We start from the raw sequence: 120,569 nt of genomic DNA, 5'->3' as shown, positions 1-120,569 counted from the left end.
GAAAGCAATATAAGAATAAAAGTGGTCACTATTACTTTTTTTTTTTAATTCTTAGAACACATAACCATTTCAAAAGCAACCACAGTTCATGATTCAGTAGCTTAAAAAACATGTTTAACAGCAATAACTTGGAGTAATAATTTTCTGTATGACTTTATCAGTCTCTCATGTTATTGTGGAGGACTTTTGGCACACTCTTCTTTACAGTGTTGCTTCAGTTAATTGAGATTTGCAGGCTTTTGTTTATACACAGCCCTACAGTATTTTAATTATGTTGAGGTCAGAAGGCTATAGTACAAAGCAGCATTCTGTCTCATCCAGCTAAGTTCAGGGTTAAACCCTGGGCTTTCTGTAGTATGCCAGTGGTAACTTCTTACCAGGATGTATAGGTATGGTAACTTATGTGGCGACCTTAACTTTGTCTGAAGCAGTTTAGATACGATCCAGATAAGGATCAACAGGTACGAAATCACTGCCTACTGAAACCTACACCGTCCTTGATGACCTCATATCAAACTTGTACACAGACGATGTTTGAATTTTGTTCTCAGAATTAATCTTTACTCTGAACCCCTTTAATAGCACCAAGTCTTCTACTGAGAGAATAAAAACTAGAACATCAAGAGCAGACGAGTTTCCGAGTTTCAGTTTTAAATTGTCTGAAATTTCTTTACAGCATGTTTTAAGTATGATTGTTAATTTTTGACTTTGTATATTCACATTTAAGCATAGCCCCAGTGTGTGCTGGCCCTGGTAGAGGCTGGAGACCTGTCTACGGTTTGTGCTGGTATGCTGTATTTGGCTGCACCACACTGGCAACCTGGCGTCCAGGGTGTTACCTGCCTCTCAACCTATGGTAGCTCTTCATAAAGATAGGACTCGCAACCCAGTCTGCCAAACCAGAGGCACCGTCCCAGATCTTCTACAGAAGGCGTATTAGCAGGATTGAGGGGATCCCTCCATGGTCGATTATATCCTCAGTAGAAGTCTGCAGCACCCCACTTCCACTGTACACAGTATGAGCAGAGTTCTCCTACTGAGTTTCCTGAGGGTTTGCCAGAATTACATCAAGACCAACTGAAAGTCAAGTCCAGTGGCCTCGCAGATTTAATCCCACACCTGAGTTTTTGCTTCAGCTACTTCCACAGCTCAGGAACTCAGTATTCCTGCTGTGGCAAGGATTGCCAAAAAAAGGTTGTATGATGGGTCAGGATAATGTTTTCTAATAATAGCAACAGGAAGGTATTATTTTCAGTGTTTTGTGCCTGTTTTTGTTTTGTTTTGTTTTGAGCAGTACAGTGTGATTTTTTTTTTTTGTTGGACATATTACTAAATATAAGCATTAAAGACTGTTTGTTTAGGATCTTGACTGCCTTTCTGCTGATTGCTATGTAGTTAGCAGGACTAAGATGCTATACAGCGGCATCAGCAAAAGTAGTATTGGATAAATATTAATAACCATTCAGAGAAACCGTAGAGTATCTATGGGCAGACTTGAGACTTAATTACTACTATAGTGATGATGTCAGAAATCCTGCTTGGACTGAGACCTTACTGTTCTCACATTCCCATCCTTGGGAGCCAACATGGGACTGAAGGCCACATGACAAAAATACTATGATGACCAGATTTCTCACATCAGAACTGGCTTACTTGTTTTTCAGCTGTTTGTACAGTAACTTACTGTGTCCATGGCTGCAGCACACAGAAGGTACTGGGTCATGTTTAGGCCACACTGCACATCACTTTAGCCAAAGAGGAGGTCAGAGAAGTTGGTGAAACGCTGGATGTGGGGTATGAATATCTTAAAGAGACAAACATCCCCATCTGCTGGATAACCACAAGAAGTACAAATAAATATCTGTCCTTGACCAACTAGAATCAAAGACTTATTTAAAATATTCTTCACTCATTAAATGCCTAAAAATATATTTTTTACACCTCAAGTGTACTAAATTGTAAATTAACTGCACTGTATATCATTTTTACACTTCCATTAAACATTTAAAGAGCCCTAAATACACCACTATGTGCACACACAACGTGACTATAGGGTTTTTGTGTGTGGTTTTTTTTTCTTCTTTTATTTTTCTGCCAACTGGCAGAATGTTGTACTGTTGCATTTTGGGATTATTTTGCACACGCAAATTGTGTGAGAAAAAATAAATCAATTTGGAAGAAAACATTCTCTGTTCTCTGGACTAAAGAAGAAAAAGACCACCCAGCTTGTTAGTAGTGCTCACTTACTGCATCTCTGAGCTTTACTGTTTGTCAAACCTTTAGACATGGCAGCTTGCTCATTTGAAAAGGTACCATCAATTCTGAAAGGTATATACAAGCTTTAGAGCAACATACATTCTCTTACAGATCAGGGCCCGTATCCCTAAAGAATCTTTGTGCAAAAAGTGGCTCCTAGCGGCCAAATTCTAAGAAAATTCTCAGAGTCATGACGTTTTCTTAGAATTTCCCCTAAAAGTGACACGACAATCCCAGTTAATATAAAAGCTATTCCTCAAGATTCCTAGCGCTTAAAAGGGCTCCTAAGGCAAGATCTGCTAAGAGCAGGGAAGAGGACTTTTAGTGGCTTAGGAGTTCCCCTAAGCAGCTGCACAAAATGGCCAACAGAAGAGGCAGGAGAGATGTCCTGCAAACACTGGATGACAGGGAATTATTGAGATGCTACAGATTGGATCGTGCAGGAATCATGTTTGTGGTGGATCTCCTTAGAGATGCAATTACTTCACCAACTCGACGCCACAACGCTATTACACCGGAGACGAAAGTAATCACAACCCCGAGGTATTTGGCAACCGGGAAAATGCAACAATGCAGCAGTGATGACTTGGGTCTGCAATTACAGACATTGCTAAAAGCTGAGCCATGTTACCCTCGTTAAGACCACACTGGACTTGTAACGTTGTGATTTCTACTTCATTAAGGACAGCCTCTTGAGATAGGCCATCTTGTTTTCAACGGGGTCCATATGGGAGTGAAAGTACAAAATATGCCAGCTAGGATATTTATATGAGCAAATAAGACACGAATCATTATTTGAACAGGGTGTAATGAGTTTAAGTTTTCACATATTTTAGATTCTAATGTTAGGCTATAACCCCTACAGCTTACTATTCATTTTCCAGATATTTTCTTGAATGTGAAATATTATTTACAATTACAGTCAGCATAAGATTAGAGTATATAATATGTTTATTGATTTGAGGGTACATCCTTTGCTCATTATCACCAAAAGCTCATTTCCATCAAACTTGTAGGATCAACCAATCACGGCTTTTGAAATGATGACTCATACCTAGCAACGGGGTCAACCACACCTCCTCACTAAGATAGGATTTTCCATCCATTCCTTGCTCAGAGTTCACTGAAAATGTTCTGGAATCACTTCTAAGCTAAAACTCCTGGCAAGGAATTTTTAGGTTAAGTTAGGAGCTCTCTGAGAGGATTCTCAGAATCTTTAGGGATACGGGCCCAGATCTTTTTCACTGAAGACGTTATTTTAGCAAGATAATCCTAAACTGTACACTGCATCTATTATAACAGCATTGCTTCATACTCTTGGTGATGAAGACTTGCCCCAACCTATTTTTAAGATGTGTGGACAATATCTTTATAAATATATTTCTCAGTTTTAACATTTCATATCTTTGGGTTTAATAGATTTATAAATTGTTGCATTCTGTTTTTACTTACATTATACTCAGTCTCTCAGCCTTTTGCAGCAGTTTGACCAGGACGGACATCACATTAGCAGTTCACATCCTAGACGTTTCTTGCTCAGGCAAATGTGAGTTATGGCTAAATTGTCCTTTTTCTTCTGAGCTTTAAACCAAATGAAATCTCCCAGAAGTTTCTGAGTCTCACCCATGATAAAAACTCCAAATATTAAGCAATGGTGCTTTAATTATTATTATTATTATTATTATTATTGGTCCTGTGGTTTAGGACACATTGGACCATTCTTTTGAAAAGGAAAGGAAATGATAATAATTTGCTAATAACATCTGAGTCTATTTGTTACAGAAAAGCGTAGATTCAAAAGGTCTGATTATAGTAAAATGGTTCAACCACAAATGTGTCAACCTACTGAAGACATCAAATATATAAAAGCAAAGCGCTTTACATTGTAGCCACAGCTGCCCTGGGGCGCACTGACAGAGGCGAGGCTGCCGGACACTGGCGCCACCGGGCCCTCTGACCACCACCAGTAGGCAAACATGGGGTTAGTATCTGACCTGCTCTGCCACCTGAGCTACAGCCACCCCTTCTTAATGGGGTTGGGACCATCAATTGTGTTGTGTAAAAGTCAGGATGGTGCACAGCTGACAGCCCTATTTGACAACTGTTAGAATTCATATTATGGCAAGAACCAAACAGCTAAGTAAAGAGAAATGACAGTCCATCATTACTTTAACCTCCTAGGACCTGGCGTCCACATATGTGGACATCACATTTTGGGATGTCTAAACCAAAATACTAAATTTTGCTCTACAAGGGCCTGATATCCACTTACGAGGACATTATACTGCCACTGTTCTATCAAAATTTAAAATGAATGCCCTCATTTGTGGATCTCATTTTTCTCAGGAACAAAATTCCAGTAAGAAAAATTGTTAAACTTTGAATGGGTCCCCAAGTGCAGTCGCAAAAACCATCAAGTGCTACGAAGAAACTGGCTCACATGTGTACCGCCCCAGTCACCTCTGCTGCTGAGGATGAAGCAGCAGAGGTGACTGGGGTCAGTCACCTTCAGAAATCATTACAGCACCTCAGATTAGAGCCCAGATAAATGCCACACAGAGTTCCAGTAGCAGACACATCTCTACATCAATTGTTCAGAGGAGACTGTGTTAATCAGGCCTTTATGGTCAAATAGCTGCTAAGAAACTGCTACTAGTAGATAAAATAAAAATTGAAATGCAATATTTTCCTTTGATGGAATGAAAACCAGAAATGTTCTGTGGCATACTGCTGGAAAAACCATCCAATGCCCTGGATAGTTTTTATTATTAGTTTAACTATAATTTGGCACTTAGTTTTTTTCCCCCAACCGTATCATCTACTGTAATTGCGTTTGCATGAAATTTCATTCAAAAACCATTAAGTGACTTTTTTTGTTTTTAAGCTTGTGGATGTTTGCGTCTCTCTAATGTTTGTGTGTTAGCCCTAGCAACCCATCATGGGTTTGCCAGAGTTTTCAGTGTCATTGCTCTTTAGCCAAATCGTCATCATGAGACCTTATGGACATTTAACCTGTTCCAGTAGAAGTCATGTTCAATTTTTGATTAAAAGTTGGCTGGTTTTGCTTTTATAGTCTTCCTATTTAAAGCCTATGCTTCAAGTTGTTTTAGTCTCTGCTCTCCATTAGAACCGCAAATCTACTTTTGCAATAGGTAGCGCTGACCTGCAGCCACAGCAAACGGGATAATGTGCGTTTCAATGGAACCAAAGCACGTTTTACCAGAAAATTTCACCCCCCAAAGAAAATCTGGTACCTTTCTACGTTTCTGTAGAAGAACAGACAGGTTTATTTGAATGAAAAAATAAAAATCCCTGGGACTTTGCTCATCCTTTGGCTTCAGAGCTAGTCGTGCATTCAACATCACATTATAACATTAGTGGAGTTAGCCATCTATGTTGGTATACCAGAGATACAAAATCAACACCAATTTTGCACCAAGTCATGAGATCATTTTACAGTAGATATAGTATATTTTATTAGCCAAATACAATGGGGGGGATTTTAGGCCTTGACTCAAGAAAATCAGTGTTCACATGGAATTAAAGCTGAACAATAACTTCATTAGTCATGTCTTAAAGCAAATAACTAAAGATCATATTGTAAACTACTGGTATTTTCCACTTAGGTGGCCATCAAAGGATTGCCCTGTAATAAACTCGTATTACATCTTATTCAGAATTATTATTTGTATGAGTTTATCAGACTGTCAGAGATACATGTGGATACCTTACGTTTAAAACCTGAATGTCGAAGTCATTTCTCATATTACTCTACTTAAAATACACTCACATTTAGACAACCTCTCTAAATTCACCTACTGAATTCAACAAGAGAGACCCATGACATCAAATTACTGTATAATGCAGTAAAAAGACCTTAATAAATAACATGTAATGTGAAGGAAATATTGTAATTTGAAATAGAAACAGTCTGAAAAAAAGCCATGAAAACTAATTTCCACACATATTTAAAAGGATGTTTCATTTATATAAACAGACTGATTTACAGAGGTGCCTCGATGTGTTTTTCTTAAAATTTGGATACATTTGAGCTTCATAGCCGTTTAAAAGAAATAATTAGTGTTAGCCCCTAAAGCTCAAATTCTTTACTTTGCCAGGAGGTGCGAGTTCAAAAAGGCCCTGTAGGCCTTTGTGGATCCATCTTGAATTTACTCAGTGCTTACAAGCCCAGGTCTTAAAGGGAAATATTCACCCCGGTTGAACACCTACCTGCCTGCATTCATCAACACACTGTTTGTAACATATTACTTTTTCAGCCTTTTCACCTGCATTAGCATAATTCCAGTTCTGCAAATAACGCCATCTGCTGAGAATCTCGCTATGGTTGTTGCCACAGTTCATACTGACTTCACATGAACAGCTGTGACAGACTGTTGAGTCCAGTTACTTATAAATGCTCCATGACGTGCATATTTTTATGCATATTATACGATCATCAAATTCATCTGTTTCTGTTTCTTCATCCAGCAGCGTTACTGCTAGAGCTCAGATGTTAATGTCTCGTACATCTGTGGGCGTCGCTGAGTGGTCCTCTCCCATTTTCTTAGTTTCCATGGCAAATGAGTGCTGCTGCTGCGCCTGTCTGAGGCTGGTTTCCAGCAAAGACTCGATCTGTTCCTGACATGCTCTCAAACAATCCTGAAAAGTGAGAGTTCAGAGTAATTTATATACAATTTATACAGTAATACATAATTTAAAAAGATAAGGTCTCAGCTTAGGCTTACAGTCACAATAAACAGTGGTCAAAGACTGAGAACCTACATAGAAACACAGACTACCATGACCTGGATGATTGCTAAGGAGCCTGGAAAGAAAGTGATTGGAGTCCTCCCACTTTCTTTCCAGGGTCCTTAGTTTGGAGATTCAAATCTATATGCAACAGCTGACGACGTGTAGAAGAGTGTGTGTCATCCATGTGCGATACTGTTTACTGTGTGTAAATGAGAGCAGTGTCTGAAACTGAGAAAAATATACCAGGGCTGCTGTCTCATATCCTGCAGTTAGAAAACTTTGCTGTGAGGGCGTCTTTGAACAAATGTTATGTGCAGGGTTGCGCTGCAAGTGACGGTGCAGCTGCTGTGATGGCCGATGGAGAAGCAGCCACATTTCCCAGTAAAGAGAACCCAACCTGATCGTTATTTACTGCATCACTCACATCAAACACTTGTGGTCCAAGATGCCATTTAAAAAAACAGAAGAAGAAAAGAAAAGAAAAAACAAACCCTTCCAATATTAATTGCCTTGAGGCAGCTATTGTTGTGAATTGGTGCTATATAAATAAAACTAAATCAACTAACACAAAACTTGACTGTTGATATCAGTAAATGGAACGCGATGACTCCCTGTATGGACTCATCTCATGACCATTTCTATTGTTGTGTTTGAAGAGGGATTCATTAGACTGGAAATACTGGATAAGTTAACAAACCTGAACGTATTATAAACAGTCCAACACAGTCCCATTAATAGCTGCGTTTTGACAAACATAATAGCATCTGTTGGGTTCCTCAGGATCCTTCTCCCTCTCTTCGACACCCTGTTAAATTCAATTCTGCTCTTTTTTCCAGTAAATCAACAGTATTAGTGCGGAGCAGGACTAATTACACACTCGTTCTGCTAACATCTTTCCTCTAATGTGACTAAGTGAATGTAATGTGTACCAGTCATGCTGTGAACAGATGTACCCACCGGGTCACTTTTGATGGTCTGAGCCAGCTGTTCTGTCAGTTTTTGAGACATCATGGTGTTACCCACCATTCTCATCTGTAAGCCCTCTACCGCTGCCACCATGCTGCCTGCTGCCACCATGGATGGGGGGCTGGCTATGAATTTGACATCTGGAGAGAATCAAAGGAACTTAATGTAAATTTGTTAGTTTTTAAATGGGGATTAATAACAAACAAAACAAAACATTCAAAACCACAAAAAATACAGATGCTTGAGGTGAATTTCTGTTCTGTGTTAAACAGGAGCATGCATTGATGGCAATGTGTTTCATATATGAAGATGCTTTAATAAAAGCAAGAAATTAAGAAGTTATAGGGGCTTTAAAGGTTTAGGAAAACCCAAAGACTGCGTACAGGACTAGTTAAAGCAGACAAGCCATAATCACAGCAGATCAGCTGACCCCAATCCCATCAATCATCATTTAACAGCTCAGCTGATGCCTTTCTACACATTGTTTTCTTCTTTCTTTCGACACAAAGTCCACACAAACTAGCTGCTTTGGCCTGCCCACATTACAGACATGGAAGCAGCTCCTCCTTTTATGCCCTCTCTCAAACAATGCCATAACTGTTTTTAACCATCCAGCCTCACTCAAAATAACTAAGGCCCAAGCCAGGGTTAAAAACCATGAAACCTTCTGTGAGGTGACAGTGCGAACCACGACACAACAGTTTCACCAGGGAAGGTTGAGTCAGACAGCAGGGTTGAGCTGGTCTGGCATCTACCAGCTCTACGGATGGAGACTGCAACCTGATTTGTGCTCCAAAGCACTGCACATTAGAGTAGTCAGACAGCAGTGGATCCATTGTCTATTTATGCATCAAATATGAGCAATTAGGAATAAGTGAATTTGTTGGCATGTACTAACCCAGTGAGTCAGTCTTATTACCACACTCTGCTCAAGAGAAATTTCAACCACAATATATAAAGACAGCGATGCATGTGATGTAGCCTCATGCATACCTGTGGCACACAGTGCAACAAAGGTCTGAGCGTGCTTCCTCAGTATCGACTTGTTCTCTTTGTTGACAGGCAGCTGAGACAGGAAGTGGTCGATGAAATCAAGAGGGGTGGGTGAAGCCAGGTCCCACTTCAGCTTATTCAAAACCAGCAGCTCCATCTGCTGTGAGTGGGTGAAAACAAAGATGGACAGAAGGCCAGGTTCAAAGTGGGATTTGACACAGACAGACGGAGGGATTAACAGATATCTTATGGTCACTTTTGGGAGATTTGGGGCTTAAAAGTAACACTGTAAGAAAAGGGGTATCTGAAATGATTAAGGAAATACTCTCGTGGGACAATGAGACACTACAATAACTGTGCTGATATTTAGAGATAAAAGACCTCATATGTTGGTGGAAAAATAGTGAAATTAATTAATTTATTTATTTAAATGCAAGGTGGAAAATGTTAGGAGGTTACTAGAACTATTACAAGTCATTCTCTGGGACTATACATTCTACAGCATCTGGGCATTAGCTACTGAGACATCTTGTTTTGAGACAGACATCCCTGCAGGATGGATGTTACATTAAAAAAAAAAAGTCCTCAGAATCTTAGCTTCAAAACAGAGAGAGCACTTTAATGAAATAGTTTACTTCAGAATGCCATACCAGCAACTGAGAAGGTGTGACTGAATTATCAGTGTAGATGCAGAGTTTCTCCGCAGTCAGTGGGATTGTCTCCTTTAGTTTAGATGCCAGGAACATGCAGGCAGCTCCCAACAGCTGCAGATGGTTCTTCTTCGTGGGTTCCACTGACAAGATGCGATCCATGTAGTTCATAGCTAAGGGGAAAACCTCCTCCTCACATTTCTGCTCCTCGCACACCTGTAGCAACAGTCAGTGAATACCACCATTAAATACTGTCTAGTCGTTTTTAAAATGTTGTATTAGTTTAAGTCTCGGAGAAAACTCCCTAGAAATGTTACCAGATTCAAAATTTGAAGAAACAGAGTTCAGGTATTGGAAATGTGAGATATAAATGTATCCAAGTGATAACCTTTGGGGAAATATAGTCAACTTAGATGCATAATAATGGTCACTTGAGTCTGGCCCCAAAATGAACCCAGTCCCCATTTGGGCCTGTGTAAAAGTGCCCAACTTTACAGCATTAAAAACACATGTTTACAACCTGATACTCTAACAGATGTCCCGGCACAGGCAAGGGTAGCGGAAAGCCATTTGCTAGGAGTCACTGAACTGGACCTCTAAGTAGTGTTTGTGCCGTTTTAGGCTTTTGGGACACTTTAATGTAACTATCAAACTAATGATATAGTAATATTTTATAAAATACACATTTACGCTTCACTCTGTGGGAGTGAATTTCTAATATCTTATTAGCACTAACTAGCAGATATGTATGTAGGTCATCGTGGCAACTTGAAGGTGCATCTGCCTTGTTCAAATATGGCCCCTTTTGGCTTAAAAAAACAAAAACAAAAGGAGCGTGAAAGGGGGGGGATGACTACAGGCTAAATGCTACCATTGAGGTTTTACATTGAATGGCTTTTATACACAGTACCTGTATCTCTATCAGCAAGTGTCACTATTTTAATTCTCAGTGTACAAAGCTTTAAGGAATTCAGAGTTACAAATGATTCTGATACAAACCAATAGAGCGTGTCAAGTAACTGTTTTAAGAATAGACAGAAAAAGTCTTTGACTGCACAGTGCAGTTTTTTCGAGTTGTAAAAAAAATTACTGGATTATAGAAACTCGCAGTTACTTAGATTAATAGATTTAACACAAAATACCTTTAGACACTGCTACTTTAAATTCAACGAGTATATTTTCCTCTTGAAACATCTTTAAAACTTTTTCAGTGCAAACACAATGTGTTTTACAGCCAGCATTGTCAAAGTGTGTAATCAGGGCCCAAGCACTAAAGTGCGAAGGCCCTAATGTATCTGCGACATTTGTTCTTGTTATTCGGGCAAAATAATTGTTTATAATAATTGAAAATAGCAATTTTGACATTTCCAGGTGTTGTAATTTTGCAAATTCCTCCTAGGGATTTATTAGATCAACTTCATATTTTGGCCTTATTAAACTGTAGAGCTTTTGAGTCTTCATTGCAGGGGGCGTCCATGACACCATGGCTAATTTTGATCATGTGCCATGAAAATTTCATTTGTTGTCGCTGACACATACATTATCCAATCCATACCAAACTTCTCATGCGTGATAAGGCTCCGGCTTGAACACATTCTAACTGTCAATACGATGAAGGCTTTCATGTCTTATGGTCCTCGTGCTGGAACACTGCAAACTGGCTCCGCGGCGCCATCTACAATATGTCCAGGTCATATTTTTCAAAAACAATAATTTAGTAATATAAAGTAAGATATTTTATGTAAAGCCTGAAAGAGGCTGACAGGATTAATTAATTTTGTCATCATTTTAACACAATTTCACAATCATTTAACCAGAATTCTAAGTGAATTCTCATTATCAACATGCATCTGGATCCATTTTTCTACTAATTTTGTTAATGTCATAAAAATTCCATATAAAATAAAATTGCAAAGATATGTCGATAATATGTCTTTAAGTCTTAATATATAGACATAAGTCATAATATAGACATGTCTATAATTATACTTAATATTAATATATATGATATTTAACAAAAGAAAATATTTAAAATTATTTAAAACTACCTTGTCCACACTAAATGTTTCTCATTACCATTTCACCTGCTCATAAAAAGCAAACTGATGAGCAGTACCACAATGCATCTCCTCAGACAGAAGATTCAAAACGGACACAAAGTCAGCTGCTCGCTCTTCTCTCGATTTGTGATATTCTTGTTAATCTTACTGAATCTTCTGCCTCTTACACTCCCTATTATCATTACACTCAATACTTCTTAAAATAGAACAACATTTTTTATAATTATAAATACATTTTAAAGCTTTAGCATGAAGCAGAATTAAAGGTTGTGTACCATACTAGCATTTTAGGTCATTAGCCCAGAGCATTTCATTACAGTTACTCATAATTCTCATTATCATGCACTCAAAATGGACATAAAGGTATCGAGAAGCCTTGATGCAGTGATGAGAGCCTGATTCATTTTAAAAGCAGTTAACAGATTGTGTTTAAAACATTTCATAAGTACTAAGACTTTATTTCTATATTACAGGTCTCTATACTGCTCTATATTAACTGTAATTACAGAGTATTTTACATGTTTAAGAGGTAGGAATTGTTTTTGACCAAGGTCATAAGAAAAAAAAAAAAAACTCCCCAACAAATTGATAATGTTGAATGTATGAAGACTGACAGACAATCATCTCACAGCCAATGCCTGCAGCGTCCTCTGGTCGCCATTTCTGCGTCTTGGCTGAAATTCGGGCAAAGTACCCCCCAAAACACAGAATGATCCTGTTTTAACAGTAATAATAGCAACATTTGAAAAATTTATAAAAAAAAAAAGTTGACAAAAAAAAGACCCCGTAAGATTTTAAAATTGGAAAATGTTATGACAGGAGAAAAATGTTACCCCACCACATCTTTTAGTGATATGCGTCTGTGATGACAAAAACAATGGCTGAACAACATGCACTGACAGGACAAGCTCAAGATTACAAAAACAAACAAAACAAAAAAAACCCGCATTTAACTCTGAGCATAAGCCAAGGAAATGCAACAAACGGTGGGTCGGTGTTAATGAACATTACCGGACAAATAGACTGAAGTTCTCCGCGAAGCCCCAACACAAAGGCAGCGCGTGGCCGCAGGACTGGCAACTCGCCACTAACATAGTTTTCAGCTTTCACGTCACGGAACTGTATGTAAAATCTATCGCACACACTCTGTGGGATAGAAAAATGACTATCAAGTGAAATGAGCTTGTTACCGCGTGGAAATCAGGTATCAATAATCGGTAATTGAAGCCACGTGACACGCAACAAAAACACAAACTTTAATGGAAAGTTGCAGAGCAGAGGAATTCTGAGTTCTGTGAATGCGGTTAACGTGTATCGGCTCAACTCACCTCTAACATCCAAGCAGCGACTATCCTCCTCATGTACGGAGATATCTCTCTCTGGACACATTTAAAGTAGTTAGGAGCGGGGAGGTACATGTCTTCTACCCGCAGCAGAGCGTGCAGGACCCGGTCAGTCAACAGGTTGGAGTCTCGGTAGGCTCTCGGTATAGGAGGCCCATCCCCCTCGCAGCACCACAGCTGAGGCTCCATGCCTTATTGCGTCCGTAGCACTGTGAGTCTGTACTTTTTAAGTCACTGATGTGATCGACTAAAGCTAACTACTTAGCTAGCAGCACAAAATTATTAGCCGCTACATACTTTGTTCACAAAACCGTCTAAATGCTCCAGTTTATTCATGTTTGTATGTTAATTTCAGTTTCCTGTTGGAATTAAATCTGTAAATAACTTAACCTTTTGATTTCCTCTACCAAGTTAGCTTATACCTTTTCGACGGTTTAAAAGTTACTTCCTTTTGTTGGACAAGACAGAACTACAGGACAAACCAGAACAGCAAGGCTTTCTCCACCGGCAGACTACATCCCTGTCCTGCTGCGCCCTTTTACTGGCACATTGTTCGGCGTCAAACAACGCGAGATAACGTACACTTCCGAGTATACACTTCACAATAAGACAGCAGTAACGGTCCTTTTCCTTACTATTGAAGATCACGTCAGTAGGCTGTTGGTTTACTCACGGAAATGCACTCTGACAAACATGACTGCTTTTGCGCTTAACTTAGGTAACTTTGCTCTCAACATAAACACGCGGAGAGAGAGAGAGAGAGGGAGAGAGTGTGTACTAACAATATGTCTAAAGATAGAAGCGGAATGGAAAAATGGAAAATTATTTTTTAATCATTTTAAAGAAAATTTACAAAATGTTAAGCAGCATTGTCCATCCATCTATCCAGCGATGCATCTATTCATCCATTCTTTTTAGCGTTTTTCCATTTCTGGGTCAAAATGTAAATCATATACTAGAGTAAAATGTAGAGTGTTAACATTCATGTGACTTTCTTACAAGACTGGACTGAGACAAAAACTTGGCCCACCATTACATACGATACGAACACACATATATTTATATATATACAAAGTGTGTGTGTGTGTGTGTGTGTGAATATAGTATATAGTAAAAAGGTAAATATAGTGTATAGTAGATGACCTGCTGTACCTCCTGAGCTACAGCCACCCCTTACAATTTATGGACATCTGTGGTTTGATTTCTTTGCATGTGTGGATTGGATTAATTGTTACTATTAACTGGGGAGAATTTTATGTCAATAGCACCTTCAGAAATATATTCAAAATTGGTAACATATTCAATACTTATTGTACCTGCTGTATGTCACTAATAAATCAAGGAATCTCTGTATGGCTGTCCGACAATCGTTCAAATGCTCCACAAATGTTCTTCGAATTTAGTGTTAGGATTTGTTTAAATCAATAATTGCATGACAGTTGGAGCCAATTAGGTATATTTTTGTTCCAATAAATTTAATTCAATTTTATTTATACAGCGCCAGTTCACAACAACAGTCGCCTCAAGGCGCTTTATATTGTAAGGTATAGCCTACAATAATACATACAGAGAGCAAGCGCTTTGGCGACATAGGGAAGGAAAAACTCCCTTTTAACCGAAAAATAACTTCCAGCAGAACCAGGCTGCGGGAGGGGCGGCCATCTGCTGCGATCGGTTGGGGTGAGGGGAGGAAGACAGGACAAAAGACATGCTGTGGAAGAGAAAACAGAGATTAGTAACAAGTATTATTCAATGCAGAGAGGTTCATAAACACATCACGAGTGAGAAAGGTGACTGAAGAAGAAACACTCAATGCATCATGGGAATCTCCCAGCAGCCTATGCGTATTGCAGCATACCTAAGGGAGGAGTCAGGGTCCCCTGATCCAGCCCTGACTATATGCTTTAGCAAAAAGGAAAGTTTTCAGCCCAAAGCCTCATCAAATGAAAATGTTTGTCATGTGATGATGTTGGACTTCAGAAAGTGGTTTACACACTTAGGTTTGCTTTATAACCTCACAGATGATGTGACACTCCTCTGTGACCTCAATATGGTTCCACCACTTCAGATAATACTTAATGAACAAACATCCACTGACTGTGACATTGTTTTTTGTAAATCAGTGGAACACTACTACTTGTCCAGTGTTCAAAGTGTCAGCTTTAAAAATGTGAAGGATCTGGACTTCCCTGACTCTATACTTTCTTTTTAGAGTGGAAATACTATTGTGTGTCTTAGGCAGTGAAGTTACCGCTCTGTAAACAAGATAATCGGCTTGTGTGGGAGGAAAGTTGGCACACCTGGCCTTGACAAGCCGTTTGGGTGAGGCAGGCCAGGAGGGTCATTCACTGATGTACTTGAATTTCTTGTTGTTAATGTTACCAAAGGGTGTGTTTTAAGCCAAGCCATCATAATTTCCTAAGCCTAAACAAATAACAACAAACGTATATGTTACGCACACAACAAAAATGCAATAATAAGGCAAGAGCATCATAGAAGAACAGTCCCACATGGAACACCACCTCAGTCCTGTGTCCTGTGACTGACCTATGTCACCACCACCCTTTGTTCTATATAAAAGAACTATATCATTGTTCAGTTTCCTGTCTCTAACAAACGCAGTTGCAAATCTCAGCTGTAGTACTCTGCATGCTGAAAAATGACCCTAAAGAGGCACTGTGGTAAAATGTCACCCCAAGGGGTTGAGGGTGAAGAGCTGAAAGTGAGAACGTGTTGAGCCCAAGTGAACTGTTCTTTAGGTGTGGATGCTTTTGGAAAGACGACTGAGACAGAAATCTATGTAGTGATGTTTCATTCTGTCTGTGTGTATGACCTTTAACCTCATTATCTCAGGGTGGCCCAGTTTAGGGTCATACTATGGAAACTGCATACAATAGCGCCTGTAGATTCTATTGAGTCACCAAGACCGAGCCCTCCTACAACAGAGATTGGTCTGTGATGACCAGCTTTGCTAGCCTTCTGCTATGTTGTCTGTTAAAAGAATTGGATAAAAAGTGCCCGGCAAGCTTTAGAAGAGGTTAAGGAACTAGAAACACTTGTAATATAAAACAACTTTATGTCTGTCTGACTTCAGACTTCTCCAGGCACTTTGGACAATGAGCCTTCACATTCTGGAGCATTTGCATGTGACTGCAGGGAAGGAAGGACGCTTCCATAACCTCTCAAGTGCGTCAGCGTCTTTTAAGTCCTTGAAAGGCCTGTTTATTATGACAATCATATATGGACAACAGAACAGAGAAAGGCCCAGAGTGCCCCCAAAGAATCTGGCCTTCATCCCCCACTACTAGCCCCCAACACCTCTTCCACATCTAGGGGGGATGGTACTGTGCTGTGCTTCCACTGGGCATTTACAAGTGAATAATTTACTGCTGCATGTTAGAGAACAATTTATACCTCTAACATTTAGAGAATAACAGTTGGGCTCATTGCAATCAGACAAATTATAATCTCTGTAGTTTTGACAATTGCAAAAAACTGTGTTGTAAAACATTGTACCACCTACTGAATCTAGAAGTATGTCTGTTAGCAACGAAGCAAAACACCCTCATAAACCTACAGCGAAGGAAAGTGCTTTAGATATGCAACAGGATGTACCATGACTAAATCATTACCCCAGTTTACTTTTTTAATCTTTTCTTAATCAAAATATAAAATACCAATATATCAATGATATTGTCCATTATCTTCTAATAATTAATAGTTTTTAGTGTGCTCTAACTGTAACAGTAATATGCTCGATCTTATGTTAACACTGAAATCAGCTGTTATGGATAAATATTGATAAAGCCATTGGTCTGAAGCATATATTTACTTTTACGAAACCAAATGTAGTAGAGCATAAAACTAGCATTTATTTGACTTTTGATAAACAAACCAAGAAGATTACCCTGTATCTCAGTCTTTCTTGAGAAAAAATATTTCTAGAGATACCTTGTTGACAAGAAAAACTGTTATTATGCTTTTACTAAGCTTATGAAGGCTGCAGATGAAGGCTTAGAATAAAATTAGAAAATAATGTAAAAGGTAAAATAAAAGGTAAATGGTTCCTCAAAGAAAACAGTATGTAAAATTTAAAAACTATAAGGCATGCCTTGAATACTCCACTATGAATAAAGCATTTTACTGATCCTCCCTGAAGATCCTAAATCAGTATGATCACTGTGTTAAATTATACAATGTGAATATAACCATAGAAACAGAAAAAATATTTCCTTTCCATAAACACTTTCTAAACCAAGGATAAAAACACAAAGAGCATAATGAAAAGATGTCTAGAGTAATTGTCCTGTTAACTGATCCGAAAAGACAATGTATGGAGAGGGTGGAGTGTGTGTGTGTGTGTGTGTGTGTGTGTGGGTGTATGAGAGAGAGAGAGATAGAGGGAGGGAGACAAGAAGAAAGGTTCAAGACAATACACTCTTGGGTGCTTCTCATTTTTTTCTCTTTACCCCCAAAATGACTGATAAAAGTAAAGCTTTTAAAGTGAAATGTATTGACTTACTCTCATATATACATATATATGTGTATATATATTTATATATGGATGTAGAGAGATAGACACAGCTCTCAACTGAAATGAAACAAATGGTCTCTCGACTTAAAATTAAAAAAAAAAAAAATCTTGAGAGGTAGAAGAAACATGACTGGCCAAGTCAGCATCTTAGTGCTGTAAAATTTACAAGTGTAACAGGCTAATGCAAAATGTTGAAATGCAAGACATTAAAGCGTACTTTTATATGATTTTACTGGACAAACATTTCTTACAGTTAGTTCCCAGACAGTGAGGGAGGCTGGTAGGGTGACTGACAGGCATGTAGGGTTCTTGAGAGGTGAGAATCTGAAAATTTGTTAAGGTATACACTACAAAGTAAGATCAACACAGCATGGCTTTCTTTGCGTTGACTGGCTTGAGAAAACCTAAAACCACAATAGCAGGTATCACCACAGTGGTTCTCATCTTTCTCTTTTAACTTGGGCTTTCTGCTTCAGGCATATGTGTGAGCATACTCACATAAAAACATGTTTAACATGTCAGACGAGTCTTCTTTAACACAAAATCACCCAAGGTGATTTTGATCATTTATGGAGTATATAGTGTAGGTGGTGTGTACTCTAGTATAAATTCCACAAATGGTCAAAAAGCCACCAAAGATAGATTGAAATGTAAATGCTGTCTCCAGATGAAAAGCAGGCGATGACATATTAGAGCCAATATTTTATTTTACAATATGTTGACCCATATTTAAATATTTTGTGATGATCTTTACATCATACTGTATGTGTTACTTGTAATTTTGATCTTGATCATTTCAGTTTATGTTGTAATTTAATATATTATGCTCCGTAAATTTGTCCTGGCTTCTCTTCATTCGAGCCTTTAGCTTCCAGGCCGCTTTTCTGTAGAACCTGCGCCCAGTGTCACAAGGCCTGGAGGCCACCATGAGAGATGGACCCAAATGCAGATACCAATATACTGACAGAGATCAGATTCGCAAGTCTTTATTCTAAACACAGATTTAATACAAGGAACACCACGCAACTAGTGTGGGAAATCACTGGGGCAGTGGGTTTGCAGCACGGGAGAAATGGGGTTAATGACAGTGATGGAACCTTTGAGCCTGAGATACTAATGGGAGAGAGCAATGGCTTACTTGCAGGGGGAGGCTTTTCTCCGACTAGCGGAGGGACAATGTGCACCAAGTGAGTGGCAGAGTAGTGTGCAGAAAGAGAGATTGTCCAACCTGATGCTGTGAGTTTTCTAGAGAAGACAGAAGGCGAGCAGGTGAGGCAAAGATACCCAAATATTGACGGTGGAGCAAGATGGATGAGGTGAGATTTTCAGCACCAGGCTGCAGTTTCTTGACAGCATGAGTGGTTAGACAGAACTGTGAACACAAAGAGACAAGGTAAGTGAAAGACAAAAGATTAAAGGAAACACTAAAAGCATGTGGCCTGTTAGGCACACCCTACGACACACACATATACACACTGTGGCGAGATGTGGCTTTGGCGTGGTTGCAGAGGTGGATGAGACGCATCGGAGCTCCATCAGCTCATCACATCTCCCCAGTTCAAAGGACTGTGCCGGGACCTGGGGGTTGTTAAGTGTAGGATACAGCTGAAAAGCTGCGGCCGTGTGTAAGAAGTGACAGCCGAATAAAGAAGTGTTGAAAGAGTGAAGTATGTGGTTGGGTCCATCGTTACTGCTACACACACACAGATTCAAATCGAGACTAAATGGGAAGGAAAAAAAACCTGGAATTTTTAATTGATGTTCACAGGATCCTTCTAACAGAAAAAGCCTTTGACACCATTTATAATAAAATGAAGACCAGTGTCTGGTGTCCCCAACCCTTAATTTAATATTTTGCTTGTTTATTTTTATGATTTTGAGGAATTCTAGCCTTTTCTGTTGGAGTAATGTGTTGGAGTAATGAAATATTAAGAATTCCTTTCAACTCCTGAAAAACAGCCCCACACCATAATCACCAAACTTTACACTTGGCACAACACAGTCAGACATGTACCATGCCCTGGCAGCTGCCAAACTGAGACTCTGGACCGAGCAAAGATCCCGTGGAACTTCCAGATAATGTAGGACAAACTGGTGATGGCTAACTAACTGGACATAGTAGTGGTGGACAAATAGAAGAAGATGGTCGTAGTAATAGATGTAGGCATACCAATTTATAGTAACACCAGATAAAAGGAACATGAGAAGATGGAGAAAACCCAATGACTGAGAAAGGAGCTCAAGAAGATGTGATGGGTGTAGGCAACAGTGGTCCCCATGGTAATCTGACTGCATGGGGCAGTCACCTCCAAACTGGGATGTGGCTCCATCAATTCCCAGGTGCAACATCCAAGATCACTGTTGAGAAGTGTGCAATCCTAGGAACAGCAAAATACTGTGCATTACCCTCAAGCTCCCAGGCCTTTTATAGAGAACCTGAGACTGAAGAATACAGAGCGAGTAGGGAATTCTTTTCCTTTTGTATTTAGTCCACATTTTGTGTACACTGCCAAACTATAGCCAGCTGTACAATGAGTTCTGGGTAACCAGAGTTCTGGGTAACCATGTGTGTGTGTGTGTGTGTGTGTGTGTGTGTGTGTGTGTGTGTGTGTGTGTGTGTGTGTGTGTGTGTGTGTGTGTGTGTGTGTATGCATTTGGCTGTCGAGGTGATTAGGAGATGGGATGTAATTAAACAATATAGAGAATTTAGTGAACCACTAAGAAGCGAGGGTCTCTGGACAACCTGCTGGGCTTAAATCTACTAAAACACACACACACTGAGGCATACAGCACACTGCAACTTACACCATTGTTCAGTGAAAGCTGTCTGGCTTGAATTGTCATTATGTGTTGGTATTGTTGCTGCTATTGTTTAAGCCAGTAGGATTGTACTGAGTTCCTATGTATCTTGATGGCCATTATGCTGCTGTAGACGGGGCCATGTCAGATCAATCCAAGCGTAGGGGAAACAAAGAGACAACATAGCTTGGCTTGAACCGTGTGGTAATGGGCTGAGAAAAAGAATGGCAGTGAATATGAAAAAACTCAAATGCTGGAGCTGGATGGGCTGCATGGTTTCACTTGTATTCTACCTAGGATTGCAAGACCGTGTTGCAGAAAAGGAACAGGAGAGATGGGAGAAAGAAAGAAGAAAGCTGACTTTTGTTAATACTTCTACTGATCAGTGAGCTAAATTTGACAGCTTGCAGCTAAAATGAAGAGGGCTAAAAAGGAATCACATTTACTAAAATGCTATCATTAAACCATTTGCTATTGTGATTACCTTCTCTTTGAAATGTAACTACATTTGTATCCACAGGTTGTTGACCCAGTGTTCTGTGTTTCAAACCTTTTGAATCTTGTTAAATTCCTTTTTGATTTGGAGAAGTGAACCTATTTTCTGGATTTTATTATACTGGGCTTTCTTGTTTTAGTTCTTGTGACTAAAACTCTACAAATAGAAATTGTAGAGTTTGGTAATCCCTGGTAATTTCCCTGCAATATTATTAGAGGTCTCAAGTTTAGTTTTAAGTTACTTTAGGGTTATCAGTTTATGCTCCTGTTCCCTTGGTCTGGTCTCTATGTTTTGTTCCTTGGTATCCCCTCAGGTCTGTCATGTCTCTCTTCCTCTCTCTCTCTTATCCCAGTCATGTCTCTCACCCTCATGTCTCTCTCTCTCTCTCTCATCCCTTTCATGTCTCTGTGCTCTGTCTCCATGTCTTCTTTCCATTTTCATCCTTTGTATACCCCAGGCTGTCATGTGTTTCCATGTTTGTTTATCTTAGTGTCAAGCCTTCATGTGGCTGTGTGTGTGCAGCCTTAAAGGCCGCATTTTAAGGCCGATTACGTCACAGTGGCGCACCGAAGGCTGTCCCAATTCAAAGGCTGCTCGAAATGCGGCCCTCAAATGCGTCCTTCATTTCCCTGAATTTTAAGGCTGTGGCAGTGTAGACTTCGTGGTCCCATATATCCCACAATTCATAGCGCGACAGTCGGTGTGGATAATTCTGCCGCAGATGGGAGAAGCGGAGCAGCCGAAGAGTAAAGTAAGTACTGAATATTATGTCACTTATTTATGTGCAAATGTTTAATAATGAGGAACATTAAAACATTACTGTTGGCCACATGTCGGCGAAGTTATTTGCCATTAGCGATGTTTGTACGTTCAGCTTTTACTTGCTTTTAAAGCCTTTAAAATATAATAATACAATAGTCGACCTTAATCTTACAGAGAATGTGATGATTTTGTGGATAATCAAAGTCAGTCATATATCCACAAACACAACAAGCTTAAAGTCAGTGATGCTGCTCGGTTTGCAGTCCTGAATATCACGGCACAAGCAGGATTCACTGCACTGTTAATGTTAGCTATGTTATATTGCTGCCTCTGTTTGGTGGTGTCGAGCCAAACGGACTTTAACGTGTGTTTGAACGAGCTGACGGTTCACTCGACAAGCTGAAAGAAAGATGCTTCAATCACAGGAGTCACACATGTGTCCACTGTACCATCTGGGAACTCTTCTTGTTTAGCACTCGTAATAACACAAACACTAAATCCTCCTGTTTGTAGCAGTGTGTACACCTGAGACACCTGTCTGTCTGTCCTGCACTCTCTCTCTGTTTCTTTCTCTCTGATTGTGTAATAAAAGTATGAACATGTATTTATAAGTCACACTTGTGTTTGAATCCTGTAGCTTATCACACATTTGATTTCCATGTGTGACAACTGCAAGTGTCCAGAGTGAGGACAGACTGAGGGACCCACTGCTGCACATCATCTGTGAGGCTTTGCATCCCTGATGATCCACCAGGACAAACTCAGCAGTGTGTGAGGAAGAGGAGGAGGAAGAGCCAGCAGCAGCTGACAGATGGAGAGAATAGACAGACTGTTCCCTGTTTGTGAAGGACTGCTAGGAAAGTTTAAAATAACTAATTGTCTGTCCTGAATCTGCCTTATTAGGTAATGTTCAAATAATTTGATCATTCCAGTGTTTTCAGTGTGGGAGAAAGTACTCAGGGCCTTCAAGTTACACACTATGAAAGGCAGAAACAAGTGTAATATTCAGAAACCTAAAGTATGTATCAGCAGCAGAATGGAGCTAAAAATAAATGTTTGTTTCAGTTCTATGAAGCTTTGAGTATTTTGGATTAGTAGCACTGCTGTGTTTGTTGCATCATATTGCTGTAATTGTTTATATGCTTTATATATTCTGAGGTAAGCTGATCTATAGTGTTACATCATATTCTATAAGGATGTTATGTGTTTGTATACTTTCTGCCCAGTTTGACCCATTTAGCAGACGTCAGCCTGTTTAAGGCTCTGATATCTATTCTGTATGACTTAAAGCAGTTATGACATGGTCTGATTTTCTCACCCAATAAAGGAATGTTTCATATATCAGTCTACTCTTCATTTTATCAGAAACAGTTATCACAGCTCGTACATTTGACTTTTACACATATATGTAAGCATTGAGCCAAATGTAATAATGCCAATATACTGAAGGAACAACATTTGTCTCTTATATATGATACATCTATATATGCACTGTCAAAAATACTTGTCTTTGAGTGAAGATTTAAGGTGATAGGACATATAAATAGCTGCAACTTGAATCTTTACTGAAGCTCAGTATTTGAAACAGAGTTCACTCACATGTGCTGTACCAGTGTACCTGCACATGTGATGTGCAGGTACAATAGAAGTGATTTGATTTGAGAGTTCAAACTCACTGCTGTAATAGCTAATAATGATTAATATAATAACTATAATATTGGCCATATCATATTTACACTGACTTTAGTCTCATGAACAACATTAACTATTTGTTATTTACTAGCTAATCTTAAATGACTGTTCAGTACAGATATGAAGCCCAACAATCATGTTTTACAGTCCTGTGGTCTCAGCCTCAGATACTTATTAAATCACACAAAGCTCATGTAGAAACAAACAAACGAACAAAATATGTTCTCCTTCATTTCTGTCAACCACACTTTTCCAGCTATCATGGTTGCTATGCAACCTGGGCAGCGCGACGGAGGCCAGACCGTCCCATTTCACAAGCCTCACGCTTCCGGCCTTAGCGGTCTTTGAGTACGCGGCCCTTGAGGACCGTTGAGGCTGCGTATTTTAAGGCTGCAGACCCTGAATTGGGATACAGCCCTTGTCTGAGGCTTGGTGTGCGTGCTACTTCCTGTTTCATTTTGACAATCCCTTGTCTCTTGTGCATTGTGTGCGGTTTCGCTTCCCCTGTATTGTTATGCCTGATTTGTCCCTCTTGTGTTGCCATGTGTCTCCACTTTCCAAAATAATCCTCATGTGTATATATTAGAGATGGCACGATACCACTTTTTAATGTCCGATACCGATACCGATATCATAAATTTGGATATCTGCCGATACCGATATGAATCCGATATAGTGTGTTTTTTAATCAATAAAACGTTTTTTAAATATCTTGCTACATTTTGTATAAGTTTATATTCAAGTTTAAATAAATAACAACACTAAAGGTATTCTGTTATACCTGTATGTAAAAAATACACTGCGCCCAAAATATTTCATAGTTCAGCAACACTGATCAATCTAATAGAATTAGAATAGAATTCAACTTTATTGTCATTGCACATGCACAGGTACAGGGCAGTTTCGGTTTAATAAACTTAAACCTACTCCATCCTCCGTATTCTGGTATTTTAAAGAGTACTTAGGTTGCTTAATATTTCTGCTAACTAATAGGGTTGCAAACTCCCAGCAAAACAAAATAGGAAACCACCCCCCACCCTCCACCTCATGATGCTTAATTGATGTAATCAGATTTAATTTGATGCAGGGGGGGAAATGCACAGAAATAAATTATTTTTCAAGAATAATTAAATAGATTCAACATCTTTCTTCAACAGAATTGCAGAATTCACAGATGGTACTTTCCCAAAGGAAAAAGTACTATAGCTTAGGGTATATTAGACTTAACAGTTACTATATACAGTAATGGACTTCTATACATTTTACATCAGATTAAAACTTTGGGTGTAAGAGTCAGATAATTATTTATTAAAAGCTCGACATTTTAAATGAGAATAAGAAAGAAAAGTATGTCTTTGTGCCCCCTTTTCCCTGTTCATGCCCTATCGGCCCCCCTGGCTAAACTTTGCTAGATCCGCCCCTGCACAGTTACCAGCCGTCACCTATGTAGAAAAGGATCCTGGTGTAGAAAGTAATATTAAATATATCCTAACAACAGATTAACAAGCTTAAACGTGCTGCTGTTGTTCAGCCGCTGGTTTCCTCTTTCTGGTGAGAAGTGGGCAAAAAACAAAGAAGAGAGACGGACTCACGACAGAAAAGCCGATCAGCTGATCATTAAGCAGTTTGACAATTGAAGTAGCAGCAAGAGAGAGAGAGAGAGAGAGGCAGTTGCTCCGATTTAACGTGGGAATGCTTTACAGGCATTCAGAGATGAACTTACACACTTGCTTTACTTCTCTCTGGGAAAACTTCCTTGGAGATGAAATGCTGGTTTGGTAGCGAGGCTACAAATACACACAGCCGCTCTATCACGTGATGCATACTGCTGCAAGTGCTACGGTTATGAGCCGAGTTACGCCTTGTAGCAAGTTTTGTGAGGTGCTTTTTTGATATTTAATGGATCGGATTACATTTTTTATTTCTCGCCGATATCCGATCCAGTAATTTGGGTCAGTATCGGACCGATACGTAATATCGGATCGGTCCATCTCTAGTATATATACTGTATCAGTTCCCTTTTTCCTTCACAGGAATGTCAGTTCACCTCCCTCCATGTGTCTTGTCCTTGTTCCAGGTTTAATGTTCTATATTCTGAAGATTTTGTTTTGCCTAGTTCAGTAAAGTCTAAGTCTCCCTTTGCCTAGTTTGGTTTTTCACCCAGCCTAAATAAACGGCTGGCTTTTTGTTAAGTCCAATCTTGTCTCTACACGTCTGCATTTGACTCTTCTCTCCAACACAATCTGTGCATGACACATGAGACAGATCATGACACATGCATACAAACTTAATTATAATCTTAACTCTGAGCCGTTGTCCATTGACAATGTATCCAAGTGTACACACACACACACACACACACACACACACACACACACACACACACACACACACACACACACACACACACACAGTTACGGTTCAACGTGGGGGACTCAAGCGCAGGACTCCAGAATCAGTTGAACACAAGAATTTATTTACAGAGTTTACCCGATGTATATACAGGAAGTGCAGGGCAGTGCTATATACAACAATGTGGGGAACGGGGCTCCAGGGAAATCCAAAGGGGGGAATCACTCGTTCTCCAACTCTCCACACTCACGACCGCAGTTCCTTTCTCCACACTTGACACAAAGATTCACACAGGGAAGGTTATCCAGGAGGTCTGTATGTAGGCGAGGAAACAAGAATGAGTTACAACGTTCACAATAGACACTTGACTTAGCTTGAGCTGTAGCTTGACTCTCACTGACGCGTAGTAGACAACTATCCAGCGAAAACCAGCAGACTCCTCCTGGCTTAAACGCCGTTTGCCTTGATGGGCATCAGGTGTGTTCCCCTTCAGTGGGCGTGGGCCGAGGGTGTGAGCCCACAATGAGTTCTGCCCCAGCAACAGAGAGGAGGAGAGAGAGAGCAAGAGAGAGAGAAAAAGGTGGAAATGGCCGATCAGCGTCTTGCTGATCCCCCAGGCCATGACACACACATCGTATACAAGTGTACACACACGCACACGCACAGATTTATGAGTTGTTTTGCTCATTTCAATTTTAAATCAATTTCAATTTATTTAAACAGCGCCAAATCACAACAACAGTCACCTTGAGGTGCTTTATATTGTAAGTTAGTTATATAATGTTATATATGTAAGTTATATTGCAACCCAACTATCAGACGACACCTATGAGCAAGCACTTTGGCAACAGTGGGAAGGGAAAACTGCCTTTTAACAGGAAGAAACCTCCAGCAGAACCAGGCTCAGGGAGGGGCGGCCATCTGCTGCGGCCAGTTGGGGGGTGAGGGGAGGGAGACAAGACAAAAGGCATGTTGTGGAAGAAAGCCAGAGATGAATAATAACTCATAATTAAATTCCCCTTCACTCACTGTATATAAACACACAGTGAGTGAAGGGGTGAGAGAAGGAGAAACACTCAGTGCATCATGGGAAGCCCCCAGAAACCCAAGTATACTGAAGCATAACTAAGGAAGGATTGAAGGTCACCTGATCCTCATGTGTATATAGCCCTAATTATAAGCTTTGTGACAAAGGAATGTCTTCAGCCTAATCTTAAAAGTAGAGAGGGTATCTGTCTCTAGAAACCAATTTTGATTGTTGGGTTCTTTTCTTTATGTATTATTGTATGGTCTACCTTTCAATAAGGAGATAAGAAGACTGTTGTTGTGATTTGGCTTTGTATAAATAAAAATGAATTTAATTGAATTATGTCCAGCTGTGATGAGTCAACTGCATGAAGGATGCACTGGGATCACCCGGTGGCATCTAGAGCCACCCATTTAAGTTCAAGGTAGTCCGTAGGCCAGGGGCATAGATTGCCGTGGCTGTGGAGGTGGGAGGGGTGTGTGTGGAATAGGGAGCAGGGGGTGTAAGGTCAGCCGGATGGCTCTCCAGCTTAAGTTAGGGTGATGGGGGTATGTGGCGGGGTGTGGTCTGCGACTCTGCTTCAGAGAAGGGGTGGTGCAGTGAGTTCAAGGGGGCAGTGCCAAGGAGGCTGGCAGGGCAGCTGGGACCAGAGAGTGGAGAGCTAAGCACCAACAAGGTTGTTGGTGCGCTCCACAAGGAATTGTAGACATTGTAAATAAATTGCCACTGTCCTTGCAATATTGTGTGATCATTTGGTCATACTTGCAAAGTGTAAATATCTAGAGATAAGATGGGATACATTGCTGTGTCAGACAGAAAGACAGTTCCAATGATTTAATTAGAGAAATAATCACTAAAATATTAGAAAAATGATGTTGTCCTGATAGCCATTATTTATTTTTTCTCTGAGCCCCTACATTCACCCCCGACTCTGCTCATTTTCTGTCTCCCAGCCCAATTCCGCTATCCTTCTGTCCTTCACACATTCTCTGTATTCTCCTTTCCCACAGCCTTGAGTCTATGTGACCCCTGGTGTGTCTATTGTTCAAAAAGTGGGGCAAGATGGACCAGCCATCTCCTTATTGAACCAGTAGTTGGGAAAATGAGGCCATGCTTAATGCCAGTTATTGTGTGTGTGTGTGTGTGTGTGTGTGTGTGTGTGTGTGTGTGTGTGTGTGTGTGTGTGTGTGTGTGTGTGTGTGTGAGAGAGAGGGAGAGAGAGAGAGAGAGGGCGCATGAGCAGGCAATGAACGATATGCTGTTTAATTCTAATCCTATAAGGATATCCTGTCTATTAAAGGATTATGGGTAGAAAACATATGCACTGTCGCATAATCACAACATAACAGTCTGTAATGACATAACTATAGAATAATCTCTTAATAATATTTTAATAGTGCACTGCAATCAGTGTGAAATGTTCTCCATGTAGTAACTGAACATTACTACATAGAGAAAAATATCTAAGAATAACTAAAATAACTAAAAATAACTAAAGTATCTTGAATAAGACTGGCTTGGGTTGAGAGGACAAAGACAGTACAAAGGCATGCTTTGGAAGAGAGCCAGAGATGAATAAAAACTAATGATTAAATGGAGAGAGGTGTATGAACAGAGAGTGAGTGAAAAGAAGTGAATGAAGAAGAAACTCTACACAGTACATTACGGGAAGCTCCCAGCAGCCTAGACCTATTGCAGCATAACAAAGGGAGAATTCAGGGTCACCTGATTCAGTCCTAACTACCTAACTATATGTTTTGTCAAAAAGGAAAGTTAAGCTGAAGGTGATTCTACAGAAGAAGGGCCTGAAAGCTGAACCTCTCCCTCCCAGTCTACTTTTAAATACTCTGGGAACCACGAGTAAGCCCGCAGTCTGAGAGAGGAGTGCTCTAGTGGGCCGATAAAGTACTATGAGGTCTTTAAGATAAGATGGGGCCTGATTATTCAAGACTTTGTACATGAGGAGCAGGATTTTAAATTCAAATTCTGGATTTAACTGGGAACCAATGAAGAGCAGCCAAAACAAACACAGATATGAGTCAACTGTCAAAGGCCATAAGAAGATCAATGCTGTTTCTGTACTGTACTCTCCTTTCTAAAAGGAAAAAAGGACGGTTAGCGATAGAGGCCTATATTTAGCGAAAACAGGTGGGTCAAGAGATGGATTTTTAAATAGAGGCCTAATTGCTGCCACCTTAAACATTTGTGGTATGTATCCCAATAATAGATACATTGATCAGATTGCAGCATTAATCAATCATAGGACTTCTTTGAGCAGTTTTATCGGAATGGTGTCTAAGAGAGACACTGGTGGTTTGGAAGAAGTGATTACTGAAGTTGAAGTAGACATATATGCATATAGAGTGTGTATACACATGCAGTGGACCCAGGGGTGGGTCCATTTCATACATACTGTAATAGAAGAGTTACAGCTCTTTTTAATTTTGAATACTTAATCAGTGTTGCAAGAATAATGTGATAGTAATATCCTTGGATTAGCGTTATAAACAGAAGGCACAAGGATTTTTGCAGGATTATATCCCAAATGAAGGTCATTGTCTGTAAAGACAACTATCAAGCAAATCTTTACCAACTTAAAAAGCCTGAAAACAACATCAAGTTAGTGTAAGAAAATCCTTCACGTCAGTCAGCCTGTGTACATTTATGCTACACACACACATACACTCAACAAAAATATAAACGCAACACCTTTGTTACTGCTCCCATTCCCCATGGGATGGACGTAGAGACCTAAAATTCATTCCAGATACACAATATAACCATCCCTCCCAAACAGTGGTCACAAATCAGTCCAAATGTGTGGTAGTGGGCACATCTGCTATATTGAGATAATCCATCCCACCTCACAGGTGTGCCACATCAGGATGCTGATCTGACATCATGAGTAGTGCACAGGTGTACCTCAGACTGCCCACAACAAAAGGCCACCCTGGAATGTGCAGTTTTGTCTCACAGCAAAATGCCACAGATGCCACAAGCAATGAGGGAGTGTGCAATTGGCATGCTGACAGCAGGAATGTCAACCAGATCTGTCGCCCGTGCCTTTTTAATAATCATTAAAACCTTTATCATTTAAAAGCTTTTCTGAATTATTAATCACAGAAATCTATGATAAAGTATAAAAAACAAATCGTGCAACAAAAAAAGGAGGAGTCCACTGTGGGCGTGGTTTGTGGCTCATCTGCAGGGGTGGAGTGGACCAGTAGATTCAGAGGTGAACTGGCTGCTCCAGTTTGCATGCCAAATATCCATGGATATGATACTGCTGTCCAATGCATCCATTGGATGCATGTGTGATGGATAGAAAGCACAAAAGCATATAAGAAAGTACTTGTGTGAATGAAGAAAATAAGAATCAGACCATCTGCCGTCACATTACTCCAGTGTTAGCAGCCTAGTATAGTATAAAGTATACTTTATACTGTGGCACTGTTCAAGTGACCTCAGGCAAACATCAACTGTAACAGTTTTTAAAACTAAGCTGAAGACTCGGCTTTTCTGTCTTTTCTGTAAGCTTATGGAAACTGCTGATTTTTCTATTGGTTGCTGTTGGGTTAGTTCATGTAAACATTGTGAATGTATGTAGGAAGTTGGGTTCCTAAAATGTTCCTAAAATGTTTTAGGAACCTTTTTATTCTATTTTACTTTAGTGTGAATCACCTCAATTTTATATGTACTATAGAAGTCAAATTTATTGAATCAACACCAGTTCCTTTCATCTCCAGCTACTTGCAAAGGTGAAGCCATTCCTCTGTTTCAGAGACTTTGAGAGAGATATCCATCCCTTCATTTCATCTCATCTCGACTTTTGGAATAGTAAGTCTGTCATCAGTTAGCCGACTGCTGCTGGTCCAAAACGCTCCAGCACGGTTACTAACTGGCACACACAAACGAAACCACATATCTCCCAAACTAACATTCTTACACTGGCTGCCAGTGAGTTTTTAAATTGATTTTAAGATTTAATTATCTAATGCTCCTAGCTGCCGCAAGGTCCAGATTAAAGCACTGAGGAGACCAGGCCTTTGCTGTGACTGCTTCTAAATTGTGGGACAAATTGCTCCTTCACATCAGGACCTCCCCAGCATTGGACACTTTCAAGACCCATCTGAAAACCCACTTTTATTCTTTGGCTTTTAAATCAGAATGAGTTTGTACTGCTTTTATTTGTCTTATTTCTTACTCAAATCTTCCCATTTTATGCTTCTTTTCCTAAATAATATCAGGCATATTGTCTATATTATTATCTGTTTGGATGATCTTAAATGTACAGCATCTTGGTCAACAGTTGTTGTTTTAAATGTGCCATATAATTCATTTTGACTCTGACTACAAAAATGAATCATCATGAAGGTGTTTATCAGCTTGGTAAAATAAAACCTGGGTTTAACTGGGGCACATGAAAGGGAAGGTGTTTTGTGGCAGATGAACTGTACATAAAAATGTGCATGTTTTTAAAACACATAATGACTTGCTAACATGTGTCATTTCTTACAGGAAGAAAAAACCTTTGGATGTCAAAGAATCAAAAACTTGGCGAAACCTAGGTTAAAATAATGTAAAAATACCACAACAACTGGTCCCACATAAAAGTAAGTGCAGGTCGCGTTATCATTGCAGAAAGGATCAAATTACAGTTCAGCTGTGGATTTGTTTATTCTGTGATTTTTGAGGCCCCTTTTACTGATATATTCAACAAGTCAGCACAAAACATTTTGCAATCTGTGTGGTATTTCGGCAGGTTGAGCATCTTTTTGGAGGGAAAAGGGAGTGTGAAAGGAGGAGAGAGTAGAGCGAGCATTAAAATAATGTCAGGTGCGAGGGAGCGAAAACAGAGAGAAAGAGAAAACCAACCCAAGCAGCTGGTGTAATTACAGAGCGGCAAACACAGGGAGAATAAAGGGAGAGAAAAAACAAAAAAATGATATAAGATTGAATGCTGGGCTCCACCTCTTGCTGCCTCTGTGCAGCCCTCAACACCTGTCTACCAGCTGGACTAACTTCACTGGACCAGTTTGCTGTTTCTCTCTTAGTATTTTTAAACTTTTACATGCATTCTCTTAGAGTCCTGTATTTACGGCTCCAAGACTTATTCCCAGCACAACACAGCACATTACCTGGGCTGTAACATTAGCAGACCCTCAAAAGTTTGGAATAAAAACTTTTTTCTTTTTTTTTTAAATCTACAGCTTCTATAAACTATTACTGTCAGATGAATACAGGTTTTTATCATGAATATGGTATTTCAGATACCCTTCCGTTCTGGTAGAATATAACAAAGGATTTCCCCCTATTATTTTTTTCTTTCTTTTTTTTTTAAACACATCGTCACTGCAATGTCAAACACAAAGAAAGCTCAATAAACCAGGAATCCAGGATCAATCAGTGACGCCATTCCTGAGTTGCAGTTTCCAGAGGTTCCAGGTGTCGAGAGTGCCTACATGACTGAAACATGACCACTGCTCAAATCGGTTCATATGATGAAACATCACTGGCCCTAAGAATACTTAAAGAGAGATTTTTCATAGATTTTCCAGAGAGATAAAATGAGGAAGACTCTTGATGAAGCGGATATACTGGATCGCAGGTTGACCCAGGGCACTGCTCTGTGTCAGCGGTGGTCTTAAAATGTACTCCCAGTTTCTAGATGATACTTCCTTCAAGCAGTGGTACAGGAAGAAGCTCAGTCAACAGAAGTCAACATGATATACAGAACAAAGTTCCATCATATCTGCAGCCAACTACATTACACTACATTGCTCTCTCTCTCTCTCTCTCTCTCTCTCTCTCTCTCTATTTGCCTATTTGCACTACTCTGCCTGGTTTGCACTCAATGTCATTTACCCTTATATTGTATATTGTATAGCTTTCTTGTTATATGTAAAATTGTATTATATTATTTAATTTTTTTTACTTTAAAATATTTTACTTGCATTTTTAATCACTCTTATATTTAAATGTTCATTTTCTATTTTATCTAGGGATTGAGAGTAACGAAGTTTCTATTCTCTGTATGTCCTGTACATGTGGCAGAATTGACAATAAAGTTGACTTTGACTTTGACTTGACTTTGACTTTGACTCTCTCTCTCTCTCTCTCTCTCTCTCTCTCTCTCTATATATATATATATATATATATATATATATATATATATATATATATATATATATATAATATTATATTCATCTGTAAATTCTGCATGCTAATAATATCTAAACTTAAACTTAACTTAAACTTTCCCTCTGCTCTACATGTTCAGGTTTCAGATGTGGTCATTATGCTATCAGGGAATATACAAGTATAGGCTAAAATTGTGTTTGCAGTGGATCAAATACTTGTTAAGATTGATTCATTTGACCCCTTTAAAAGTCACTAATAAAGGCTTTGGAGCAGCACTCGTTTTGCTCTGCTTTTACCCACATGGGGGCAGCAGAGCATTTTGTAAAGACGACTAAACGTGATCAATTGTTAATGTTATTAAGGTGTTTATAGGAAACAGAAAAGGTTAATAAAATGAATAAATTGGATATTTGTATTTTTTTCTGTAGTAAGTAATCTCCAGCAAAGGTTTTGAAAAGCGTTTTCTCTCCTTTTAGGTGACTGTTGTTCGCAGTCCAACAAAACACATGGACCCTGATGTTCACATATAGCACAAGGTCTACATATTATAGATTATAGATAGATTATTGATGGATGATGGTATGCCGTGAAAATGTCTGATGCAATTGAGAAATGATTTTAGAGATTATATCAAGTTATATGTAACATTTGTTCCTCGCGTGATATAAAATATTTAAATACGTTTAGATGGACAAATCAATGAGCAGAGATAAAAACATACACAGCTCCAAGGACCGAGTTCATTTACTATATCTACCAATAGGTGTCGCACTCGCCACACGAGGCCGAACAGCCTTATGAATACGTCTGGTCAGGTGCTACAATCGGAGGCTCGTTGGTCTAGGGGTATGATTCTCGCTTTGGGTGCGAGAGGTCCCGGGTTCAAATCCCGGACGAGCCCTCTTTTCTTTTTATTTGTACATTTCCTTGTTTCTTCAGAAAAGCAGTGACTGGAAGCAATTACTGCATGATTTTTCTTTTCTAACATCTACATGTTAGAGCAAGTTATACATTTCTTTCCATGATTTCTTTTAAAGCATTGTGACCGTATGTGATTTAGTGGTTGCCTTGTTATAGCTGAACTCCTCAGCAGCTCAGAGAGACACAGTGTTCTGGTTCCTCTGACTGTATCTACCTCCAAAGAGCTTTAAAGGATATGCAGAGGTAAAAAAGCCCACATGGGCTTTGCATTTGTTGTACTGTATGTAGTTTCTGTGTGCTTCTGTTTTGTATTTTCCATTAACCAAACCTTAGATGGTTTCCCCTCCCTGATTCTGGTTCTGCCACATTGCCTTCCTGTTGTACAGAAGATCTTGTTTCCCACCTTCTGCATCTGAATGCTGGGATGCTCTCCAAAACTGAAGGGTCTTCACCTCATATAAAGCAACTGCGACTGTTGTAAATTATATAAATAAAATTGAACTGAAGTGAACTGAATAACCTCAGACAAAACTTTCCTTAAAATAAAACCTTTATTATATAAAAATGCTTTTGATACAAAAAATGTCACAAGGGTAAATTACGCAAAGCATTCTTAGCAGAGACAACAAGTACAGGGTTTTACTGACACAGTGGTTTGAGGCAGGGCCTATAGCCCTCAACATAAATGTGTTGTGCTGCTAAAAAAGCACCCAACTTCAGCTACCTAAGCTGGAAATCTATTTTAGCTGTAATGTCACCTGACTGGAGATAATTTAATCAGGCAACAGGAACAAAGCTTACTCCAAGACCATGCAATTCCTGACCTTTACAAAGTGCTGCCAAACTGCACTTCCCTCTAACTCATCTAACACAGGTGAACTTCTTCCAGGCACAAAGGGGCAACAAAGGACACTTTCACCTTGATGACTGCTAAAAGAAGCACTTTTCTGACCCACTATCTGTCTTTGAACTTGAAAATGGTTAATTCTCGTGCCAATCTATAGTCTTTACGGTAACAGTGCCAAATATTCCTATAGGGAGTGAATAAAGTTGTGCCCTCTGGATCAGCATGAAATATCGTTGGAGAAAATTCTTTCTTTGAAGCAGGACACAACCAAATTAAAACAGGTCATTCGTAAGTTTAAAATTGTTCATTCTTTTAGGAGCATGATCACCAGCTGTTACTACGACATCAATTTCTTGTATGTAACGAGCAAAGATTAATGGGTCAGCAAAGTCTCGAGATTTCATCCTCAGTGGACTACTAATAGACAACTTCTTCAAAATCTCTCCAGTAGTTATTATCTTACAAAATGTGGCAAAGCTCAGAGGCCAGAAAGTTTGTCTAACCTGAGGCAACTGCTACCTTTGGTTTAATTTAATCCAATTTAATTACATTTTATTTATACAGTTCCATATTAAAGCAACAGTTGCCTCGAGGTGCTCGGGATTACTCAGAATGCTTCAAACTGTGTGTGTTAGACTCACAGCATCTAAACCATCCTTCAAGCTCAGGTTATGCAGTGATGAGTTCATTGTACGAAAACCCGCAAAAGACTTTGTGGGGAGATCAGGGAAGAGTCATCTGAAGCATGGAGGTTTTCAACCTTTTAACCTCCTTCCAAAAATAACTCCTTCAAACCAAACATTTCAACTGACACAGAGACATACATAATGATCTACATACAAAGTACAAAGAACAAACATGGCTATAAGAATAATTTGCTATTAACTGTAAAGTAGCTTCACGATCTACTGTCAGTATAAGAGTGGCAATTTTGGCCTTTCTGTGTAATGATAGTAACTGATATCGTATGTACACAATAGCAGCAAACATATTTTTGGTAAACAGGATGATGAGAATACAGAAAAAGTGATGGAAGAGGTTCTTAGTTACACCAAAAAGCATTAATTTCTCATAACTCAATCACTGACTTCATTACACATATTTACAATAGCTTTACATGTTGGCATTCGTCTGGTGTTTGCAGGCAGGCGGTGACTTTACTCAATGAAGAGACTGTTAGCAGTCGCTTTGTTGACTGGAGAAGGCTCTACTTCTTCACAAGGCACAGGGCTCAGCTATGGAGGATTGAAAGTTTGGAATGGAGGAACACAATGTGGGAAAAGAAGCAGACTTGACCTCTGTGATCATCCACTCATATTATAAATCAGTCATCAGATTTTTCCAATTCACCTAGCAAGCCTTCACATGCCTGTATGCTCCTGTATATTCATTCATCCTTCATTCACACACTCACTCACTCCACTGTCCTTTGTTTTCTGTCAAGCTGGGGATCACCCACTATGAATAAAGTATGAAAAACATTTCCATTATTTGTTGTTTGTTTTTTTTGTTTTGTTCATGTGATTTTTAACACTACAGTATATACAGTCCTGCTGACACAGATGCTGTGAGGAAGGACAAGACAGATCTGTGAAGATTGGGGGAGATGAGGTGGTGGTCTTTTGGATGCACTGGATCTGTGGTTTTCACACTCAATTGGTGAGGTCACTGCATGCTGAAGAGGAAGTAGCATGAGAAATCAGGATCCTTTTTGGACTGATGGAAACCCAAAACCGGCCCAGCACAGGAAGGTTTCTTCATTCCATGGAATGAAAGTTAAAGAGGGAATGCCCTGAGGCATGGCAGGGACAGCCTTGAACCTTCAACCTGTTCCATGAGAGTGAATGTTCAAGCAGGGCATTTGGAAGATTAGACAATGGCCACCCTGAGAACTCCTGGATGACTGGAATGATAAAAGGACCAATAAGGCACTTGAGCCTAATCAGCTGATATGAAGCTCTCGTAGCTAGCTGACTTCATCCCTTTCTTTCTCACAGGGGTCCCAGGCTGTTGAGGGTCATGAAGAGTCAGTGCAGGGAGAGGGAGGAGGGGGACATAGGTGGAAGTAGGAACGCTCTGTAGAAGGGGATGGAGGGCAGCTTTCCTCAGCTGACATGTACTGGGATCGGGGCGTGGGGGGTGGAGGGTATGGGTCAGAGTCTGAGTTGAGGTCCATGTAGTACTTGTGTTTGGTTTGGCTGCCATGGCCAGAGCCCTTCCAGCGACCCACTGACAGCCCCAGCCCAGCCGGCGGGTGGTGGGGAGTGTAGTCGCTGTCGCAAACATCGGTACTGCAGGGAGTGGTAGGTGGGACGGTGCCACGGACCGGGTTATAGGGTCTGAAGGAGAGATGACACAAACTTAGTTTTCATTGCAGTTTACATACAATTAATCTTTGTTTACATCATAATAACCGAAAAAAGTAAAAAAAAAAAAGATCGCAAAATCAACAGCAGGAGATGTGAACGTCTCCTGCTGAGGAGGAAGTCCAAAGCCCAGTAAAATAATTACAGTGTCATAAAGTTTGCAAGTGTCTGGTAAACACACACATGACAGACACTTGCATCTCTGGCATGTGTGTGCTTGGAGATAGGCAATGATAAGACTGTATGACCTATATGATCTGGTGGTAGATGGACTGTTGGAAGAGTAGAAGATCTCTGTGTTGTAGAGAGAGCGGTCAGTGGCTGGAGAGGGAGGAGGATTCAGGATCTACAAAACAGAACAAAAATCTGTAAGTAAACCGGAAAGTAAACCATAAACAGCCTGTGCACTGTGTGTGTGTGTGTACCTGAGGATAGAAGGCTCCCTTTGTAGATGAAGAGCTGCTGGATGAAGCTCCAGTCACATGATTTCTATCATAAAGAGGAGCTCCACTGCTGCTGCTGCCCATCAGACTGACAGAACTCATCATGGACTTCCCACAGGAGATACCTGCACACAATAGTTTACAGGTATTATTAACACCTGTGCTGATAAGTAGCAGTGTAACCATAGCACTGCTGCTGTGTGCTCCAGCTTACCTTGATAGGTACCATGCTGAGAACCGCTGGGGGTGATGAAGTTGAGAGGTACATGGGGTGTCCCGCTGATGTACTCATGAGGAAAAGTCCCACTGGGGCCTTTGTATCGTCGACACACCACACGCTGGCAGACAAAATAAGCTCCCCCGATGATGAAGACGAGCAGGATGATGGCAATAACTGGGCCGATAGTGTTGGGCCCAGTGCTAGGGATGCCACTGGAGGGAGGTGACACATGCTCTGAACATGGACAAGAAAAAAAGAATACAGTGTAAGACGGGAAGTTTACCAGAGAATATACAGCCATGTTTCTGCAGTTTGAATATCTCAGTGTTTTTACCGCAGGCGAGCTCATCTGATCCATCAGGACAGTCGGAGTAATTGTCACACTGTTGTTTCTTTGTGATACATTGATTGTCACCACAGCGGAACTGGTTGGGAGGGCAGATAGCTGGAGTAGAAGAGGAAACGTAGCAAGATGTTTCAATGGCATTTTTTTGTTTAAAAAAACAATAAAACCAAAAGCTGTCGCATTTATGTACATTTTATACGCAACAGGAAGAAGAACGATGGAAAATTATATGCCAGTGATTGGAAATTTTCTTTGTTTAGACCGAGCATGGGGGGAACTGTTACTGAATGCAACACAAATATGAGGTGGACAAGATAGCAGAACACATACGTGGAACCTCTGCAAATATTTCTGTTGCAAACAGACAAATCCAGCCATAGCAGTGGAGAATCAACAAAAGAAGGGTGACGTTTCAAAAAGTAGGTGGGTTGGTTTTGTGACTAAGGAGACCCAGGGAAGATGCTCTTTATATATTCTATGAATGATCAGATCGATGAAAATAAACACACTGAGAGCTCCAAGACAGACACGAACAGTGTCGCTGACTTATTGTTTTTATCTATGCAACTGAAATTTCAGCAGTTTAAAAAACCGCAGACATCTTTAAGCGGCAGTTGTGAGCCTGTATGAAAATGTGAAAAATGGCTGTTTGGTGCTGGCGCTACTCATTAGACCAAACACAACAATGCAAGACTACAAGGAGTCACTTTAGTAACTGGCTGTTTTTGTTGGTCAGGCTTCTGTGGCTGTAAATGCAATAGTCTTCTATTCTCCCTGTAGTTTAATTTAAACACAATCTGCATTAAGAGGAGCCAATAATGCTCCAAGCACGCACTTGGCAAGAATGGTAAGGAAAAACTCTTAACAGGAAGAAACCTCCAGCTCAACCAGGCTCACACATGGAGAGCCAACTGATGTGAACAGTTGGGGGTGAGGTTAAAGAGAAGACAGCAGAGGGAGGTAAGGTCACAAGATCCAGCCCTAACTATATACTCTATCAAAAAGGACGTTTTTATAAAACAGTTTTTGAAAAGCAGAAACTTTTTAGAAAGAAGTGCACTATTTGGTCAGTACAGTCCTATGGGTTCTTTAACATTATAACTATATACACTGATAGAGCTTTAGAGGACGTAGAGAGGATGATTTTTTAACCCCACGACAATTCTGGTCCTAATGAGGAAAAAATGACTTAGAAACTTCGTATAAAGAGTATTTATACATTTCATAACTGTAAGGGTTTATCTTACAATAGAAAGTGCTTCGAGGCAACTGCTGTTTTGATTTGGTGCTATGACTCATAGGTAAACTCAGGCTATTATTTGTTTAGTAGAAATATCAAGCATCCTAAAGAACACTGAAAGTAAAACCTAATTTATCAGTCACAAAACTTCCATGCATAATGCTGCAAACATCTGTGCCTGAGTTGAGCGTGTAAACCTACTTTCACAGTCCTGCTCATCAGAGTGATCAGCACAGTCCAATTCACCATTGCAGCGTCTTTGAGCATCAATGCAGCCTCCTTTGTCACATCGGAACTGGTATGTAGAACAGATGGGACAGTTGTCTTCATCACTGCCATCTTCACATTCTGGAAAGCCGTCGCAACGCCAGGCCATTGGAATGCAATCAATCTCCCCTGTGGAGCAGGTGAATTGCTCTGTTGAGCAGGTAGGCGGCTCTGAGAAAAAACAGAGAAGACAACATATAAGGAAGAGAATGAAGCAGAGAGACAAGTCACAATTATCTGTGGAAGGGAGAAGCACTGAACTTTAGATTAGACCCTTCAGACTAAGAGGGACAAAACCTAAACAACAGGAGTGAACATGCATGCAAATGTATATACAGTGTATGTACAGTGTGTCATTAGACATTTAAACATTCCTATAAATAACCTCTGTCACTGTTAGAGTAATTACAACCAGCATTGCTTCCTCTCTGCTGCCTGTATTAATCTGTTGTGCAACAGTATAACTAAAACACAAAGAGTTATTGAATTGGAGTTGTAGAAGAAAAAGCCTTGAATGTCCTTGTACTTCTGAAACTCAATCAGATATGCAGGTCGGACATGTCTGCTTCTCTGAATTCTCCACCCAGAAATGAAAAGGCACCTGAGTGCTGTTACTGTGTTGCTCACCTCCACAGTGCAGCAGGTCCTGCAGCAACACCAGGTGCATGGGACAGGAGCAGCGAGGTGTTCCATCACCCTTAGCAATGCAGATGTGAGAACAGCCCCCATTGTCACGAGAACATGGGTGGGACGCTGTAGAAAGAAAAACAGCCATTGATACAAAGGCCAAACCATAAAGCCACACTAATATAGCTAATAGTTCTGTGGGAAAGATCTGTACCAAACTCCTGTGGGTCGATCTCTTCCACAGCGTGGATGGAGGTAAGGTATGATATCCGTCCCTGTATGCGTGTGCGCCCATCTCCAGTAAGTTTGTCCACCCTTTCAATCATCTGCTGCTGACGGTCAATCCAGTACAGATGGTCACCCAGCACTGTCAGCCCCATAGGCTGGAGAATGTTTGAGTCCTGTAGGACAATGCGATTTGCTCCTGGGATAGATGCAATGATATAATAAGAACAAGAAAATAGTTTTTCCTGGTGATGATAATTGAGAGTTTGTAAAATCCAACAACCCTACGTTGTTTTTTCCTCACTTCTCTAAATAAAAATATTGATTAACGACAACTCATTGCCACCAAACTAAATGTGTCAGTGTCTCTGGTGGACAACCTCAGGGATGGGAACAGTAAGCTTGGAGTAATAACCACTTATGTGATATATTTGAGCAATGTAAATGAAGCCTATGCATAAGTTCAATAAGGAACATCTGTAATCATTCATCTGCCTGCTTTCCTGGGTGTTCATCTGCTTTTCTGTTGTAAACACAACTACTGCATTCCCACGCCGTCAATCACAATACTGACAACATTACTCTACTCGCCCGCCTTGTGTGAGGCAATGGCGCATGGTTTAAATCTGTGCTCTCCCTCATTCTCCCTTTCTGACTTTTCGTGCATCCCCATCTGCACCTCAGACACCTCAGCCAGCGCACTATCCAAGCCTCAGTCTTCATCTTCACCACCACCAGCGTCTACACTCCAAGGGGCCCTGTCCTAAATCTGATCATCACTGGGATTTTGTTTTGCCATGATGGGTCATCTGGGTCTAATTGCCAAATACATGAATTTCTCTATCTCAATAAATCTTGTTCACTACTTCCAAATGATCTCTCCTTGTTTCATATTTGTTCATATTTCTATTTTATTTTCAATATTTACTGTGAGGCAATATTTGAGTCATATTCTGGCACTGTTCTTTGTTTTATCCAAATGTGTATGAAAACATTTCTTTCATATAAATTACTTCTTTTTATGGTGACTCACCTGTCAGGTCACTGCTCTCAATGCGTTTAAGGTCAGCATCAACCCAGAATAGTTTTCCCAGCTTATTGTCGAGTGCCAGAGCTACTGGTCTGATGAGACCAGTGGTGAACAAAGACTCCCTCTCTGTCCCATCCAAACTGGCACCTTCAATCTTAGCTGAGCGCTCCTGCACTGTGGTGAAATACATGTACCTGTAGAAGTGGACATGTGTCAGCAGGGTACAACTCAAGTTTATTAATAAAGCACCTTTGACGGACCTGAAGTCTCAAAGCACTATATAGCAAAATAAAAAAAAAATAGGGATAATCACAATAAATTGTAATAAAAATAGTTAATACTGATATAAAAACAAGGTTAAACAGAATAAAATAGAATAAAAGAAAACTGATCATTTAAAACAGTTAAAATGAATTTAAGCAGTGTACAGAGGAAGCTAAATAAACTTGGAGTTGGAAACTCGTCCAACTTCCAAAGTGCTAAAGACTGAAAGGCTCTATTCCCTCACTCTTCATTGTCATACGAGGAAAAGCCAATTGATTCTGAGCTTGCAACTGAAGACTGCGAGCAGCATTGTGTTGGAAGGAAATGTAAGAGTGGACTTAGTAAAAAGTGGCAGAATTCTGCCCATGGCATTTTGTATAGCCAGGAGGTGAGAAAGAGGTGATTTATCTAAGCTGGTAAACAGAACCGCGGAGTTACAAATGCAAGAGCAATTTTCTCCTGTTCAACCAAAAAACTACAGCTCTCAATTTAGAAAATCTCCTTAATTGGAAAAGGAGTATGCAACAAATGTCACATGCAAGTCAAAGCCCAAAGAGGAACCAAATATTATATTACATTATATAACCAAAATTATGACTGGTGGACTTTCCTTGGCTGATTTGTGAATGTAGTTCGGGAAGAACAATAATCATGGTCTCCTGGTCTTTTAAAAACGAGACTGAAAATGCCCCAAATCAGCAATTTGCATGATAAAACTCTGAATTGACTTTACAGAACTTTTTCTTAAAATTTGCTTATAAACAGCATGTTTGAAATAGCCTGCCAACAGAAATGGCATGAAAATGAGCATTTTTGAGTCACCATTTTCCTCTGTAACTGATGATTAAATGCAGAGAGGTGTACTGTCTATAATGGAAATGGTCCTAGCGTGGAAGCCTGTAGGACTCCATAATTAACGTGTGTGTTAAGAGGACTCTCATCTCTCAGGACTTTCATTCATTGTATTATGAAGCACTTTGTGATTTTCATCTGTGAAAAGCGCTACATAAATACATTTTACTTACTTACTTACTTACTCCATTTACATGGTGGAGTCTATTACATAGATATGATTAAAACCACTGAAGGACCGTTGACACCCACAGCATGCTCTACTCGCTGTAATAAATTATTATGGTCAACAGCACTGAACGCTGCCCTGAGGTTTATAGCAGGACAAGCACAGGTGTACTGTGATGAGCTCTGAAACCTGACGGAAGCTCTTCAAATAAACTCTTTCTCTACAGATGATTAGTTAGCTCCTTTACAACCACTCTTTCAATCATTTATGAGATAAAAACAATATTGGAGATTAGCTTATAATTAGTTAAGATAACTGTCAAGTGATGGCTTTTAAGTAATGGTTTAACCTCTGCCAGCTAGAACCATCAATCTTTCCAACTGAGCTTAGTAGAGTCACTGTCACAAAAATGAGCTTACCCTTTCTCAGCATTGACCACAATGGCCCTTGGCTTGTCTGTGTCATCCTTGATGACCACGCCCACAGTGTGACCATCCATCCTCTTGACGTTGATGGTGTTGGTTGTCTCACAGGTCCAGTAGATGTTCCGACTATAGGCATCCAGGCTCAGGTCATGAAGCTGGTTGTCCACTGGTTGAGCAGTGCTGCTCACTATCATTGACGACTGAAAACAAACACAGTAAGGTCATAAGGTCAACATTTGACCTGTTCTGACATTCACTTTGAGTCACATGAAGCATGAAAATAATATAATAAAAAGGTCTTAATCATGATTCTATTCTAATTTCTAAGTCAATGTTTATTTATCCTTTTTTCCACAAAAACAGCCAATGGTGTCAAATGCTGTGAGTATGTGTTTTAAGAGGGTGATGTGGATGTACCATGGCCCCATCATCTCTGGCTCTGCGTATATTCTGTCGCCCATCGAGCCAGTAAACCAGTCGTTCCACCGGGTCATAGCTGACAGCTCGAACATTTCTCATTACATGGATAGGAAGGATGATGTCGGGACTCTGCTCTCCTAAAACCATTCTGCTGATACTAGCCTTTTGACTGAAGAGCAGGAAACTTGAAGGAGCTGCAGACAGAGAAACAACAGAGAGGGGTGTGGGATTAACAGGGTGAACAAATGTAGAGAAAGGGTGTGCCTGGTGAAAAGACTCCATGTTCTCTCTGGCAAAAGAAAGCCAAAGTTTTCTCACACTCACACACACACACACACACTAGAGGAGCTACACTCATGGGAAACAACTAAAGTATGTTGGCTTTCACAGTCTTTCTGTTGGCTGTTGAGAAAGAAGCGGCCGAGGTTTATCGTTTTACTTTCAGTCATTTCTGTTCCATTTGTCCTAACTGTAGACGCATAGTCGTATAACACCAGCAACTATTTTAATGATCATATTTTTCATTGACACTCTGTTCAAGCCACTAGCCTGCACTCTCTCTTACTTGTGTATATGTGTGATTCCCATCAGCTGTACTTACAGCTACAGTTTCGTCCATCTGGGTTCAAGGTGTAGTGGGAGGCACACCGGCACTGGGCACCAGCAGGAGTGGCCAGGCAGAGGTGGGCACAGTTGCCGTTGTTGTGTGTGCACTCATTAGTGCCATCCTGGCGAGAAGAGTGGAAGACCAGGATGTCTAGCATCAGCTCAAGCTGGCCCTGAGGAAACAGTGTGTTAAAGCTCAGCAGTTTCAGATGGAATATGAAAGGACCAACAACAAGTTAGCAGTGCCAAAAAACAAATACACTAGTTAAATGCACAACAGTAAAAATGAGATTACATTTCCTTATTAGGAATACAAAAACATGTTATGGTCTTAAAATGAGCCGTGTCCAAGTATATGCAGGTCATTTGGAAAAAAAAACAAAACAACTGAGCACAAATTAGCAATCCAGTTGTTAAACATATGATTGAAACTTGGTATAATGTGGGAAAATATTTAAAAGAAATAGAAAGTATCTAGTGAGAAGATTTTAAAGTACAACCATGGAATAGAACAGAATAGAATATAATAGAACAGCTCTAAACATGAGGTTATTTGAGAAGGCTTGTGGATGTGGAAAGTGGACTGGCTTAGTTTGATGTAAACTGTGGCTTTGAATAAATGGGTCAGAGTGTTGTTTAGTTTCTTTTCATTCCAGTTGTTTGGTTCTTGTCTGTTTGTGTTGTCTTGGTTATATAATAAATTGTTATATTAATGTAAAAAATGAACACATTGTTTAGATAATTAAAGTGGTTTCATACCTGCAGCACCACAGTACGGTTGTATCCGCTGCGTTTGTCTGCACGTTCAATGCTACGCAGGTTAAAATCAGTCCAATAGATAAAATCGCGGTACTGTGTGAGACCAAAGGGATGAGGGAGGTCATCTACTATGATCTCTCTCTGAAGGCCTGCAGAAGATATTGAATTGGGACAACACAGGAAAACTCATAAAAGCCCTAAAATCAATACTTTTTTCTTTTTGCTGTAAGAATTTCTTGTGTAAATTTACCAAGCAGCCTTATGGATTAGACAGGAAAAAACTAACAGACTATAAGACAAATTCTTTAGTTTGCAATGTGCCTAAGGGAATTACATACATATAATTGTATGTATGTATCTGTATATTGGTATTACACTCTCCACTGGCCCTGAAGATGAAGTGAAACTTTCTGTGCATATACAAAAGCATTTTACTCTGTGCAATATCCCACAAAGTCTGTAGCAGCCACTGGAATTCAGTGGCTGCCAACCAAAAAAAATTGTCTAGAAAAAGCTAGTGATTAATCTTTTGCTTTTAAAATTACTAACACATAAACAATTGTAAAGTTGTGTCCAGCAGGCTCTAAAAATACAATTCTGAATATGAGGAGGAAAACAAATTGATGAGTTGACCCATTCAACAAGTATTGGAAAATATGGTCATTTTCTTAATTCCTGGTCACTCCACAGTTCTGCCACTTTCGCCTTCTGTCTTTGCAAGTTTTCTAGTGAAGCACTGCCAAGTGTTTAGGACGAAACCCACACAGGCACAGTGCAAACATGCAAACTACACATAAAAAGGCCTTAGGTAACACTGATATTTAAACAAGGCATTTTCTTGGCAACTGTGCTACTTTGCTAGTTTCCCCCTGGTCTGCCCCACCCTCAACAGTTTCTTTTGTTGTACTCGTGTTCCTACTAGATCGTCTATCTAACTTTATGGACTGGTTTTTGGACTTTGCTTGCCTCATTGCTGCTACAGTGTATTTTTGCTGACTATTGAAAGTTTAAGTCCTCTTTCCCGTGAATCATTACCATGGTAAGTTCTTGGTGTGTGTTTTCAAACCTTGCATGTTGGTGCTTTCAATCATGCATGTGTCTAGGTCAGTCCAGTAGAGACGATGGTCTACATAGTCAATGGTCAGTCCATTGGCACGGCCCACTTTATCCACCAAGGTTGTGATGGTGCTGCCATCCATGTAGGCTCTGGCTATGCGTGGCCGACCTCCCCACTCTGTCCAGTACATGTAGCTGCAGACAGAAAGAACTCTTATGCCTTGTGATACACATGACCAAGGTAATCACATCTGAACGTAAAAGGATGTAAAAGCTTTTGGTGGTTTTATTAAAATCTGTTTCTTTTTGTTTTTTGGGTACATTATTTATCTAACTGGCTAATCTAATCCAAACAGGGAACACGCTTCCACTTTAAGAAGACAACTTTGTTTTTCCTGTTATCAATATTTGATCATGGAATGACATCAGCTGGCTCCAGGCAAGTGTGTTGAAAGGTCTGGCCCATGACAGCATGAAGCCATCACCAAGTGTGTAGCAACTTGGCATGCTGACACACGTACTTAACAATCAAACAGAAAGACTCACACAGGCACATCAGTATGTTTTGGGGTGATCTGCATACAATGTAATAATGCAAGGTTTGTTAATAAACAGGTTTAACAGCACCATCCCTCACAAACTGAAGGTAACTGAGGAGAAGGCAGTGGGATGCAAATGTTGTTTTATTTGACTGTCCATTTGTTTGATGACATACATTCGTCTCACACACATATTCATTAATAAAATGTAGAAAATCAAATGACAGACTTTTCTGCAGATTGTATAGATAGATAGATAGGCCACAGGCACCTGGTAACGCCCCTGTACTATGAAATAGTGGAGGAATTTTTATATCCACAGCAGTGAACTGGGCCAATATATCAGGTATTTTTAAAACTGTATGGTCTTACCCATTGGCTGGGTCCAGTGCTAGTGATCGTGGGTTGTCCAATGATCGAGGATTGTCAAGATCCTTACAGACCAGAACCTGTCGATACTGGCCATCCAACCGAGCCACTTCAATGCGGTTAGTGCCTGTATCTGCCCAGTAAATGTTGTGACCCATCCAGTCAACTGCCATGCCTTCTGGGTAGTCCAGCCCAAACTCTATAATGTGTTCTACAGAGCTGCCATTCATGTAGGCTCTGCTGATTGTCTGGCAGGAAAACGAGCGGAGAGCAAAGTAAGAGATAGACAACAGGAAAGAAAAAGAGCAAATTCTCCTTTAACTGATAGAAGTGAAGAATTCCCAGTTTCTCTTAATCTGATGCAAAAAAAAAACCTAACACATCAGGACATTTCTGTTGCAAAACATACCTTTGCCTGTATGTCTGTCCAATATATTCTTCTTTCATAGACGTAAACATCAAGAGCAGAGGCCTCTTTAACTCCTGTCACAGGAATGACCACATCATTGCTGTTGGTACCTAAAGAAATACTCCTGATGTTGTCCCTGAGGAGAAAACAACACAAAAGAATCCCTAAAATTCCCGTGCAAGTTACATTCTCACCTTCAAGGCTGATGGTGAAACAAGCCCGAGGTCAAAGTCTTCCAAGGTCAAGTCAAGTCCAAGGTGACAAAAGTTAAAAATCAAACAACGAAAGAATGAAACAAAATAAAACTTCAAACTTATGTCCTACTGTTGTTCAAGGTGCACTACAACAGTATGAAACTCCTATTTCTCAGGTTTGTGACATTTGTGACATTTACAAAAACACGAGATAATAAAATGCGAGAGTATAAATGTGGGGTGCATTTAGACAATTATAGAACCTGGTAAGGACCAGATGATTTTTTTATTGTGCCCTGATACATAAAAAATTAGTACTCAGTATTGTGTTCACCGTCTCTAATTCAGGCCACCAAACAGTCCACTACCATTTGATACAGTGAAACGTCCTCCCCACTGATGCATGCATGTTGTGATAGCTGCTCTAGCCTCACTGTGTTAGAGCCATTTGTTAATACTAAAACTATAAAAAGTAAGAGGTTACAGTTGGACAGTGCTTAACAGTGTAGGAAAAGATGAAAGAAATTTGACGGCTGCAATACAGCAAATCTTCAGAACCCCCCCAGCAAAAAAACCTTATGACACTTCAGGGGAAAAAAGAAAAAAATCAGCTGAATTTGTTTGAAACCAAATACTGTAGCATGAGGTCTGCACAGACTGCCAAGAAGTAGCCACTTTAGTCCTCCTTCAGATGGCGCATTCAGGCACACTACTGAGTGTGGTTCACCCTCATTTTGAAAGCACTCGCATTCCAAGACACAGTGAAGTTAGACGTATAAAAACAGAATAAAACAGATCTGAAGCATTAAAATAAACTGCATCCATTGTGTAGACAGCTGGATTGATTTAAACTGACGTGTATCTCTTCCTTCAAATACAGAAAAGAATGAAAAATGCAGCTGTTATAAGCTTGTATAATCAGAATTACTGACACAGATTGACACACAGCAAAGTCAAAGCACCTACTAGACTAAATCATGTCTGAGATAGCAGACACTTTCTCAGGACTGAAGCCTAAACCCAAACTGAAGTACTACAGTCAGGTAAGGAGAATGCTAATCCCCTATGCCATTCATGTTTGTGAGCTTTTCCTGTTTTTTTTGTCATTTGTTTTTGACATAATAATAACAGAATGACTGTAATATGCACCAGTTACAGATAACAAGAGCAGCAGGGCATTTCATGCTATTGATTGAAAGGCAGACAGACCTATTAGTGAAGAGCAGGAAGGCTTCGGGCACCACACAGGTCTGGAGGTCTGAGAGGAGCTCCATCCCCATTGGACAGGCACAGCTGACAGCCTGCTGACGCCAGAAACACAGATGGCTACATCCACCATTATCACCAGCACATCCATTTGTACCTAAAAGAAAAAAACGTTTTTTTATATGCCATTTGATTTTTTTTTTTCTAAGTTCCGCTTTGTTGCTGCATGTACAGAACTCAGAGGAAAATAAGCTTACTCACCAAAGGTCTCTGTCACTTTAGTTGCCTTCAGCCCCATTAAATCTGGCAGCTGATCGATAATGATCTCTCGTACAGCTGTGGTTTTGTGGACCCTCTCAATGCTCCGTCTCTGCCAGTCAGTCCAGTAGATATAATCCCCCAATAGAGTAAAACCAAAGATATGAGGCAGCTTGTCCTCTAGTAGAGTCTGTCTGTTACTACCATCCACACTGATCACCTGAAACAGAAATGATGATCAGAAAAAAGCGCAGATTAAAAGCTCAGCTTCTTTAATCCATCCTTACAGTTGTCATCATCCTAACCTATAGTTATTTTTTATAGATTAAAGGTGAAAATATAGTCTATGTCCATGTTTTAACTAAATGTAAAACACACAAATGATATAGATTAAAGAATTTGGTCCATATAAAACCATCAACCATTCACCAAAGTGTTGCCAAGCAGAATAATTAGTTAAAGAGGTTTGAAGAGTGGGATTTGAGTTTGACGCATGTTGTAGCAGCCAAAGAAAACACTGCTGGCAATGTGAAACCCTTCCTGCTCCTAACAATATGGTGACACGTCACGTGTGTGTGTGTGTGTGTGTGTGTGTGTGTGTGTGTTTCTATAAGCAGAAATTGAGAGCTACAATTGACAAGGCTGCAATTAGAACTTGTGTCCAACCCTCCTCCTCACCGCCTGTGCTATTACTGGACTGGCCTCAACTGAAATAGACACGGGGTTTTATTTTAGACACACTACAGTCATTTGCAGTCTACATGAAGGTTTGCGAGCGTGTGTGTGCATGTGTGTCTGGTCACATGTTAACTACAAGGTCTCTAATGTGCCATGGTAGACATTTCGCAAACTATGAGCATGGTGGACAGATATATTAAAAATGAGTGCTGGGAAGCGGTTTAGCATAGTAGAGTAAAGCCTGGAGCTGGGGAGGGATCTACCGTTTTCAATATAACTGAAGAGATTATAATAGGCTATTGTTAATGCCAAGTTGTAGCACAAAGAAAATGATCTATGTTGAGACTGAAGGCCAGCTTATGAAAGGTAACTGCTGTTCTGGTATGTACTTTCTTACTACAGCCTAGGCCACACAGTATTAAGTACTGGGGAGTACATGACCGTGTTCACACTTCCATTTACACTAAGCATTTGTTTTCACAACAAAATCCAGTATAACAGAGGAACATACTGCACTTTCTAATTAATTACAAGCAAGCAAAAAGTTTACAGTTCACTGGTTTCTAAATGGGGTCCAGGTATGCTGTGGGATTTTGGAACAACCGTACATTATTGCAACATACAGCTGCACAAAACTTTGGGAATGATTTATTAATTCACATTTCCCCTAACTAACCACCAGTGCAGATCACCAACCACCAGTCTAATGCCTTTAACTGGACCAGTGATGCTTACAAGCACGCAGGCTAGATTAGAGTAAGTCCATGGCCTAAAGGCTGGTTGGCGACGCCCAAACAATCTATGGTTGCCAGGAAAAAGAGTGTATTCCCTGAAAGGTTGGTTGATCGCTTTCCCAAGTAGTAAACTTCAGTTTAATTCGGTTTTTTATACAGCGTCAAATAACAACAAAGTCGCCTTGAGGCACTTTCTATTCCAACAGACCAAAATTTTACTGTGAAGGTTAACGTTCTCTGTTTACAGTTTGGATAGCACTTGCACAGTTTCTGCACATATTGGCTAAAGTAACATCAGACACCTAACAAGAAAACACTTTAAACTAGGGCTGCCACAAACGATTATTTTGATAGTCGATTAGTCACCCATTATTTTTGCGATTAGTCGACTAATCAGATCATCATCCATTGGACGTACAGCTTATTGCACCAGCAGCATCTGCTCTTATATAACTATCATTAGCTTACAGCTTTAAGTGTTTAAGGTCTGTGCTAACTAAAAATAAAGACAAGATGATAGTTTATTAATTTTTAATGAAATTTGCAGATTGTTTCGGTGAAGTTTAATAAACTCCTTGCTATCTAAAATATAACAGGACACCGGAGTATATTCTCCAGCATCTCACACTTCTGATAATCAGCTGTCTGCTTGAAGTTTATTTAGCTGTGTAAAAACTATAACTTTAATCTCAGCCAAACCGATTTACTCAGGAACAAATAAAATACTAAAGAAAGCCAAACAATAACATTTTTAAGTTCTCTAAGTGACTCATATATCATGTTTAACCTGAGTAGCGAAAGACGGCGGTGGGTTTGAAAACGATTTGCCGGGAGTCCGGTGTTCTCACGGCTCTAGTTAGCCTTGCCCCCGCCTAGCTAACGAGCTAGTGGGTAACAGACGTCTCCGAAAACGTCGGAGCGCTTTTGAAAATATGCGGTGTCTTGATAAACTGAGCAGATATTTGAGGTTTACACAGCTACATTCTCGCCTGAAAATATGTTAAACGTTTATTTTGTGACCCAGAAAGAATAATAAGAGTAAAGTTAAAACTAACTAGCTGCCGCCATTGTTGACAGCTGCGCTATGAATTCTGGGACACAGCTTCTTCTTCTTCGGGGTTTAACGGCAGCTGGCATCCTTGTACATGCAGTGCTGCCATCTTCTGTTTCAGTCCGTTATTACACTCTTAAATCCTACTACTCATTCCTGCGTCCTTTGTGATCTTACAAAGCTTCAAACGATGCGTCGACTATTAAATTAGTCGCCGACGATTTTAATAGTCGACATAATCGTGACTAGTCGACTAATCGTGGCAGCCCTACTTTAAACAGAAACTTTTTTTGTTTAAAAGTGTGTTGCATCTCAACTGGAGGCAGCAAGACTGTGTTGATTTGTGCGAACATGCATAATAAGGCAGTGGAAGCAAAGTATTTACTACAGGACCACTGACATTCTTGCAAAATAATTGCTAGGTTGTGCTTGATCAAGACGAAGCAGAGAGGCTGTCAAAAACGTATGCGTTGTCAGATCACACATGAACACATCTGGGGGCTGATATATGTGCAGGTGTACCCTTTGGTGTACCTTCAGCTCAAGTTTAAAAATCTCTGGCTGAGATGACACTAACATGATCATTTTACTGTTCATCATTGGATTAGCCATCAATAATTCTTATTTCACATCAATAATTCAACATTTGTCAGACTCCAAACTGAAAATAAGGAGTACAGACTATATGATACATTGACTGAAAAACTTGCTACAAATTTGAATTAAATTTAGTCGTCAGTATTACCTTTCAGCTCCTGCTTTTATATATATTTCGAACACAAGAAAAAAGCAGAATTAGAATGAGTGTTTTGCTGTGACGGGCATCTGTTTAATGAATACTCATTTAAATATCCATTCACAGGCCGAGGGGGTGAGCAAACAGAAATAAATAGAACATTCACTTTAATGGGCCTCTGATCCAAGGCAGGCTCCTAACCCCTCCACAAAAAAACCTATTCATTTATCACTGTGAAACAATTAGACATGGACATCCCAGTGAAAAGATGGCAGAGAGACTCCCTTTATCTCCTCTCTCGTCCTCTCTTACTCACTCTTTCTTTCCACTGACTTTTTCAGGAAGAATTATGCACTGGGAATGTGATTTTTTTTCTCATCTTTTTCATTTTGGGTGTGAGAATGTCGCTTTTCTTGATGGACGTCCGGGGGGGATGGGAAGAGGGGGCAAAAGAAAGCTAGCGGAAAAGTAACAAGGTCTCATCAAGCACACAGTGAGACATCAGAGCATCGGATGGTTCACAGACGCTCACACGTGGATTTTCTCTGATAAACATAAAGACAGACCCAGGATGAATAGAATCTACACAAAAAACCAAAGAAGCCACAAAGCTTATACCAATCACAAACCACACCACAAAAGCTTTGACACAAGCAGTGTTTTCCATAGGCAAAAAAAACTACCAATGCATTCACTGTAAATGTCTGGTCCAACATTGATGCTGATGTGAAAAAAAAAACTGCCAGGAAAACAGAAGCACTAAAGGAAAAAGCAAGAGTGATTTTAACGACTTCCTTACATGTGTCATCAGCACTTCTGTGACTGGTTAGTTTCCCTGAGCGCACTTGATCGTAATTAATTAATTAATTAATTTGCACTTGCGTTCACATAAAATACTGATTGTCTAACGTTTTCTGATTGGTATGATCTGATTTTTTCCCCCAACATAGTAGAGATGAGCACATTTGACTTCACTCTAGTTTTAAGCCTTAATTTCTTTAGTCTGGTAAAATAATCTTTACTTATACGATCCGTATACTGTCTTATTCCAAAGCTTTTCATTCCAACTTTTGGCATATATCTAGCTATTAGAAGTTCCACTACACTGAACTACACACATAAGAAAACCAGATTATAAAGACTTTGACAGGAATACATAAGAATATTTATCAGTCAGATGTTCAATATAGGGCTGCCACGATTAGTTGACTAGTCACGATTATGTCGACTATTAAAATCGTCGACGCATCGTTTGAAGCTTTGTAAGATCACAAAGGACGCAGGAATGAGTAGTAGGATTTAAGAGTGTAATAACGGACTGAAACAGAAGATGGCAGCACTGCATGTCCAAGGATGCCAGCTGCCGTTAAACCCCGAAGAAGAAGAAGCTGTGTCCCAGAATTCATAGCGCAGCTGTCAACAATGGCGGCAGCTAGTTAGTTTTAATATTACTCTTATTATTCTTTCTGGGTCACAAAATAAACGTTTAACATATTTTCAGGCGAGAATGTAGCTGTGTAAACCTCAAATATCTGCTCAGTTTATCAAGACACCACATATTTTCAAAAGCGCTCCGACGTTTTCGGAGACGTCTGTTACCCACTAGCTCGTTAGCTAGGCGGGGGCAAGGCTAACTAGAGCCGTGAGAACACCGGACTCCCGGCAAATCGTTTTCAAACCCACCGCCGTCTTTCGCTACTCAGGTTAAACATATATATAAGTCACTTAGATAACTTAAATGTTATTGTTTGGCTTTTTTCAGTATTTTATTTGTTCCTGAGTAAATCGGTTTGGCTGAGATTAAAGTTATAGTTTTTGCACAGCTAAAACTGTCAAGCAGACAGCTGATTATCAGAAGTGTGAGATGCTGGAGAATATACTCCGGTGTCCTGTTATATTTTAGAAAGCAAGGAGTTTATTAAACTTCACCGAAACAATCTGCAAATTTCATTAAAAATTAATAAACTACCATCTTGTCTTTATTTTTAGTTAGCACAAACACTTCAAGCTGTAAGCTAATGATAGTTATATAAGAGCAGATGCTGCTGGTGCAATAAGCTGTACGTCCAATGGATGATGATCTGATTAGTCGACTAATCGCAAAAATAATGGGTGACTAGTCGACTATCAAAATAATCGTTTGTGGCAGCCCTAGTTCAATATGATGCCCTCACTGGAAAGCGTGATGTACCATGTCTCTATCTATTCTAACACTTTATGCACACATCTGGGGGGGAAACAACTACAACAACATGTTAGACCTGTTGCACACCAGCAGATGGGAGGCATACAGAAATTCCACAAAGGCTAAAAATTTGCTTTAATTTGTCACTCATCGGGAAATATATAGACTGCTGATAGATCTATCCTATCCATTTTGGCATTCCCCCTATAAAGTTTTCCTGTTGCTTAGTCTATAGCCAGTCCATTTGGCCAGCCCAGAGAGATTTGGCACATATACAGCAGGTTAAATAAGTACTGACCATGTCAACAATTTTCTAAGTAAATATATTTCTAAAGGTGCTATTGACATTACTTTTCACCAGATGTTGGTTACAACCCAATCCACACATGCAAAGAAACCAAACCATAGATGTCCATAAATTAAGTTGTTTGTAATAATGAAAAAATGACTCAGGGAAAAGTATTGAACACACGAAGAAACAAAGGTGCAAAAAAGCAGAGAAAGTCATGACACCAGCTGAAATCCATCAGTAATTAGAAATCCTGCCATTTGTGCAAATTAATATCAGCTGGTTCAGTCCCAACTAATGGCCTGTAAAAATGTGTCATGTGTGTCACACAAGAAATACAACCTTATTGTTGCAAAACATACAGATGGCACTTGACACACAAGAATTTCTGAAGGTTACAGTGAGCACTGCTGGGGCCAAAATCAGAAAGTGGAAAGATCATTTTACCACAAACCGATCACAACCAGGTTCTCCGACAGAGCAGTGAAAAAAATTACGAGAAGCTATCCAAGAGCCAAGGAGCACTTGTAGAGAGCTACAGAATGACCTGGAATCAGCAAGTACAATTGTTTCAGAGAAAACAATAAGTAATGCACTCAAGAGCCATGGCCTATATGCACGCTCACCATCCAAGAATCCAAAGCATGTTGCATCATGTTTAAAGTTTGCAGACAACATTTAGACAAGCCTGTGAAATACTGGGAGAAGTTTGGTCAGATGAGACCAAAACTGAACTCTTTGGATGCCATAAAACACACCGTGTTTGGAGGTCAAAGGTCAAAAGGCACTGCACGTCACCCCAAAACCACCACATCAACAGTGAAGTTTGGAGGTGGGAACATCATGGTGTGGGGCTGTTTAGGCTGTGCGGAGGCGTTCTAAAGCTGTCATCACCAACAAAGCCTTTTGTACGGTGTTTAAATAAATTTCATTAAGTGTGTTGAATAATTTTTCCCTGTGTCATTTCTCATCATTACACATAATTTATCATTTGATTTCTTTGCATGTATGGATTGGATGGATTGCGATCAACATCTGCTGAGAATTTCATGTCAGTAGCGCTTTTACAAATATATCGACTTAGAAAATTGGTGACGTGTTCAATCCTTATTTGACCGGCTGTAACACCCCTGACATTCTCTCATTCTATACAGCATGAAGCAGTGACACTAGACTTGTTACTCAAAAAAAAACAAAAAAAAACGCGCAGGGCCTTAAGCAGGGGAAATTCCACTATATACACCTCCCCATTTTCTGAGTCCCACATCATTCACTCACACACACAAAAAAAAACACAGGCACACATATCCACAAGTAGTAACCATATGGCTCAACAGAGTGGCTGAATGGCGCTACGCACAGTCAATCTGCATAATCACAACAAAGCAGCCGTTTTATGTATGTGTGCTGAGAAAGCAACACATCAGTCAACGCTTTCTCACATGAACACATGCTCGTTTCAAAAGGAGGGGGCCAGCGCGGTAACTTCAGAGGGGTTTTTTTCCACAAAGAAGGAGGTGAAGGGGGAGTCAGATTTCTTCAACAAAAAGAGTTGAAAACACTAAGACAGAGGAGGGGCATGGGTGGGGGTGGGGGCAAAGAAGAGAAGCAAAGAGAGGGAACCTGAGGGAGTGAGAGCATTCCTCCAGTGTTCTTAGAGAAGTTCTTCACTTAGCCGAGGCCTTTTGTCGTTCTCTCTTTTAGAAGCTAAAAGGCTATGTGCTGTTAGGCTTTCAGCTGTTTGGTAGGCTTGCTACAACCGCTAACAGTTATGTTTCCAACACTTCAGAGGAGCTTACATGCTATGATATTAATCTCCTGATAAGCAGAACTACTATTCAACCCTCTTGTGGTCATCACACTAAAATTTGCTGGTTGCATTATGGGGACTTGATTCTTGCTCCACAGTGTAGAAACACTTTTTATCTTTTCACAACAGGAGTACATATACACACACATGCCTGAGGTACAATCCATAATCAGTTAAAACAGTTAAAGTGTAAAAGAATGGTGAAACCTTTAACCTTCTAGGACCTGGCGTCCACATATGTGGACATCACATTTTGGATTATTTAGACTAAAATACTAAATTTTGCTCTACATGGGCCTGATATCACTTACGAGGACATTATACTGCTCCTGTTCTATCAAACGTTTAAACAAATATCCTCATATGCGGCTCTTATTTTTCTTAAAAACAAAAATAAGGTTAAAAAAAAATCTGGTAATTCTTTGTTTTTACATTCATCGGGCCCCAATATATCCAAATATCAAAGAGAAATTAAAAATGCATGTCGTGAAAGAGTTCGGGTCTTAGGAGGTTAAAGCACTTTTCTGATCTGATCAGGACAGTCCAACCAGATACTTACTCTGGATGGCAATGCCTCCAGTGACACTATGAGGAATCTTGGAACTGGATATGTTCTTCAAAGTGCATATTAAAAAAATATGTAGGACTGCTTTGTTACACTGTTATATTTCTTGTTTCATTGTTGGGGTTTTCTCTGTATTGTTGGAGTCTTTACCTTACAAAATACAGCACCTTGAGGTGACTGTTGTCGTGATTTGGCACTATATAAAAAACTGAACTGAATTGAAATTAAACTGACAAGGAGTAGAACAAAAATTCTGTAAAGGCTAGAAATTTTACTTTCATTTGACACTCATCTGGAAAAAGACAACTGTTGAACGTACCTCTATCTTATCCGTTTTGGCATCTCCCCAGTAAAGTTTTCCTGCTGTATAGTCTATAGCCAGTCCATTGGGCCAGCCCAGAGAGCTATTGACCAAGACCAGCCGGGCTGTTCCATCCAGATTGGCTCGCTCAATCTTCGGATGCTCACCCCAGTCAGTCCAGTACATGTAACTGTAATAAACAAGAGACAAAAAAACATTTTAGTTCCACTGACAGGAGAATATTAGATTAGGCAGGTATTCTTTTTGAAGCTTGCAAAAGAAATTTCACATTCCTCACGGTAGACAATTATTTGTAAAATCTAATGTTATGATATAAAACATTTTTTTTCTTTCTTTCTTTGTTAGGCCATATGCTTTTTTCAACATCAAAATCAATATTTCCCAACTTGGAACACTTGGGACTGCATTTTGATTTGCATGTTATAAACTCTCATGAATTTGGATTAATATATGGATAAGACGACTTTTGTATGTCGGATGACAGCTGTGTTCAGGTGGGAGAGCCAACTGAAGTACTCACCCATTAACAGGGTCCAGAACAATGGCTCTGGGTTCTTCCAAGTTCTCAGAAATCAAAATTTTCCGAGAGGTTCCATTTAGCCTGGTAACCTGCAACACCACATAACATTCCAATGTAAAAATGTAACACGACAATGCAACATATTTTTTAGATTTATTCAAACGGTTTGTTTGCATATATGTTTAAAATTTCATAGTCTTTTCTTTTTGAGTAATAATCACCAGAAGCTGTCTTGTCAATTGCACAGGCATAAACTTCAAAAGTCTGATTGGTAATCGGTTCACACAGATCCAAAAGTATGCAGACAGGCATTACAAGTGACCCAGTTAGACTTTTGTGTTCAATTCTTTTTAATATAAACCATGCAGCCTAAGAGTAAACTGTACTTAGAGTTTTACATAGTGAATTTTGAAAAATCTAATAAAATCTCTAATGTAACAAATCAGATATACCTCAATCCGATCAGTGCCCGTGTCAGTCCAGTACAGGTTTCTGGCAACCCAATCTACAGCAATGCCATCTGGGTGGTTGATCTCCGTGGTAACCAACATCGTGGCATTACTCCCATCAATGCTGGATCGTCGAATGGCCCGAACCTCATCATCCGTCCAATAGACATAACCTTCAACTGGGTCATAATCTATAGCTATGGCATGGCGAATGTTATCAACCTGCATAATTAGAGGAACAGCAATGACCCTCAGGAACCCTAGCTCAGGTAATTCAGGAGCAGTCAATCTTCCTATGTCTTTTTACCTGCAGTACTATGTCTGTGAAATCTGGCAGGTCCAGTGAGATCCTCCTAAGGTCCGTCCGTCGAGCCAGCAACAGAACTTGCTCTGCTCCTAAACAAGACAGACAGTTATTAATAAGTAATTAGTAATTTATTATTACATTATAGAAATAATGCAATGTATTCTATATACTATAAGCACTCCATCTACTTCATATCCACGGCTAATAAAGAATCCTCAATTAACCTAACATGTATGTCTTTGGACTGTGTGAGGAAGCTGAACCTGAAATAAACGGCGTACCTGAAGTAAACCCATGCAACCATAGGGAGAAAATGCAAACGGCATAAAAAAGTCCCAGCCAGGGTTCAAACCCAAAACATTCTTGCATGTCGCCCATGCACAAGGACAAAGCAGCACAATGGCAAAAATCCCAGTTCAAGTCATTTGTGTAGCATGTTATGTACTGCCTTCTAACTTGGACACTACACACTGTTTCATTGAAAACTACCACAATAACCGCTGACATCAAATAAGATGACTCTTGAAGGAAATTGATACCAGAATTTTGCTTTTTATAAATGGATTCAAAGAACTTTTAGAATTCAACTCCTACCCCCCCAATCCAAAAAACATATGTTTAATATTGTTAATAATATTAGCTGTAGTTGTATCTTAAGACAATGAGATGGCATTAAGCTTGAGGCTTCTATCCTGCATATGTAGGACTAATCTGCTGTTTAGTCATAGTTATTATGCACAAATACCCGTCAGACATTTCTGTCCTATCTGGAAAATCTAACATTTGCCAAAGCCTCCGTTATTTAAACATTTATATCAAGAAGCCATCCAACAAACCAACAAAAGTTGGAGTATTTGGTATCTGGGTTGGAGCCAAAGCCCACAGCCCAATATAAATCTGTCTGTTGTCAAAAAAGATTTCAAGCCTGAGCCAAGCTTGCACTATTATCAGTTTTCTTGCCTCCTCCTTACTCCAACCAGTCTGGAAACAAAGGGCTCTGCTATCCTGGGGGATTCTCCACTGTGCTTGGCTGTTGATTGATTTAACAGGAGCCAAACTCACCTCATGGGAGACAATTAACTATTTTTCTTTGTGTCTTACACGTCTGATTCTGAGGTGCTCGGATTATAAAAAGTTAAAAGTGTTTCTTTCTATGTTCCTACTTGATTTATCTTTCAAATCAATTCACTCAAATCATAAGACAAAACAGTTACTGTACAGCACGTCTGTAAAATAAATTACAAAACCTACAGACAATAAAGATATGTAACTGAACGTTACAAAATACACACCACGCTGAATTTTACTCTATCTGGATAAATCTCTAAGAAGTAAAATCTCATTTTCGAGGCCTCCAAATGTCAGCCTAAATATAAGCTCATATAAAACACACTTCTCCAACGTGTCAGCAAAAGCTTTAATCTGTGTTCTTTCAGCTGCACAACCAGCCAAAATCTGGCATCTCTCAGCCTTGGCACCAATCAGATTTTACAATGAGAGTTATTCATCGTTACTTAAATGTCTGAGGCAAGGCGGGATAAATAAAGGAAGAGAATGAAGAGAAAGGAGGGACAGCATCTGTGATTCCACTCTTCTCTTCGCTTGACTTCATTTTGAGACACTTAAAGACCCCTAACAAACAGTCTTACACACACACACACACACACACACACACACACACACACACACACACACACACACACACACACTCTACAGGCAGCGCAATAACAAACGCCTTCAATTTAACCAGCCAAGCAAAACAAATTAGAAGCACACACAAAAACACAAAGACACACACACACACACACACCCACAGACACACAAACTGCAGCCTGACACAATAGGGCATTGTTGTTTTTATTGTCAACAGTGGCTAAGTGATTGGTTGGCATGCTTCATTCAAATTTAATACATTCCCATAACACAGCCTAACAGACACAGAAAACTCTAATACAGTGTTGTGCTATTGTAGAATAAAGCTCTATTGTTTTAGCCTCATGGGAATCAGCATGGTGGCCGGTCAGCTAACTGTTAAACTACAGGGTTCATTTTACTGGTCATTTTACTTGTTTTCTAGCTGATGCTCCCCACTCTGCATCACTTTTCACACACCAAACGCAGTGGTAAATGGGGTCGGCAAGAGTACACACTAATTATTCTAGGAAACTACAAATAGAACTGGGTTACTCTAGACCAGGGGTCACCAACCTTTTTGAAAGTGAGAGCTACTTCTTGGGTACCGATTAATGTGAAGGGCTACCAGTTTGACACACACTTCTCAAATGACAAATTTCCTCAGTTTAACTTAATTATGTGTTATCATTAATAATTAATGATATTCATCTATGTACGGACACTAATTATGTTAATTATTTTTCACCATAATTATAAAGAATGCAAGCAGTGTTGGGGAGTAACGGAATACATGTACCGCCGTTACGTATTTAGAATACAAAATATGAGTAACTGTATTCCGTTAAAGTTACCGTTTAAAAAGGTGGTATTCAGAATACAGTTACTTTGTTGAAATAAATGGATTACACTGCGGTACTTTCCTGTTTCATTTTGTCGCGGGTCAGGACTGTTTGGGTTTGTTTGACAGCTACATTCTTTCGTTCCAGGGGGCAGCTTTACGGTTGCCATGGTTACAGGGCGACGCTCTCTCTCTCTCTGCGACTGTGTGTTTCCTGGGTGAGAGAGCGCCTTTTCGTTGTTGTGCTAAGCTAACAGGCAGAATGCTACAAGCATAGCTCTAAAGAATGTAGCATCATGGGCAGTATAGTCCGTGTTGCAGGGAGAATGCACTGCCATACACGTTATGTGTCTGTGAGCGCGAGGAGGGAGAAAAAGGCGAGTGGAAAGGTACGAGTTGCCGTCGAGGAAAAACGGGAGCTGGAAGCATGTAAATATAATAATAACCACTGCAGCCAAGAAGAGTGCCTGACGAGCCCAGTTGTAAGTAAGCTATTAAGACTCGACTGTACACCGTGTTCGTGTTTTCCTCCGAAAACAATAAGTTCCGTTGGAGCAGTCTTTCAACGCCTCTCTCTGTCTCTCGCAAGAAAAGTTGACCCACACAACAAAGTAAAGCTATTTTTCGGCTATGAGCCGACAGGGACCCCGCCGTATTAGTCAGAGGTCCCTTTACTACAGTTCGGAGTCGCGGACCTTTAGTAACAGTAATAAATCACACAGCAATAGTACATTCACGTTGTTGTAAAAAGCACGATAATATATTAAGTAATCCAAAGTATTCAGAATACGTTACTCTCATTGAGTAACGTAACGGAATACGTTACAGAATACATTTTGGGGCATGTATTCTGTATTCTGTAACGGAATACATTTTAAAAGTAACCTTCCCAACACTGAATGCAAGTAGGAAACAAGGTAGGAAACATAAATATCAATATGCAACGCTTTATTTCTATATATCTCTGCAAGTATTTACATTTTGAAGTGATCACTTCTACAACATTTTCACTTACCACTAACAAATTTTAACAAATCATGCACTGTGACATACATTATTTTTGTATGTATGTAACATACAAAAAATCAACTTTCAAATTTTACAGAACTTTTCACCAAATTGGCAGCATTTTAAAGCAAATTGCCACTGAGAACATCTAATATGGCTTTCTTTGTCTGTTAGTGGGAAACCTGGCATTGCATGCTGTTCACCAGTGTGTTGTAATCTGGGGTATAACTTGACACTGCAACTCTGAGTGAGTCTTGCAGATGTGCATCGGAGAGGCGTGTTCTGTGTTTGTTCTTGATGAAGTTCATGTCAGAAAAGGCTGATTCACAAAGATAGGTTGAACCAAACAGGCTGGCAACCTTCATAGCTGCTGTGCAAACACCACTGTACTTTTCTGTGTCAACAAGGCACCAGAAGTTTGGTGCACCCTGATAGGCTTTGAGGAGGACGTCATTTTGCAATGTTACAATTTCGATTTCCACCTGTCCAGCATCCAAGCTGAACATTGAACTTAGTTGCTCAGCAATGCATGTTGTGTCCACATTCATGAAAGGATTGGAAACGAATGAGATGCATGGCTCAAGCTGATCAAGGTCACAAAACCTGTTCTCAAACTCTTGACCAAGTCAGTTTATGACTTGAGTGTACTTTTCTGCAACTTTGGCAAAAGTCTCAGATGCAGAAGCATTGTCTTTCAGCACCATCTGCACAGAAAGAAAGTGCAGCACCTTTTTTCTCTGTAAATGCACAGAGAAGATGCTCATCTGGGCTTTAAATCCATTTAAAGCACTTATCATGTCAGCAACAGTCTTACCTTTGCCTTGCAGCTCACAGTTCAAATGGTTCAGTTTCCCAGTAATGTCTGTTAAAAACGCAAGGTCAAGTGTCCACTCAGTGTCCTCCAGCAGAGATGTGTCTTCCCCTTTGGATTGCATGAACTCCTGGATTTCACCCAAAAGTGACAAAAAACGAAGCAAAATCCGTCCCCTGCTGAGCCATCGGATTTCCGTATGTAGTAGCAGGTCACCATATTCAGCTGACAGCTCCTCCAATAGCACCTTGAATGTTCTGTGCTGTTTAGCTCTGGAGCGGATGCTGTTTATGATCTTCACGACGGGAGTCATGACGTGCTCGAAGCCGATCACCTTTGCGCATAACGCCTGCTGGTGAATGATGCAGTGGTAATGCATGAAGTTTGGGAACTCTGTGTCACCTTTACAGTGAGCGATGAATCCCGTATGTCGGCCGATCATAGCAGGAGCCCCGTCGGTAGTCACTGATACCAGCTTTTCCAACGGTACCTTTTTCTTCGCGAAAAACTCCTTCACCGCGTTATAGATGTCAACTCCCTTCGTAGTTGTCTTTAGCGGCAGTAGTGTCAGAAGTTCTTCTTTTGTGGAGAAACCATCAAATACCATCCGGATAAAGACCATCAGCTGTGCTGTACTGCTGCTGTCCACGGACTCGTCACACTGGATGCTAAACCAACTGCACTTTGCCAGATCCTGATCCAACTGATTGGCCAAGTTCCCGGACATAGCCGACACTCTTCTAACAATTGTAGTTGCCCCCAGCTGGACATCAGAGAGAGTGGAGATTACATCGTTTCCATATTTCTCGTCTTTAAGCACAGTTTTTGCAATTATCATCATTGCTTCTTTGAAAACCTCCCCGTCTAAAAATGCCTTCTTTTTCTTAATCATGAAATGTGTAGCTCTAAATGAGGCTTCGGTTGCTTTTTGAGAGTTTTTCACCGGTCTCGTGAAAAAAGACTGCTGTTTGCTCAAACCTGCCTTTAATTCGCGGGCCTTTTCCGCTCGCAGTGTGCTGCCCTTTGGGTAGTTAGCATGGTAGCTTGTGTGCCGCTTTGCCGTTGCCACAGTTGCCCCGCAAATGAGACACACGCATGAATCTTTCACAGTGGTAAAAAAGAACTCTTCCTCCCATTCACTGTTAAAATTATATGTTTTCTTCCTTTTTTCCGCCATGTTTTCCTCATCTCCTCACCTTTGCCTTTGCTGGTCTTCACGGCAACTGTTTCCGTGGAGACCAGCTAGCACTAAATATTAGATCATGATCTAATATTTAATAATAAACTTTTTTTTTTATATATTATCTCTTTTTTTTTCTCTTTTTCTTCCTTCTTTTTTTCTTTTCTTTTCTTTTTCTTTTTTTTTAAATATATTATCTCTAACAAATTAACACCAATGCAATTGTGATAAAAAAAAAATAGCAAGAAAAAATAAAAATAGATGCAGCTTACTGGTAAGTTGTTATGGTGAGCTATTTTTAGAACAGGCCCGCGGGTGACTCATGTGGTCCTTGCGGGCGACCTGGTGCCCGCGGGCACCGTGTTGGTGACCCCTGCTCTAGACTGAATATGATTAGCACAGATATGAAGATGTAATTAATGATTATATAATTTATACTCACTATATATTAATTGCCCTTCATTTGTGGTAACATATTCAAAACAATCACGTATTTATTAAAGAAGTCGTTTGTTGTTGTCCACTCAGTAAAATTTCATGGTGTTGCTGATCATGGCATTAAGTTTTTATTTAAACGGTTTGCTAGCATTGCTACCATTCTCTGAGCTTTTTACTACATTTCGCAGACTTACAGACAGCTTGCTATGTCACAGATTCTGATTAACTTTATTTTTTATAACTTTTATCTAGAACTTCATTAATATGACATTACTCCTCCACATATGCTAATTTCTCATGAGCAACATTTAAACCCTTTTTAGGCAATAACTTACTCATGTACCTGAAATACCAGAAAAGTCCACAGTTATGTTACAGAACACAATACATCATTTTTCAGTTCAATGGAATTAATTTTATTTATATATTTATACATTTTGTCTACTCTCTCCAGTAGTTTGTGTTTTGTCCTTAGCTCTCTATGCTTTAATTTTTTCCCTCTTCTCTTTCCCCTCTGAGCCTGGCTCTGCCAAAGGTCTCTTCTTTTTAAAAGGGAATCCTTCCCCATTGGCACAATGTTCCTGCAATAGGAAACTGTTTGAGTGTTGGAGTCACAATATAATAATATATCTATCCTGAAGCAACTATTATTGATAACTACCATTGCAAAAAAACCCAAAAAACGTTATTTTTTATTTGTGCACGGCACGCATACTGAGTTTTTCACAATAAATTACTGGATTTATCTGTGCTAAACAGCTAAATGCAGACCAACAATGGAATGGATTTTTGATTTTAAAAAATGCAGCCTACCCTACTACCCTGGTTCCCCTGTGACATGCAAACACCCCAAACAAAAATAAAGAATGCCAAAGAGCAGAGAAAATGGACAAACAGACCCAGTACAGAAACTAAACTTAAAAACTAAAACTGAAGGAATAGAGCCATTCCTTTAAAACAAATGGTAAGTAGACTAGCCCATTTCTACTCAATTTGAGCACTAAAAACACATGTTTTTATCCGTACCTAAGCACTTTTAACTACACGTCCATTCTTTCGCTCTCTCTCTCTAGTGGACACATTGGGGGTAACTTGGGGTTCAGTATTTTACCCAAGGACACTTTGACACATGGACAGGGGAAGACAAGGTTTGGTTTATTCTGAGGTTATAGTAATGTAAATGATCCATACCTGGTTTGCATGTCTTTCTGTCTGGTTTAAGCTGCACGCCAGTGGGGCAGGCACAGCTATAGAAAGGCTCAACTGGAGAGAGTAAGCAGAGGTGACTGCAGCCTCCATTATCGATACTACATGGTGTCTGGACTGCAACAAAAATACACGTTGGGGTGAGAATAAGCAGAGAGATCATTAAATAATTACCAGAAAGTAGATCAAAGTTGGCCAGAATTATCCAGCTACAAACCTAATCTACAAACACAAATGTAAAACAGTGAAACACGTACTGTCTGGTTGGCGGTAGGGCTCCAGAACCTGTATGTCCATGGGAGAGTAAATCCCACTGAGGATCTCTCTGGTTTTGTCTCCACTGTGTTTGCTACAGGCGTGGATGGAACGAGTCTGCCAGTCGGTCCAGTATAATGTCTCCTCAGACAACGTTAGGGCAAAAGGATGGGTCAGGGTGCCTTCCACCACCGTTTCCCTGCAGGATGAAATGAAAGCTTATTAATTTATGTTTACTCATGTCATTAAAAATGCATTTTGAAATGCTGATACAGGGAATTAATGAATAAATATAAACAACGTGATTTATCGGGTTTTTTTGTTTGCTCTATAATGTACTTAAAAATCAACATTTGTGTTAGCATTCATGTTTGCAAATTTATCTGCACTTCCATTAACACTTTAACCGATCTTACCAGTGACTCACAGGATTATATTTCTCAAATCATATAAATGCTCAGCCAAACCATTTTCAACACCACAGACAAGAAAAGGATTCTTAGAACTGCAAACTCTTGTGTACAAATGAAATTTTGGTTCAATGGAGGCAACGTAGGAATGAAACTGTCCTCTTTAGAACATAAATATCTAAACCACATTCAGGTACAACCTCACTCACTCTCTCCATCGTTAATATAAAAAAACTACATAAAACTAAGATTGGAGAAGTGTTTGAGGAATCACTGATAAGGAATAAATGTTTCATTTCTGAAACACAATCATGTAAAGAAAAATATAAAGAAAACACAAAGAACTGGCTGTAACCAGTCATCATTCTTAGTTACATGCCTGAGTGTGTTTGTGTGTGTGTGCATTAGGAAACAGGAAAAATGTAACTAACTCCAGATTTCAAAGCTTTGTCCAGCTTTTGTATGTAATTGAGGGCGAGAGCAGATATTGATTTGCAGACAAACATTATCCACTGATAATTACTACAAGTTCTACAGTTACTACAAGTAAAAGGCCTGTGTGACTTGGCTTGTTCTAGACAGAAACATCATCAATCCAAAGCAGTGCTGGTAAATCCTGTGACACACAAAAATCCGGGATCTATGTTCAGGGATGGCCAGGATTTTATCAAACCAGGAAATTAAGATGAGCACTTTTTCTGTTTCTCTTAAAGAAAGTATGTCTGTTTGTCTAGTTCCTTCTCCTTGTTTTTTCCAGTCCTCATTTTCCCAGTCTCTGGTACATCTGGTCGAATTCCATTAACTATGTTTAAAAGGTCAGTAACTGGAAATCTTTTACAGATGGACTGAATGTTGGTGGGCTAACTAACTATCAGTAATATAATATAGTAACTATCAGTTATATGTGCTTTACTCTGCACTATTTGGTACATTCGTTTTTTGGATGGAAACAAAAAGAGAAAAAGAGTTAAAGAGCATATGTGGAGAAAAAAGGCCAATAGAAGGAAAAAGAAACAAAAGAAAATCCTGAGCTGTGAGCAAAATGCAGTGTGTGTGTGTGTGTGTGTGTTTTGACTGGGGAATGCACACCACAGCTCTGTTTGTCTTGGACTATTCCATCTATTTTTTTATTCGGTCTGTGCAGCTATTTTTCACTTCCCACCTCCATTTTTCTGTTCCCAGTGAAAACTCAAAGCGTTATTTGCTGATCGTTGATGTTTTTATTCTTGATCCTGATTAAGAATTTTGAAAATCATGTTTTATTTCTGCCTTAATTAAAGAGATACTGTCATAATAGGTGACTGTTGACAACTGAAAGAACTATATGAAGTAAGACATCAGTAAATCTCATCTCTCTTGTACGGTGACAAATATTGTTCTCACATAAAATGTCAATAGTGCTTCAAATCAGTGCTACACTGAGCTAGGGTTTTCTATTTCCAATTCAATACTGATACCTTGGTACAAAGAATCAATAAATACCAGTGATAAGACAGACAGGGAATGTATATGTTTAAGACATCCTCAAACATTGATCTTCTAATTTTGGCAAGATACACTGAAAAAAAAATATTGGTGATGTTCATCTAATTTATTTGAATTAGCTTTCATGTCTGCTCTAAGTGAGAGTCATCATGCTGCAGCACACTGCTGTCATTAAAAGTTGCAGTACTTTCTTTGTTTCCTGCACCTCTTTATGCATTTTATGTAGATAAGACAGCTGGAAAGAAACATTAAAAATTCAGTTTATGACAATATATTACATACCATTAGCGTACTTATAGTATTTCAAACGTCCTTCTATCTTCTACCATGTACATTGTAATTTAACCCCTAATGCGTGTAGTGCATCTGTCCTGTCTGCCTCTCCTCGCCCAACAAGTTGCAGAACGAGGCCCAGGGAGGAGCAGCCGTCTGCTGCGACCTGTGAAAAGGGAGTTTTTCCTTCCTACTGCCAACAAAGTGCTATTTTCTCTGAATTCCTGCAGGGTTAGGGCATGGGGTTGAGAGATATTGGCTTGATATAACTGGGCTCCTCTCACAGCACAAGCTTGGTTTGAAACCAGTCTCCTGCAGAGGGGCTAGCTTCTATTCCACTCTAAAGTTGTACTCAGTAAGAGGCAACAAAAGGGGATTTGGTTATACTGGCTTATTGTCTTTGCAGTGTAGTTTTTACCAGTGGACCAGAACAACAGTCAGGGTATGCGGTAATGTTTTTGGTTTTGGATTACAGTATATGGATCCCCATATACTGAACTGAATGAAAAGGAAGGAGGAAAAGCATACATCATTACACTCTTGGTTTGAATTCATTCTAAGACAGTCTTTTACACGCACGCACACACACACGCAGATGTACATAAAGCTGCATACCGTGCTGATCCATCCAGATTGGCTCTATGAATGAAGCTGAGTTTGGCATCAGCCCAGTACAACTTCTGTTCCACCAGGTCTATGGTGAGACCGTTGGGCCAGTAAATGTCCTCATTCACTATTACTCTCCTGATACAAGACAGAGATGCTTAGAATTGAGATTTTAAAAAAAACATTTTAATGTGACTTTTTTGTAACACATCTAAACAAAAAGTCCACACTACAAAAGTAAAACTACAACTAGTATACTACTGTAAACACAGAAGATGTGAGTGCAGTCTTATGTAGTTACTGTACCTGTTGCTGCCATCCATGCCAGCACGCTCGATCCTGGGTTCCTCCCCCCAGTCTGTCCAGTACATGTAGCTGAGGGGAAGAGCAAAGAAATATATCACTCATACACATAACATTAAAACCAAAATGGTTTTGTTCTTTTTTGGGGGGTTTTAAATTTATTTATTTAGTTAATTAGTTAATTAGTTTGTTTTTTGTTTTTACGTTTATACAACTTCTCAACATGTGATGTTTTATCTGTGTAATACGAGTTAATGAGTACTGTGCTAGAGGTTATTAGCATCTATTCCCCAGTCTCCTGTAGTACACAGGTCATCCAGAAGGCTGTGGAAAAGTGTTTTTGTTGGTGGATGATATCAAATATAACTTTTTGGTTTAAATGATAAACTTTCTGTTGGTAACAGGAAAATCCTGAGCTCCATCAGGACCTTATCCCATCTTTGAAATATGTTTTTAGTGTCAGGGTTTGGAGTTATTTTGCTTAATCTAAACCACCACTGATGGAACAAAGTTTTACATTTTAAGTTACATAAAGAAAAATTTCAGGAAAGGTGCAAGTTTTGTATAGTTTCCCTTTCACAGATCCTAATACTAATACTGGATAGTAATACTGGATAATTAAAGTTAAGTAACTAAAGTTAAATTTGTACTTTTCATCTGTTTTAGTAATTGTTCTTATTATACTGACTTGATATCTATATGCTACTCACAGTGGTGGTATGGTGGCGCAGCGGCTGGTACTGCTGCTTGACAGCAACAAGGTCCTGGGTTTGAATCTGCAGTTTGCATGTTCTGCCCGAGACAATGTGGGGTTCCCTCCAAAGGAATACATCTTAGGTCATGTGGTTATTCTAAAATGGCCTTGGGTGCGAGGTAGATAAAGTGTAATAATAACTAAAAGGCACGTATGAATCGATGGTTAAATGTGGTTTGCAGTCTGAAGAAGTCTGAGTGGTCAGTATGACTAGGAAAGCATTATAAAAGCCAGTCCATTTGTGCAAAAACTATTCTTAAACTCCTGCAACTGTAGCTAAAGAATTGAAATGAGAAATCTGGGAATAATGTGTATATATACAATATTGTCTTTGCATCTCAATGTTGTCTTTTATGTTTTTTTAAATATGATTCCATATATATACTGTATATATACTACAGATTCAATGACCCCACCTGTAGTAACATTTCACTGGCACTGTAATGTGAATGCAGATGCTTCTTAAGAATTTAATCGACCTGCTTGAGTTTCATCTTTTCTCACACCACCAATGATTATTTTCTTTATAATGAAAAACATTGGCCTGAAACTCCAACACAGAAACACCGCATGGTTCTTGTGCTCTATAAAAATGTTATCTGTGCACACTGACGATCTAACTTTTTCTGTCATTGACATGTTTTTTAGCCTGTGGTGAAAAACTTTTCTTACTGTGAAATGTGTATTTAAGGGAAAAACACATTTAAACATAAAAAGGTCAAATGCCTTTAATGCAATAAAAAGAAATGTGATTTCCAGCTCCACTGTTCTAGTCAGGCTGAATTTACCTGCAACATAATATGTGTCGTCTGATGTTCTCAGGTGCAAACAAAACTGACCACGGCAGCTTTTCATTTTTTTAGTCATAATAAAAAATAAAAAAATAATAAAAAACAAGCCTCTGAAAAGGGAACTTTGTATAAAAATGGCTGTAGTTCATAAAAAATGTTCTTAACCCCTTGAATTAAAGGCAAAAGCAAAAAACAAACAAACAAAACAGCAGTGTCACTATCCATACACTTAAGGACCTAATTGTATGTACAAGGCGCCGTTTAGCAGGGGTTTTTTTTAACCTTTATTTATACAGGTATTTCCATTGAAACTCAATGTCTAATGTACAAGGGTTTTGGTTCTTAACCCTATTAAAACAGTGAAAGTAAAGTGCAAACCATAAAGCTCCTAAATGGGACACAACCTGTCTGGGTTGGAAACCCTGTGACTTCTTACATTACAGCCAAAGAACAAAGGCGAAGAACACCTTCTGTGTACATTTGGGACCCCACTGGCTTCTGACAATTTTACTCTTTACTCTTTGGATAAGAAAGCTTTGCCTACCTGTCTTTTTTTTTTTTTTTTTAATCTGGGTATGTGCAGCATTTCCAGCAACATTTTCAGTTGCCCTTAGCTCAATTGTTCAGTAACCCAGTGTGTTAAAGAATGATCCTCATCCTCTCGGAATATTTGTGGTAGCATATAGATATAAAATTATAAAAACTGTGTCACTGTCACTGTATCAGTGTTTTTAGGGTTTGTTTTTTTAGATGAATTGCTATTTCTTAGTGCCCTAAACATGTTTATCTCTGTGTTCAGCTTGCCCTGTCACTCATTCAGCCAGCCAGACTCATTTTCCATCATCACTGATTGTAAGGTCAATATAATCATAAAAAATAGTACAGCTTTTTTTTTCCTGTAACAACAACAGTAGTTACATTTTGAAGTGTTTCTACTGGCATTTATAATAATTAGTGAGCTTTCCAGTTTCATTGAGGACAACATGAGCTATAAGAGATCAAATCAGCAGAATCAGTAGAGCCAAGAAACTAGAAACTAGGTTATAAAATGTAAAAAAAAAAGATTTTTGATATCCATATCAGTTTTACACCCAATTATTAATTTGATGTAGAATCTGGTCTGTGGTTTGATTGTGAGGATATTTTACATAGCCTACACCCCACCCAATATCTGATCCATTCAATAACAAAAAATGAATGGTGTCAGACACATCTTTGCACATTTCTGTGTGTATTTTGTTACCGCTGGCCAGGGTTGAGAGCGATAGCCCTGGGCTGGTCCAAGTCCATCCAGAACAACACCTTTCTTGAGGTTCCATCTAGGTTGGCCACTTCAATGCGATTGGTCTCTGAGTCCGTCCAGTAGAGCTTTTTACCCAACCAGTCACAGGCCAGCCCATCAGGACTGTCTAACCCTGATACTACCACAGTCTGGCCTGTTCCCAGTGCCTCTTTAAGGGCTGTAGGTAAAAAAAACCCAACAAACTCAGTTGAAACTGTTACATGAAAAAGGGTGTATATTTCAATAAATCATTAACACATGCAGCAATAGTTATTTTAGCTTTTTACGAGAAAGTCCTCACCAAGTAGAAAAATTAAAAGTAAACAGTGTCTAGTCTTACAGTTAGAAGACTGATTCCAGTGAGTCTGTTTGATGGCTTCTTCACTGACATCCGTCCAAAATATCAGGCGTTCAGAATACAAGAAGTCCACAGCTGCTGCATCTTCCAGGTCACTCACGATGATGGCGGACTCCCCTCGGACACCATCTGCATCTACCAATCGCACGTCACGTCGATTGGCAAAAAGAAGGAGCGGTGACCCTGGAATGGAAAAGATCCTTTATGTAACATTTCATACATCACTCAGATTTCTCACAATGCTATTTCATACAGAGACGCAAAGATGCTTATATTCGAACAGTTATTAAATTTCACTGGTTTGCTAAAAAAACAAAACAGCTATTGGATCTGCCTCTAGCAATCTGACTAAAGCTTTCAATTGATATCACGGCAATTCTCTCAAAAAATGAATAAACTTTTTCAAACAAAATGCTGCTTTATTTCTTCTGAATATTCTCATTTTTGTCTTTTTACCAAGTACAGACTGGAAATATGTGGGAAACATATCCAAAAGACTGACAAACACTCATTTCAGGGAGTTACTGCACTGGGGGAAAAATGCATTTTGGAGTCTCCATACTCTAACCTTTCGTGTCTCCTATAAGATCAGCAGAGGGGGAAATTAATGCATTATGCAATTATTACGGTACCACTCTCCACCTTCTCTAATGCAGAGACGCACACCTGGGGGTTATTTTGCAGTTCCAGCACGTGTTACACCAGCGGAAGCCTTTTCTCTGTACCTACAGTTCTACTGACTCTCTAATCAGTCTGCTTTTATATGTGTAAACTGGCTGACTGTTCTCTCCTCCTCTCTGCACGGCACACACACAGTGGTGTCTTTCACATGCCCAGTGAACTACAATCCTTTTCTGAGCTCAGAATTAAATATACATAAAAAACAAACCTATTCTCAGATAAATACTGACACTGAGCACAGTGCTGATTCTAGACCCACACACAGTCAAGTTCACAATAGAACATAAAACAAACCAGGGCAATATAAGAAAAATGTTTGTACAAGAAAGCATTCCCACTCTGTCCCAACCATGCGGTAAGTATGCAAATGTCAGGGTCCAGATTCCATAAACCCATGTCTTTGTTAGCGCGGTTCAGTAACTCAAGAGATGTTGTCCTCCCACTGTTGAAGCCAGTAGTGATCACAGCAGCTGCCACAGAGCCTCTGGGGAATCCTGTGGTTTTGGCCAGGCAGGGTGGCAGAGCTACTACGCTGTGGTTTGGCACAACCGTGCCTCCTATAATCCCACAGAACGAAGCCAGTCTGCCTCTGTTAGTACGAACGCTGCCCAGAAACAATACCCAAGCCCTAAAAGACACATGGTACTGCTTTTATTAAACATAGTGTCTCCATAAGGCAATGGTTTAAACGTTCACTTAGCAAGCTAAAGCTCTCAGTTCCAGGACGAGCAGGGATTGCACCAGGAAGGGTATCTGATGTAAAAATCTGCCAAGTCAAACATATTGCTCTACCTGTTGTGGCGCCCCAAAGTGAGCGCTGAACGTAGTCTCTACTGGTGTTATTGAAATCAAATTACATAGGTAAAAGCAAGCACGGTGGTGCGGTGGATAGCACTGTTGCCTCACAGCAAGAAGGTCTGCGTTAGATTCGAGTTCGGGTTCGAGTTCAGGGCCTTTCTGTGTGGAGTTTGCATGTTTCTCCCCATGTTTGCGGGGGTTCTTCCTCCCACAGCCCAAAGACATGCAGTTAGTAAGGTTAGGTTAACTGATGATTCTAAATTCCCCATAAGTGTGAATGTGAGTGTAAATGGTTGTCTGTCTCTGTGACAGGCTGGCGACCTGTCCTATCATTCATGCTGAAACACACCAATAATTCTTTAAAATATTCAGTTCAAACACAACGTTGTTATGTTACTAGAGAGGAAATAGGTAGCTTTACTGTAACAGTAATGAAACAGATACATTAAACAAAATGACAGGAAATTACAGCAATTCACATCAAGTGAGTGGGCATCACGTGTCCATGCTCATCCACACTCAGGCTACACCCTTGACATAAACAGTGTGCTTCCAGTACTGAAAACAAGTCTGAAGCGGTGCTGTTTGCTACATGTCAGAAATGACAACTGTGGATAATGTCCAGAAGCGATTCTCCTAACAGAGGTAGGATTTCATGTATGAAAACACCTAAGCAGAGCGAGGCCCCCCAGATGGACGAGGACAGGGATAACTCTGGGAATCAGAGAGCTGATACATTTAAGTGACTTTCAACACACTGGCAGTTTTTTAGTTGGAATAAAACCTGGAAATGAATGAAATGAATGTTAAGCAACACAAAGTTTAACACAGGTTACTCCTACAGTTTCATTGAACTGTGTTTTCTCTATCACTTATTTATTTTGCACAAAGAAAACCAAAACAATAACTTAAAGACCAACTTCCAGTTTGGTAACCTCAGTGAAAGAAATGTGCTGGAAAATTATCTATACATGCTGAAATAACAACTGAAGTAATTTTTATAACAGTGTTTATTCTTTCCTCAAAACACACAGGGCTGAGCCGTAAGAATGAGAGTGCCATTCTTATAATCCTATGAGTGAGTGCTGTTTTTTCCTACTGTTGCTTTTTTGCTAAAGGAGATGTTTTTTTTACATTTATGGGGGACTCTCAGAGAGCTTATTATACTCTGAGGAGTTTCATTTTTGTTATTGATGAATAAGAATATAAACTTTGTTAGTATTAATGTAAACGGGCTGAATGGACCAGTTAAAAGAAAGAAAGTTTTAAACCAGCTAAGAAAAATGTAAATTAATGTTGCCTTTATGCAAGAAACCCATCTTACTGCAATAGAACAAAGTAGGTTGGCCATGTTATGTCATCTTCATTTCATTCTACAGCCAGAGGACTGGCTATACTGATGAATAAAAATATTCCAGTGACAATAAAAGAAACTTTAATTGACCCTTCTGGTTGATTAGTTAATTGTGAAATTTATTCAGAACAATGGACACCCCCCCCCCCACCCCCCACCCCCCCCTAAATTAATACAACCCAGTTATGATCATAGTTCCTTTTTCAAGATATTCTTCTGATAATAGCAGAAGGTCAGAAAAACATACTGGTACGGAATGATATAACTTTTTTTCTACTTCATATTTTGGACAAATCAACTACAACTGTATCCAGTTTAAAACTATTCCAAATAACTGTGGCTTTCTGCTCTTGTTTGCGTAATTCCCATATTAGAATAGATCGTTTTTTTGTTTGTGTCAACACAACTATTCCACAGAACACTGGATAATCCACAGCTGCCCAGGATCCTGTCTGACCACTCAGCTCGTGATTCCAGGAAAAACAGCTGTTTTATACAGACAGCCTTAAAATCCCACAATTCTCCAAAAACCTGTTTCTTTGTAATTAATTAGAAATCAGATTAAAATAATCTGTGAAATGAATCGCATTTCCGCTCCCAACAGCTTTATACTATGAGACACATTAAAAGCATATTTGAAAGGTCAAATAATATCATTAACAAAAAGTATTAAAAATATATAATGCAAATGCAAACAATAGAAGAATTGAACAAAGCAATGTCTAAACCTGTAAAGGAATTTCAACATACTGGCTGCTGACACAACAAAATGCACATCATATCGCCTATTTCTTTATGAACACAGACTATAAATTCACTTCTAAGGCACTGGCTAACAGGCTTGGTAAGTATTTGCCACGCCTGATATACCAGGATCAAAATGTAGTTATTTATAATCGCTCACTATCTAACAATTTATGTAACCTTTTTAACAGTGTCCATCTTTCAAAATCCCAGTACAGCCCAGTACAGCAGTAACTCATGATGCCAAAAAGCCTCTGACAGACTGGAGTGGCCATATTTGTTCAGGCCCGGGCGAAGGCTTCCACTAATGCACAGATTTCAGCTGAACAGGTCAAGTCGACAGGGTTGTCCTCTGTCTCCGGCACTATTTGTTTTAGCTGTTGAGCCTTTGATAAGGTCAATCAGATGGGATCCTGATATAAAAGGCTTTGAAATAGATCACAGAAACAAAAACACTTACCCTGGTAAGTTCCTCGTTAGGCTACAGACATTGGTTAATGCCTCCACTGGTATTTCAGAATGCAAATTAACTTGATTGGAAGGGTTAATTGTGTCAAAATTTAAATTTTACCAAGACTGTAAAATTCTTTTTAGTCAAGTTTTTTTCTTTTTTTTTCAAAAGAATCAATAATTATGTCAGACAGTTTCTATGAAAGGGTAAATCATTAAGAGTCTCCCTTGAAAAGTTAACTTGGGATCATAAATATGGGGAGGCTTCAACTACCCAACTTTAAAAAAGTTTATTTAATTGCTCAGTTGAAATTTATCTCATCTTTCTTTTAGGCTGATAGATCTGTGTGTGGACTCAGATGGATCAGGATTCTTTGAAAGAGAAAGTTGGCAGTGAATTTGTTTATAAATGAATATCTAGGTTAATAGTGTCATGGTCCCTTAATTAAAGCTGCCTCCCTTAGTTAATTCTTTTAAGTTTTGAGTCCTGCATTTGGGTCCTCATCCTGACTGCCACAGGACCGTACTTGACAAATACCTAGAAAATCTGATAACATCATCATAACATCTGTTGCACTTAATTCAAATCTGGTATGACATTCACAAAATGCTTAGACTGGAAATTCTGGATGCATGAAACCAGCAAGTAAACTTGTTCAACTGGAGACAGAACAAAAATGTATTCCCAAAGCATATTCTCTATTATAGAGTCCAAAGCTCTGTTTGCATGAACCTAAACAGGTTCATGCAATGTCAGATTTAAACAAAGATTTAAGCATAAGAACTGATGACCATCTGTGATCAGATTTATGCTGGAATAGCTGAATTGTCACATTACAACTTCCTTCACCAACTGTAGATCCAGATCCAAACCTGAAATCTCAGAAATGTGTTTTAGATGTGATGTAGAAGGTGGTTCCTTCCACCACTGAATCTGGCTTTGTACAAGGGTACACTCTTTCCTGCACTCTTTATAGTACCACCAATATTATGGGGATTAATATTCCATTAGATCCTGAATTGTGTTTACTGGAAACAAAGGTCAGTGGATCTATGAATAAATATCAAGTAAAACTTATGTTTTATGTCATTTCTCCATTTGGCATTCACATGGACAAGTCTTGGTTTGGCAGTCGCCAGGAGAATGATACTTGTCTTCTTGTCTGACTGCATAGTATCAATTGTAAAGCTTGGTGTTAATGGTATGAGGTTGGTTTTCAGGATTTGGGCTCAGCCCCTTAGTTCCAGTAAAAGGAAATCCTAATGCTTCAGCATACCGAGACATTTTGGACAATTTCATGCGCCCAACTTTGTGGGAACAGTTTGGGGATGGCCCATTCCTGTTCCAACATGACTGTGCACCAGTACACAAAACAAGGTCCACAAAGACATGGATAAGTGAGTTTAATTTGGAAGAACTTGAGTGGCATTCACAATCTTGATTCTCAAAAGTCAGAAGAAATAGTAAGAAGTAAAAACTGGATTTTCTAAGGAGAGTTCTTGCTAGCTGAAAGTACTTGCGAAACAAGATAAAAAACAACAACAAAAAACCAACTGACAGCAAAAGAAAAAAACAGCAATATTGATAGTGAGTTGTGAGATTTGTCTGTCTGTCACTGTTAACTATGTTAGTCTCTTTTTTTTATAAACAAATCGGGGGTTTCTCCGATGCGTCATCTAGCAGGCTATTTGAGGAGCAGCTGGACAGCTCTCAGGTGTTGGATTATTGTCTCAGTCTTAAGTGGTAACACGTCAACTGTCTATTATGTAGAACTTTGATTAGCAGGACATTCACGGATCGTGACGCTCACTGCCCAGCTATTCTCAGCCTGTGATCTCTGCCTACCTTTCCGTACTACCTCAGTTCCTCTCTTCCAGACCTCAGCCTCCCTGCTCACCTGCACTGCCACTGGTCCAAGCCGTCCCCGTTTCAGTCTCCATCCTTACATACCTCGCCCAAGACTGCAGTAAACATGTGGCAAACAGTTCGAGTTTCTCGTTCTCATTCCAGTGTTCTGTTTATCATTTCATCCTCACTGTAAATAAACCTGCCTTCACTGCAGCTGTGTCTGTCTGAGTGATCTGCCACCAGGGTCCACTAGTGTAAAATGGTAAATGGCCTGTATTTATATAGCGCTTTACTAGTCCCTAAGGACCCCAAAGCGCGTTACATATCCAGTCATCCACCCATCAGTGATGGCAAGCCACATTGCAGCCACAGCCACCCTGGGGCGCACTGACAGAGGCGAGGCTGCCGGACACTGGCGCCACCGGGCCCTCTGACCACCACCAGTAGGCAACAGGTGAAGTGTCTTGCCCAAGGACTCAACGACCGAGACTGTCCAAGCCGGGGCTCGAACCGGCAACCTTCCGATTACAAGGCGAACGCCCAACTCTTGAGCCACGATCGCCCCACGTGTAATTCCTGACATCCTGGTACATTTCTGGAATGAACTCCTGATTCAGCTGTTTATTTTCCTCAATGTGCTTCATAAATGGGAGGTGAACCTAACCCGCAGAATCACTGAGCGAGAGGGATACTAATGCCAAGTTTTGGCCCAGATGTGCCAGAGGTCAGTTCGAGTTGCTTCCTTTCAGGCGTTTTTACATTCTGAAAAATTTGGGGATATTTTTTTAATATTAGTATAATGTGTTTAATAAGTTTAAAAGAGCATTTGCATTACATATGGTTGTGAAGAGGTCATGATTGTAAGAGGAAGTCAATGTGGTTGTGATCGGTAAATCAGATATTGCATCTGTATATATGAAATTGTGTTTTTTCATATTGTGAAACATGTTGCAAAACAGTAAGGCAGACTAACTGTATTATTTAAAGATTGCATGAATATACTCTGCAGGTTAGTGCAGAATGAACAGGTTAGTTTGCTGTACTGTGATGGGTTTAAAGTAAACAACAGTGTGTTGGACTGGTGCACAGTGGCTGTGCGGTCGTGGTTAAAGTTTGATTACATGAAATGTAGCATTGGCTAATATGAACTTTAGCTGATGATGCTTCATACCAGCTGTATACTGTCTAATATGAAGACAGCATAAACAGTGTACTGTTAGTACATAGAATGGAAATTGGCCAGGACAACTCATGAAACATCTGCTGACATCTGGTTCAAGTTTATAAATCCACAAAGGGCAGCAGGTCAGCTGATCACAGCTTGTACACTAACAAAATCTACTGAAGCTCTCAGTTTTTATTATTGTGAGTAGTGATTCTTTTCTTTGCGCTGAGCCACTACAATTGATTTTAGGGTTGAATCCCACTGTAACCCGTGACTGTGCTCATTTTCCTGTTTAGAGGCAAAGTCACCCTCTATAATGTAGGCAACAGAAAATATGTTTTTCTTTTTCTTCTGACTCAAGCTGCCTACAATACTACTTTCTTACTTTGAGTCCATTTCACAGCCTGTACTTTTTTACTTTTACTTGAGTAACGAACATTACTTCAACTTTTACTAAAGTAATTTTTTTAAAACTAGTATTTGTACTTCTACTTAAGTACAGAATGAAGGTACTTTTGCCACCTCTAATGTTAAGAAATGAGGATGTCATAGGGACAGCTCAGGTTGAGTGGATTCAGGCAAAATTACAGAAGCAAGGCTGAGATGGTTTGGACATGTGTGGAAAAGAATTTTAATACAGAGCTGCCAGGCTGGAGGGAAAGAAGAGGACCAAAAAAAAAGATTTGTGGATGTCGTAAAGGATGTTATGCAGAGGGTTGGTGTAACAGAGGAGGATGCTATGAATAGGATCTAATGAATCCACCGTATTGATCCCTAAAGCGAGCAGCCAAAACCCAAAGAAGAACACTTAATGTAATGACCACGCTATATCTTGACTAAATTTTTACCCCAGATAATCCTCCTCCGAAACAGCAAATCAGCCCGTAAACTCATCAGGAAAGTCTCTAAAGATCTATTTTCCCAAAGACCTCTATTTAACTTTTTCTATACAACAGGCAGGTTTAAGGCACTTCTGCACTAGCTTTACCTTTCAGGCCCAAAAGCTACATACATCTTTTATACTGTCACCCCTAATAAAAAGTTCTGAAAGATCCTACACCATGACTTTACGTAGTAGGATCAAACTAAAGGTGCAGGGCATCAAAAATCTCCTGATGATTCCATCACTGGAAAACTGTTTATTTATATTATAAGATGCCAACGCCCTGTGGCAGATTCCAAGTAAGGACCAAGTCTCTCTGTGATCCTACAGCCAGCAGTGTGTGTTAAGTCTGAATCAGTACATTATGAATCCAGTGTCAGTCAAGTCATAGAAGTCCTGAGAAAGACAGGGTATGCCTGTGTGTGTGTGTGTGTGTGTGTGTGTGTGTGTGTGTGTGTGTGTGTGTGTGTGTTGGGGGTGGGGGCTTGAAAACAAAGAAGGGCTCCAAAAGAAGTTTTGAAGGAGTAGGCAATGCACTGCTGAACTCTTTTCCATGCATACACGCTCATGCACAAATGAACACACACAACTTCTCAGCTCTCCTGTTTTGTTCTGCCTGGAGAAAGCCAGCAGGCCCCCCTCACTTTACTTCTTATCAGAACCCATCTCAACAAAGGCGTCTGTGTGTTTGGTGAAGGGCTAAAAGGAAGGAAGAGATTTTCTTCACACCTCCCCAATCGGGACGAGAAAAATGTGCATGATAAGAGTGGGGAACATGGTTAGTGTGTGCATGTGTGTTAGAGAGTGGACCCCAGAGAAATCAAGGTAGACTGCCACAGACTTCCTCTGTCTCCACCTGTGCGAGTTCTTTCCTATTTTCTCTCTCATTCTTTCGTCCTACCTACTTCTCCCGCTCTTCTTTTCTCTCCATTTGTTACATCAGGCTTTTACAAAATCCAAACAGCATAGAGTCTCCAACCAGGCTAATGCAAACACGAAAAGTCATAAAGCATGCTGTAGTCCACCCGATTCTTAAAAAAAGAAATTCTGACTGTTATGACCTTTCAAACTATAGACCGATCTCTAAGCTTTCGTTCTTGTCCAAGATCCTGGAGAGACTAGTTCTCTCCCAGCTCCAGGCGTACTTGGACACAAACAATATTGCTGAGAAATTTCAATCTGCCTTTAAGCCATTGCATAGCACTGAAACAGCGTTGGTTAGAGTTCTTAATGATATTCTTGTAACCACTGATACTGGACGCTCTATGGTCCTAGTTTTACTGGACCTCTCTTCGGCCTTTGATATGGTAGACCATAACATTTTATTACTAAGACTTGAGCACACTGTGGGTATTAGAGGCACTGCCCTCGACTGGTTTAAATCATACCTCGCTGATAGATCCTTATCAGTTAACTTAGGCACCTTCTCCTCTTCCTCCGCTCCGGTCTGTTGTGGTGTGCCTCAAGGATCAGTTTTAGGCCCTGTTCTCTTCTCATTGTATTTGCTCCCTCTAGGTGCAATCTTTGAAAAATACAATATCGCCTTCCACTGTTATGCCGATGACATACAGATTTATTTTGAACTTACTGACGACCTTGCTGTGTCCCTGCACTACTTTCAAGAATGCATGCGGGAGGTCAAAGAATGGTTCCTGAGTAATTCCCTCGTTTTAAATGATAAGAAGACTGAGATTGTGGTGTTCAACAGTAAAATCCCTTGTGCCCAACTCTGTGCTGCCCTGGGTTCCTTTGCTAGTTTTTCTTGTGACTATGTCAGTAACTTGGGTGTACTGCTGGATAGCTCGCTCAAACTCGATAAGCAAGTGTCTGCTGTAGTGAGATCTAGCTTCCACCAACTGCGCCTTATCTCTAAGGCTAGGCATTATGTTCCGCATGAGGACCTGGAGAAGCTTATTCACGCTTTTGTGACCTCCAGGTTGGATTATTGTAACTCCTTGTACTACGGTCTTCCCTCTTCTCTTCTTCTTAGACTGCAAACAGTCCAAAATGCAGCAGCCCGCCTTTTAACAGGTACCAGGAAATTTTGCCATATTACCCCTGTCCTAGCTAGCCTGCATTGGCTGCCCATAAAGTACCGTATTCAATTTAAAATATTACTTCTTACTTTCAAAACTATTAATAAATTAGCGCCAAGTTATCTTAGTGAACTTCTCAAACCACATACTCCTGCTAGAACACTCAGATCTGCCACTCAACTACTTCTGACCCAACCCAGATCTCGACTGAAGTCTCGGGATGACCGTGCGTTTGCTCTGGCTGCCCCGGTACTGTGGAACACCCTTCCTCTCGACCTCCGCGCATCTGATTCCATTGCACTGTTCAAATCACGATTAAAAACCCACTTATTCAATCTTGCCTTTCCCTCTAGTTAATATTTCTTTTATGATTTTATATCACGCACTTTTATGCTCATTTAAATTCTTGTTTGCTCTGTACCTGTTGCTTTCCTATGTATTAGTGACAGTTATCTGCTTGCATATTTAGTACTTGCTTTGGTCCTATTTCTATTATTTCTATTATCCTCCTCCTATACTCTATTTTACTTGTTAAGCACCTTGGCATACCCTTGGTTTTTAAGTGTGCTTTATAAATAAAGTTTATTATTATAAACCCAGTACTTTCATTCCTCCTCAGTGCTGTTACCATACCCCTTCTCCTCACGTTTAGCTCCTCAGATTTCCCTTCCTACCCTTAAACCATTTTCCCTTCCCTTCTCATATTCTAATGCATCTCATTCAGTGAGTTTTTGCAAGGCTGGAAATCACATCAACTTTTTAGTAGTAACAGATCAAGCATATCCTAACTTGTAAATCTCAGAACATGAGTTTGGTGTTAAAGTGTGGATTTGCAAAACCCTGATGTATGCCACACCAGAGAGGTCCCAAAGTTGTTGCCTGAAAGCTTCTTTATATTAATTGTGAATATTGGCAAAACACACAGCCTAGCTGTTTTCAACTGTGATCATCCGCTTTTTATCCTCACAACTTAAGCATAAAACAGTTTCGATGTTGTGCCACAGTAACTTGTTAGCATGTGGCATTTATGAGGTTCAATTACAGCAGCATTTCATTTTCCATCCAATATTGTCATAATGTCTGACAACAGAAACACAAAAAACATGTGAATGAGAACAACAGTATTATAAATGTAGCTGTATTGTTGCTGCTGGGATTTAGCTGTTTTTGGTTTGTATTATTGTAGGGTCTTCACGTTGCAATATAAGGCACCTTGAGGCGAATGCTGTTGTGTTTTGGCACCTTATAAATAAAACTGATTTGATTTGAACTGAATTGCTTCAGCGCAGGCAGAGGTCCGTACTAAAACATTTTAAACATCAGATATGAGTGCCATTCATCTCTTCTTACAGTTTCATAAGGATACCTGTCAGCATACACACACTTGCATGGTATTGCACCTACAGTGGACTAAAGGTAATGCACCACAGTGATCGGAATTATACGTATGTATAAGACTCCAATTTGTTCATGTAAATGGAGAATCCTCTTCAGATACTAAGGTTAATTATGCAGTTCACAGAGTTCTGCACTAGGGCCAATTCTGTTTACATTATACATGTTTCACATAGGTAGTATCATTAGAAGGCAATGCATACATTTTCACTGCTATGCAGATGATACCCAACCAAGAAGCCTGATAACATCCACCAATTATTGAAATAATGTCTTAAAGACATAAAGACCTAGATAGACTCTAATTTCCTGCTTCTAAATTCAGATAAAACTGACGTTAATGTACTTGTCCCTAAAAATCTTAGAAACATGGTGTCTAACCACATGCTTACTGGAGGCCAGCATTACCTTGGCCTCCAGTAACACTGTGAGGAAAAGACTGAAAGTAGCTTTTGACCAGGATTTGTTCTTCATTGCACATATTAAACCAATATGTAGGACTGCTTTCTTCAATTTGTGCAATATCTCTAACATTAGAAATCTCCTCTCTCAGGGCGATGCGGAAAAACTAGTTTTAGGCTGGACTACTGTAATTCATCATTATCAAGGTGTGATCTAGTGCTATATAAATAAAATTGAACTGAATTAATACACAATCACTGCTGTGCTGCAAAATGCTAACTATGGAATGCTTGATACTCTGTATAAATATTGCTATATTCTATTGTCAATCACCATATTAATAGTTATGTTCCTAACAGGCAAAGCTATCTCAGTGTTTCCTACACTTGGAGTGTACTTATTATGCCTGGGTGGCCAGCCAGGTATATTATCTTACATAATCTGTAGCTAATGTTGCTATTGTGGCAGTCCTCTATGTCTTTCAGTGGCCTCCCAGAAAGGATCTCATCCTGTGGTTCTGTGTATGTCAGCTCCAACTGTTTTCCTCTGGAAATCTGCTAAGCACCACACTAAGAAGAACCTGCGGCAGGTGGTGAAGGGGTTCATGGTTACCAAGGGTAAAGAGCTAAACAAGGACAGTTGAAGCCCAAAACCGGAGAAACTGAGTTCAGGATGAGAGATTTTCTTGAAAGGCATAGACTCATGCACATACAAATACATCCTAGATGTGGATCTGTAGGAAACATATACATGACTTGGATGAATGTTCTTATGGTTAATGGTTAATTTGACATTACTCTGTTCAACTGTAAGTGATAATGAATAGTGTCATGCTTTCTCAAGGGTACAAGATAAATATGTTACTTTGAGCAACAGGTTCTTGTTGGACTTTGTTACCATTTATGACACAGCTGAAAGTGTGTGAAAGATTTCATTTGAAAATAGTACAACAGGCCTAAGGAATTTTTCAACTGGCCTACTGTGCTGTTAGAAAAAAAACTGTTAAGAAAAAACTGAAGTCCTAACAAAACATGCTTCACTTTAAATAAGAGGACAGTTAAATTATAACAATGACACAGTGGTGCTCAGGCAAAAAGTAGCAAAATACAACTTAAACATACTTGAACAGAATTAGAGGACCTCTGTTGAAAGATTACTGAATGAAAACGATGTAAATATTAGTAAAAAAAATGTGTTTAAAGAATTATTTTTTGCTCACAAATTAGGCTTCATTAGCAGTTTACTGGATGCATTAACAGGTTTGTAGTATTTAAGTGCTGCAGATGAATAATATAAAATGCATGTTTTATATACTGCCGCAATTTATTTTATTTTCTATCAACTATTAAACCACGACATTGTTTTTTAGTCCCTAACCTTTAAAATAATTATTGCTGTTAGCTACATGTCATTAAATAAAAGGCACTGTGCTTTCTCTACGGTTAAAGTGAAGTGAAAACTAAAAGAAAAGAAAATTACTCACCCAGCTCTCAAGCTGAGAATTGTTCCTTACCTAATACCACAGTTGTAAAGTAATCATGAAGGACTTACTACTAGAAGGTTGGCAGTAGTTGGAGTAATAAGTAATGAGTGAGTATTTACTGCGTTTTCTCTGGCTGTGTTTGGTTAAAGGTTTATCAAAAATAACTCAGAGAAAGCGTATGAGCTACTTAGCGATCATAAAAAGGAATGATGAAATCTGAAGAGTCAGTAATACAGTGCCTTTCAGTCGGTTCTCTATTATCTACTATCTAGTCAAGGATTAAGAACGATAAGTTCTTAAGAAATGTCACTATTGTGTGCTTGAGGGCTATACACAATCCAACAAACACAAATACTGTGGACACATTTTGTTTTTTTGAACCTCATAATATACATTTACACAGTCAGCAACTACACTTCATGCTCTTTGTTTGAGTAGTAAAACCAGTAAGATTCTTTTAACACATAATTGACCAGCTAACCAGCTCAGTGACGACATGAGGTAGCTGACTCAGTAAAATTGTAATGATAAAATAGCTGAGTAGGTGCGGCATATAGCTCAAACTGTTAAGTTAGAATGAAGTCAGAGATAGCCTCCACTTTGGTCATTCTTCTTATGTAAATTATTGTTATGCAAAGTTATAACTAGCTTTGAGTCAGTGGCCCGGTGACACTGACGGAAAGTAGAAAATCAAAGATTGCAACTTTCATCAACAAATCTGGAATTGGTCTTATCTGTACCTTAAAAAAACAATTGAGTGAGCTTAAAGGGAGCTAGAGTTTTTAGAAGTTAATTTTATATGAAGTATTGGAGCATGAAATAATATGCCTGAGCTGTAAGTGGCCGCATAGAAAGCACCAGGACCTGCAAAAATGTATCCATATGAGAGAAAACTAAGCTCCGCCTCTCGCTGAGCCGTTTCAGGCGATTAAATAGTAATAGCGCAATTCAGGCGGTGGAGAAGGGAATGCTTATAAAGACATCGATCCTCATTGGAAAATGTTTGCCTGGTTCTCTGGTGTGCTCTTTCTCAAATAAACATACCGGCGTATTTGCACCATTACAGAAGAAAGACTGGCTGACATCCGACACCGAGCACGAATGGAGCTACCGAGGCCCGACAAAACAGCCAGGCTGACTTTAAAGTTAATTTATTTTCCTGTAACTGTGACGGCTGTAAAACTGAGGGGGAAAGCAGGGGTCCGTTTGGTTACACAATCCCTCTCATAGAGCGTGTCGCCAACACCAATTCAAAGTTTAAAGACTTCCATTGTGTTGGTTTGCCCTTGGGATATAAAAATCTAAAGTTTGACACAAGAAATCGCTGCTAGACTCAGACTGACCAAATGTGGTAACATTTGAGGGCAGTGAAGTGCACAAATGCGCGGCAGGCTCGGACCGTGTTCACCAGTGTTCTTATCAGCTTTCGTGCTTCCACCTTTCTTGAGGATCCATGTTGTGAACAAAAAGTAAACGTACCGTCAACCGCCGACAGAAGGCAACTCCAGAGCAGCAACGCCAGCAGTAGACCGCCCATTTCAAGTCCTCTGCACTTTAAATCCATAACTCCGGGTCCATTTTCTTATATTTACTCCTCAGTCGAGTTGTGAAGCCCTCCACTCCTCAGTGCTCACATGTACACATATGGTCTGTGTTCCACTGTAACGCCAGATGTGGCTGCATGCAGGAGTGTGCGCTTCTGTGTGTCCTCCGCTATCGACTACATTCCCCCCCACCCCGTCCCACTTAAGGCGCTCGCGCTACTTTATACTTTGGACTCTCGAGCTCGCGCACTGAGAGAAAGGGCAGGCGGGCGTGGAATTACGTCACTCAACACGAGCCTGTCCCATTTTTTATTCTTACTAATTTGACTTTTGTGTAAATGTCAGAAATATCAGATGTTGGACAGCAGTTAGAGTAAACGCTGCTCTGTTGCTTTAAGGACAGACTTTTATGTCCCTGCACATGAAATTCTAAAACAAGATGTAAAGTATGACTTTTAAATGAAGTGAACCTCTGTAAAACTAGGATGAAACAAAGGAAATTACTAGTTAAGAGACTCCTTCCACTTGTTGTTTATGTCGAGTGGGGCGAGACACTTAAAATAACCTGGATTTCTCTGTGTATGCTAATAATCCACGTCATTAAAGATGATAGCAAATGAAAAAATCACTTGATTGAATATCAGCTGCAACTGATTTTTTTGGAAATAAAGCTGACTTTTTTTCATAGGTTTGCAAAAAGACATGCTGCAACAGGTCATTTTAGCCTACACTTACAGGAATTTTTAATGGATTTGCCGATTTTGTTATTCATAAGTAATAAATTATCCAGTTAATAAGTAATAAAAATCATTAAATGTGTCCTTACAACAACAACAACAACCTTTATTTATAGAGCACATTAAAAGCCTAGGCATACCAAAGTGCTTTACAGAAAAACAATAAAATAATACAATTAAGAGCATTAATATCAAAAATAATAAGAACAGCAGACAATGTTCACAGTAGAAAGCCACTAATAAAATGGACTGCAGCACATAGATTATAACAGACCCAGTGCCGCATGATAGAGAACACCAAGAATGAAGGAATAGTAAAAGTTAATGCAATAGGTCGCAGTTAACAGTCAGCATTTAACGGGTAGAAAAGGCAAGTTCAAAAAGATAAGTTTTAAGGCGTGCTTTAAAAGAAAAAATAGAATCAGACTCCCGAATGCCAATCGGGAGGCTGTTCCATAACTCAGGTGCAGCAAAGGCAAACGATCGATCGCCTCTAGATTTCAACCGAGATCTGGGCTGAACTAACAATAACTGCGAGGATGACCTTAAAGCCCTGGCAGGGACATAAGGGTTTAAAAGTTCCTTAAGATAGGTTGGTGCAGTATTATTGATGATTTTAAAAGTAAGCAGCAAAATTTTAAATTGAATACGGTATTTGATAGGCAGCCAATGCAGCTCAGCAAGAACCGGAGTAATATGGTCAAACTTCTTGGTTTTAGTTAGAATACGAGCCGCAGCATTCTGAACTGTCTGTAATCTATGTAGAAGGGTAGCATGGAGACCAGAATAGAGTGAGTTACAGTAATCTAGTCTTGACGTTACAAAAGCATGAATGAGCTTTTCTAAGTCATTATACGGGATATAGTGTCTGGCCCTGGAGATGAGACGAAGCTGATAAAAACTAGATCTGACAACAGCAGACACCTGTTTATCAAGTTTAAAGGAGCTGTCAAACAAGACACCCAGATTCCTGACAGTATCAGAGAAAGAACTAGTAAGAAAGCCAAAGGCATCTTGAAGTTTGACGCGAAGGGCATTACTGCCAAAAATCACGATTTCAGTCTTTTTTTCATTGAGAATAAGAGTATTTGCCAACAGCCATTTCTTGACCTCACTCATGCACTCACGAAAGTTATTCAAAGATAAAGCGAGATCATCATGTAACTCAAAATAAATCTGGATGTCATCCGCATAATAGTGAAAAGCAATGTGGTATTTCTCAAAGATAGCACTTAAAGGAAGCATATACAGTGAGAAAAGGGTCGGGCCTAACACAGAACTCTGGGGGACACCACAGCAAACAGGTACAGGGGAAGAGGAAGATGAGGCCAGATGTACCGAAGAAAGCCGATTGGAGAGGTAAGATTTGAACCAGTCCAAGGCAGTGCCCTTAATGCCAACAGAGTGCTCTAATCTTGCGACTGTCCTTAGTAGGGACAGTGACAGCAAAACCTTCTAACAAACCTCACCCTGTCAGTCATGACAGAATATGATGCCCTTCTTAAATACACTGATGTTGATACAGGATAACCTTGTAAATTAAAGTAACCAAACAACCATTCAAATTAAGCAAGAACTCTAGCTTGTTTTTGTCTGGACTCCAAGCATTTTTTTTTATTAATCAAACTGACTTCCAGGATGTATTGCAGCATACCTCAGTCGTCCCCAAATGTTCTTGGTTTTAAATGCAAAAGCAAGTAAGCCATGTAATCATCGACTAGTTAAAGAAATATCGTACACCAGTCTAACGATATCTCCTCCTCCTTCCCAGACACCACAGATCCGCTGCAGTTCGCCTTCCGATCCAACAGATCCACAGAGGATGCCATCGCCCACGTCCTGCACACCACCCTCAGCCACGTGGACAAGAAACAGGGTAACTATGTGCGAATGCTGTTTGGTGATTAAAGTTCAGCGTTTAACACAATAGTGCCCTGCAGACTGTTCACAAAGCTCAGGGATCTGGGACTTAACAGCCGTCTGTGTGCATGGGTGTTGGACTTCCTCACTGGCAGAACTCAGGTGGTGAGGGTGGGCAGGTGCTTCTCCAACAGCATCACCATCAACACAGGAGCACCTCAGGGATGTGTCCTCTCGCCACTGCTCTACTCCCTCTACACTTCAGACTGTGTGGCCACCCATGGCTCCAACACCATTGTGAAGTTTGCTGACGACACAGTGGTGTTGGGTGCCATCTCCAACAACAATGAGGCGGCCTACATGGATGAAGTGAAGAATCTGGCATCATGGTGCCAGGACAACCACCTCCAGCTGAACGTCAGCAAGACCAAGGAGCTGGTGGTGGACTTCAGAAGGGGTCAGCACAGAGACTACAAGCCCATTATCATCAATGGAGCTCCAGTGGAGAGGGTGCAGTCCTTCAAGTATCTCGGTGTCCACATCTCCTCAGACCTGACATGGGCTGCCCACATTCAGGTCCAGACCAAAAAGGCTAGGCAGCGCCTGTATCACCTACGACAACTGAGGAAGTTCAGGGTCTCTCCAAAGATCCTCAGGATTTTCTATACAGGCGCTGTGGAGAGCATCCTCACACAGAACATCACATCGTGGTTTGGGAACAGCTGTGTGAAGGACCAAAAAGCTCTCCAGAGAGTGATCCGTACAGCAGAACGCTGCTGCAGGATTGCTCTCCCCCCGCTTCAGGACACCTACACCAGGAGATGCCGGACTAGAGCAGCGCAGATACTGAAGGACCCGTCCCATCCAGGCAACAAACTGTTCCAACTTCTGCAATCTGGTAGAAGGTTCCGCATCTTCCGGGCAAGGACAGAGAGACTCAAGAGGAGCTTCTATCCCCAAGCCATCCGTGCCCTAAACACACACACCCGCCCTCTCACATCATCTATAATTGACTGAGACAGGACTCTCTTCCAGACTCTCTCTCTCTCTCTCTCTCTATCTATCTATGAATATGAATGTAAGAAGGAGGGAAAAATGAATTTGAGAAAACAAATGAAGCTTTTACCCACTGACACAGGAGATGCACAGGGGACAAAAGACACAGTGGAAGACAAATGTATGTACATGGGGGACACATTATGACACAGCTGTGAACAGGCCACAGGTACTACCTACTCTGTAATTTCTGAGATTATTAGCCATAAGTAATAAAAAAAAAAGACATTTAACTTCAGAAACGGCATGATTATTTGTTATTGAGTGATTTCCATAATATTTATCTAAAAATATTATGGAAATCACTCAATAACAAATAATCATGCAAAAAAAAAAAAATACACTGAGCCTGAGATTATTACTTATGGCTTGGAAACATCAAATATTCGCTCCCAACTACTGCTACCGCTGCGGCAACCAGGCGGCAATCATGGAACTAGACGACACCCTAAAATACTCTTTCTTGCAGTTTGATCCAGCGCCTCGCAGAGGGGAGCCCCACGTCACTCGCCGCACCCCAGACTACTTCCTGTAAACTCTGATTATTGATTGCCCTTTGACATTTGTACAGTATGACTTTCAACTGATGACAACATGAACTGGGAGGGTGAGAGACTTGGGGTGGAGCAGGAGGCACACCGGTACACATTGTATATCAACACACACGAAGAAAACAACTATTTAAACATTTAGCAAAAAACAATGTCTGTGTCTGAGGATGGACCAAAAAGTGTGTGCCATAATCATAACAATATCCATTGCCGAGGACTTGTATTGCGAATCTTCCCATTATATGGAAAAAACAAAACAGAAATGTTTAAATTCCCTTTCCTGTTACTGTGTAGCTGGACTGATGGCACCGAGGTCCAAGACATAAATTTTGCTACTCTGAATGCGGCTGTTTGAGTCCCACGCGCCATGGCTTATATTGAGTAGATCTGAACGTGATCTGTTTGCACTTTTGTAAATGAAAAGAAATGTAACATATGTCAAAATATGGAAAAGATTTCACACTACAGATGTTTGTTGTTTGTTTTTTTTCCCTTTTTTTTCTTCCCAACCCAAGCTCTACACAAGGTTTCTTGTTCTTGTTTTTTTATTTAATTTTTTTTTTTTTTGCTTTGTTTTGTTTTGTTTTTTGCAGTCACACAGCTTGGTGTTTAAGATTACATGGAGTGTTCATCCACTTCAGCTCACTGACTCCCTCTGAGCTACAGCATCTGTATTAACCAAACAATTTTATTAATAAAGACGAAGGTGGCTTCTTGATGTGAAAAAAAAAAAAAAAAAAGAAACATCAAATACCAATCCGGACCAAATCCTCCAGTGGTCTGTTGTAAAGTTTGCAAACAAGACTTGTAGCATTTAACCAATAAAATCCATGTTTTCAAGTCACATAAAAAGTGAGTGGAAGCAGACAGTTTTTGATAAGGCCCATGTTACACATCCTATTTGATTAGATTCAAGGTAATTTTCATTAAAAAATACATGTAAAAATGCCTGTGCTATATGGTATACTGCTGTATGAAACAATCATCAGCAAATGTGATCATAAAAGAGTGTGACAATTATTCGTATTTGTCATGAATCGCCGTGCGGCAGGCAGGAGTAGGACCCAAAATGCAGGACTCACAGGCACGAGGGAATGAACTCAAAACTCAGCTTTATTCGCTGGCAGAACAAATATACAAACTAAACTGGGAAACCACAAACTAAGAACTCACAGAGAGACACAGGGAGATCCACACACGGCATGAGGGACGACGTCACACTGAACAGAGGGAGACGCAGACAGAAATACACAGAGGGTTAACGAGGGAAGTGGGAACACACGGGGAACACAGGTGACACTGATAATCATAACGAGACAGGGCGGGGTGAACTGAACACTGACGGGAGAGGTGAAACAGGAAGTACAGGAGGAGAGAGAGCACGAGTAGAACACCAACGTAACAGGCAGGGGAGACATGGAATAAACACGAAAGGGGACGAGGGCTCATAAATACATAGAGGGCACACAGGGGGAAGAGAGAGCACGGGGAGAACTTAGACATAAAGGGCAGGGGAAGCATGGAATAAAATACAAACATACAAGGAAACTAAGAACACTGGGCCAACATGGCCCAGGACCATGACAGTACCCCCCCCTCAAGGGCTGGCTCCAGACAGCCCAAACACAGAAAAAAAAAACCAAACAGAAAACAACCCAGGGCGGGCGGCGGGGGCCCAGGACGGAGGGCCCGGAACAGAAAACAAAAGAAGAGCACAGCAAACACCGGAGCCCAAGAAAATAACCCAAACACAGAGCAGTTCAGGGGGCCGGCCGTGCGCAAGGCAACGGCGGAGACGTGGAAACAGTTCAGGAGGCCGGCCGTGCGCAAGGCAACGGCGGCGACGTGGAAACAGTTCAGGAGGCCGGCCGTGCGCAAGGCAACGGCGGCGGTGAAGGAGACGACGGAGCAGTTCAGGAGGCCGACCGCGCGGGAGGCGGCGGCGACGATGACAGCGCTGGTCCGGGGGCCGGCCGTGCGGAAGGCGACGGCGGCCACTCAGGCGAAGGCGGTCCGGGGGCCGGCCGTGCGGAAGGCGACGGCGGCCACTCAGGCGAAGGCGGTCCGGGGGCCGGCCGTGCGGAAGGCGACGGCGGCCACTCAGGCGATGACGGTGCAGTTCAGGGGGCCGGCCGCGCGGAAGGCAGCGGCGGCGGCTCTCCAGTGTCAGGCGTACTGGCCGAGGCCCGGTGGGCACGGGACCAGTCAAGGCGGGACCAGGCGAAGCACAGGCTGAGGAGGCTGCGGCAGACGAAGACTCTGAGGAGGCTGCGGCAGACGAAGACTCTGAGGAGGCTGCGGCAGACGAAGACTCTGAGGAGGCTGCGGCAGACGAAGGCTCGGAGGCCGGGCCAGACGAGGACGAAGACTCGGAGGCCGGACCAGACGAGGACGAAGACTCGGAGGCCGGACCAGACGGAGCTGCAGAAGCCAAAGCTGGACCAGAAGCACAGGCTGAGACTGGACCAGGCGTAGCAGAAGCACAGGCTGAGACTGGACCAGGCGTAGCGGAAGCACAGGCAGAGGCTGGCCCAGGCGTAGCGGAAGCACAGGCTGGCCCAGGCGTAGCGGAAGCACAGGCAGAGGCTGGCCCAGGCGATGACGAAGACTCGGATGCGGCTGGCCCAGGCGATGACGAAGACTCGGATGCGGCTGGACCAGGCGACGACGAGGCGGTCGCAGATGGCGGCTGGACAGGCTCCTCGGGCCCTCCAGCCGATGCGGCGTGAGGCTGAACGGGCCCCTCGGACCCTCCAGCGGAGACAGGAGGCTGAACGGGCCCCTCGGACCCTCCAGCGGAGACAGGAGGCTGAACGGGCCCCTCGGACCCTCCAGCGGAGACAGGAGGCTGAACGGGCCCCTCGGACCCTCCAGCGGAGACGGGAGGCTGAACGGGCCCCTCGGACCCTCCAGCGGAGACGGGAGGCTGAACGGGCCCCTCGGACCCTCCAGCGGAGGCCAAAACAACGCCAACAGGCATGAAGTCCTTCGGCCGACATGAGGACAACTGGCGCTGCACTGAGCACTGACTCTGCCCAGGCAATGCGAACATGGTGCAGTTCTTAGGGGGCTGCTTAAACTTCAGGGGTCCAGAATCAGCTGGTGACTGAGACCTAGCCTCTGGGGAAGCCCTGGAGTGGCAAACTGTGCCAACGGCGGCTAAACCATGGAAAGTACCCTGAGTAGAAATCCAGTTACCTCTCTGCATGGAGTGAATGAGCAAAACTGGCGACACAGGAGACTGAGCGGAGAGTGGCTGCTGGGCAGCTAACTGAGTTACTGGAGACACGGGTGAGAGCGGGAGCTGAGCTGCTGGAGACACGGGTGAGAGTGGGAGCTGAGCTACTGACGGTGGTGAAGTAGATAACTGCACGGGAGACTGAACTGAGGGCGTCTGCACTGGCACAGGGGACTGAACTGATGTCTGTTGTAACGGAGGTGGTGAGAGTGGAGAAGGCAGGGGAGTTGATGACTTCACAGGAGAATGAACCAGAGGTGAGTGCACAGGAGACTGAGCTAGAGGTGGTAGTGATAGTTGAGGGGAAAGTGGAGCTGGTGATTGAGTGGATGACTGTGCTAAGGGATGCTGCACTGGGGACAGCAGGGCTGCTGGAGACTGCACTGGGGACACTGGAGACTGCACTGGGGACACTGGAGACTGCACTGGGGAAAGCAGAGCTGCAGGTGACTGCGCTAGAGACTGCAGTGATGGTTGTAGTGGAGGTGTGACGGGTGGAGGAGTGGCTGAAGTGGCTGCGGGTCGGGCGGCTAGTGGCTCAGCTACAGAGCATATTAACGGCAGGGCTATGGGTTGAATGACTGACTGAGTAGCAGCCTGAGTGGCTGGGTGTAGTGACGGTTGTGGTGGAAGAGAAACAGGTGGTAGTGTGGATGATGGAGCTAAGGGCGACTGAGTGGCAGACCGAACTGATGACTGAAGCGATGGTAGAGGTGAAAATGGAGCTTGTGGTGGAGTTAATGGCTGAGCTAGCGGGGACACAGGAGACTGAGCTGCGGGTGGCGGCGAGGGAGCTAACTGAGCTGCGGGTGGCGGCGAGGGAGCTAACTGAGCTGCGGGTGGCGGCGAGGGAGCTAACTGAGCTGCGGGTGGCGGCGAGGGAGCTAACTGAGCTGCGGGTGGCGGCGAGGGAGCTAACTGAGCTGGAAGTAGCAGCGAGGGAGCCGACGGAGCTTCTGGCAGCACAGAAGGTGAATTAGAAGGCCGAATGTCCGGCTGTGGGGTGGCGCGTCGGCGGCGTGAATGCCGTTTCTTTTTTGATGATGGCTCTGACGGGCCGAGCGGCTCCACATCCGGCCCTTCAGGCAGGTGGGTAGTAGCAGCTGGGGGATGAAGGTGGAGCTCGTTGCGGATTAAATCCTGTTCGAGTGGGTGGAGCGCACTGAGTAGCCAGGGAAGACCAGAGAACAAGCGCTGTAGTTTGGTTTCCACAGCACGGCGAAATTCCTTCCCCTCATGTTCGAGCCACAGATGCAGGAGTCTTTCCACGGAGTAGATTATGTCCAGACGCAGTTCTTCTGGTGGGTTGAGTGCTGCTGGGTCCATATCTGGTGACGTCGTACTGTCACGAATCGCCGTGCGGCAGGCAGGAGTAGGACCCAAAATGCAGGACTCACAGGCACGAGGGAATGAACTCAAAACTCAGCTTTATTCGCTGGCAGAACAAATATACAAACTAAACTGGGAAACCACAAACTAAGAACTCACAGAGAGACACAGGGAGATCCACACACGGCATGAGGGACGACGTCACACTGAACAGAGGGAGACGCAGACAGAAATACACAGAGGGTTAACGAGGGAAGTGGGAACACACGGGGAACACAGGTGACACTGATAATCATAACGAGACAGGGCGGGGTGAACTGAACACTGACGGGAGAGGTGAAACAGGAAGTACAGGAGGAGAGAGAGCACGAGTAGAACACCAACGTAACAGGCAGGGGAGACATGGAATAAACACGAAAGGGGACGAGGGCTCATAAATACATAGAGGGCACACAGGGGGAAGAGAGAGCACGGGGAGAACTTAGACATAAAGGGCAGGGGAAGCATGGAATAAAATACAAACATACAAGGAAACTAAGAACACTGGGCCAACATGGCCCAGGACCATGACAGTATTATTATCAGTTCTTGGCATTTGTACTGTGTGCTGCTGTTACTAGCCACCCAAACCAGAGACAGATGAAAACTGTGTGCCCCCTAAATAATGTCTTTGATTGTTGATTACATTAATAATGGATTTGCTTATTCAGTCAAATCAGTGAAGTAGACAATAAATCATTTCCAGATCACACTAAAAAAAGGTGCAATATCAGTTTCTTAAGAAATGTCAAAAAAACAGATAAAGGCTGTATACAACATTATACATTATGTGTCTGTAGATACTGGACGGTTCTCTTGTGTTGTGCAGCTGTTGTTAGCTGGCATACTGGCAGCTGAGAGATAGCAGTCCATGTGTGTCTTTCCTTTACCCCTTTATTCAATAAAACGACAAAACCTGCAAATGATAGATGACTGCTTATTCCCATTCTAATCGGATGAGCCCATGATGATGACTACTTAAACCCTGAACCTTCCTTCCTCCAAAACAATTATTATTATACCACAGCAAATAGCAAATGCACTATTGTAAATGCAAAAAAATACTTCCTGAAGTAGTCACTCAATAGGATTTCGGCACTCACTGTTTATGAACTGTGGTCTAAATTTCATCTACAACACAAACACAAGAATAGTGGAGATTGTGTAAATGGCTCCCTTCCAGTATGTCTGTGAAGGTTCTCAGTCATCCAGGTCATCGTAGTCAAAGGAGCTCGCAAAGAAAAGCCACACCGGCTGATTGGGACCCACACCCAGTTTCACACCTTGGCTCAGGCGATTAGAGGATCATCAGGGGGTCCTTTTGTCCCTCTGTGGGGGGACACTCCCACTAGGTTTATATCTGGGACTCTCCACCATTTGACCTTAGAACTGAAGAAGCTTCTCGGATGAGAGGTGAAACGTCTTCAAGTAACTTAAAGAAGTCCAGACGCTTTTCTTTGCAAGCTCCTTTGCCTCCTTCCAGTATGCAACTTAGAGTCAGATGTTTTAATTTAGGACATGACATTGGATCTATAGCCCATAGAGGCACCCCTCCCAGCAAATACAGGCATATAGCTTAGTTACTGACAAAGTCATTCTTGTTAGTAAAATCTGGTAGATGTGAACCACGATACAATCACAACAACTTAGAATGGACCCTAAAAAAACAAACAAACATTATAAATATGCAGAAAGAACTCCAAAAGCATTTCTAAGTAGCTGACTTTTTTGTAGTTTGAAATGATGAATAAAGAAAAGCAAACTCTCAAAGAACTTCTTTTAGACAGTTTAGAAAAGCTCCTTCAAAGATTACACAAAAAGAACTACGTGCAATTCTGTGAGAGTATCCTGCCTTTCATTTAAGTGTTTGTCACACTTAAATGTTTCAGATCTTCAAACAAATGTAAATATTAGTAGTAGTAAGTTCTGAGTGTTTCTTTGTTACAAAATCCCATTTAAGATACGTAGCTAACATTTGTTATCTGTACATTGGCACCAGCAGGTTATTCTGGTTGAGTAGATGTTTATACTGTGATAAGGGCAAAGTACACTCTAAAAAATCTGCTAAGTGGAGTTCAGTATCAAAATCAGGCTGTATAGAAACATGACTGAGTAAAGTTGTCAGGCTTCTTTGTTATGCTGTTTTAATGCCAGTTAATGTTAAACCCCCAAATCAGATTTTAAGCCATAAAAGCTAAGATAAAAAAAACCCAGCAAACATACTGTCATGGTCCTGCGACCATGACTCAGTGACTTTATGTTTATGTACTTATTGTTATTACTTTCATTATTATTCATGGCTGTTTTGGGATGGTTTGTGTTTGGGATTTTAGACACTGGGTTCTGGGTTTGTGCTCCCTCTGTTGGTCCCTGGTGTTAGTGTTCCCCTGTCTCGTCAGGTTAATCAGGTCCAGCTGTTTCCCCCATCTGTGTGTGATTTCCCAGTGTCTCTTTGTGTATTTATAGCGTGTGATTTCCTCTGCTCCTCGTCGCGTCGTCTGTGTTCCTACCTGTGTTCCTACCTGTGTTCATCCTCTGTGTTACCCTGCGTACTCTGCATCTACCCTGTGAAATCCTCTGCGTGCTCTCCCTGCTGTTCTCCCTTCGTGTTCAGGTTTGCCACTCCTTTGTGTAGTTTCACCCAGTTTAGTTCCTCCGTAGTTCTGTTTTGCCATCTCCTCTTTATGTTTGTTATTATCAATAAATCACCCTCACACCTGAATGAGTGCTGCGCTTTGAGTCCTCCTTCCACTCTCCACACGGCCGCTGCCCCGGACCGTGACAGTACGACGCGACCACAACATGGACCCAGCAGCGCTTAATCCATCCAGGGAACTACGGGAAAATCTCATCGATGCCACACAGGAGCTGATCGACCTGTGGCTGGAAAGCCCGGGTGGCACGTCCCAGCGCGCTGTAGAGAGGCGGCTACAGCGTCTGGTGACCGGTCTCCCATGGCTTCTGGGCTCGCTTTGTTCGTGGGAGCGGGAGTTCCTCCTTCTGGACCTCGGTCTTCACCCCCCGTCTGCTTTTACTTCCGAGCAGTCCGAGGCGGTGAGCGAGCGACATGTTCTGGCTTCCCCAGATTCCGAGACTCTGTTTTCTGGGGCTATCCAGAGCGGGATGGGAGACTGTTCGGATCGCTTACCCACCTTCGTGGTAACGGACCCTTCGCAAGTGGGCGTGTACAGACCCTCTGTGAAACCGAGAGACTGTTTCTCTGCCGCTCCTTCTGAGCCAGGACTCTATCACCATTCTCCGGCTCAGTTCTGTGTCCAGTCACAAGCTTCCCAGTCTGTAGCTCAACCATTAGCCTCCCTTAAGCCACAATTTTCACACTGTTTTTCCACCGCCGTTTCTGAGCAGGGAGACAAACTGTTACATTACGGACCTGTTCCTCAACAGCTGGCAACATTAGTGACTGTTACTCACTCCGGGGCTTCCCCAGAGGCGGGGTTGCTGCCCTCAGCTTACTCTGGACCCCTGGTGGCCAAGATGCCAGCTGTGAACTGCACCGGGCTGTCACTGCCTGAGCAGGGTCAGTGCTCTGCGCAGCTGCAGCCCTCCGTATGTGTGCCAGAGGCCCACGTGCCTACTGGTTTTGTTTCACATGTGCCAGAGGCCCACGTGCCTACTGGTTTTGTTTCACATGTGCCAGAGGCCCACGTGCCTACTGGTTTTGTTTCATGTGTGCCAGAGGCCCACGTGCCTGCTGGTTTTGTTTCATGTGTGCCAGAGGCCCACGTGCCTACTGGCTTTGTTTCATGTGTGCCGGGGGCCCCGGTGCCCACTGGTTCTGTGGCTGTTTTCGCTGGGGGGCCCGAGGAGCCCGTCCAGTCTCCCGCTTCGCCTGCTGGGGGGCCCGAGGAGCCCGTCCAGCCTCCTGTTTCGCCTGCTGGGGGGCCCGAGGAGCCCGTCCAGCCTCCTGCTTCGCCTGCTGGGGGGCCCGAGGATCCCGTCCGGCCACCTGTGGCTGCTTCTCCACCTGTGGCTGCTTCTCCACCTGTGGCTGCAGCGCCGCCTCCTGCAGTATCATCACCTGCAGCGCTACCACCTGCTACTGCCACGCCTCAGCCTGAAGCTTCAGCCTCGCCTGATTCTGGTCCAGCTTCATCCTCACCTGGCCCAGCTTCAGCTACAGCATCAGCTTCGCCTGGCCCAGCTTCAGCTGCAGCTTCTTCATCGCCTGGCCCGGTTTCATCTTCGCCTGGCCCGGTTTCATCTTCGCCTGGCCCGGTTTCATCTTCGCCTGGCCCGGCTTCATCTTCGCCTGGTCCGGCTTCATCTTCGCCTGGTCCGGCTTCATCTTCGTCTGGTCCAGCTTCAGCTTCATCTTCGTCTGGTCCATCATCAGCATCATCAGCATCGTCTGGTCCAGCCTCCGTGTCTCCATCGCCTGGTCCAGCCTCCGTGTCTGCATCCTCGCCTGGTCCAGCCTCCGTGTCTGCATCCTCGTCTGGTCCAGCCTCCGTGTCTGCATCCTCGCCTGGTCCAGCCTTCGTGTCTGCATCCTCGTCTGGTCCAGCCTTTGTGTCTGCATCATCATCTCCGCCTGCTGCGGTCCCGGCTTCCGTGCCCTCAGCCTCGCCTGGCCCAGCCTCGTTTGGGTCTGGAGCTAAACGGCCGTTTTCTGGACCGCTGGCTAGGCTACTGGCCGAGCGCCATCGCCTGAGTGGCCGCCGTTGCCTTCCGCACGGCCGGCCCCCGGACCGCCATCGCCTGTGTGGCCGCCGCTGCCTTCCACACAGCCGGCCTCCTGAACTCTTTACGCGCCGCCGTTGCCTTCCGCACGGCCAGCCTCCTGAACTCTTTACGCGCCGCCGTTGCCTTCCGCACGGCCGGCCTCCTGAACTCTTTACGCGCCGCCGTTGCCTTCCGCACGGCCGGCCTCCTGAACTCTTTACGCGCCGCCGCTGCCTTCTTCGTGGACGGCCTCCTGAACTGTGCTTTGGACTCTGCTCCCCTGTGGGTTTTGTGTTCATCTTTGTTTTGGGACTCTGGGGCCTCCGTCCGTGGTCGTGGTCCGGTCCCTCCGTCCTGGGCCCCCTGCCGCCCGCCCGGATCTGGTGGTGTGTTTCTGTGGCTGTCGGGGGCCAGCCCTTGAGGGGGGGGGGGGTACTGTCATGGTCCTGCGACCATGACTCAGTGACTTTATGTTTATGTACTTATTGTTATTACTTTCATTATTATTCATGGCTGTTTTGGGATGGTTTGTGTTTGGGATTTTAGACACTGGGTTCTGGGTTTGTGCTCCCTCTGTTGGTCCCTGGTGTTAGTGTTCCCCTGTCTCGTCAGGTTAATCAGGTCCAGCTGTTTCCCCCATCTGTGTGTGATTTCCCAGTGTCTCTTTGTGTATTTATAGCGTGTGATTTCCTCTGCTCCTCGTCGCGTCATCTGTGTTCCTACCTGTGTTCATCCTCTGTGTTACCCTGCGTACTCTGCATCTACCCTGTGAAATCCTCTGCGTGCTCTCCCTGCTGTTCTCCCTTCGTGTTCAGGTTTGCCACTCCTTTGTGTAGTTTCACCCAGTTTAGTTCCTCCGTAGTTCTGTTTTGCCATCTCCTCTTTATGTTTGTTATTATCAATAAATCACCCTCACACCTGAATGAGTGCTGCGCTTTGAGTCCTCCTTCCACTCTCCACACGGCCGCTGCCCCGGACCGTGACACATACACTTTGCATTTTAATATTTGAGATCTCAAATATTTAAAAAATGTATCTGGTAATTCCAAAAGGCTGGCAAATCTGTAACATAGAGCGTGGCTGCTATTCTCTTTGTCAAAGATTATTTTTTTATTTTTTAGTTATATATGACTTTAAAAAACAACTTCAAACAGTTGGATGACAAGTCTACAAAACAAAAACATTGCACAGGTTAACATTCAACATTTAGTTACACTAAACTAAAACTGTAATCGCTTTACAAGCGGATATACTGCAACTGTTAAAAAACTGTTAATACACACACACACACACACACACACACACACACACATATATATATATAAATGAAAAATATCCAGATTACATCCTCACATTTCACAGGCACTTGTATTGACCTTGTTGTTTCACTCTTGCAGAGGACACACATGTACAGTAAAGTGTACACTTTACTGTAGCAGATTCTTAAATTTTGCAATATTTTGGCAAAACAAAATTTTTTTTAAAACACAATAGCAAATAATCATGCAGAAACAAAATTGCAGTCCCATTTAAAAGGAAAAATTGAAATATCACATAATTGAATAGTTGCAGTTTTTATGTTTTTCTCTGTAGATTTGTTTCAGACTCTGATAGGATAGATGGGAACCGTCAGTAGACAATTCAATTCTGTTTTATTTATATGCCACCAAATCACAACAGCAGTTGCCTCAAAGCGCTTTATGATGTAAGGTAGAAATCCTGCAATAATACTAAAGAAAACCACAACAATCAAACTAGCTCCTTTGATAGAGTACTTGGCAACAGTGGAAAGAAAAAAACCCTCCTTTTTACAGGAAGAAACCTTCGGCACGTCCAGACTCAGGGAGGGGCAGCCATCTGTCATGACTGAAATATGGCAGATGCGCTGATGCTCAAATTCTCAATATAAATTTGAAGTTAAGAATAGAAAAGTACTGTATTTACACTGTTCATTTACAATTTAAAGCTTTATTATCATCGGTGAGGCAAGAAAAGGAGTACAAATTCCAGCCTTTTCTATTTCATATCGAAAGCAATAGAATGGACCTTTGTGACAGCAGCATTGATGTTCATGAATCGTGCATGTGCCCTCAGATTACTGTACATTTAACTACAAACCGTGTGTGTCAGTGTTTGTACTGCAAAAGAAAAAAGAAATAATGCGAATGGAGCTTTATATGTCTTAACTTCTCATCCATTGCTCATTGGCCCCAAAGCCATGCTGTATATGCATACTGTATATCTGCACAACATAATGACATTCCCTAACATCTTCCAGGAGGAGTACACAGTCCAACAATGAAAAATCTCAAATAAATGATGAATTATTCTGGTCAATACGGTCTTTGCGTCAGTAAAATAGACAAGAGGAGAAGGAAACTTGGGGACATATTGTTTTCCAAACAATAGAATAGCTCTCGGTTTTCAAACACACCTAAACCTAAGCCACGCTCTCATTTCTTCTCTATTTTCTCAGTACCTTGCTTCTCTGCTCCAATTGGCTCTTCACTTTAAAGGCTCTGAAAACTCAAAACACATGTTTCTCTCCTCTGTCTTTCCAAGCACATGTAGAGAGGCTGGCAGCTTTCGTAACATAGAATATGGAATACAGAGTAGGTAGTACCTGTGGCCTGTTCACAGCTGTGTCATAATGTGTCCCCCATGTACATACATTTGTCTTCCACTGTGTCTTTTGTCCCCTGTGCATCTCCTGTGTCAGTGGGTAAAAGCTTCATTTGTTTTCTCAAATTCATTTTTCCCTCCTTCTTACATTCATATTCATAGATAGATAGAGAGAGAGAGAGAGAGAGAGAGTCTGGAAGAGAGTCCTGTCTCAGTCAATTATAGATGATGTGAGAGGGCGGGTGTGTGTGTTTAGGGCACGGATGGCTTGGGGATAGAAGCTCCTCTTGAGTCTCTCTGTCCTTGCCCGGAAGATGCAGAACCTTCTACCAGATTGCAGAAGTTGGAACAGTTTGTTGCCTGGATGGGACGGGTCCTTCAGTATCTGCGCTGCTCTAGTCCGGCATCTCCTGGTGTAGGTGTCCTGAAGCGGGGGGAGAGCAATCCTGCAGCAGCGTTCTGCTGTACGGATCACTCTCTGGAGAGCTTTTTGGTCCTTCACACAGCTGTTCCCAAACCACGATGTGATGTTCTGTGTGAGGATGCTCTCCACAGCGCCTGTATAGAAAATCCTGAGGATCTTTGGAGAGACCCTGAACTTCCTCAGTTGTCGTAGGTGATACAGGCGCTGCCTAGCCTTTTTGGTCTGGACCTGAATGTGGGCAGCCCATGTCAGGTCTGAGGAGATGTGGACACCGAGATACTTGAAGGACTGCACCCTCTTGTAGTCTTGGGCTTGTAGTCTCTGTGCTGACTCCTTCTGAAGTCCACCACCAGCTCCTTGGTCTTGCCGACGTTCAGCTGGAGGTGGTTGTCCTGGCACCATGATGCCAGATTCTTCACTTCGTCCATGTAGGCCGCCTCATCGTTGTTGGAGATGGCACCCAACACCACTGTGTTGTCAGCAAACTTCACAATGGTGTTGGAGCCATGGGTGGCCACACAGTCTGAAGTGTAGAGGGAGTAGAGCAGTGGCGAGAGGACACATCCCTGAGGTGCTCCTGAAGACACCTAGGCGGAGGAGAAACAGTCCCTGATGGATCTTTTCTTAATAACTTTGCCTCGACCTTGATGGAAAACATCATGAGGTGAAGGAAACACGTTAAGGAGAATTTATAAGGACTTACTCAAAGAATCCAACTCCAGGCAAGGCTCCTAATGTCACATCAAATGCTGGTGTTGCTTTGTTGTACAACGATGGTTTAGAAAAAGCATATCTTGACATGTTCTCATTGTTGTTTCCATATTAAAGGGAACCACATTTGCAAATTTCCCTTCATTACAGATAAATATTTGTCATATTGAGATTAGATTAATCTGTCCTACCCACTCATATGTTTCCTCTGTTGGAGAGAAGGACCATTTCAACTCTTGTCTTTATTAACTTTCCATCTCTGAAGTCAAATGAATTAATGATCATCTTAAAGGCTGTTGTACAGCAACAGACATAACCAGTGCAAACTAAGATGTGACGAACCTAAAATTTATTGCGATCATCATTTTAATATGATACAAATAATCTTTATTTATAGAGCCCCCGTGTTATTAATTCAAGTGTAGCCAGGTAACTCAGAGTATCATGTATGAGCAAGATATACAAATCTGTTGGGAAATGTCTGGGACAAATGAATGACCTCATGAACAGAATATCTTTTGGGACAAAGGGACGCATTTTTGGAACTGAAACAGGTCTTGGGTAATAAGGATTAGGATTTTATTCTTTAGTGAGTAAAATGTGTCAGCCTATAGCAGCCACAGCTAGCTTTTCCTATCACTATAAAAAAAAAGAAAAAAAAGAAATTTTTATCATGTTCAACGTTTTGTGTCTGAGAAAAGGCAAGAAAGGTAAATATTTGACATATTAGAAACTTTGAAACATTGTAATATCAAGCTGGGATAATGTGGGTTAGTTTGGTTTTGTGATTGCTTGACTGTATGTTTTCATTAAACTTTTTTTTTTATCCAAAAAGAAAAATGAAGTTCCAAAGAAATTCTGAATCGAGTGAAACTCCCTATATGTAAACAGTATGTGGGGTATTCAGCACTTTAGTCACCTGGCACTCAGTGTCACCTTGTAAATGCTGACAGCTCGTACTGCATAGTAATTTTAAAAAGCATACTGCATCCCATCTAGTTTATTCCATTTCTATGCACCCACCCTGGTGCTGGAATGCAGTAATAAAATATTTTTTCTTTCAGCAGTCACCTGCAACTCACAGCCGCTGGCCTGACTTCACACTGCTCTACAAATATCAAAACAGTCTCTGCATAGGTCTGCATTCTTCTTTCTGCCCAAGTCCAAGGCTTAGGAGTAATATAGCTGAGTCTAACAAATACCTCTCGCTTTCTCCGTGGGTAACAAGGAACAGGTGAGGCTCCCAGCTGGCTGAGGTAAACACTGACTTTTCTAAATAAAACTCTTTCACATGTGGTATCTTTTACTCAGACTCTCACTCAGCTCACAGCAGAACATCATGCCACTCAGACAACTCTGAAAAGTATGCACATTAAAACAAAAATGAAAAAAAGCAAGTTATTTTAGACCTCAGTCTGATCCATACACCCTCCTTATCCAGGGCCACCATTCCATAATCATTTAAGATGGTATATGTAATTTGAAAAAGTTTTTGAAAAACAAAGACAAAAGAAACTTGGGTATAAGACTGACAAAATTGTAATTAAAATACATTATTATTTAAATTCATTATTCAACGAGCATATTTCAACTCCACTGCTGTAACTTGACTAATTTCTTGGTACCAGTTTATTTTGTTTGCTTTGTTTTCCACTGCAAATGCGACTTCCTGTGTAGATAGTGCTGATCATAGAAGAGCTGCTTGAAACATCTCTGATGCATAGGGAGCCAATGTTTTTTTATATTTGTACATAGCTGCTTGGCACAGTTGGCACTGCCAGTCTAGCCATTTAAAACTGCCATGACTGATGTCGTGTTGCATATAGGACAGTTCTAATGCCACTTCTTTCCAACCAATCAGCATTCTGCATCATAGTCTTAAGTATCAGCTCAGCTCACTTAGAATCATGACTGGGGTGCTGACTCAAAAAGTACAAGGTACTTTCCAAAATGAAAAAAAAAAAGAGAGAGAAAAGACAAACCATAGAAACTGTACAGAAGAAAAGAGAAGGATTCATACAGAGATGGTTACCTGTTGAATTGTCTGTGGGTTTAAATTCAGACAATTCAACATGAACTGAACAACTGCTAAAGGATTTTCATCAAAGGGAAGTTTTTCTTTTTTGAGAATGATCCATAACAAAAAATATATACTTAAACTAAATGGTTCATACATTTAAAATAAAGTTGTATCAGACCAAACTCCTTAACAGTAAACAATAAATGTTGGTGGCATATTTATTGACCGAGTCCGACTCAGATTACTCCTTATCATCGATCCACCATACTTTATCAATAAATGTGTCTGGTCATACTTGAGACTGTGGTACAAGCTCCTCGTGTTTCACTAAAAGACTAAAAGTAAGTACTTCGGATTAGTCTCTTAAATTATAATAGGCCAAATGAATACGAATTTGTGTGCCTATGTGGCGACGTTTCGACCTGTGAAGGTCTTCTTCAGGCCTAGGCACACACAGAAAAAATGAAAAACAGGCTTGCTCTCAGAGGTCTGCTCTGTCCGATGGTTTGGAGTGGAATGAGCAGAGTGCCTTCCCCTTCTATTTATACCCTCCCACTTTTTTTCAGTTCGAATTTAGTTTTAGAAAGCCAAATTAGTGTTTTTACCTTTTAGGATTTGGGTAAAGAGCAGGCCCGGCTATGCCGGAACCTGAGTGCACGGGCCATCACTGGGACTGGTGTTGGTGCCCCTGTTCAAAAAATTACCCTAAGCGGGTGTAGTGCACTGTGGTGGGCCAATCGCGACGTTTCGGCTCAATTTAGCCTTCTTCAGGCTGGCCCACCCGCTCTTGTGTTCAGTTTTGCCACTCTGGGCCTTTTATACTCTTCTTTTTCATTTCTGTTTTTCTTAACTTTTTCTGTTTCTTAGTTTTTTTCTTGTTCTCAGTTTTTTCTGCTTTAGCTCTCCCTTTTTCTATCTTTTTCTGTTGTTCTTTGTTCTTTCTGTTTTTCTTTATTCTTTCTGTTCTTCTTTATTCTTTCTGTTCTTCTTTATTCTTTCTCTTTGTTTTTCTGTTGTTCTTTTCTTTATTCTTTCACATATTTCTTTAAATGGCACCCCCTACTCTTTAGACATCCCGTCCTATGTTCTGTATTTTTCTTTTATGGCACCCCCTTCCTGTAAATCCTTTCCTTTATGTACTCTGTCTTTTTTTCTGACCTTTCTTGTCTTTTTTTCTCTTAGTTTAGGTTTTTAGGGCTCCATTAGGGTTAGGGCTAGAAGGGGAGGGGGGAGGGGGGCAAAGGGTTAGGGTAGGGTTAGGGTTGTGTAAATAAGCAGGCCGCCAGCAAGCTGGCAACCTGAAGTGCACGGGCCATCAATGGGGCTGGGTGGTAATGTCCCTGCCCTGTTTCAAAAAATTACCCATCTTGGGTGTATGCGCATTGTACATCATTGGGCCCTCGCGACGTTTCGGCATATCTGTGCCTTCTTCAGGCTGGGCCAATGTGTGTTCTCTTGTGTCTGTTTGACTTCTGTCTTGTCTGTGCCTCTCTTGGCTTTTATACTCTTTCTTGGCTCCTCCCACTCTTGGGTTTCCAACTTGTGTTTCTTACTTGTTTTTCTTTCTGTTTTTCTCTTTACGTGACTTTCTTGTCTTACTATGTTTCTTAAAAATTCTTACTGCTTTTCTTACTGTTTTTCTCTTTACGTGACTTCCTTGTCTTACTGTACTTATGTTTTCTCTTACTTTTCATCTCTTTATCTTTGTTTCTTACTTTTCTTTCTGTTTCTTTTTCGTGACTTTCTCTTTGTCTTTCTTTGTCTTTATCTTTGTTTCTTACTTTTCTTTCTCTGTTTGTTTTTTCGTGACTTTCTCTTTGTCTACTTTTCTTCATTTCTCCACTTGTTTTCTGTATTATTGTTTTTCATGGCACCCCCTGCTGTTTTGACATCCCGTCCTTTGATCTTTATTCATATTTATGATTTTGGCACCCCCTTCCTTTTATGTCCTTTCCTCGTTTCCTACTTGGTTTTTTACGTGACTTTGTTTCTTTTTCTTTGTGTTTTAGAGGACCCCCCTGGGGTTAGGGGGGTTAGGGGGGTTAGGGTGTGGGAAAGAGCAGGCCCGGCTATGCCGGAAGGGTTAGGGGTTAAGTAAGGAACAGGCCACCAGCAAGCTGGTAGCCTGGCGTGCACGGGCCATCGATGGGGCTGGGTGGTGGTGTCCCTGCCCTGGTTCAAAAAATTACCCATATCTTGGGTTCAGTGCACTTTTTTGGGCCTTCGCGACGTTTCGGCGTAGTTTCGCCTTCCTCAGGCTGGCCCAATATGTTTCTGTCTGTTTGTTCTCTGTGTGCCTCTCTTGGCTTTTATACTTGTGTTGTCTCCTCCCACTTTTAGGTTTTCTGTTTGTGTTTTTTTCAAAATTTCTTTCTTAGTTTCTCACTTGTTCTTTCTTAGTTTCACACTTGTTTTTTCTTTTCTCTCTTTCTCTTACTTGTTTTTCTGTTTCTCTTATTTGTTTTTCCTCTTCTCTTATTTGTTTTTCTGTTTCTCTTATTTGTTTTTCCTCTTCTCTTATTTGTTTTTCTGTTTCTCTTATTTGTTTTTCTTCCCCTCTTATTTGTTTTTTCCTCTTCTCTTATTTGTTTTTCCTCTTCTCTTATTTGTTTTTCTATCTTTATATTTCTCTTCATTTTCTCTTTGTTTTTATGGCACCCCCTACTTGGTTTGACATCCCGTCCTATTTCATGTACTTGTTTTTTCTTTGTCTGTCTCTTGTCTTTAAGTTCTTTTTTTGTTTTTATGGCACCCCCTGCTTGGTTTGACATCCCGTCCTTTGTTGTTCATGTTCTCTTTGTTTTCAACTTCTCTTTCTGTGTTTGTTATACGTGGCTTCTCTTTTTACTTTTTCTGTTTTTACGTGACTTCATGTCTTTCTTTCTGCTTTTCTTTGACTCTCTTGTCTTTCTTGTCTTAATTGTTTTTTGTTTTTTATAGGGACCCCCCTGGTTAGGGTTAGGGTTTGTTAGAGGGCAGGGGCACCCCCAACCCCACGAGGCACTGGCTGGTTAGGTGTTAAGTAAGGAACAGGCCACCAGCAAGCTGGTAGCCTGGCGTGCACGGGCCATCGATGGGGCTGGGTGGTGGTGTCCCTGCCCTGGTTCAAAAAATTACCCATATCTTGGGTTCAGTGCACTTTATTGGGCCTTCGCGACGTTTCGGCGTAGTTTCGCCTTCCTCAGGCTGGCCCAATATGTTTCTGTCTGTTTGTTCTCTGTGTGCCTCTCTTGGCTTTTATACTTGTGTTGTCTCCTCCCACTTTTAGGTTTTCTGTTTGTGTTTTTTTCAAAATTTCTTTCTTAGTTTCTCACTTGTTCTTTCTTAGTTTCACACTTGTTTTTTCTTTTCTCTCTTTCTCTTACTTGTTTTTCTGTTTCTCTTATTTGTTTTTCCTCTTCTCTTATTTGTTTTTCTTCCCCTCTTATTTGTTTTTCTGTTTAGGGTTAGGGGTTAGGGTTAGGGATTGGGTTGAAACAGGCCAACAATGGACCTGACGGGGACTGTCCATCAATGGGGGCCGAGGGTTCTTGCCGGGAGGTGGAGACCCTGCCCGGCGTTTCCAAAAATTACCCATGTCTTGGGTTGAGTTTTCAATGAGCCGTCGCAGCAAAGTGGCCACAAATGGCCAGTATAGAGCCACAATCAAGTGGGCGGTGGGCCGTTGGGGTAATGCAACATGGGGTAGAAGGACCGGGCGAAGTTATTGGTAAGGGTGCAGCTGGAGTCACTTTCCGACATTGGAATCAGGCAGGGCAGGAGCAGGAGCAGGAGGAGCAGCAGCAGGAGCTGAAGAGGGAAGGCGGCACGCAGGGCCCGGTAGAAGAAGGATCGAGGGGGAGACGATTCCCGCTTCTCTCTTTGAGTGGAGGAGCCTTTCTTTGAATTTGCAGCCTCCTGAGAAACACTTTGACACTGGGCGGCTGTAGCAGATTCACAGTCCAGACGTTGCCGCAGGTTGCTGAGGTCGCCGTCCACCTGCTTCAGGAGCAGCTTCAGCTTGCTCCCCGTCACGTGGAGTTTCTCCCGGGCCTCGTTGCTCTCCTCTGTGCCGTCTTCAGGCTGGAGCTGAGACCACAGAGTCTGAAGGGAGGCCTGATGAGCCTGCCTGTCCTGCAGCTCCTTTTGCAGAGCAGTGAGGGTGTTGCTGTGCTGTTGCAGCGCTGTGAGAGTCGTGTCTGGGTGGCCGATGTCCACTGCGTAGCGTCTGCTCTCTGCGTGAGCGAGCCACAGCAGCAAAGAGTGGAGGCTTTCATGAAAGTCCTGCTGCATCTTGTAGCTGTGTCGTCTTAAATTGGTCATGACGTTTCGGCTGTATTGTGCCTTCTTCAGACTGGCTCAGGTAAGTATGTTCTCTCCTTTTATTTAGGTTTTTCACAGGTAAGTATTTTCCTTTTAACTTTTTTTCCTTTTTTAGGTTTCACGGTAAGTATTATTTACTTTTTTTCTTTTTTTAGGTTTTTCTTAAGTTGAATTAAATCCCCCCTGGTTAGGGTTAGGGTTTGTGACAGGCAGGGGCATCTCCCACCCCCATGAGGCACGGGCTGAGTTAGGGATTGGGTTGAAACAGGCCAACAATGGACCTGACGGGCACTGTCCATCAATGGGGGCCGAGGGTTCTTGCCGGGAGGTGGAGACCCTGCCCGGCGTTTCCAAAAATTACCCATGTCTTGGGTTGAGTTTTCAATGAGCCGTCGCAGCAAAGTGGCCACAAATGGCCAGTATAGAGCCACAATCAAGTGGGCGGTGGGCCGTTGGGGTAATGCAACATGGGGTAGAAGGACCGGGCGAAGTTATTGGTAAGGGTGCAGCTGGAGTCACTTTCCGACATTGGAATCAGGCAGGGCAGGAGCAGGAGCAGGAGGAGCAGCAGCAGGAGCTGAAGAGGGAAGGCGGCACGCAGGGCCCGGTAGAAGAAGGATCGAGGGGGAGACGATTCCCGCTTCTCTCTTTGAGTGGAGGAGCCTTTCTTTGAATTTGCAGCCTCCTGAGAAACACTTTGACACTGGGCGGCTGTAGCAGATTCACAGTCCAGACGTTGCCGCAGGTTGCTGAGGTCGCCGTCCACCTGCTTCAGGAGCAGCTTCAGCTTGCTCCCCGTCACGTGGAGTTTCTCCCGGGCCTCGTTGCTCTCCTCTGTGCCGTCTTCAGGCTGGAGCTGAGACCACAGAGTCTGAAGGGAGGCCTGATGAGCCTGCCTGTCCTGCAGCTCCTTTTGCAGAGCAGTGAGGGTGTTGCTGTGCTGTTGCAGCGCTGTGAGAGTCGTGTCTGGGTGGCCGATGTCCACTGCGTAGCGTCTGCTCTCTGCGTGAGCGAGCCACAGCAGCAAAGAGTGGAGGCTTTCATGAAAGTCCTGCTGCATCTTGTAGCTGTGTCGTCTTAAATTGGTCATGACGTTTCGGCTGTATTGTGCCTTCTTCAGACTGGCTCAGGTAAGTATGTTCTCTCCTTTTATTTAGGTTTTTCACAGGTAAGTATTTTCCTTTTAACTTTTTTTCCTTTTTTAGGTTTCACGGTAAGTATTATTTACTTTTTTTCTTTTTTTAGGTTTTTCTTAAGTTGAATTAAATCCCCCCTGGTTAGGGTTAGGGTTTGTGACAGGCAGGGGCATCTCCCACCCCCATGAGGCACGGGCTGAGTTAGGGATTGGGTTGAAACAGGCCAACAATGGACCTGACGGGCACTGTCCATCAATGGGGGCCGAGGGTTCTTGCCGGGAGGTGGAGACCCTGCCCGGCGTTTCCAAAAATTACCCATGTCTTGGGTTGAGTTTTCAATGAGCCGTCGCAGCAAAGTGGCCACAAATGGCCAGTATAGAGCCACAATCAAGTGGGCGGTGGGCCGTTGGGGTAATGCAACATGGGGTAGAAGGACCGGGCGAAGTTATTGGTAAGGGTGCAGCTGGAGTCACTTTCCGACATTGGAATCAGGCAGGGCAGGAGCAGGAGCAGGAGGAGCAGCAGCAGGAGCTGAAGAGGGAAGGCGGCACGCAGGGCCCGGTAGAAGAAGGATCGAGGGGGAGACGATTCCCGCTTCTCTCTTTGAGTGGAGGAGCCTTTCTTTGAATTTGCAGCCTCCTGAGAAACACTTTGACACTGGGCGGCTGTAGCAGATTCACAGTCCAGACGTTGCCGCAGGTTGCTGAGGTCGCCGTCCACCTGCTTCAGGAGCAGCTTCAGCTTGCTCCCCGTCACGTGGAGTTTCTCCCGGGCCTCGTTGCTCTCCTCTGTGCCGTCTTCAGGCTGGAGCTGAGACCACAGAGTCTGAAGGGAGGCCTGATGAGCCTGCCTGTCCTGCAGCTCCTTTTGCAGAGCAGTGAGGGTGTTGCTGTGCTGTTGCAGCGCTGTGAGAGTCGTGTCTGGGTGGCCGATGTCCACTGCGTAGCGTCTGCTCTCTGCGTGAGCGAGCCACAGCAGCAAAGAGTGGAGGCTTTCATGAAAGTCCTGCTGCATCTTGTAGCTGTGTCGTCTTAAATTGGTCATGACGTTTCGGCTGTATTGTGCCTTCTTCAGACTGGCTCAGGTAAGTATGTTCTCTCCTTTTATTTAGGTTTTTCACAGGTAAGTATTTTCCTTTTAACTTTTTTTCCTTTTTTAGGTTTCACGGTAAGTATTATTTACTTTTTTTCTTTTTTTAGGTTTTTCTTAAGTTGAATTAAATCCCCCCTGGTTAGGGTTAGGGTTTGTGACAGGCAGGGGCATCTCCCACCCCCATGAGGCACGGGCTGAGTTAGGGATTGGGTTGAAACAGGCCAACAATGGACCTGACGGGCACTGTCCATCAATGGGGGCCGAGGGTTCTTGCCGGGAGGTGGAGACCCTGCCCGGCGTTTCCAAAAATTACCCATGTCTTGGGTTGAGTTTTCAATGAGCCGTCGCAGCAAAGTGGCCACAAATGGCCAGTATAGAGCCACAATCAAGTGGGCGGTGGGCCGTTGGGGTAATGCAACATGGGGTAGAAGGACCGGGCGAAGTTATTGGTAAGGGTGCAGCTGGAGTCACTTTCCGACATTGGAATCAGGCAGGGCAGGAGCAGGAGCAGGAGCAGGAGGAGCAGCAGGAGCTGAAGAGGGAAGGCGGCACGCAGGGCCCGGTAGAAGAAGGATCGAGGGGGAGACGATTCCCGCTTCTCTCTTTGAGTGGAGGAGCCTTTCTTTGAATTTGCAGCCTCCTGAGAAACACTTTGACACTGGGCGGCTGTAGCAGATTCACAGTCCAGACGTTGCCGCAGGTTGCTGAGGTCGCCGTCCACCTGCTTCAGGAGCAGCTTCAGCTTGCTCCCCGTCACGTGGAGTTTCTCCCGGGCCTCGTTGCTCTCCTCTGTGCCGTCTTCAGGCTGGAGCTGAGACCACAGAGTCTGAAGGGAGGCCTGATGAGCCTGCCTGTCCTGCAGCTCCTTTTGCAGAGCAGTGAGGGTGTTGCTGTGCTGTTGCAGCGCTGTGAGAGTCGTGTCTGGGTGGCCGATGTCCACTGCGTAGCGTCTGCTCTCTGCGTGAGCGAGCCACAGCAGCAAAGAGTGGAGGCTTTCATGAAAGTCCTGCTGCATCTTGTAGCTGTGTCGTCTTAAATTGGTCATGACGTTTCGGCTGTATTGTGCCTTCTTCAGACTGGCTCAGGTAAGTATGTTCTCTCCTTTTATTTAGGTTTTTCACAGGTAAGTATTTTCCTTTTAACTTTTTTTCCTTTTTTAGGTTTCACGGTAAGTATTATTTACTTTTTTTCTTTTTTTAGGTTTTTCTTAAGTTGAATTAAATCCCCCCTGGTTAGGGTTAGGGTTTGTGACAGGCAGGGGCATCTCCCACCCCCATGAGGCACGGGCTGAGTTAGGGATTGGGTTGAAACAGGCCAACAATGGACCTGACGGGCACTGTCCATCAATGGGGGCCGAGGGTTCTTGCCGGGAGGTGGAGACCCTGCCCGGCGTTTCCAAAAATTACCCATGTCTTGGGTTGAGTTTTCAATGAGCCGTCGCAGCAAAGTGGCCACAAATGGCCAGTATAGAGCCACAATCAAGTGGGCGGTGGGCCGTTGGGGTAATGCAACATGGGGTAGAAGGACCGGGCGAAGTTATTGGTAAGGGTGCAGCTGGAGTCACTTTCCGACATTGGAATCAGGCAGGGCAGGAGCAGGAGGAGCAGCAGCAGGAGCTGAAGAGGGAAGGCGGCACGCAGGGCCCGGTAGAAGAAGGATCGAGGGGGAGACGATTCCCGCTTCTCTCTTTGAGTGGAGGAGCCTTTCTTTGAATTTGCAGCCTCCTGAGAAACACTTTGACACTGGGCGGCTGTAGCAGATTCACAGTCCAGACGTTGCCGCAGGTTGCTGAGGTCGCCGTCCACCTGCTTCAGGAGCAGCTTCAGCTTGCTCCCCGTCACGTGGAGTTTCTCCCGGGCCTCGTTGCTCTCCTCTGTGCCGTCTTCAGGCTGGAGCTGAGACCACAGAGTCTGAAGGGAGGCCTGATGAGCCTGCCTGTCCTGCAGCTCCTTTTGCAGAGCAGTGAGGGTGTTGCTGTGCTGTTGCAGCGCTGTGAGAGTCGTGTCTGGGTGGCCGATGTCCACTGCGTAGCGTCTGCTCTCTGCGTGAGCGAGCCACAGCAGCAAAGAGTGGAGGCTTTCATGAAAGTCCTGCTGCATCTTGTAGCTGTGTCGTCTTAAATTGGTCATGACGTTTCGGCTGTATTGTGCCTTCTTCAGACTGGCTCAGGTAAGTATGTTCTCTCCTTTTATTTAGGTTTTTCACAGGTAAGTATTTTCCTTTTAACTTTTTTTCCTTTTTTAGGTTTCACGGTAAGTATTATTTACTTTTTTTCTTTTTTTAGGTTTTTCTTAAGTTGAATTAAATCCCCCCTGGTTAGGGTTAGGGTTTGTGACAGGCAGGGGCATCTCCCACCCCCATGAGGCACGGGCTGAGTTAGGGATTGGGTTGAAACAGGCCAACAATGGACCTGACGGGCACTGTCCATCAATGGGGGCCGAGGGTTCTTGCCGGGAGGTGGAGACCCTGCCCGGCGTTTCCAAAAATTACCCATGTCTTGGGTTGAGTTTTCAATGAGCCGTCGCAGCAAAGTGGCCACAAATGGCCAGTATAGAGCCACAATCAAGTGGGCGGTGGGCCGTTGGGGTAATGCAACATGGGGTAGAAGGACCGGGCGAAGTTATTGGTAAGGGTGCAGCTGGAGTCACTTTCCGACATTGGAATCAGGCAGGGCAGGAGCAGGAGCAGGAGCAGGAGGAGCAGCAGGAGCTGAAGAGGGAAGGCGGCACGCAGGGCCCGGTAGAAGAAGGATCGAGGGGGAGACGATTCCCGCTTCTCTCTTTGAGTGGAGGAGCCTTTCTTTGAATTTGCAGCCTCCTGAGAAACACTTTGACACTGGGCGGCTGTAGCAGATTCACAGTCCAGACGTTGCCGCAGGTTGCTGAGGTCGCCGTCCACCTGCTTCAGGAGCAGCTTCAGCTTGCTCCCCGTCACGTGGAGTTTCTCCCGGGCCTCGTTGCTCTCCTCTGTGCCGTCTTCAGGCTGGAGCTGAGACCACAGAGTCTGAAGGGAGGCCTGATGAGCCTGCCTGTCCTGCAGCTCCTTTTGCAGAGCAGTGAGGGTGTTGCTGTGCTGTTGCAGCGCTGTGAGAGTCGTGTCTGGGTGGCCGATGTCCACTGCGTAGCGTCTGCTCTCTGCGTGAGCGAGCCACAGCAGCAAAGAGTGGAGGCTTTCATGAAAGTCCTGCTGCATCTTGTAGCTGTGTCGTCTTAAATTGGTCATGACGTTTCGGCTGTATTGTGCCTTAGGGGGTTAGGGTTAGGTGTTGAGGTAAGACCAGGCCCGGCTATTGCCGGAGCCTGAGGTGCACGGTCCATCAATGGGATTGGGAACGGTGCCCCCTATTCAAAAAATTACCCTTAGCGGGTGTAGTGCACTGCCGTTGGGCCATCGCGACGTTTCGGCTGGGTATAGCCTTCCTCAGGCTGGCCCAACGTCTCTCTGTGTTCTTTTCTGTTTCTGTCTTTCTGTTGCCACTCAGGGCCTTTTATACTGGGCTGTCTCCGCCCCTTTTTTTTCAGACATTTCTTTTTTCTAATTCTTTTCTTTGTCTTTTCTGTTTCTCAGTTTTTACGTGACTCTCCCTTTTTCTATCTTTCTCTGTGTTTCGTCTTTTAACTTTACCCCTTGTTCATTTTTTTTTTCTCTATGTTTTTTTCTTTCTTTTACATGGCACCCCCTGCATTTTAGACATCCCGTCCTGTGTTCTTATGTTCTCTTTAATGGCACCCCCTTCCTTTATATCCTTTCCAGTTTTTCTTGTTTGTGTCACTTGTTCCTTCTTGTCTTTTACGTGACTTTCTTATTCATTATCTTGTGTCTTTTACGTGACTTCCTTATTCTCTTTAAGTGTTCTTATCTTTCTTTGTGTTCTTTACGTGACTTTCTTTTTCTTTGTTTGTGTCACTTGTTCCCTCTTTGTTTGTCTTAACTTTCTTTATGTCTTTAATGTGACTTTCTTCTCCATCTTTTTAATTTTTTTTAAATTTTTTTCTAAGTTTTATAGGGTTCCCTTAGGTGAGGGTTAGGAGGGGGGAGGAGGGGAGGGGGGTCAAAGGGGTTAGGGTTAGGAAAAGTTGGTGGGTGGGGGGATTCCCATTGTTAGGGAGAGAGTTATTTGGGCAGGGGCACCACCAATCCCATGAGGCACAGGCTGGTTAGGTGTTGAGGTAAGACCAGGCCCGGCTATTGCCGGAGCCTGAGGTGCACGGTCCATCAATGGGATTGGGAACGGTGCCCCCTATTCAAAAAATTACCCTTAGCGGGTGTAGTGCACTGCCGTTGGGCCATCGCGACGTTTCGGCTGGGTATAGCCTTCCTCAGGCTGGCCCAACGTCTCTCTGTGTTCTTTTCTGTTTCTGTCTTTCTGTTGCCACTCAGGGCCTTTTATACTGGGCTGTCTCCGCCCCTTTTTTTTCAGACATTTCTTTTTTCTAATTCTTTTCTTTGTCTTTTCTGTTTCTCAGTTTTTACGTGACTCTCCCTTTTTCTATCTTTCTCTGTGTTTCGTCTTTCAACTTTACCCCTTGTTCATTTGTTTTTTTCTCTATGTTTTTTTCTTTCTTTTACATGGCACCCCCTGCATTTTAGACATCCCGTCCTGTGTTCTTATGTTCTCTTTAATGGCACCCCCTTCCTTTATATCCTTTCCAGTTTTTCTTGTTTGTGTCACTTGTTCCTTCTTGTCTTTTACGTGACTTTCTTATTCATTATCTTGTGTCTTTTACGTGACTTCCTTATTCTCTTTAAGTGTTCTTATCTTTCTTTGTGTTCTTTACGTGACTTTCTTTTTCTTTGTTTGTGTCACTTGTTCCCTCTTTGTTTGTCTTAACTTTCTTTATGTCTTTAATGTGACTTTCTTCTCCATCTTTTTAATTTTTTTTAAATTTTTTTCTAAGTTTTATAGGGTTCCCTTAGGTGAGGGTTAGGAGGGGGGAGGAGGGGAGGGGGGTCAAAGGGGTTAGGGTTAGGAAAAGTTGGTGGGTGGGGGGATTCCCATTGTTAGGGAGAGAGTTATTTGGGCAGGGGCACCACCAATCCCATGAGGCACAGGCTGGTTAGGTGTTGAGGTAAGACCAGGCCCGGCTATTGCCGGAGCCTGAGGTGCACGGTCCATCAATGGGATTGGGAACGGTGCCCCCTATTCAAAAAATTACCCTTAGCGGGTGTAGTGCACTGCCGTTGGGCCATCGCGACGTTTCGGCTGGGTATAGCCTTCCTCAGGCTGGCCCAACGTCTCTCTGTGTTCTTTTCTGTTTCTGTCTTTCTGTTGCCACTCAGGGCCTTTTATACTGGGCTGTCTCCGCCCCTTTTTTTTCAGACATTTCTTTTTTCTAATTCTTTTCTTTGTCTTTTCTGTTTCTCAGTTTTTACGTGACTCTCCCTTTTTCTATCTTTCTCTGTGTTTCGTCTTTCAACTTTACCCCTTGTTCATTTGTTTTTTTCTCTATGTTTTTTTCTTTCTTTTACATGGCACCCCCTGCATTTTAGACATCCCGTCCTGTGTTCTTATGTTCTCTTTAATGGCACCCCCTTCCTTTATATCCTTTCCAGTTTTTCTTGTTTGTGTCACTTGTTCCTTCTTGTCTTTTACGTGACTTTCTTATTCATTATCTTGTGTCTTTTACGTGACTTCCTTATTCTCTTTAAGTGTTCTTATCTTTCTTTGTGTTCTTTACGTGACTTTCTTTTTCTTTGTTTGTGTCACTTGTTCCCTCTTTGTTTGTCTTAACTTTCTTTATGTCTTTAATGTGACTTTCTTCTCCATCTTTTTAATTTTTTTTAAATTTTTTTCTAAGTTTTATAGGGTTCCCTTAGGTGAGGGTTAGGAGGGGGGAGGAGGGGAGGGGGGTCAAAGGGGTTAGGGTTAGGAAAAGTTGGTGGGTGGGGGGATTCCCATTGTTAGGGAGAGAGTTATTTGGGCAGGGGCACCACCAATCCCATGAGGCACAGGCTGGTTAGGTGTTGAGGTAAGACCAGGCCCGGCTATTGCCGGAGCCTGAGGTGCACGGTCCATCAATGGGATTGGGAACGGTGCCCCCTATTCAAAAAATTACCCTTAGCGGGTGTAGTGCACTGCCGTTGGGCCATCGCGACGTTTCGGCTGGGTATAGCCTTCCTCAGGCTGGCCCAACGTCTCTCTGTGTTCTTTTCTGTTTCTGTCTTTCTGTTGCCACTCAGGGCCTTTTATACTGGGCTGTCTCCGCCCCTTTTTTTTCAGACATTTCTTTTTTCTAATTCTTTTCTTTGTCTTTTCTGTTTCTCAGTTTTTACGTGACTCTCCCTTTTTCTATCTTTCTCTGTGTTTCGTCTTTCAACTTTACCCCTTGTTCATTTGTTTTTTTCTCTATGTTTTTTTCTTTCTTTTACATGGCACCCCCTGCATTTTAGACATCCCGTCCTGTGTTCTTATGTTCTCTTTAATGGCACCCCCTTCCTTTATATCCTTTCCAGTTTTTCTTGTTTGTGTCACTTGTTCCTTCTTGTCTTTTACGTGACTTTCTTATTCATTATCTTGTGTCTTTTACGTGACTTCCTTATTCTCTTTAATCAGTTCACAGGAAGGAAATGTACGCAGGTAAGTGAGCCTTCTAGGTGATCAAGCAGCAAGTCAGATCAGCATCTCTCTTCATCCAGGCCAAATACGTTTCTTTGGAAACAGAAACACAGATTCTCCTATCTTTTTTTAGGGCTGAGCTCCAGTGCTCAGAGCAGGGAAGTAGCTACAGCAGACAGGGTGAGAGAGCAGGTCATGCAGGTAACTCATTTTTACAGGTTTTCCAACAGGTTTTGTAAGAGAAATGAGGTACAGAATTAGAGTAACAAACAGCTTCAGCCGGAGATGACAACCTGGCAACAAGTGGTGGAGAACAGGTTTAAATACGGCCTTGATTGAAGATGAACGACAGGCGTGCCTCCCTGGGGTTTTCCTGAGACCACGCCCACAGCTGACAGACTAACAGACTGGTTAGTTTCCATTCATGCCAACATTCACACAGACAATGGAGAGAGGAGCTGGAGGAAAGAGAAACACAGGTACCCCACCTGGAGGACAAGGTGGGCCATGACACCATACACTCCCTCTCCAGTTGTATGCCTTCCTGCCCTACATGGCTGGTAGTTCTTGATATCAGGGTTATTGTGTTACATATCTAACATTTAAAAAAAGGAGTAAATAGACTGGTTTGTTTCAACTCTGCTTGAGCACTTAAAAGCACTTTATACAGCATGCCTCATTCACCCATTCATACAAGCACTTTTCTCTATGTGGTTAAATTAGGGTGACCATATTTTGACTCCCAAAAAAGAGGACACTTGACCCAGTCATAAAGAACTTTAATAACACTGTTTGTTTAAAGAAAACTTTAACATATTTAAACAATGACTTCTGTGTGCAGTTAACGAATGGTGAAATAAAAAAGGTCTTATAGGCTTTTACAAGTCAAGAAGTGCAAAAAAAGAGGACGGTTGGTCACCCTAGTTAAATAGCTTTTAAAAAACAAACAAACAAACAAACAAAAAAACCCTTTGGGCATGAAAAAGTGAGGTCACTCAGAAAACTTTGTACATTAGAAACTTTGCTTCATTTATGGAGTAACTGTTGGGTTTCTCCAATGTAGAGATCTGCACTGTACAGCATAGCTTGTGTTTGGGAGTTTTGTCGTTGGGACGAATTAGTTTTTGTCTGATGGTGTGACTGGTTTGAAGTGAACTGGGATGTCATGCTTGGAGAAAATTCTCCCGAGTTTCGCTGATAAACCTGCTACATGTTTTTCCATTAGTCTCAGCTACTGTGGTGAGGTCTTTGATGATATTCCACTGGGCC

At 41.8% G+C, this 120,569-nt stretch overlaps 8 protein-coding genes and 1 non-coding gene across 9 annotated transcripts; 1 reads left to right on the top strand and 8 right to left on the bottom strand.

Annotated features, from left to right (window-relative positions):
• Window positions 1-5,525: 5,525 nt before the first annotated feature.
• On the bottom strand, window positions 5,526-13,629 carry LOC146570258 (G1/S-specific cyclin-D1-like). The gene is made up of 5 exons (XM_085283182.1): window positions 13,006-13,629; window positions 9,618-9,833; window positions 8,968-9,127; window positions 7,966-8,114; window positions 5,526-6,915 (listed from the first exon to the last, which is right to left on the bottom strand). Exons 1-5 carry the CDS (start codon window positions 13,207-13,209, stop codon window positions 6,763-6,765), a joined length of 882 nt encoding a protein of 293 aa, XP_085139308.1. The 5' UTR covers window positions 13,210-13,629; the 3' UTR covers window positions 5,526-6,762.
• Window positions 13,630-33,652: 20,023 nt separating this feature from the next.
• trnap-ugg (transfer RNA proline (anticodon UGG)) lies at window positions 33,653-33,724 on the top strand. The gene has a single exon. It is a non-coding gene; the product is annotated as a tRNA-Pro (tRNA).
• Window positions 33,725-34,276: 552 nt separating this feature from the next.
• lrp5 (low density lipoprotein receptor-related protein 5) lies at window positions 34,277-87,125 on the bottom strand. Its single transcript, XM_085283181.1, has 29 exons — window positions 86,880-87,125; window positions 72,143-72,343; window positions 71,764-71,980; window positions 68,979-69,047; window positions 68,682-68,810; window positions 65,901-66,097; window positions 65,629-65,760; window positions 58,528-58,616; window positions 58,224-58,442; window positions 57,772-57,860; window positions 57,249-57,420; window positions 48,885-49,101; window positions 48,627-48,780; window positions 47,224-47,359; window positions 46,818-47,062; window positions 45,917-46,101; window positions 44,851-44,999; window positions 44,087-44,264; window positions 43,483-43,679; window positions 43,060-43,265; window positions 41,359-41,549; window positions 40,315-40,524; window positions 40,101-40,226; window positions 39,408-39,644; window positions 37,955-38,065; window positions 37,615-37,854; window positions 37,383-37,525; window positions 37,206-37,303; window positions 34,277-36,930 (listed from the first exon to the last, which is right to left on the bottom strand). Exons 1-29 carry the CDS (start codon window positions 86,962-86,964, stop codon window positions 36,609-36,611), a joined length of 4,944 nt encoding a protein of 1,647 aa, XP_085139307.1. The 5' UTR covers window positions 86,965-87,125; the 3' UTR covers window positions 34,277-36,608.
• A 21,455-nt stretch (window positions 87,126-108,580) lies between these two features.
• Window positions 108,581-110,517, bottom strand: LOC146570255 (nesprin-2-like). Its single transcript, XM_085283176.1, has one exon. It carries the CDS (start codon window positions 110,514-110,516, stop codon window positions 109,860-109,862), a length of 657 nt encoding a protein of 218 aa, XP_085139302.1. The 5' UTR covers window position 110,517; the 3' UTR covers window positions 108,581-109,859.
• A 369-nt stretch (window positions 110,518-110,886) lies between these two features.
• On the bottom strand, window positions 110,887-111,607 carry LOC146570254 (nesprin-2-like). Its single transcript, XM_085283179.1, has one exon. It carries the CDS (start codon window positions 111,604-111,606, stop codon window positions 110,950-110,952), a length of 657 nt encoding a protein of 218 aa, XP_085139305.1. The 5' UTR covers window position 111,607; the 3' UTR covers window positions 110,887-110,949.
• Window positions 111,608-111,976: 369 nt separating this feature from the next.
• LOC146570253 (nesprin-2-like) lies at window positions 111,977-112,697 on the bottom strand. The gene has a single exon (XM_085283178.1). The coding sequence runs from the start codon at window positions 112,694-112,696 to the stop codon at window positions 112,040-112,042; it is 657 nt and encodes a 218-aa protein (XP_085139304.1). The 5' UTR covers window position 112,697; the 3' UTR covers window positions 111,977-112,039.
• A 369-nt stretch (window positions 112,698-113,066) lies between these two features.
• Window positions 113,067-113,790, bottom strand: LOC146570252 (nesprin-2-like). The gene has a single exon (XM_085283175.1). It carries the CDS (start codon window positions 113,787-113,789, stop codon window positions 113,130-113,132), a length of 660 nt encoding a protein of 219 aa, XP_085139301.1. The 5' UTR covers window position 113,790; the 3' UTR covers window positions 113,067-113,129.
• Window positions 113,791-114,159: 369 nt separating this feature from the next.
• Window positions 114,160-114,874, bottom strand: LOC146570251 (nesprin-2-like). Its single transcript, XM_085283180.1, has one exon. It carries the CDS (start codon window positions 114,871-114,873, stop codon window positions 114,223-114,225), a length of 651 nt encoding a protein of 216 aa, XP_085139306.1. The 5' UTR covers window position 114,874; the 3' UTR covers window positions 114,160-114,222.
• A 369-nt stretch (window positions 114,875-115,243) lies between these two features.
• On the bottom strand, window positions 115,244-119,655 carry LOC146570250 (nesprin-2-like). Its single transcript, XM_085283174.1, has one exon. The coding sequence runs from the start codon at window positions 115,964-115,966 to the stop codon at window positions 115,307-115,309; it is 660 nt and encodes a 219-aa protein (XP_085139300.1). The 5' UTR covers window positions 115,967-119,655; the 3' UTR covers window positions 115,244-115,306.
• Window positions 119,656-120,569: the final 914 nt, after the last annotated feature.

This window comes from Mchenga conophoros, linkage group LG7 (assembly GCF_057382185.1).
Source record: "Mchenga conophoros isolate Kocher_MC1m ecotype Shallow Benthic linkage group LG7, M_conophoros_male_GT1.1, whole genome shotgun sequence".
Classification (NCBI taxonomy): Eukaryota; Metazoa; Chordata; class Actinopteri; order Cichliformes; family Cichlidae; genus Mchenga; species Mchenga conophoros.
Note: the sequence above shows the minus strand (reverse complement) of the source record. Positions and strands in the feature narration are given on the sequence as shown.

Bases quoted from the DNA above. Each gene is read 5' to 3' on its own strand.
- LOC146570258 (XM_085283182.1), bottom strand. From the start codon at position 13,209: ATGGAGCCTCAGCTGTGGTGCTGCGAGGGGGATGGGCCTCCTATACCG. The intron at 9,128-9,617 runs GTATGGCATTCT...ACCCACTCACAG, and splicing joins TCACACCTTCTCAGTTGCTG to CAGATGGAGCTGCTGGTTTT. The intron at 8,115-8,967 runs GTATGCATGAGG...GATTCTCTCCAG, and splicing joins TGTTGCACTGTGTGCCACAG to ATGTCAAATTCATAGCCAGC.
- lrp5 (XM_085283181.1), bottom strand. From the start codon at position 86,964: ATGGATTTAAAGTGCAGAGGACTTGAAATGGGCGGTCTACTGCTGGCG. The intron at 45,000-45,916 runs GTTTGAAAACAC...TATCTTCTGCAG, and splicing joins TGAAAGCACCAACATGCAAG to GCCTTCAGAGAGAGATCATA. The intron at 37,855-37,954 runs GTAAAAACACTG...GTCCATGTTCAG, and splicing joins ATCAGATGAGCTCGCCTGCG to AGCATGTGTCACCTCCCTCC.
- LOC146570255 (XM_085283176.1), bottom strand. From the start codon at position 110,516: ATGACCAATTTAAGACGACACAGCTACAAGATGCAGCAGGACTTTCAT.
- LOC146570254 (XM_085283179.1), bottom strand. From the start codon at position 111,606: ATGACCAATTTAAGACGACACAGCTACAAGATGCAGCAGGACTTTCAT.
- LOC146570253 (XM_085283178.1), bottom strand. From the start codon at position 112,696: ATGACCAATTTAAGACGACACAGCTACAAGATGCAGCAGGACTTTCAT.
- LOC146570252 (XM_085283175.1), bottom strand. From the start codon at position 113,789: ATGACCAATTTAAGACGACACAGCTACAAGATGCAGCAGGACTTTCAT.
- LOC146570251 (XM_085283180.1), bottom strand. From the start codon at position 114,873: ATGACCAATTTAAGACGACACAGCTACAAGATGCAGCAGGACTTTCAT.
- LOC146570250 (XM_085283174.1), bottom strand. From the start codon at position 115,966: ATGACCAATTTAAGACGACACAGCTACAAGATGCAGCAGGACTTTCAT.